Source organism: Papio anubis, chromosome 4, assembly GCF_008728515.1.
Source record: "Papio anubis isolate 15944 chromosome 4, Panubis1.0, whole genome shotgun sequence".
In the NCBI taxonomy this organism is placed as follows: domain Eukaryota; kingdom Metazoa; phylum Chordata; class Mammalia; order Primates; family Cercopithecidae; genus Papio; species Papio anubis.
The window spans coordinates 33,445,043-33,577,181 of record NC_044979.1 but is presented as its reverse complement, the minus strand read 5'-3'; the positions used below and the strand labels follow the sequence as shown (position 1 = coordinate 33,577,181).

Genomic DNA, 132,139 nt, shown 5'->3' with positions numbered 1-132,139 from the left:
TTTAAATTTGTGATTTTCCATTTAAAAATATCTACTACCTAAATAAACTGCCAGGGATTTAAAGAAAATTAATGATTAGTTTGCAAGAACACTAATGTTTTGCTTGCTACAGGCTGAAATTAATAGGGGAAAAAAGCTCCATTTAGATGAAGGAGTTAAGCAATTAATTTTCCTCTTTCTTAAAACACTGACATGAACATGGATAATATAAAGTTCTTCTAGGTGAGATTGAAAAGTCTTCTTCCAGATGTCAAAGAGGAATTCACACTTCAGAAGAGGAAAGAAACTCAACAGGAAGAGAATTATGAATAAAAGTCAATGATGATTTTGGATTGGTGGTAATATTTCTTATTTCTTTTTATTTTTCCCTTAGGCTACTTAGGGGTTTGTTCTTAAATCATGTCCAGAAGGAAGCCTGTAAAGCAGTATTCTGTCATTTCCTTCTTTCCACTGAGAATGCTCATTATATTAAGCATTTTAGTTAGATAGTTAGTGCAAAACATCTCGTTACTGGATAGAGTGATTCCTTATTTTAGGGCAGTCAACAACAACAGTCAGTGAGATACAACAGAAGTGTCACTGGGCAAAACTGAACAAAGAATCAAAGAAATGTTAGAATTGGAAGGGATCTTAAAGATCTTCCAGTTTACTGGTTTACAAACAATTTCTGAACCATTACAGGACTTCGAGGGAGCAATGGGCAGAAAGTGGGGTTCCTAAACTATTTTCAACATTTCAAAAAGTTTAAACAGTTGCAATATTAACCATGAGAAATCTGCAACAATTCCTTGCTTTTGCTTAGGATTAGATGAATTATGTTAAATTCAGCATTAGTTATATTAATCAGACCAAAAGCTCTTATTTACATTTTCATTTAATAGGTGAAGTGTTATAGAAAATACTTTGTAAACTAGTAAGTGCTGAAAATTTGAAAGCAAGTGGTCTTTTATAGATAAGAGTCCAGAGAAGTGACTTGCTCATGATTAAATGAATTAGTGTGAAGCCTGGGACTGGATCTCAAGTTTGTGCTGACTCTTAGTAGGTGAGCCTTGGGGTAAGCAATCTCATCTGCCAGCTCTGCCTTCACTTCCCAACTTCTTAAAGGCTGGACTGGTGCCATTCACCCTGTAGTCTGTGTCAGGGGCGATCCCCAGAGTTGTGCAATGGAGCCTTCTGACACCTGTGCTTGGTAATCGTTCTATTTTTAATAAAATGTCGTTTGATCTCAGATATTGACAACAACATAAAGTATTGTATTTTTCCAGATGGATTTGCTTTTCATGAAGGCATAAGGCTTTAAGGCAAAGAACTGAAGCTCCACCAAGAGAGATTCAAACTCTCAGTAGGTGTTCTTTTGGCAGAGTGGAATTTCTGGTAAAGAACCAATGACTAAGACAAGTATGAGCTGTTTTTGCTTCTTTTTTTTAACGTTGCAAAAGAACATTGATCTTTTTGGAGTGCAGCTCAAGAAAACATGATATGAATGTCTGCAGAGTTGGCTTCTCTAACAGGGGAAGTTAACTGAATTGTGCCAGATGGTTTTACCTCCTCTGCTGTTATCCTGGAGGTGTGGTATTGCTGTCAAAGATTTGCTTTATCACTGTCTTAGAATGACCAAGTGTAGTGTCATAAAGACTGAGGAATACATTGAAGCCCCATTTCAGTAAATTTTAAGTACCTAACATGTGTTCTCTCATTATGAACCAAATTTTATTTTCTGAGGTAGATAAATTATGTCCCATGTCTCTTTTGTGATCTTAAGGTAGAAAGTAATCTTGCATATTCAATACTGGAAATTCAATGCTTTCAAATAGATGTCAGTTATGGTCTGTAGAACCATAAAATAAGCATTAAAATATCTTACCAAATATCCTAGCATAAAAAATCCATTTTGATTTGCATTTAGATTTCACTAAAGCTACAAGGACTCAACACTAGAAGTGTATCATATTATTATTCTTTCTTTAAATCTCTTACTATAAGAAGAGACAGGCACACTGAGTTATATAATCATACTCCAAATTAGATTATACCAAATGATAAGAAAAATATTTCCTGATGACTCTGAAAAACAACTAATGGTAGTCAATGATTTATTATATATAAAAATTTTAGAGTGATAAAGGCATTGGGAAATGTACAGTTTTATTTGCATTTAGTTTTAAGTGACTGGAATGAAGAAACTGAAAAGACTTTCACAAGCTAACTACATGCAGAAAATTTTCCCATAAAATTCACAAATGACTTCCTGCCATTGTTTCAGAGTAGAAAAAAGTGTTTTCCTTCTTCCTCAGTGCTTGTACACTATTATTTTCAGATTTCTCTTCATTAAGTTACTTAGGCTATTCTCTATTTTAAAAATCAGCCCTACTGGCATATAATGATTACTGAGTTTCTTTTTTCTCCATATTTTTGCACAACAGGAACAAGATATTGAAAAAATAGCATTTGCCATCATAAAACTATCCAGATAACCATCTTAGGAGAGGATTCTTTGATCAACTGATCCAATGACATTCACTCCATTTCATTCCCATGTTCCTTCTATTTCATATTCATTTTTTAATAGCTTCACTAGTTGGGCCTGAAATAACCTGAAGGTTGTAGTTGCTTCCCCTTGTCACCATTACAGCAAGAGTCGCTGGGATGTTAAAGAGTCCGCAAAATAGAGGAAAGGAATAAATTTTAAGGCTCTTTTTTTAAGAGAGTAACAGTAAAGATTATTAGTTTTTGTCACCAAAACTTACTGACATCTAATCCTTTATAAGACTTTCTTCTGTGCCCGATTCTAAGCACTTTAATATTTCATTTCTTCCTGACCCGTCACAGCTTTCTAAAGTGGGCATTATTATAATTCCCAATTTTCAAGGAAGGCTAAGCACTAGCTAAAGGTCAAATAGCTAGTGAGCTGTGCAGCAGGCAGTTGAATCCATGCAGTCTTGAGCTAGATTCCAGAGTGACACCGTGGAATCTGATACTTTTAAAGTTCCCTCCCCAGGTGATAATAACCTGAAGCCAGGCCCTGATTTCCCGCAACATCTCTCCTTTTCTTTTTATATAAATGTGCCATGGTGATGAAGGCTTGATCATTCTCTCAGTTTTGACGCAGGATTCTTTGACTGGTCCGGCACACGGTATCCAGATTCATTCTCGAGTTCAAACCAACATTATGCTTTGAAGTCAAAATGGGAGTTAACACAAGTGTATAAATGACAATTTACACATTGGACAGTTTGATTGTTCATCCAAATTTTGATATTTCCCACTAACAGCATGTAGGGAGGCTTAACACAACTCTGTATAGGAATAGTCAGGTTGGAGGTAAACAAAGCAGAATGTCTGAATCTACGTTGATACTGAGGGAGAGGAGTGGTGGTGGCAACGCTTGATGTTCTCTGCAATAAAGAAGCAATCCGAGGTGCCTGGGAATGCTGAAGAGGTAGGGGGCATACCAGGATCGAGAAGAATTATCATAATGCCAATCAGAGTCCCATAAAGAAGGATCGGCATCAAAAAGAGGAAAAGGATTCTAAGGGGATTCATCATGGGGTTCAGAATCACAGATGCGAGGGATGTCAGTGGGGACAGCAGACAGTAAAGGTTCCCCTTCCCATACTCACAGTCTGGACATGGCAATAGCCAATTTCCAAAGTTCTGGGTGTTCTGGGCTCAGAATGGAGATTATCATAGGAGGCCTCAAGGTAGTAATGCCCTTATCTTCCCTTTTTAAGGGAAAGAACGAGCTGAACCTCCTATGCAAAGTAGGATGAAGATCCTCGTCCTCCCAATAAGAAATAAAATAAGTAGCCTCCAGGCATTCCCTTCCACCAGAGAAGTAACTGCTAAAACATAGCCCTTTAGTGCCCAGTCTATTACTAAGCCATATGAGTCATTTTTTAATACTACTGCATGTGAGTTAACACAATCTTCCCAAATTAAAGTTTTAGATGGGCCCTCAAAATTTTTAGGACATAGTTTTCCTACAGGTTTATATTGAAAGTGTGGGGTATCTCCTATTACTCCCCTTTTCATTTGTCTTAAAGGAGAAAGGGAGAGGCCAGAGACCAAATGTCCCCGTTCCCCTGTGGCTAATCTCTCTGGAACTTAAGCAGCCCAGACTTGAGTTTCTAGATGGATACAACCAGGTGCATGTCCGAGGCACAGAGGAGGGTATTTATAGGGTATTTATAATCCATAGTAACATTAAATGCAGTGCCTTCTTTTCCTGGTTGAGCGGGCCAACAGTCATCTATAGCTCCAGGTATCCACACACTAGCATTAGTATAGATTTCTGCAGGAGCATCCATCCAGGTGAGAGGTCGAATAAGTGGAGGAAAAGGCACATAAGCCCAATAAGAATGATTTTGTGTATCAGGTAAATCAGTTTGAGGGGAAACTGGTGAGACAGAAAGTATAAAGAGGAGAATTATTAAATAAAATCTATTGTAAGTGAGATCCAGTGCTGAAGGAGGAAGAGAAGAACAGGGGGGTGTTATTTTCAGGTTCATAGAAATGGTGAGATTTTTTGGTTTGTAAGGAGAAAAAGAAAGGTAATTAGGAGAAGTGGGATTAGTTAGGAGTCTCCGTTGCCATTAGGGAGGACTGAACCAGACCCATTTTTATTTGGCGTGCCAGTTTCTGAGGAGTCGGCACAGATCTCACCACATACAAGGGAGGTCTCTGACGCGGACATCTTTTCCCTGTGGTTTTCATTGTCAGTATTCACATGAAGTTTAAGTCTCCTAGTGGGCGCCCAGATGGGATTGATGATCTCCTGGTGAAACACAAGCATACCCTATTCCCCACTTTATAATTGTTCCAGGTTCCCAGGTATTGGTCTGGGAGTTTTTCCATAACACTGGCTTGCCTTCATTTAGGGAGAATTTTTTGCCTGTATAATGGCGTTCAGCTGCAGTCAGAGTATTGTCTTTAGGAACATTTAGCAAGTTTAAAGTAAACAATGCTAAATGTAATTGGGAGTGGGGACTAGTTAAATAATGTTTTTCTTGTTCAGGCTGTTTGGACAATTGAGATTTTAAAGTGTGATTGGCCCGTTCCACCACAGTCTGTCTCTGAGGATTATAAGCAATTCCAGTAATAGGGGAAATTCCCCATTGTTGCATAAATAAATTAAAAGCCTTACTAACATATCCAGCGGTGTTGTCTGTTTTTATTTGATATGGAAGCCCCATAACTGCAAAGTAAGAATACAGATGTCTTTTAATATGGGCCGTGCCTTCCCCTGTTCGGCAAGTAGCCCAAATAAAAACTGAAAAGGTGTCTACAGAAACATGTACATATGAAAGTCTGCCAAAGGAGCTAACATGAGTCACATCCATTTGCCATAAATTATTAGGAGTTAGGCCTCTGGGATTAATGCCAGTTCCTGATTTGGAAGCACAAAAACTTGGCACTGAGGGCAGCAGTGGACAATCAGCTTAGCCTCCTTCCAGGTGAGAGCAAATTTATCTTTTAATCCAGCAGCATCGATATGAGTGAGATTATGGAACCCCTGAGCTTCTTGGATTGCAAAAGAGATCAAACTGTTGACCTTATGGTTACCAGCAGACATAAGTCCTGGTAAAGTGGTATGAGGTCTAATATATGTAATATGGAAAGGGTGTCTACATTGGCAAACCACCTGTTGTAACCTTGAAAATAAGGCAATTCAGAATTATCAATATGTTTGATAGTAGCGGTTTCTATACTTTTAGTGGCATGTACAACATAAGCAGAATCAGAGACAATACTTAAAGGCTTGGGGAAATCCTGTAAGTCAGTAATTACAGCAATTAACTCTGCCTTATGAGCAGAGGTATAAGGAGTAGAAATAAGCTTGTTTGTAGGACCCACATAACCAGCATTTCCGTTACTGGAGACATTAGTGAACACGGTAACAGCCTCAGGAATGGGCTGATCTTTGGTCAATTGAGGGACCACCCAAGAAGTCATTTTTATAAAATCAAACAATTTGTTTTTTGGATAATGATTGTCAATAACGCCGATAAAATCATCCAAGTGAATTTGCCACAGTGTGGAATGTTGAAAAGCAGCTTGAACTTCGAGCCTATTTAAAGGAACCACAATTAAATTCAAATCAAATCTGGAAATTTTAAGTATTCTACAACGAGCTTGTCCAATTAGGGTGGCCATTTGGTCCAGATAAGCAGACGAAGTTTTGGACACAGAATGAGGAAGAAAACACCACTCCACTAAATCATTATGTTGAACTATTAGCCCAGTAGGGGAGTGCAATGAAGTGAAAACCAGAAGCTGAAAAGGCTGAGATGGCTGTACCCTAGACAACTGGGCAGTTTGGATTCTTTCTTCCATTAATTTCAGTTCTAGTGAAGCCTCAGGGTTCAAAGTCTTGGGACTGTGGAGATTGGAATCTCCACGCAGCATAGAAAACAAGTTAGACAGCGCATATATTGGAATGCCTGAAGTAGGTCTTAAATAATTAATGTTACCTAAAAGTTTTTAGAAATCATTTAAGGTTTTTAAAGAATTTCTCCTAATTTGGACCTGTTGAAGTTGAATACATTCCTTATTGATCACCATTCCTAAATATTGAACAGGAGTGTTCTGTTGAATTTTATCCTGAGCGATGTGTAATCCAGCCTCTGTAGCACTGTCTCAAAAATTGATAACAGTCAATTAATTCTTATCAGTGGGGGCAGCAATATATCACCAATATAATGAAAAATATGGCCTGGGGAAATTGAGCTCGAACTGGTTATAGCACCTGTCCAACATAAAGCTGGCAGATGGTAGGGCTATTCAGCATTCCCTGAGGAAGTACTTTCCATTGATAACGAGCTGCAGGCTCCTGATTATTGATAGATGGTACAGAAAAGTCAAATTTTTCACAATCTGAGTTATGTAAAGCAATATGAAAGAAACAATCTTTAAGATCAATAACTATGAGAGGCCAATTCTTAAGTGTTAAAGCAGGGGCAGGCATGCTGGGTTGGGCAGCTCCCAGAGGTTTAATTACAGCATTAATAGCCCTTAAATCAGTCACCATCCTCCACTTGCCTGATTTCTTTTTTTACTAGAAACATAGGATAATTCCAGGGGGAAAGAGAAGGTTCCACACTTCCAAGTTGTAACTGTTCAGAAACCAATTGAGTTAAAGCCTCCAGTTTTTCTTTAGAGAGCGGCCACTGCTCAGTCCAAACAGGTGTTTCAGATTTCCATTGTAGAGGAACAGGATTAGGAGATGTGGCCGTGGCCGTCATTAAAAAGCATAACCTAAACCAGCTCTGTCTTCTTTTGAAGTAACTTGAAGAGGTTTAATAATTCCTTCATGTTTTGGATCGAGACTGAGTCTGGGAACAAACCCCATGTTTTCCATTATATATTGACTGGGAGCAGTATAAGAGTTATATAGAATATTAATTTCAGTCCCCCATTGTGCCAGCAAATCTCTACCCCAAAGATTAATGGGGATTGGCATAACATAAGGCTGAATTGTACCCTTTTGACCATCAGGGACAGTGCAAGGCAAGATAAATGTGCTCTGGTGAACTTCATCAGCTTTTCCAACACCTACTAGTCCCATGTTAGTGGGATGTTTAAGCCAGGGGGAAGGCCACAAATTAGAGGAAATAATAGAAACATCAGCCCCAGTATCTACTAGACCCTCAAACTTTTTTCCTTGAATATGTATGGTGCAGATGGGCCGTTGTTTAGAAATTACATTAATCCAATAAGTGGCCTTTTCACCACCAGAGCCCATCCCAGGGCCTTGTGTTTTATCTCTTTTGTTTAAAACAATACCAGGTAGTAAAAGTAATTGAGCAAATGACTCACTGGCTGACAGGAACCTTGGCAAACACCATAAGTTTAATCTCATCAGAGGAATCAGAATTAATGAGACTGGTAAGAACTATGATACCTTTAGCAGAGGTGGATGCCCTGTCTAACACCAGGCCCACTGAACTTTGAGGTAAAGGACCCCCGTGGGGACAATTAAAGGCAAAGAATTAGGTAGTAAATTTAGAGGAATGGTACTAGAGATTGACTGCCCTGCCCCCTATTGTGGAGGCAGACAAGCATTGTACTGAGACAGAAAAAGAGGCTGGGACCCATCTGGGTTGGCTGTAGGTAAATTTGTGCTGGGGGCTGCATTGGGACCACTTGAAGTGGAAATGCAACACTGGTCTGAATCTGAGGTGTCCGATTTGATATTGGGGCCTGGGACTGGCCCGGTTTCCCGTTTCCCTGGTTCTGTGGCAAGGGATTTCCATGTATATCAGACTTAGAGTGGCAAGTACTTGCCCAATGTTTACCTTTACAACAATGAGGGCTAACAGTAGCAGGAGCATTTGGCCATGTTTGTTGAGCTGGCTTGGCCGCTTTTAGGTTTTTAACAGTGCAATATTTTTTTAGTATGACCAAGTTGACCACAATTATAGCAAGCTCCAAGAAAAAGAAAAGTGACCAAAACAACAGGAGGGTGAGGGGCTGCGGTGGATGGGGAAGCACCTGCAGAATTACAGGTAAATTGTAGTTTGGTCCCAGAGCCATTAGATGGCTCTGGAGGCAAAGACTGCAAAGTTTTGGAGACGGAAGAGTTAGCATAATATGGTCCCAGGCTGTCTGAGTCAGGGCCGTCGGAGCTACAAGTATTGGCTCTTCGTGAAAAAAAAAAATAAGATCATCAGGGGATGACATTAAGCCAAAGTCACCAGAGTTAAGACATTGAATCCTCAACATTGTCAGGTGGGAGAGAAGTAGGCAAAGGGAGAGGCTGAGCAGATAATGAAGGCCAAGTGGGAGAGGAAAGCTGAGGAAGAGGTAGAGGGTCACTAGATTCAGAAAACTGTGGTAACTACAGGGGGTCACGGGATAGATATATCATTAGGATGGCACGTACCAAAGCCCAATCACCCCCAATAGTGATGGGAACATAATTTCCTGTCGGCACTAGTTCCTGGAATTTTGCACCAACATGATCCCATAGTTCCATATCTAACGTTTACTTTTCAGGAAACCAAGAACAGTGATCCTCCACTGCCCTGAATACGGTGACCATATTTTCCTTGGGTACCTGAACTCCTCCCTGTTTTAACAGGAGTTTAATATAGCAGAGATAAGCATAATGTTTAGACACGGCATGACCCATAGTTACCTCAGACAATACACAGACAACTCACCAACTGTCAGGGAGCCGAACACATGTTTCTATGGACCAGATCGATGAACGTTTCTCTGCACCTACCAAAGGGAATCAGGTTCCCACATGCGCTTAGGAAAAAGAAAACCACGTTGGCACATCAGATACAGGGGGAACCTGCCCCCAATATTTCAAGGTAAGTTCTTTCCGTTTTCCATAAGTGTCGGCCGGCTGATAAGTAAAGAGAAAGAGTACAGAGAGGAATTTTACAGCTGGGCCACCAGAGGTGACATCACATATCACCTCTGAGCCGTCACCATGATACCCACCTGAGCCTCAAACCAGCAAGTTTTTATTAAGGGTTTCAAAAAGGAGGGGGTGTAAGAACAGAGAGTAGATCACATGCTTCAAAGGGCAAAAAGGAGAACTACTGATAAGGGTCTAGGTTCAGTGGTGCACGTATTATCTTGATAAACATCTTAACAGAAAACGTGGTTCGAGAGCAGAGAACCAGTCTGACCACAAATTTACCAGGGTGGAGTTTTTCCCCACCCTAATAAGCCTCAGGGTACTGCAGGAGACCAGGGCATATCTCAGTCCTTATCTCAACCGCATAAGACAGACATTCCCAGAGCGGCTGTTTATAGACCTCCCCCCAGGAATGCATTCCTTTCCCAGGGTATTAATAATCCTTGCTAGGAAAAGAATTTAGTGATATCTTCCCTACTTGCACATCCATTTATAGGCTCTCTGCAAGAAGAAAAATATGGCTCTTTTTGCCCGACCCCGCAGGCAGTAAGACTTTATAGTTGTCTCCCCTTGTTCCCTAAAAACCGCTGTTATTCTGTTCTTTTTCAAGGTGCACTGATTTCATATTGTTCAAACCCATTTTACAATCAATTTGTACAGTTAACACAATTATCACAGTGGTCCTGAGATGACATACATCATCAGCTTACGAAGATAACAGGATTGAGATTAAAGACAGGCATAAGAAATTATAAAAGTATTATTTGGGAACTGATAAATGTCCATGAAATCTTCACAATTTATGTTCCTCTGCCACGGCTCCAGCTGGTCCCTCCATTCAGGGTCCCTGACTTCCCGCAACAGTAGTGAGGAACTGCATCTATCACATTGGGTGGTGAAGGCCATGGTAATCACATGGAAAATAATATGTGCCTTATGTGTTAACAGATCAACCTGGGGAAATTGTGGAGGCAGGAAGACCAGTTGCAGGGCACTGGCTCTAGTCCACGCATAAGAAGATGGCAACATGACCAACATGATGGTAGAAGTGGTAATAAATGGTTAAATTCTGGATGTATTTTAAAGAGTTAGCCATGATAATTTTTATAATGGATTGGATGTGGAGTGCAAAAGAAAGAGGAATCATGGATGACTAGACGTAATGTTTGGGTATTAGCTCAGTAAATCTGATGTAGGTAAAATACTCTCCCAGCAAATTCCTAGTTGGGCACAGATGTGAAGCTTATTTGACTTATGACTAAAGCAACACCTTCCATGGAGCACTAAAGGTGAAAAAGAAGAATACATGTCTTCCAAATGACTCATGAAAACCTGCATTCTTCCTGACATGAATCATTATGTTAATTCATCATCTCCAACAAGAAAAGGAAAAGGTAAAAAGAGCCAATTTTCTCAGCTAAATTTGCATCAGAAGAGAATAGTTGTTTTTTTTTTTTTTTTTTTTTTTTGACACGGAGTCTCGCTCTGTTGCCCAGGCTGGAGTGCAATAGTATGATCTCAGCTCACTGCAAGCTCCCCTTCCCGGGTTCACGTCATCCTCCTGCCTCAGCCTCCCAAGTAGTTGGGAGTACAAGCGCCCACCACACCTAATTTTTTTGTATTTTTAGTAGAGACGGGGTTTCACCATGTTAGCCAGGATGGTCTCAATCTCCTGACCTCATGATCCGCCCACCTTGGCCTCCCAAAGTGCTGGGATTACAGGTGTGAGCCACCACGCCTGGCTGAGAATAGAATTTTTAATACCAGAAAAGTACTTACTACTTTTCTTGTAATTATTGCTTCTAATAATTTTTAAATATGCAGATATTTCACTTTACATTAATCATTAAAACAAAAACATTCCTCACATAAGAGACAAAAAATGGACAGTTAGAGGAAAATTACCCTACTCCATTTCTTCCATCTTCAGAACTTAACTCCCACATTCTGGATCATGTTTTTGCATTTAAAAGCAACTACTATTAACTACATAAATCATTCTGTTTAGGGTGTGGAATATAAAAACTTACCTGTACTCAATACTGAGATAAAGAAAAGGTTTGTGTTTCCTAAAAACATAATTTAATAACTTTTATTTAGGAGCAATGTAACCTGTTGCATTTTCATGTGTAACAATATGGACAGAAAACAGGAAAATATGGGGTAGAAGAGGGCGGTTCCCTGGCAAAGGCCCTACTCTCAAGCTTAGAAACCCACGGCCCTAACTGGGAACAGACATTCCTGTTTTCACACCCAAAAAGTTGCCTTTTGGCTCACCATACCCCCCTATCCTGTACCCATATAAACCTCAGGCCCCAGGCTCCAGCAGCAGATAAGCGGAAAAACAAAAATGGCAGAACGGCGCCGTAGAGAAGGAGAGAAGAGAAGGTGTGTCTGAATGTTGAGTTTGGCTGGAGGTGATGGGAGAGATCAGCTCGTGGATGGCTAAACTCCAGGGGAAGATCATCTTCCCACTCCATCCCCCTTCCAGTTTCCCACCCAGGCCACTGAAAGCCACATCCACCACTCAATAAAACCCCCACATTCACCCTTCAAGTGCATGTGTGACCTGATTCTTTCTGGACTCCAAACAAGAGCTTGTGTGGCAAGGGGGCACTGAGAGGCTAGCACTTAAGCCATCCTCAGACAGCAGAGCTAAAAGAGCACCATAACATTGGGACTTCAGGAGTCACAGGCACCCACCCCTAGATGCTGCCATGGGGCTGGAGCCCAAAAGTTCTCACCCCACTTCCTGCACCTGCCCATGTGTGTACTCCCTGCCCAATAAGGGTTTTGAGCTTGCAGTGGCCTGAATACAGAGTCACACCCCTGTTGCATGTCCTGTGAGGGGTGTCAGGGAACATTGTTGTTTCAATAAGGTTTGTTCAAAACCTATAGCATTCCTTAGAGTTTTTAAATGATCTTAACACTTCTTTGGCCCTTCTTGCCCTGTTTCTAAAGGTGTGTCCTGTGTCCCATGTTTGTCTTTTATTGTAAATCACACCAAATCCTTTTTGGATACAGACACTGTCTGAGTAATAAATGAATGCAAAGGTATGTATTAACTTTTACATATCTATATTGTACTTTGTATTCTTTGTCTTAATCTACATTTAATCTTTTATTGTACAAAAGTAATTAATGATTCCAAAATTTAAAGATGTTTATTTTTTTAGAACCTTTTCTAATGAAGATTAAGCACGTAAAATTTCCTATACAAAAATAAAACCACAGCCATGCCTACCTGCTGCAAGCTATGTTTTCACTTGACTCCACAGGTTAATACTTTTGATTTTAAAATGATTTACCTTCCTTGTAGTGCTATGAGAGACTTGCATTAGCTATTTATGTATGTATTAACTATTATAAAAGCTTGGAACAGAATGTCACTTATCAAGTAGCTAAACTTGGCAAGAGACTTTAAATTCTAGAAAGACTGCCTTCTAATGGAGGACAGAAGTCGGCTGAGGAATAGTGTTTGTGTAACAAAAGGGAGTTCCAATTTCAAAAAAGGAAAAAAACATTTTGAAGTTATAGGAAAAAAAAGCAAGGTTGTATATAAAAAGGTACACGTTTAGGAACTACACTAATATTTGATTAATAGATGATAGGAAGGTTAAAGTTTTTAACATGACATGCTCCAAATCTTTAAAATACTGTGAACAAATAGATGAAATAAAAGAAACTTTCACACAAGTTGGAAATGCTTTCTTTGGTAGTTGTGGACTAGATTTTTAGGTAAATTCCAACATAGTACCCTGCAAAGCAAACACAAAGAAGAGAATAAAAGCAAGTATCTCTCTCTCTCTCTCTCACACACACACACACACACACACACACACACACAATGTGACTGTGACTTTGTGGCCTAGATTTCAAGGAAAAATACCAGAAATTCATTAAGATGTTGCTATAGTCAAAAAATAGCAGAGGAATCTCTGCACTATCCATGTTTCACCAATTGGCCATGTGAGGGAGAGCTCCCATATACACTGATACATTATCTTTGTCCTTGTAATTGATGCCCAATAGTTTTCAACTCATCAAATGCAGTCCTGATGGAAGGGACATTTATTTATCTCCATGTAAGATGATCATCACTTAGAATCCCTAGCTGATCTCAAATTTCCTAACAGCTTAAATCACAATAGTGAAAAAACAAAACAAAAACAAAAACATAGCACTACTAATTAATTTCCCAACTGCCAAAAGAAGATAGCATCTCACATACCTGAGAGCACTTGTGAGCGCCTGCGCCCACTTAGTGCGTTTAGATACTCTTTCCAAGTACCAGAGAAGACAGGTCATTATGCCCAGATTTTTACTAGCTGACTAGGTCCCTTTTTCCTGGAATGGGTAGGGTTGACACTATCCAGAGATTCTGAGGGGCCAAGAAAGGAAGATGTATTTATATTTCTCATAAAATAATGTTCTAGAACTTTAATGCAACTCATTATAGCCTTCACAGAGTCTGCATTTCCTAATGAAAAGCATTACAGGAGGTGTTTTTTCTTACATTAACATTCGTTTCACAATAAATTCTTCAAAGCATGAAATAATAATTTAAAGCAACTATGTCATGGCAGAGTCTTAATCCTGTATTCGAAGTCTGTATAGGTCTCTAAAATTCTTATCACCTAAAAACCTCCAAAGGACATAGTGAAACTAGGTCTCTGAGCTTCCAGATGCATTTAAAGGGGAAATAACACCAGACAAAATACAAAGTAAAATAATAAGTAAAACATATTATCATGAATAACTATGTGGTAATAAAGCAGATAACAAGATTACATTTTTGTAAACATATAAAATCCCAAACTGGCACAATAAAAAATAGAATACTTACACAAAAAACCACAACAGAAAGTAAAATTATCAGAGAATTACACATTGAAAGTTACTTATGCTGAGTAATTATAAGCAATAAGTTTCTCCCTGTATGTGTATCAACATGCAAAAATACAGTTCTCTATATGACAAAAGAAAGTTGCAGTACTATTTAACATGATGCTAACATATATGTGTGTGTATATGTACACACACACATATGCATGCTCACATGTTCTTAGAAAGAACAATCTTAAAAATTATATACCATATTGTTAAAAGTGGTTTCTTCCTGGGTACTAATTGGAGCAGGAATTAGTTCAAGTTTATAGACCCTACATTTGTTTTAAATTCTTAATTTTATTAATAAAAAAAGTCTAGATAAAAACAAAACTTGATGAAATATAATGTCAAATTTAAAACAACACTGAAAATAATCAAATGAGTTTAGCTTTTCCAGATCCCAAGGAAAGCTTCTAGAAAGTATAGAAGAAAACTGTCTGGATTCAGAGTCACACGTAGTGAAAAATTCATGCTTTATTATCTAAAACAGGACTGCATAGTCAGCTGGGAAGTGGGCAGGGAAAATATTTTCCCCCTTTTCTGTTACCTCCAAGTAGCTAAGGCACAGGATCTACACCAATTTGAAATCTGGGCAGCCAGTACCCTAACGGGTGAAGATGGCTTTTTTAAGTAGACAGAGTATACTATAGTCAGCTTCTTCTAGTCTATCAACATCCATCTTTCTATAATCATTTAGAAACAATTCCTGACTTAAAGCATGAGCAGGGGTAAAAAGAAATGAGGAATGATATATTGTATGTTGGCATGTATAGTTCCCTCAAATACAGCAGTATAATTGAAGGTCGCCACAGAAAATGTCTCTAAGTAGTGTGTTTCTCATTGCTACATCTAGATAAAGAATAATGTACTGTCTCATATTTTTCTAAGACATGCATTCTAAGAACAATATAGGGACAGTATGAGTCAATCCAGTAGTGTCTTAAAAAATGGATGCTGCAGAAAGTGGAAATTGAGATTGAGTCTGTACACGAACCTCTTTCTTAAATTTGTGTAATTTAAAATCTGACAGGAAGATTCTATCAGTGTTTACAGAAAGGGGCAGGAATCAAACTGGGGCACAATGAACTACCATTTAGTTGTTGCTCCAGAAATAAAAATTCTCCTAACTCTGGGTTCCTGATTAGCACAGAGTGCATACATCACTCTAGATAAACACTAGGTGTTGATGGAATAATTCTTGCTAAAAACTGAAAAGTTTTTAAAAAAGACAAGGACAAAACCCCACAATAAACCAAAAGAAATCATGATAATGTGGATGTTTATTTAAAAAAAAAATAAAAAGAGACATGGCCTATCATCATGAAGATTCATAGGAAGAGTTTTCCTTTGTTAACGTGGAGATCTTGCAGGCTCACAGTGTGAACCTATGGCACCTTTGGACCTCTACTCTTCTAGACTGAGTGCTTTCTGAAGGCAGAAAAAATGTTTATCTCACTTTTGTATCCTGAGCACATCATCAACACAGAAACACACCTGTTCAACTGTAGGGTTTTAAAATATTTTTCCTGAAAATGTTTTGAACCGAGTCTATATTCCTGAAAATAGAATCAGTCTTTCTCATTGTCTCAAACAAGCTGATTAGTCGATGATGGGGGACATTGGTAGTTAGGTATACAGATGTGTTAATATACTCAGGAACTAGAATTTAGAGTTATTATGAGCAAAGAAAATCAGTTATCCAATCCTTTTTTGACAATAAGATGTTAAAAGTATTTTGAAAGTATAGAAAAACACACTGATTCCTCTTATAATCTATTTCCAATGTTATTTCAGATATTTAAGTCAAAGACTCATTGCAGAAAACTGTTAGCTTCTGTTTCAGAATCCCTGAGTGGTTAAGAGTACAGGCTCTGAATAGAGATTATGTGAATTAAGGCACAGACTCTAGCATTTAAAAACTGTGTGAACTTAGCTTATCAATCAAGCCTCAGATTTCTTATCAGAAAAATGGGTTGCTGTGAGGATCAAATACATGTTTAGTGCTTAGCACAGTACCTGGGATGTAGACAGCCCTAAACATCTGCTGTATTGTCACACCTGCTTTGATTCTTTGCCTCATATCATTTTTTGGCTCAACTTAGGGCAAATAAATGAAACAGTTGAAATGTGTGCACTTATTTATTCTTCACTAATATTAAACCAGGTAATTTATTTCTGTCTTTGGCAAATAACAAATACAAATCTATACACATATTAAATGTTTGTATAAAATTGAATATTCATGATTTTAACTTTGACAAACACTGTCAGGTAAAAATCAAATTATTTTACTAAGTTAACACCTCATTCAATCAGTTGTAAGTTGTAATACTGGCATATTTTACAGGAGACTATTAGAAAAGGATCATATTAAGTCACTAACATTATAAATCTGACCACTTTATTAGGTTGAGGTGAAATAGAGAAATATCTACCATCCTGGAGAGAAACAAGCAATCAAATCATGTATTACATGTTTAAAGAACTGAATTTATCATAAAATCATCAGTATCGGCACCCTAACAAAGCAACTTTGCCATTTCTACTTAAAGTACACTGTAGCTTGATCAGACAAACACTTATCTCAGCAGTACTTGTTAAAGCAGGTCTGTTTGTGCAAAAGCAAAACAGAAAGCAAAATAAAATCTATAGCCATTATTTATCTTGCACCCAGTAAAAGCCAAGAGATTTAAAGAAAGGACATTTTCTAATCCCATACCCATGCTAAAATCATCAACATTGCTGATACAAAACTCAGGGCAGGAAAAGAAGCTCAAACCGGGATGGTGAGTGGCAACATTTTATGTATGCTACATTGGATGGCAGTATTAGATTACATCTTCTGCAACTGTGGTGTCAAAAATCTGATAGCAAATTTGATTGTCCGTTCCATTTGTGACATTGTATGACTTGATGAAGCATTCCAACCACGGATATGCATCTACAAAAACAAAAACAAAAAAAGGTATTTAACCATTAAAACAAAATAAATAACTCTGAAATAGGTACCTAAGCTTACCACTGAGCTAGAAAAATTAACATTTATTTTGGCTTGGAAAGTAAGTAAACGTCCCTTCCAAATTTAACATTATTCTCTCTCCAAAATACATACTAGATTCATGTTATTGTTTTGGAGCAATTGTGACTAATCTGAATTTTTTGTCACAAACAGGTAACAGTGATTACACCTTGGGTTTCAAAATGGTTAGTATATATTTTAAAAATCTAAAATAGCCGGGCGCGGTGGCTCAAGCCTGTAATCCCAGCACTTTGGGAGGCCGAGACGGGCGGATCACGAGGTCAGGAGATCGAGACCATCCTGGCTAACACAGTGAAACCCCGTCTCTACTAAAAATACAAAAACTTAGCCGGGCGAGGTCGCAGGCGCCTGTAGTCCCAGCTACTCGGGAGGCTGAGGCAGGAGAATGGCGTGAACCCGGGAGGCGGAGCTTGCAGTGAGCTGAGATCCGGCCACTGCACTCCAGCCTGGGTGACAGAGCGAGACTCCGTCTCCATCAGTAAAAAAAATTAAAAAAAAAAAAAAAATCTAAAATAGTGGTTAAAATGGGTCTACCAGGCCCATGCTTTTGGATATAAAGATTTACTTCTAGAAATCTATCCAAAAGAATCCAAACAGCTAACACAAATTAAAACTGACAACAAATAAAGGTATTCAAGTTAAACTTTGTTACAGATCAACACAAATTTCTATCATTATGTAACTATTATAAGATGCAAAGATTGACCAGGAAGAGTAAAGCCTGATTTAAAATAATATATAAAAATTAAATCAGCTGCTAAATCTGCAGCTGGTAAAATTTCCCACAATAAAAAATTGTGAGAAAAATCAAATTGTCTTAATATAACTTAGATCTGCAAGTTTCAACATAAGCACAAATATGGTCACAGAAGGAAAATTCAGTAGCAGTAGGTATAAGCACTACAATTTGAAATGAGGAGGATCTAGTTTATTAATCAAATGTTTATTCAGAAAACAAAGCTCATAAAAAATTGGTAAAACAAAAGCTTGTAAAATGTGAAACTAGTTAACACTAAATAAAAAAATTCATCCATGAATTAAATTGGATAATTGGAGTTTGTTACAGAAAATGTTTGCTGCCAACAATTTATCACTTTTAGTCTAATTTCAACTAAAATGCTTGTAGCATGACAATGTCAAATGTGCTTGTGATCAAAGCTACCCCCCTTTCCTATATTTTAAAATATTTTTAAAATCTTTTGACTGCAAGAATTTTGATTCATAACTATTTTATCCTTGCCACTCTCTTCACCAAAGGTTGATCATACAGTAATCAGTCACTACTTCGTAATTCATTGGAAGCAAAGCTTTCAGACTTCTAAAAGTCCACAGAGTACATATATGCTAGCGCTATCTCAAGTAAAAGATGTGTGGGACTGTTAAAATATTCTTGCCTACCAATTTTTATTCCTGGAGGACAAAACATATCCATGATCATATCCATACTTTTCTGAAGGTCATCATCCATTAGAACTTCTGATGCTGGGATCTGGAAGAATTTGTCCTTAAAAATGTTTCATGAGAGGAAAAAAAAAAAGGAAATAATCATTTTAATGTTATTATTAACACATATTTCAATATTGTCCAATTAAAAGATAATCTAGACAGCTTCCCTCTATCAAGACTGTAGAATCCATAAACTAGAATGCTGGTCTCAACTCCAAAATCTTATTTGCTACTTTAATCTTAAAATAGCTTTGAGATATACATAATCAAGTAAATTGCTCTGATTTAATAATGATGATGTTAATAATGATTTTAAAACAAAGAGGCTAACTATTCTCTTTATGTATAGAAAAAACATCTTGTGCTAAGCTTAAATGAATATAACATATAGTATATGTATTATATAGTTATTTAATTTTTCTGTCCCCTATCAGGTTATAAGTTTCAAGAAGGAAGGAATTTTGCTTACTTTGTTCACTGCTGTCTCTCCATCACATAGGATAGTACCTAGTACACAGCAGGTGCTCATTAAATATTTAATGAAAGGTTAAATGAACTGTGTAGGTGGGAGAAAAATTCTCCTCTCAACTATACCTCAGCTCTTTTCCAATCCATGTAGTAAACATTTTAACTTTACCCTAAGAGAGGTCTGGGCTTTGACCTTAGCTTGTGGAACGTAATCTCTAAGCCCTTTCCATGTCACACTTGATAGAAGCATTTTTGCCTGGTAGCCTTGGGTCACTATGAAGAGTTTAATAGTATGATGTAGACTGGGAAGTTTGGAGCATGTGGTATCACGTTGATCTCAAGAGGGGCTGAAGACTGTGATCAGCCATATGGGCAGTCAACCATACCTACATGACAGAGTCCCACTAAAATCTTTTAGCAGAGCTTCCCTATCTGGCAATGTATTATGTATATTGCTACACACTGTTGCAGGTAAAGTAACAGTCCACAACTCTATGGGAAGAGGACAACCATAAGCTCCGTGTCTGGAACTTTCCTGGACTCTGTCCTGTACATTTCTTTCATTATCTGATTTTAATGTACATCTGTTAGCTGTAATAATCTGTAACTGTCAGTATAATAGTTTTCAGTGAGTTCTAGGAGTCTTGTGAATTATCAAATCTAAGAGTGGCCTTGGGGACTTCCAATTGCAATTATTGTCAGAAATGAGGAAGATTTTTGTAGACTGCCTCAAAACTTTATACAATAATATCTATCTTCCCTGTCAAAGTAACTTCATTTCCTCTAATATGAAATGTGGAGGTTTAAAAAGTATGATCAAGGCCGGGCGTGGAGGCTCACGCCTGTAATCCCAGCATTTTGGGAGGCCAAGGCGGGTGGATCGCAAGGTCAGGAGTTCAAGACCAGCCTGGCCAAGAGAGTGAAATCCTGTCTCTACTAAAAATACAAAAATTAGCCAGGCATGGTGGCGCATACCTGTAGTCCCAGCCATGGGAGGCTGAGGCAGAGAACTCCTTGAACCCGGGAGGCGGAGGTTGCAGTGAGCCGAGATCATGCCACTGCACTCCAGCCTGGGTGACAGAGCAAGACTCCATCTCAAAAAACAAACAAACAGAAGTACGACAAAATGTTGATTACAAATAATGCTTCCATAGTGTAGCCGTATCTCTGCATTTTGGCTGTGGTATAGGAAATGACTCTTTAAATCCCTGTTCCTTAATTTTCCACTATTCAACTGTTAAGACTTAGTGTCAAATAAAAAAAAGAGATACATACACAGATGATTCAAAATTTATGTGCTCATATTTTACTTATATTTTTAAGTTGCCTTAAGTCCTTTTAGGAATAAAGCAGGTATGAATACACGCATTCAATTTTTTAAATATTATGTTTTAATTAAAAATATGTTTACTACCTCTGATACTTACAGAATCCATGAGATAGGCTTCTAGTACTCCTGTTCCATCATCAAGTGTAAATGTCATAACAAACACATATTGGAGGGGTACAATACCCAGTACTAGTGAAGGAAAAAAAGATCAAACCATATGAGTCTGCTATTCCTTATTATCAAGGTAAAGTTAAAATTGTTTTATGATAGTATAGACCTGTAAATTTTATTTACTAAAATAACTCAAGATACAAAGAAAAACTTGGCATTATCTCCAGGTAGACAGTGTCAGAATTGAATTGGAGGACATCCAGCTGGCATGTGCTGAGGGACTGCCTGCTTGGTGTGTGGGTGAAAACCCCTATGCGTTTTGGTCACATAAGTCTCCTGTGCTGATTGCTGTGGTGTCAGAGCAGAGGACAAACAGTTTGTGTTTTTAACTCCACAGATACTCAACCTATAATTAAGCTCATTTAGCAGATTCATTTTGGAACATTTCACTATACCTACATAGGGAGAATATCTTATGATAAGCAATTTAATCTTTTTCGATTAAATATTAATGTATATTTAAAATGAGTTGACACCCTCACACCTGTACTCCCAGCACTTTGGGAGGCTGAGGTGGATGGATCACCTGACAGGAGTTCAAGATCAGCCTGGTCAACATGACGAAACCCTGTCTCTACATAGCGAGGCACAGTAACATACACCTGTAATCCCAGCTCCTCTGCAGGATGAGGCATGAGAAATGCTTGAACCTGGGAGGTGGAAGTTGCAGTGAGCGGAGATTGTACCACTGCATTCCAGCCTGGGCGACAGACTAAGACTGTGTCTCAAAATAAATAAAATAAATAAATAAATAAATAAAACAGTTGATAGCCTCCATAGAAACCACAAAAAGTGATTCATGAAATGTAACTCATTGCATGTTAGTTTTATGAAAGATAAAATTAAAATACAGAATGTTCTAAAAAATAGCATGCAGTTAAATACCGTTTTAGCATGCCTCTCTCCATTATAAGCTAGGGGAATAATCTGTAATTTTAAAAAAGAAAAAAGGGATATCATCTGGTTGAATGGACAAGAATGTCAGAATCTGAGATTTAATAATTTGGTAAGATGAGGAAGAAATAAGAAATTAGAGATACTGGGTAACATGAAAATTCACAGGTTAAGATAAACATCTTCTGGTTTGGAAATGAAGATACTCAATTTATAGAATGTTTTATTAGCTTCTATCTGTGGAACCCATATTTAAATAGTAGGACTAATTAAGAGGGCAAGTAAGAATAAATTAGGACATACAGACATGAACTAGGGCATACAAAAGACATTACTACAGGGGAACTGATTTTTAGGCTTCAAAAGGTCTCAATAGATTAAAACTGTGAACTAAAACTAAGAAAGATGAACTTAGTAACTACTCCCAGGAACGATAAAAACAAAAATATTACATTAAGAATAGAATGAAGAGACCAAGTTCAAGAAGCTCATGTGACAGAAAAAAAAAAATTACAATAAGAATAGAATGAGGAGACCAAGTTCAAGAAGTTAATATGACAAGAACCCAGGATTTCAACGTACACAAATAAAACATGAGATAGCTGTATTAAAAAGGAAAGAAAACAAAACCAAGTGTACAAGTAAATAGCTATACAATGACATTTCAGGCTAGTAGAAGTGGAGTGTCCAATTTTAGGTAAAAAATAACTTCACTCTGTTCTGAACTGGTCAAATAACATCTGCAGCACAATGTCCAGCTCTGAATGCCAAATTCTGAGAAGAGCACTAGTAAAGTGGAATGCTTACTGAGGAGGAAAAACAAAATAGTAAGGCACGGGGGAAAGTACAAACAAATGTGATGGTGCCTGCTTGAATAAATACAGACTAAAGAAAGGCTTGGCAGATATCTTTAATTTTACAAAGTCTGTTTATCTTACAGAAGAAGGAATAGGTATATAAAGAAGGAATAGGTATACTTTCAGGTATACTGAAATATAAACAGGTGGAATAACCTTATATACAAATAGTTAAAATTGCAGGGCATGGAAATTTAGCTAACCTTCTGCCACAGAAGAAGGAATCCACGATGTTTTATCGACCAACGAATTTAGATTTTGTATGGATCTCAAACTAGAACACTGCTTACATCTGAAATTTATAAAAGAAAGAACCATAAATATTTAAAAACAATTTAGCTTGTTTAATTGTTATAACTTTTTACTGCTCAAACGTGTAGTTTTAAAATATAAATTATTAAACAGAAGAATACTGCATCTCCTATATTGTAATGTGCTTGCTTGTTTCACAAGAGTATTATGAAGGAGTAAGCTTGTTACATAAAGGCAATAAAAAAAGGCAGTATAAGATTCAGAATAAACAACTCTAAATTGAGAACAGGGTGCTGGGTTCCAGGTCCAAATCATTAATTAATTTTGCTCTCAATTTCCTTATTTGTTAAAATGAAAAGTTGAAGAAAATGATCATCTCTAAGAATTCTCTGATTCTATGAGCAATTTTTTTTTTTTTTTTTTTTTTTTTTTTAAGATAAGGTCTCAGTCTGTCACCCAGGCACTGCCACCTCTGCCTCCTGGGCTCAAGTGAGTCTCCCACCTCAGCCTTCCAAGTAGCTAGAACCACAGCTGCACACCACTATGACTGGGTAATTTTTGTAATTTTGTAGAGACATATCTTGCCACAATGCCTAGGCTGGTCTTGAACTTCTGAGCTCAAGCCATCTGCCTGCCTTGGCCTCCCAAAGTACTGGGATTACAGGCGTGAGCCACCATGCCCGGCCTCCGTCAGTAATATCTTAATAAATTCAAAGTGTTAATAAATATGGCAAATAGAGAAAAATTACTAAACAGTCAGAACATGCAAGATTCTAGATAATGAATATTTTCAGTAAGCACATATCCAGAGCTCTGTAGTTTATGATGCCTAATTCCATAGTTAACTTTTGAAATGTATGTAAGTCTAAGACTACACAATAAACTAAAGTTGTGCATTGTGTAGTACAGGTATTTTGCTTTACTTGAATACCAATGTATTTTAAATATGAGTAATTTATTTTTTATTATGCATCATCATAATATTTATGAGATGTTAAGAAAATATACTTGAAAAGATATACTTGAATAAAAATAAAAGTTTAAAAGGTACATGCACATTTGTTCTCATTTGCACTTTGAGGAAAACAAGAGGGTAACCATATTGCATCTTATCCCCTTCTACTCATGAAACAAATAGATGTTTCTTTTCTAACAAAAGATGTTAATTTAATGAAAGAATATTATTGCCTAAGAAAAAGACTATGATATTGATTAGCATTAGACATTATTAAAGTAAGTATAGTATAAAATTTAAAAATTAAGGATATTAAGGCAAAATTAAATACAGAACTACTTCCAAAGCAGCTAAAGGGGAAACAGAAAAAATTAGAAACATAAACTAAATATATCTATAACCTAAGAATATATTTAAACTCAACTATCAACACTAAAATTTAGCCATAAGCTTTTATGTATGAGTGACATACAAAACAGAATGCCAGAAACTTGAAAGCAAAGGGATGAGAGTAAGCTATAAAGCAATTACCAAACAAAAATTTTAAAAAACCTATAAAACACAAGAAACTGTAAAGTTAAAAAGGCATGGAATACATTCAAAGTATGGATGAAACTGACAAAAGATTAGTATCTCTAACATGGAAAGAAACCTTACAATCAATTACATGTATGTGTGCTCACACATGAACCAAAAAAGAAATCAGTAACCACATAGAAAAACAGGCAAAAGATGTGAACATGGAATTCACAGAGTAGGAAACCTACGTAGTTGATAAACAAGTCCCAGCTACTCGGGGGGCTGAGACACGAGAATCGCTTGAACCTGGGAGGCAGAGGTTGCAGTGAGTCGAGATCATGCCACTGCACTGCAGCCTGGGCAATAGAGCAAAACTCCATCTCAAAAGAAAGAAAAAAAAAAATGGAAGGGGCCTTAAGGTGTAGGGAGACCTCCTGAAACTATTGCTACGGAATAAAAGATGAAATGCTCCTGATTACTATAAATACAAAATTGCATGCAGGATTGTGTAAAGACAATGCCAGGGGTTGGACTGCCAGAATCAGCCAACAGCGCGTGATGTGCTTCCCCCTGCAGAGAGCCTATGAATGAACGTGCAGTCAGGGAGGTTTCACATCACCAAGATTCCTATCCCAGAAAAGCAGATGTTCATAGCTCTGGGAGTGGAATGCGACCCTTGTGGGGAGCCTATAATCGGACGCATGGCGGGGGTGCCTGTCCATATGGATAAGATAGGGCTATAAATGCCCTCATCTTGCTGCGGCGCTTCTAGGCCTCTTTAGGGTTCATACTCCCTTCTGAGAATTTCTGGTCTAACCAGTTGTCTAACTTCACGTCCTGTTTCTATGACTTGTTTGTAACCACCTTTTGCTGCAACTGTTACCGCTGTTCCTGTTTTAAGGCTCTGTTAGAAATTACTGATGTACACACTATGTTGTAAATTCTTATCTCTATATACTGTACTTCTATTACAGATGTTAAAGAATTACTTCATCCCCATGTGACCATCTCACCTCATAATCAAACAACCCTAAATCCCTCACTAACCTACCCCTGCCCTCACTAAACTTAATAATAAATGCTGGCATATTGCATTGTTGGCACCGTGGGACCAGAAGGTGGTGACCCCCCCTGGACCCAGCTTTCACTATCTCGCGTGCGTCTATTATTTCTCCACCTGCCGATCGCCTGGGAACAAAGAGGGAGCCCCGTTGCATTGTGGGCTGCTGGCCAGATCCCGCAATATTAGGGTAATTTTGTTGAGACTTTTAGTGAAAGAAGTAGTAGTATTTCAGAGTTTAAAATGAATATTTCCTTTCCTAGTTTAGACTCGTCATGGTGCCCTGTACTGGAAAGGCAAAATAGAGAGAAAGGAGAAAGAACAAAAGCTAGTGAGTGAGGATCTGCATGCAAAAAGATAAAGCTCAGTGATTTATTATACAAGAAAAACAGAATTTTATGAGTTTTAATATTTTAATTAATTGGTTTAATTAAAAATCACTTTATTTTCAAAAAAGACAGACTCTCAGATCATAAGACTAATGAGAGAAGGAATTAGACACTGAGTATATCAGAGTAAAAACAGCAACAACACAGAAATTAAGTCAGTGGCATACAGTTTCGCTTTATGGCTAAAATTGTATGATATGTTGGAAGAACATAGGGCAATGCCTAATAGTGACTTTACCACACAATTAGGGAGGCATCATGCTTACAGTATAATATTTTTCAGCCAGTATATAATTTTTCAATCAAGATTTGCACATTATGACAATGACTAATGATTGCTACAAATTTAGAAGTCGGAAAGAAAAGAGGATGATAAAATATATGCTATAATCCAAGGTTTCTCAAATTAGAATATGTCCGGGGTCATTGTTTCATCAAGCAGTAGAGGAGATTTTATCCCTATCCCCTCCTTCTAAATGTAGAAATCTGTTTATAGCTCGAATGAATTCTTTTATATTCCAATTATCAGTGGCAGCAAATTTGTGATTTAGTGGCTCAGAAATTCTGAAATTCAATCACTTAATTTTTACCAGGTTTGCAGCTCTGAATTTTTCTCTGTAACTGGTATCTAAATCCTCACTGTTAAAGAAAACAAGTGAGTACCAGCCTCTGGCTGAGGAATTAAAAAGACGGCAGCCTTATGCCTCACACATTGTGTGTACGCTCACTATATATGCTTATCAAAACAACAGATATATGCCAGAAAAACCTATACATATAAGTTGATATACTGTAAGTTTCTGTTGAATAGTCACCAATGAAATAAAAGAATAAAAATTACTCTTAAACAGTTTTTAATTCCAAAAATTTTCTCAGTTGAAAACACTACCACACATCTACAACCATCTGATCTTTGACAAACCTGAAAAAAACAAGCAGTGGGGAAAGGATTCCCTATTTAATAAATGGTGTTTGGAAAACTGGCTAGCCATATGCAGAAAACTGAATCTGGACCCCTTCCTCACACCTTATACAAAAATCAATTCAAGATGGATTAAAGACTTAAATGTAAGATCTAAAACCATAAAATCCTAGAAGAAAACCTGGGCAATACCATTCAGGACATAGGCATGGGCAAAGACTTCATGTCTAAAACACCAAAAGCAATGGCAACAAAAGCCAAAATAGACAAATGGGACCTAATTAAACTAAAGAGCTCCTGAATGGCAAAAGAAACTATCATCAGAGTAAACAGGCAACCTATAGAATGCGAGGAAATTTTTGCAATCCATCTGACAAAGGGCTAATATCTAGAATCTACAAAGAACTTAGACAAATTTACAAGAAAAAAACAAATGACCCCATCAAAAAGTGGGCAAAGGATATGAATAGACACTTCTTAAAAGGAGACATTTACGCAGTCAACAAATATACGAAAAAAAGCTCATCATCACTGGTCATTAGAGAAATGCAAATGAAAACCACAATGAGATACCATCTCACGCCAGCTAGAATAGCAATCATTAAAAAGTCAGGAAACAACAGATGCTGGAGAAAATGTGGAGAAACAGGAATGCTTTTACACTGTTGGTGGGAGTGTAAATTAGTTCAATCATTGTGGAAAACAGTGTGGCAACTCCTCAAGGATCTAGAACTAGAAATACCATTTGATCCAGCAATCCCATTACTGGGTATATACCCAAAGGATTATAAATCATTCTACTATAAAGACACAAGCACACGTATGTTTACTGCAGCACTATTCACAATAGCAAACACTTGTAACTAACCCAAATGTCCATCAGTGATAGACTGGATTAAGAAAATGTGGCACATATACACCATGAAATACTATGCAGCCAAAAAAAGGATGAGTTCATGTCCTTGCCGGGCATATGGATGAAGCCGGAAACCATCATTCTCAGCAAACTAACACAAGAACAGAAAACCAAACACCGCATATTCTCACTCATAAGTGGGAGTTTAACAGTGAGAACACATGGAGACAGGGAGGGGAACATCACACATCAGGGCCTGTCACGGGGTGGGAGGCTAGGGGAAGGACAGCATTAGGAGAAATGCCTAATGTAGGTGACGAGTTGATGGGTGCAGCAAACTACCATGGCACGTATATATCTATGTAACAAATCTGCATGTTCTGTACATGACCCCAGAACTTAAAAGTATAATAAACAAAACAAAACAAAAAACATACCCATAGTGATGTATTGTTCCTTGTATAAGAAATGGTGCTGAAAGGTCCAAAAGTTCCAGGTCTTCGTGGCCAGATCTCACAGGAATTACACTATTAAACTTGTTCGAGAGTTTGCAAATTTCACTGAGTGTACCTCCTGTTAAGAGAATAAATAAATCCTTCAAGTAGTGCAAATAAAATGTAGACAAATGTACAGTCCTATTAAACAACATGTGAGGTATAATAAAAGACTAAAGGAATCGACAGAAAAAGACAATAAATGTATGTGAAAAATATTAATTTGTAAATGTACAATCCTATATATTGATTAAAAAAATCAATGCACAAAAATGCTGAGACTCGGGTAAAATATAAAGCTTGTGAAATTTTAACTAATTTCTTAAATTTAAACAAATTGCTCTTTATGCCAGGAACACGTTGGTTCAAATAACCAAAAGAGGGAATATAAGCTAAAAGCCAGGTTATGATCAGATTCTCACTAATTTGCTATATACTAATTAATATCTGGGCAAATTTAGAGTTTAAATCTCAATTTTCCGGTCAATATTTCATTTAAATATAGATATGAGTGGTTCATGTAATATGAATTCACATATAAAATTTGTTCATTTTTCCTGGGAATATTATCACACTTAATTCTATGACAAAGGAAGCATTCAAATGACCAAGCTGGCGGAGAAGTATTGCCTGGTGGCATGCCATTATTAGAAGGCAGTGTCCTTTTTACTTAGCTTATAATGCTTCCTCTCTCCAGGCAAAATGAATAGGATTTAAAAAAATACCTCTGTGTATTTCCTAAAATTTGGGTAGAATTTGTAATGTCAACATTCAATTATAAAGGAAAAGCACTTCTGGCATAGCAGAGTGAGGACATCCAAAGACACTTGACTGTAACAGCAGTTAAGAATATCGGCAAAAACTGTAAAACCTTTTTTAGAACTCTGGAAATTACCAGAGGCCTTCAACAATCCAAGGAGTGTTTGCTCCAGAAAAAGGGCTGAATTTTGGCAAGAATGGTTGAGCTCTGTGGCATTTTAACTTGCCCTGTTCCCATCCTCCTTCCCCCAAGCTCTTTGTTACTGGAAGCCACAGTTCTGCTAAGTCATATTGCAGTTAGATAGAAACCCTCATTATGCATGCTTAAAAACTCCAAACAATATTCCCTAAGCATGCTACTTAAAAGTTTCACAGTCCAAAAGTTAGTCTATCTTCTGGAGACGGATATCTAGCCCTGCTAAAGAAACTCCTGCCTACTGTTCAAAACTGCAATAGGTGACCATTCACCTATTCTCATAGTTCTTATAGAGAAAGAGAGCTCTTCTCTCTGAGTTCCTCCCCAAAAATACTATTTCAAAGAATCTGGTGAGAGCTCATCTAGTCATTCACACTGTCTATTCACACGAGTTTGGCTCTGGCAAATAAGCTGGACAACCTTGGTCAAGTTACTTAAACTCTAGTATAACAGTTTTCCCATTTGTAAAACTGAGAATAATGTTACTCTGTAAGATCATTATAAAGATTAAATGAGTTAATATTTGTAAAGCACTTAGAGCCATGAGTGACTATTATTATCAATATTTTAGTGATTTCCTCTTAATATAAAGTCCATGAAAGGAAATACTTTGTTGTGTTTGCTACATTACCACTAATGCCTAAATCAGTGTCTGGCACACAGTAGGCATTCAATAAACATGTGCTAAACAAATGAATGAGTACAAAGAAAGACATTTGCATGTATATACGTGCATACTAGGTTTCTCAAGGTTTGTATCTGGAGACATCCTAACTGAGAGCAATTTATTTGCAATCAGTAGAAATATTTAACATGGACTATGGAGACAGAAAGGCCTAAGTGTGAATTTTTTTCTGACATTTACTAGGTCTTTAACTTTGAGTACTTCACCTTTTTCTCTTGGTCTCAGTTTCCTCACCTGTTTAAAAAGGGGATACATCTAGCTTACAGAAGATTGTTATGAGAGTTAAAGATAAAATACTAAAGTAGGCAGTACAGTGCCTGACACATAGTCTATTCAGTAAATTATAGGTAATAATAAATATTATAATAAAATGATTTGGTGACATTAGAGTTCCATACAAATTATGTTTCAGAGTATGCAGTTTAAAATATAATGTTAATAATAAATATTGTAAACAATTCTATACCCACAAGTTTGACACCTTAGATAAAATGGTTCCATTTCTTGAAAGACATAATCTATCAAAATTCACACAAGGAGAAATATATCATCTGAATAGGTCTATGTCTATAGAGAAATTAAATCAATAATAATCATCTTGAAAAAAGTCACCAGGCTCAGATTGTTTCAATAGATAAGTCTACCCAAACACGGAAATGATACCAATTCTCTACTATGTATTCCGGAAAATGGAAGTAGAGGGGATGTTTCCTAATTCTTATGAGGCCAGCAATATTCTAATACATAACCAAATACATTACAAGAACGAAAAGCTATAGATCAACTTCTCTTATGAAAATACATACAAAAATACTCAAAAAGTATTTAAAAATTGAATCAAAAAAGAAAATAATTATTCACCATGACCAAATGAAATTCATTTTAGGTATGCAAGGCTGGTTAAACACCTCAAAATCAATTAATGTAATTTATCACATTAATAGGTTAAAGAAGAAAAATTGTATGATCATATTAATAGATGCAATAGAAAAGCACTTGATAAAATTCAACATCATTAATAACAAAAATTCTCAACAAACTAGGAATATTGGGGAGCTTCTTCAACTTGACAAAGAACATTGATAAAACAGCTACAGCTAAAATCACATTTAATGGTGACACTTTCCACCTAAGACTGAGATAAAAGCAAGAACATTCCCTCTCATTGCTCCTATTCAATATTGCACTGGAAGCCCTATCTAATGCAGTGAGAAAAGGAAACAAAAGGTATACACACTAGGAAGGAAGAGATAAACTGTCTTTGTTTACAGGAAATCACAACAAAAAAATTCCTGAAATAATAAGCAATTATTAACGGTAGAGGATACAACGTTAATCTAAAAAAAAAAATCAATTGCTTGACTATACATAAGCAATAAATAATCGGAGTTTGAATTTAACATTAAATAATTAGCACCAAAAAAGAAAATACTGAGGTATAAAGCTAACAAAATGTGATCTATATATTGTTGGATTTACAAGATTTATTTGAGTAAAACTATAAAGCCCTAGTTAAAGAGATCTAAGAAGATCTACATAGATAGTCCAGGTTCATTGTCAATAATATCAAGATGTTAGTTCTCCCTCTCCAGCTTGACTTATAGATTTATGGCAATCTTTTTTTTTTTTGAGATGAAGTTTCGCTCTTGTTGCCCAGGCTGGAGTGCAACGGCGCGATCTCAGCTTACCGCAACCTCTGCCTCCCGGGTTCAAGCTATTCTACTGCCTCAGCCTCCTGAGTACTTGGGATTACAGGTATGCGCCACCATGCTGGACTAATTTTGTATTTTTAGTAGAGATGGGGTTTCTCCATGTTGGTCAGGCTGGTCTCGAACTCCCAACCTCAGGTGATCTGCCTGCCTTGGCCTCCCAAAGTGCTAGGATTACTGCAGTGAGCCACCGCGCCCAGATGGCAATCTTAACAAAAATTCCAGCAAGTTATTTTTTGATATTGAAAAACTGCTTATAAAGTTTATATGGAAATGCAAAAGATTTACAATAGCCAACACAATACGGAAGACAAAGAAAGTTGCAGGACCAACACTACACAATTTCAAGAATTACTGTATAGCTTTAGAAATAACAATGGTGTGATATTGGGAAAATAACAGATAGCTAGATTAAAACAGAACAGAGAACACAGAAACAAATTCACAAAAATAAACTGGTTTGACAAAGAAGCAAAGGTAATTCAATGGCGAAGGAACAGTCTTTTTAACAAATGATACTGGAAAACTGGACATCTGCATGCAAAAAAAAATCTGGACACAGATCTTACATCTTTTACAGAAATTAACTGATACTGTTTTGTATGAGACTCTAATGGTGGGTACATGGTATTCTGCATTTGTCAAAGCATAAATAACTGTAAAGCAAAACGAGTGAACCCTAATGTAAACTAGGGTCACAATAAAATAGAGTCAACTGCATTAACTTGGCATGAATATCAGTGAATGCTACTGTAGGTGCTTAAAGTCTAAGAATGACTTTGTATTTATATCATTTTCTTTGGTTCATCTCTAAGTCCAAGTCAGTTTTTGATTTTGTTACTTCCTAATCAGAATAGTGCCATACTTCAGTAAGATCCTAGTCCTTGGCTCAGGTTATACTTAGAAACATAAAATAAAAATAGCTCACATTTCTTATATTCCTTTTACATTTCAAAGTGCTTCTACATACATCCTCATTTTTTTAAAAAAAAAAATAAGCCTTTTTTAAAAAGAAGTTTTAGGTTCACAGCAAAATTAAGCAAAAGGTACAGAGTTTCCCTATGTCTCCTAGTCTCTTCCCCATTATCGACATCTTGCACCAGAGTGGTAAATTTAGTCAATCAAGAAACCTATTTTAACAAACCACTATCACTCAAAGTCCACACTTTACATTAGTAACAAACCATTATCACTCAAAGTCCACTCTTTACATTACTAACAAACCATTATCACTCAAAGGCCACAGTTTACATTAGTAACAAACCATTATCACTCAAAGTCCACAGTTTACATTCCTAACAAACCCATTATCACTCAAAGTCTAGTCTATATTAGGATTCACTCTCCGTGTTGTACATTCTAGGTTTTGTTTTTAAGACTTCATTTTTTTTTAAGAAGCAGTTTCAGGTTCACAGCAAAATTAAGAGGAAGGTATAGAGATTTTCCATATCCCCTGCTACCATACACGCTAGCCTCCTCCAGTATCAACATCCTCCACCAGAGTGGTACATTTGTTAAAAATGAACCTATACTGACACATAATCACTCAAAGTCTATAATTTACACAGAATTCCCTCATTTATTAAAAACAAAGCTAAATATTACTCTAATGCAAATTAAAGAAGGTATTTTTCTTCTATTACAAAAGGTTACAAGGGAAGGAAAGCCTTAAGAAAAATAATGAAAAGGTTACAAGGGAAGAAAAGCCTTAAGAAAAACTCTAAACTTGCCATGAGATAAAATTTACAGTACATATTTTAGATAAATATTAGATAAAAATTAGATGAAAATGAAAAAACAAACATGATAAATTTCATTTAAAACTTGTCAAGTTATCTTTACTTGTTTCAATGGTCTCTTCTTTGATTTTGATACAATAGATGACTTTCACCCTATTTCTATGAAACAACAGTGACATCCAGAGGCCAATAAAACAGCGACGGTACATAAGCAATCAGCCTTTTATTATTACTTAACTAGACAGTCATGTTAGCATTGACAAAATAAAATGCAATCCAACAATATAGTTAAATGTTAACACTTGAGTCTGAAGTACAATTTCAAATGTAATTAAGATAAATTTATGTACGTGTGCATATATATATTTGAATACAGTTAACATATATATTCAATTTTGTAAAATTTAAATACTATTTTTACTTTATATGTTCTGGGTTGTCTGTAAAATATATTAAACAATAATTAGGAAAAGTATGGAAAAGGAGTATTCTAACAAAACAGTGACTTAAACATCTTACCTTCTATCAAAAGTAGACATTCATTTGAAAGTGGGAGAATACCATTATTTTTCACAAAATGAACTGCTACTTTTCGTCCTTTTTGATTTTTAGTGGTCCAGATTTTTGAATCGTATAATGCTGTATTTTGAAGCTTGACATCTGGGGTTTTAGTTGCACCATCCTGCAAAATTATATCCAAATCACCCTCACGTGGAACTTCTTGCCTAAAATTATTGACAATGAAATGACAAAAATCAATTTTGGTATAAGCTTGAAGATTTCAATTTAACAAGTAATCAAATTAAAAAGTATCATTCTTATATGCAGATGAGTCAGTTACTTTTTCTTAAATTATCTAAATTATGGAGACAATTCACTTTGCAGAACAAATAACTTTTTTCAATAGATAAATATTTGATATTTTGTGGGTAAGTATATCCCAATCATAATTACATTAATTACCAGTGATTTCCATGCCTGGTTTTGTGATACAAAGCCACTTATAATTATTTCTAGTATCAATTTTTTTCTTCTCCGTAAGGAATGCTAAATTTCCCAGTAGGAGAAAAAAAATACAGTGGCCCCTGTCTTCACTCCATTTAAATATCCACTTACCATACTTAGGGAAAAGGGCACTTCTAAACTAATAATATTTCCAATTCTATTTAATAATTAATAATTTTGAGAAGTCATATGGTTAAGTATCATGTAGCAGAAATGGCATCATTTGGAATCAAAAAGTGTATGGTTTTATTCTGGTTCTGTTGTCAATTAACTGTGTAACTTTAGATAGTTTTTGTTAATTTCTGAGATAATGTCCTTATTTGTTTAAAAAATGATCGCAGAGAGTGGTTTTATTTTACAAAGCTGTATGATTTTACAAAATTCAATAAACCAAAATTTGATAATACTTGAAGAATTATCTAAAATCCTTATATATACATTTTAATCCCAACCACCATTTCAAGCTCAAATGGGTAAAAACTGTTCCCTTACATTTTATTTAAAGAGATTTTAAAATAAAAAATTTCCTCAAACAGCATTATACTCAAATTTTTGAGGGGAAAATGTATGTATATTAATGAACACTGATACTCACAATTTATAAGCACACAAATACATGGCGATGTACATATATATATACATATTGTAGCACATTTTAGTGAAAACTCAATTTATGGCATCCAAATGCATACAGCCATCAATTATCTACATTTTCCAAAACATCATCTTAGATAATCAGAGGAAAAATAAGCAAATTGCAAAAAGATGAGGAGCTTTTAAAAATGATTTTCAGAATATGTCTCAAGCTGATTACGTAGTAAAAGGATTACAAAACAGTTATATACATTTATTACATATTTATATAATCAGTGATGTTCAGAGTAAAGGCACTGAGAAATTCTCAATTACTACAGAAAATTTAAATTACATTTATTATATTCTAGTTATTAAGTAGGACAGAAGTTTACCAACAAGGCTCTCTGTATCACTTAATTAGATATTTCAAGTAATCACAACTCTTTCCAAAAATTTCAGTTAATAAAGGTTTATATTTAAGAAGATACTTTTGTGACAAATGAGTCTGCCCAAATATATTAATTATTTATTATTTCTCATTTGCCTTTATCAGAGTGACTAAGCTGAATTTTAGATCTGAAAATAGCAACCACTTTTATTACTATCAGAATAATTTATTCTCTAAGAATTTAGCATTTTACCTAAAAAATTTACCACTCTTGCAAAATATATTAACAATTTACTTATTCCTAAGACGCAAAATTATACATATGTGCACATATATACACAAATAATATGAAAGCACATTTGTTTTATTATGGAAAATACTCACAGTAAATGACATTTAGGGCAATGAAGTTTAACAGACTGAAATAGTCTTCTGGGCTTATATGACCTCAATTTTGCTCGGATGCGATATTGTTGAGGAGCTTTTTGTTTCAAAATGGCACACAGTGGTGTCCGCTCCAAATATTGATGATCTGTAAGTACTGTAAAGAATTTTTATATATTAAAACAGAATAGCAAGAATCGTATTTATGACATGCATCCTTCTGAACCAAATATATACTATAAAATTTAATTAATTTTAGATCTATTAAGTGTCACTCCATGAAAGCAAGGGTTATGTTTTTATTCCCTAATGTATATCCAGGGCCCACTAGCATACTGCCAGGCACACAGTAGGCACTCAACAAATGTGTACTAAATAAACGCTGGATAATTTGGGGGAAGAAATAACTTAATTGCCTAGTAAGCATTCAAAAAAGTATTTTTATATGGGACTAATGGAAATCTGGCTAACAGAAAAAAAGCAAGGTTTATTTAGCTAAGAAAATAACATGCTAGGCAACCGTTTAAGTTCTAATTGGTGTCTGCCACAAAAGAATGTAACAAAACACACTTGCTGAATATTACTTGCAGGCTCTTGGATGTTTCAAATTAGTTACGGAACTATCATTTATAAAATCAGATTAAGAATAGGAAAGGACATTAAGGGTGATATAACTGTCATGGGAGTGGTGTAGTAGTGGAGAAGAGAAGAGGAAGTTTGGGGAGTTGGAAGGAGAGAGTGGAGCAGGAGGGAGAGGAAAAGGAAGAGGAAGTTGAATCAAACTGGAAAAAAAAGTCAGACAAAAGCGTTAGGAGCAATTGCCTGGGAAATAGGTACAAGAGGTCTCCTCAGCTACTTGTGGAAAGATGGCCTGGGTGATCAGTTTCTACTGGAAAAAAGTATAAAATTGCTGGTGACCCTTAGCTTAAGGCAACAACAGCTTGCTATACATTCTAGCTGAATACTTTCATGTGTTATAGAAAATGAAAATGATGTACAAATCTTATTAACCTCAATGGCAAAGACAATTCCTTTCAGCTTTAATTCAGTGAAATTCTTGTTGAATTAGTTTTCCTTCAAGGATCAAACGGCCAAGAGTTTACAGTGGAACATTTTGTTGGGTGGAGATTTTTTTTTTTTTTTTTTTTTTTTTTTTTTTTTTTTGGAGATGGAGTTTCGCTCTTGTTGCCCAGGCTGGAGTGCAATGGTGTGATCTCTGCTCACCACAACCTCTATCTCCCGGGTTCAAGTGAGTCTCCTGCCTCAGCCTCCTAAGAACTGGGATTACAGGCATGTGCCACCACGCCCAGCTAATTTTTGCACTTCAAGTAGAGTCAGGGTTTCTCCATGCTGGTCAGGTTGGCTTCGAACTCCCGTCCTCGGGTGATCTGCACGCCTCAGCCTCCCAAAGTGCTAGGATTACAGGCGTGAGCCACCACGCCCGGCTGGCGATTGTTTTAAAAAGACCATTGGCAGACCTGATCAATTTAGTGTAAATTGCTACACAGTGATAAGAGCAATTGCTTCAAACTCATATTTTAACCTAAAGTTTTTAACTTTTCATTTTAAAATGCTTTCAAACTTAAGGAAAATTGTAAAAACAATACAAAGACCTTCTGTATAATCTTCACCAAGATTCACCAATTGTTAACATTTTTGCACATTTATCGTTGTCACCGTGTCTGTCTTTACCTGTCTCTCAACACGTAAATATTATTGAATCATTTGAGAATAACTACCAGACATTATGCCTCCTTTTCTCTAAATCCTCCAGTATGTATTTGAAAAGAAGACATTTTATTGACATAATTACAGGTAATTTTCAACATTAGAACATTTAACTGATTTATTACTATAATCAAATTAACAAACATTACTCAAATTTCTACAATTGTCCTCAAAATGTTCTTCATAGCATTTATTTTGTTTTCAAGTCTAAGATCCAATTCTGGACCATGTATTACATTTCATTCTCATGTCTCTTTAGACTTCTTTAATGTAAAATAAATCCTCAGTTTTTCTTTATCTTTCACGACACTGATATATTTGCACAGCTATTTACTCTGTAGAATAAACACCAAATTGTGTGTGTCTGGTTCTTCTTCAGGCTCAGGTTTAGCTTATGCATTTTTGGCTGGCATAATGCATACATGATACTGTGTGCTTCTCAGTGCATCACATCAAGGGGCATACAAAGTGAGTGTTTCTATTACTGTAGACCTAAACTTTATTCACCTGGTAAAGGTGGTGTCCAATCACTTCTCCACTAAAAACTTACCGCTTCCCCCTTGCATTTAACAAGAATATACAAGTAAATATCTTATTTTTCATCATATATCTTGATAGTTTAGAATCCACAGATTCATAACTAACTGAACAATGACTATCATGGTTACAAAATGGTGACTTTTTTTTTTTTTAATTTCATCATTCCTTTCATATTTGTTATTTTACTTTAAGAAAGATATTTCCACTTAACCCCATATATTTTATTTTTCCTTTAGCATCATCAACATGGGCTCATGCATTCCTGCTTTACTCAATTAGTATTAATCTTATTTGTTTTGATGCTCAAATGTTCCCAGATTAGACATGTTCTATCCTAAGCCATTTGACGAGTTTCATCATTAACTGAGAACCTCCTTACTTTCTAGTACTACAAGGTTACTCCATACTAATTTTGTAATTCCCCTGTTCTAGTTCTGAAATCTGTTGTTTCACCAAGGAGCTCTGATTCCTTTAGAGAAAAATATTATTTATAAACCACGATCTGTGCACTAGGTTTGCTTATGGCAACTGGAGTGCTGCTGCCTCTATGACTTTTCATGGAGAGAAAGATAGGGTATATATGAACACACATTCATACTGACACACACACACGCACACCCCTATAATATAAACGAAAGTGTGTGTATGTATGTGAATATATATGTATCATACATACACACAGCTACATCTATTTCTGTATTTACCTAGGAAAACATGAGTACATGATGGCACCTCCAATTACAATACAACATTAAAAGCATTCATCAATCCTTTTCCCATTCGTATTTGTATCTTCTTCCTCCAATTTGAGAAATTAAAATTTAATAAATTTGTGCTTAAAACTATTTTTCTGAAAATTGTTAATTAGCTGATGTAACAAAAGGAGGGTACTTGATAGACACACTATCATTACTAACATTAAATTAAAATTTTGAGGCATATTGCAAGGAGCTCCTTTATGGTACACTGTTTAATGCATCATGTGACAGGATAACTCTTCGTGTAACAGTTTAAAGATACGTGTCTTTACATTGCATATTTTAAGTCATGTAACTCTAACAGAGATACAGGACTTAAAATACATCAGGTATTTAATGCTTAAAATATATATCTGTTTTAAACGTTAAGTCTGTTAGAGATATATGACTTAAAATATGCAATGTAAAGACTCGTATCTTTATGGGTTCCGTTTTGTGCCAATGGCACATGGTAGAAGAAGAAAGTTAAATATGGACATATTTTAGCTTTAAAGGATATGTGTTCTACTATTAGAAAGAAATGGATTAGTTGGTAAGTGTAGAGGCAGACTTTATTACACTCATTACTGTGCCCACATCAAAAATGATACATGGTCTTACTTGTAGCAGATAGCTGTTGACATCTTTCTACCTCATACAATGATACTGATCCAGAGCCTATAAAAAGGAAAAGGCAAAAGAATTAAGCCCATTACAACTTCAACGTAGAACTGAAAACAGTGGAGCATTGCTGAGAGAAACTGAAGACAATACAAATGAATGGTGAGATATGTCACATTCATGATTTAAAAGGCTCAATATTAAGTTATCAATTCTCTCCAAATGAATCTGCAGATTCAATATAATCCTTTCAAAACAGCAGAGACTGGGGTGGGCACAGTGGCTCACGCCTATAATCCCAACACTTCAGGAGACTGAGGTGGGTGGATCACTTGAGGTCAGGCGTTAGAGACCAGCCTGGTCAACATGGTGAAATCCCTTCTGTACTATAAATACAGAAACTAGCCAAGTGTGGTGCAGATGCCTGTAATCCCAGCTACTCAGGAGGCTGAGGCACGAGAATCGCTTGAACCCAGGAGGCGAAGGATGCAGTGAGCTCAGATTGTGTCATTGCACTCCAGCCTGGGCAAGAGAACGAGACTCTGCCTCAAAACAACAACAACAAACAAACAAACAGCAGAGGCTTTACTGCAGAACTTGCAAAGCAGATGCTATCACTTATGTGGAAGTGCAGAAAATCTAGAATATTAAATAACATTTTATAAAATAAGAATAAAGTTGGAGAACAATGTACATAACTTCAAGACTTACTATAAACTTACAGTAATTTAAGACAACATGGAACTGGCATGAGGATTGAAAAATAGATCAACTGAATTAAATTAAATAGAGAACCTGGAAATAAACCCACATTTACATTGTATTTTGATTTTTTACTAAAGCAGCAAAGCAATGCAAGGAGAATGCAAAAGGTGATGCAATAATTGAAAATTTAGTATGGGGAAAATGCATACTTCACACTATACTAGTAAGCATTGAATGGGAAGACTAGACATAAGCTCACATTTATACTCGCTTGACTTCTGACAAAGACATTGAAGTCATCTAACAGGAAAAAGGAAACAAATGATGCCATAACAACTAGAAATTCCTATCTAAAGAAAAAATGTCTACCACGTATCATGTGGCATTAAAAAGGAAACAAACTAGTGATATATGCAACAATGTGATTAAATCTCAAAAACATATAGTATGTAAAAAAGGATACATATGATTCAATTTTTTCAAAGTTCTAGAACTGCAAATCTAGAGGGATTTAGGTTACACGTTTATGTATTAGTCAAAACTCATGGAGTGGTTCATAAAATGGAAAGTTGTCCATTTCACTGCTAATTTTACCTCAAAAACAAAAAACTCTAAATAACTACTCAACTCTAGCTAATTATGTTCATGCCACGGTGTTTAGAAAATGTACTTATGTCTGCAACTTACTTTGAAATGTGTAAAAAATATAAATTAATGAATGAAAAGGCATATAAGCCAGGAGCGGTGGCTCACACCTGTAATCCCAGCACTTTGGGAGGCTGAGGCGGGTGGATTACCTAAAGTCAGGAGTTCGAGACCAGCCTGGCCAACATGGTGAAACCTTGTCTCTACTAAAAATACAAAAATTAGCTGGGCATGGTGACAGGCACCTGTAATCCCAGCTACTTGGGAGGCTGAGGCAGGAGAAGCTTGAACTCAGGAGGCAGAGGCTGCAGTGAGCTGAGATCGTGCCACTGACCTCCAGCGTGGAGGACGAAGCAAGATTCCACCTCAAAAGAAAAAAAAAAAAAAGAGGCATATAGAAATAAATGCACATGTGATGGAGCAAACAAAGTAAAATAGTTATTGGAGAGTCTAGCTGGTAGGTATTTGAGTATTCATTGTACAACTGTTTTAACTCTACCATGTACGAAAGTCTTTATTATGTTGAAAAAATACAGTGTAGAGGAAATAAAAGGGGAGATGGATAAAATAGTAAACTTATGAAATTTAATAGAATGACCAAATGAACATCAAAAATAGGACTTTAACAAGAAAGCAAAAGTAGTAGTCATAGCATTTAGGTTACAAAATGCTTTCTAAAAAGAAGAATTTAAGACTTTTAAAATCTGTATTTTGTAATCACTTTAGCTTACATTCTATTATACATAACAGTATATTATGTTTTTATAATTTATTTTATAAAGCATTACACACAAACATATCCTCAGTATTGCTAATAAGTGGTATAAAAATCCAAGTCAAGAGGACTTGAATGAACATCTCAAGCTGGCATTGGTGTAATTTCAATAAATCTAATTCAGTAATTAGTATTAGCCATTACAACACGAGATGGAAACAATGGCAGAAACCATAAAAGTAGCCAAATAAGAAAATGTGTAAAACATACATGGTTGCCCCACAAACTGACAAAAATATAATTCAACAGAAAATCAGATAAAGGGTAAGAGCAAATAATCTGAGGAAGAGGGAATTAAAAACGTTCGTAAACATATAATAAGATTTTCAAGTTTCCAAGTAGTCAGGAAAATTAAGTAAGAAAATGCGTTTCACCTGCTGAACTGTCAAAAATTACACATAATGTTAAATTCCAATACTGTGAAGGTGTGAGGAAAGTACATTCTTCTATACTGCTATTTGGATATAAATTCCTATGACCTTTGGTAAATAATCGGGCAGCATCTATTAAAAGACATGCATACCCTTAGATATATCAACCTCACTTTTAGGAGTTGATTGTGGAGAAGTGCAAACATGGAAGCACATATATTCAAGGATGTTTATTAAAGTATTATTTATAACAGCAAAAAACTGGTAAAGATCTCAACGTCTATTAAATGAAAAATGAAAAAAGTGTAACATTATTACTATGCAACTATAATGAATTTGAGTCATATGAATTAGCCCAGAAAAAAAGATCTATAATATATTGTTGAAGAAAGCAACTATTTATTATAGTGTGATTTCATTTTGGTAAAAATTTAAGAAAAAGAGAAGAGTCATATTGTTTATGTATAGGTATATATGTTTGTATAAAGATGAAGTGATTGAAGGAATCACACTAAACTGTTAAATCTTACCTCAGGGAGTAGGGAATAAAGGCATAGTGAAAGCTATTCAACTAGATATTACAACACCTATTACAGTGTACTTTAAAAATAATGAAAGAATAATTCTAAAAGGAAAAAGAGATTGTAAAAAGTATAATTACAAATTATATTGTCTCCAAGTGACTGTCATTTGAACTAAATCGGTTTCCTCATGGTAGTTCAAGTAATCATACACTAGGCCACAATGTTAACACGAAGGTGTTGGCATTTTAAAATAAGTAGAGTTTTAAAACAGAGAGAATGAAGAAAATAAATGCAAAGTACATACCAAAAAATCAAAAAGCCTGCATTTGAATTTGTCTTGCTTTATCATCAGTTAACAGCTAAGTAACCGTGGACAAATTATATGATATCCATCCATCGAAGCCTCAGTTACCCATTGTTAAAAGGAGACAGAATAATTCATCTCATAGGAGTGCTGTTAGAATTAAATAATAATGTGGCCGGGTGCGGTGGCCCACACCTGTAATCCCAGCACTTTGGGAGGCCAAGGCAGGTGGATCACGAGGTCGAGACCATCCTGTCTAACATGGTGAAACCCCGTCTCTACTAAAAATAAAAAAAAAAAAAATTTAGCCGGGTGCGGTGGCGGGTGCCTGTAGTCCCAGCTTCTACTCGGGAGGCTGAGGCAGGAGAAGGGCATGAACCCAGGAGGCGGAGCTTGCAGTGAGCCGAGATTGCGCCACCTCTCTCCAGCCTGGGTGACACAGCAAAACTCCATCTCAAAAAACACACAAATAAACAAACAAAAGAATTAAATAATAATGCCTGCAGGCACTTACATGCCTACCAAGAAATATATGTTAATTTTCATGCTTATCATTATTGGGATGGAAAGAGAATAAATCTCATAAAACGATTTTTTGGATCACAGCAAGGTAGGAGTTAGGTAGAAAATAAAACAAAAACAACAACAAAAAAACAAAACAAAAACAAAGAAAAGTGACCTAGATTCCAGGTCCCAAAATGCAGATGTAGAAATTCAGACAGGCCAGGCGTGGTGGCTAACACCTGTAATTCCAGAATTTTGGGAGGCTAAGGCAGGAGGACTGCTTGAGACCAGGAGACCAGGAGGTTGAGACAAGCCTGGAACAATATATAGTGAGATCCTGTTTCTACGAAAAATAAAAAAATTAAAAGAGTAAAAAAAGCCAGGCGTGTTGGCATGTGCAGGACTACAAGTCCTTGCTACTCAGGAGGCTGAGGCAGGAGGATATCGCTTGAGCCCAGGAGTTTGAAGCTGCAGTGAGCTATGATCCTGCCACTGCATTCCAGCCTGGTCGCCAGAGCAAGACAATGTCTCTTAAACAAACAAAAACCCAGAAATTAAGACAAAGTGGTAAAAGAAAAAACAATGCACACTGAAAGCTTTCAAGTTCAGATTTGACTAGTCATCTATTCAAGTAGACAATATTAGAAGGACATATTCCACTGTTTGTTAATATTTTGTATTTAGATACCTGCTTAATTCAATAAAGACTAGAAACTATATATACATCTAACATATGTATGAGCAAAAAGTATTTGGGCCATGTGAAATAAGTGGCAAAAACAATCTTTGTTCCCTTTAAAAACTGACAAGCAAAATAGTTGTCTATGAAATCAATACAGATTTTCTTGTGAATACAAACACATGTTATGTATATATCAAAATCAAGTAATCACCACCACCCAATTTGAAAATGTAATTACATAATTTAGGAAGAAACCATGTTTACTTTTTGGCATAGGATACAGATAAAGATTTTAGTATGTTCCTTTACTACATGAAATTTTTAATAAGAGAGACAAAGAGAAGACATTAAAAATAATTATGTTGATAAAGCTATTTTATTTAGCAAGAACTAAACTGTCAATATTAAAGGTTGTCCTTACTTGGAAAGCTGTCATCAGGTTCTGATTGACAGATAACATCTGAATGTTGATTGGCTGTCAAATTTGCAGATTCTAAATCCCTATAATTGAAAGAATACAATTTCAAATTGCATAAAACAAAGTCAATATAGTAAATTTAGCTGTACCCACAAAATCCAGAAATTCATTGATATTGTATATAAAATTCTGTGTGTATAAACATTCTTCAGTAAAGGATCTGTTGCTTTCATCAAATTTTCTGAGGGTTCAAATTAAAAAGCTGAGTTTAGAAAGATACAAGTGAAACAGGGCAATGACGAAATAATACAAACAAAAATAAACTAGGAATTTAATGGATGGCATTCTGGGTCAGAACAATCTAACTCTAGATTCAAGAAGCTAAATACTATGTTGCTATATATGGCAATGATATTAAAATCAGTGAAACTGATATAAAAGTAATAAAACAGAAGCTAATTTAAAGTCACACTGATTTCAATGAATTAAAATTTAGACAAAATTTATTTAAATTTACTGAACAGTATGTTTTCTCTTTGAAGATATGAAGACTTTTTAAATTTCTAGAATATTGACCAAAATGCTTCTGCACACAGTACTCGCCAGGAATACCTTGGGAAAAAGAGATCTAAATATATAGCAGGTTTAAGATACTATTTACTTTCTGGCACATGTAAAAGTTTTAAAAATGTTTTTAAAAGGTTTAAAAGAGAGTGATACACCAAAACATGTGTTACTTATTTAATCAGTGGCACTTCAGAGATATATTTTTTTCATGAAAGAATTAAATATTTTTGGAATCTTACATATGTATCAAATTTTCTAAACTTTAGCTAAGGTCTAGTTTCCACTGTATGTTGCTGTACTTGCAGAGTGTGGTAAATGATAGAAAAGAAGCAAGAGTGTAAAAGCCAGATTCTAACAGTTGGAAAACTTCAACTATAACCTTGGCTCTGCTACTACTTAGCTATATGAGCCTGTAATCATTTGATTTCTTTCATTCGGCTCATCTGTTTAAAAACATGGCAAATGGCACAAAAGGCTAGGGAACCTATCAGAAACCCCAGGAACAATATTATCTCAGAAATCGGCTTAATCAATACCTTATTTACATTTTCTAAAAATTAAAAGCTTACTTTTTCAGTTGATCCACATCAGAGTTAGTTTCTGGCAAGACCCTGATTCCCCGACCATAACTGGTACCTCCATGAAGATGAAACTCTAAACTTAACATTGTCTGATTCTCTGAATTCATTGATTGAAGTTTGGTATGAAGGCTATAGATTCTAAGAAAGCTTCCAACCTAAAAACAGATAATTTGTTATTTGGAAAGCGAGGAAAATAAAACTTTAATAACCAATATGGGGCAATGAGGGCACTGACCAATCAGGAAATATACTAAAGTATCTGCAAAGTATGCTATACGAGTATGGCTGAGTAACAGCTGCATGGAAACTGTATCAAAACTAAATATATGGACATGTGCATGCCTAAGCATGTATGCACACACATACATATACACACACATTCAACTGTAAGAGATATTTTCATTTCAGACATATTAAAATGTGAAAAAAAACTGTGTCTTAGCATCAATAAAATACAATGGTTAAGAAACCCATTACCTAAATGGAATTCAAGCCCTCTATTTGACTGAAGTTTCTGAAAATGCTTTGCTTTAACCAGTTTAAGGCTTAATTAAATATGATCCCTAAGATACTGTCATTATGAGAATACTAAGAAGAAATTTTAAATGTGGTACTATCAAAAAATAATAAACATCTTCCATCTTACAAGTTCTATGGAAAAAAACTTTTGCATTTGTGCCTGCACCACCACAGTGTGAAACAGTCTGTGAGTTCAAATATGAGTTATCAGAGTTTTGAAATAAATGTTCTATAGTTAATCTCAGATGTTTTGCTAAACTTAGTCTACAAATATCTTTAATTATAGACCACTGAGATTTTTCTTTTAATGGAGATGTCAAATGAGAGAGATGCAGAATGCTATTCAAATATATTGACACCTACCTAAAAGAAGCTATATAACCTAAATCACATTTATATTTATGAAGAAAGATTTAGAAGCAAAAGGAGTTACAAACAAGGAAATTTAATTCATTTGTATAAAAATAGCACTCCTGACTATTGGGTGACTACAGGGATACCACTTTTTTTGACCCCACAAGTTCAGGATTGAATAACAGACATCTTAAATAACAAAAAAAAAAGCAATATAGGTTAAATATTCTTTATCTGAAATACTTGAGACCAGAAGTGTTTCAGATTTCAGATGTTTACAGATTTTGGAATATCTGCATATACATAATGAGATATCTTAGGGATGAGACCCAAGTCTAAATATGAAATTCATTTATGTTTCACATATATGTCATACACATAACCTGAAGGTAATTTTCGATAACATTTTCAATTATTTTGTGCATGACACAAAGTTTTTGTACACTGAATAACTGGAAAGCAAAGGTGTCACTATCTTATACTGGCACTCAAAAAGGTTTGCATTTAGAATTCTGGACTTTTAGATCATGGAGGCTCAATCCTATAAAGGGAAACATTTAAAAAAAAAAAAAAAAGATGAGCAGCAAATCAGGTTTCCAATTCTGCTTATTGTAGCTTCTCTTAATTTTATTTCCCCTCTTTACTCTTTATTTCTGATGGAGGATATCAGGCAAAGGAGGTAAGGAGAAAACCCACTCTCCCAGGTGCTACTCTTTCATTCCTAAGGATCTTTTTTCCCATCCAATCATGGGTTTTATGAGGAGCAGATAAGATACAAGCCTTTTCTTTGACCTCTTTCGCTGACATCTGTATCACAGCCAGGGAGTAGTATAAAGAAACTTAAAGAAGAAAAGCACAAAAAGAAAAAACTAATTTTCTTCATAGTCTTCAAAGTGAGATATTGGAAAAAACATAAAAATTTCTAGTTTTATCTCATTCTTTTTGACTTATTTTGTGATTCTTTTAAAATATGTGTGTGTATATATGTATATATAAATATATTAGTATAACACATGTATGTATGATCTACAAAGGATTTGAAAGAAGGCCTAAACATATGGAGAAAGACATTCATATACAAAAAACTTTTGATACTACAAAAATGATAATTTCCTCCAAATTAAATATTAAATTCTATGCAACTCAATAAAAATTCCCAGAAGGTTTCGTGGAATCTGAAAAGCTAATCCAAAAACATATACAAAAGAGACTAGTCAAATCAATTTTAAAGAATATGAGAGGGGGGCTTTACCCTATCAAAAAATACATAAAGAAAAAGGATAATAAACATAGGTGTACATACAAACCTACATATGGAGACATAGAGAGGGAGCTGGGGAGCAAAAAAAAAAAAAAAAAAAAAAAAAAAAAAAAAAAAACAAGAGCAGGCAGGGGCTCAAAGGTTTGATGCGTAGAGTTTTATTTCCTAAAACTTAAAAGTGTCTGAAATAAACGTGGCAAAACATTTAAAAATAAGGTGAACACATGGGTGTTTATTATACTATCTTGTCTACTAGAGTATTTTTTAATATAACAAAATTTTGAGGCCAAGATACAAGTTACTCACATAAAGATAAGTTGTTATTATCAAAAATTCCTTATGGAGGCAGCATTGTATTTTTTTAAAAGCTTGACTAAAAATACTACGAAATGTGCCAGATGCTCTATTATAAAAAACAAGTATTGGTTAATCTTGTCAGTATTAAGATTCCAAAAATACAAATGAAACATCAACCAAAAAATTATAAAAATATAGTTTAAAAAATGATGATAGATGTCTATTTAAATACAGAAACACTTTAAAAAAAAAAAAGCAAAGTAAATATGGCTAGTAAGAAAAGACTATCCCTTTAGAAATAATCAACCGATTCCTCACAAACTGTCAAGAATTTCTCTTCAGGTTTATTATTTTTAATTCCCTGAATGTCTCAAAATAGCCAATCAAATCACAGTTGTTGAACTACTGAAGGCCAAAACATAATTATGACCACGTATATTTTATAATTAACAATTGTCTCTGGTTAAGAGTAGGGATTTAGAAAGTAAAGCTTTAGTTTCTAGACAAAATATTTGAAATCTCAGTTTACGTGACTGGATCTGTGTACAATGTTTAAGGGAATGACATAACAAAAAGTGAGATTCAGAAAATAGTTAAGGGCAATTCAGGCTCTAAAATGTATTGCTTGTAGATGTTGACTGTATTATATCCTATAATTGCATTATACTGTCCTCTTTATTAAAATAAAAACACATTTTTTCCTGCTCCTATACAACAAAAGTCTTTCGCACTGGTTCCAGGTATTTTTATATAAAAATGTAATTTTAAACAGTTGTCTTGAAAGTACCAAGAAGAATTCATTTATATCAATGTCAAGTGAGTGAAGAGTTCCTAAATCAAGAAGAAATGTTACAGAGGTTGTCAGAAAACAAATAAATGTGATGTCAATGTGTATTAAATAAAAATCTAAAGTTATATTATGTACACAGAGAAAAATCATTTTCATTTTTATACTGCATTGCAGACAAGTAATATAATGCCATGATATCTTTACAGAAAACACAGTGCCATATATTTTCTTAATTATGTGTGCTCATATCACCCTCTAGTGGGCAAAATAAAGCAGACCATAAAAAAGGAAAAAAGAATCTGGAAAAAAAATCCACAGCATTCACAGATACATTCATTCAGCAGCAGCTCTTACTTACTTCATCCTCACTACGGGGAAAGCACTGTGATAGGTGCTGCTCAGGACTAGGACAAGAAAAGCAGGAAAAGCAGAAACAGAAAGACCTATGTTGGAAGACCTATGTCTGGAAGCGGTATAGGGAAAGAGAAGAGAATTAAATGGCAAAGGAAGGTATGTAGAGTGTGGAACTAAGGTGAATCTAAAATGTAAATTCATTTTGTTTATGAAAGAACTATATGAAAAAACCTCCAGAACTGAACTTATCATTATATTTAATTTTGAAATAAACTAATCAATGTAGATAATATCTTTCAGGGAAATAACGTCAAAAATATATCCTCAACAGTCAGTGTTTTCTGATATGTCACAGAGGTATGTGCATGCATATATACACACTTACAGATGATAAAATACAGTCACTATTTTCCTGGATCCTAGATTTAATCTAATTTATTGATTTGAGTTGGGTAAACTTGTTTTGTTGTTGTTGTTGTTGTTGTTTATTTTTTCTGTAACCTAGAACAGTGTTGATGGTGAACTTATTTGTAATACAATGTAGAATGGATATATTTGCTACTCCATGGCCACTCATTTATAAAGGAAATTGGGCACTGAAATTCAGATCTTCACTCTTCTTTTAACTTCCTATTAGTAGACTAGAAGATATTTGTGATGTAGATCCCTTCCATTTAATGCTTTAAAGGATTAGCTCTGCAAAGAGACATTGTGGATTCAAACACTGGCTTCATCCAGATAGGGACAGGAGGCAGGGAAATTTTAGGTAGAAGAGGGCAGATCCCCAGCAAGGACCCTGCTCTCAAGCTGAAAAGCCTGATACCATGGCCCAAAGTGAGAACTTACATTCCTATTTTCCTGCTCAAATGTTGTCTTTTCCAAAACTACCCATGGCCATCCTGTGCCCATAAAAACCCCAGGCTCAGCCAGCAGAGGGAAGAGAGGCAGCTGGCCATCAGAGACTATGGCGGGATGTCAGAGAGAAGCAGCCTGACTTCAGAGGGACAGCCTGATGGTGTAACCTGGGAGAAGAATCTGGCCCTAGAGGGCTAGACTTCAGGGTAAGACTACCTTCCTGCTCCATCCCCTTTTCACCTCCCCTTTCCACTGAGCCACTTTCATCAGTAATAAAATCCCCTGCATTTACCATCTTCAATTTATTCTTGAGACCTCATTCCTCCCGCACGCTAGACAAGAGCTCAGGTGCCGCAAGTGTGGTGCGAAAGGCAGTCACAGTTACCCTCCACTGAGTCATTAACACGTAAGCTGTCCATGGACAGCAGAGCTAAAACAGTACTGTAACACTTCCTCTGCGGCTTCAGGGGTCACCAGCACCCTCTCAGATGCTGCTGTAGGGCCAGTACAGAGTTTGCCTCTGCTCGTGCCCAAAAGCCCTTGCCCTGGCTCCTGCACCTGCTCACCTGCATGCTCCCATTCCTGTGGTCTCAGTGAGTGGAGCTCTCCCCTGCCAGCACTGAAGTGGCTGGCTAGTTCCAACACCCATGCACTCCAGTTCCCGCCCATGAAGGGGTAAGGGAAATACCCTGCTTCAATCCAACTAGCTGTGGAATCTTGAACCACTGATTCAACCTTTGAGTGCCTCATTTCACATTTGTAGAATGAGATGACTATCATCACCTATCTTATCAGAGAGTACCAAATGCATACGAAATGCCTAGCAAAGGTTACTCTTATTACTGTATTATTATTTATCATACCATTCTTTACTACAAAAAGTACTTTCAAATAAAAGATATAATAGAGAAAAAAAATTTCCTACAATTTTTAATAGTTAAGTACTGCCATATCTAAACTGTGCACCTTAATGTATTTCAAAAGAAAGCATGCAAATTCTATACATTACACACTATACACACATACCCAATTTATAATATACATTAGAGGTAATTGAACAATTTGTTAAACTAATGAACAAAAAGTTATCAGCTACATTCTACCAAACCAGTTTATCAAGCTTAGTCTTTAAGTTAGCAATATTTTATATAGCATTTGTCATTCTAAAGCAGTATTATCTCACATGACAAAATTTTTCTGTACTATTTTCACAGTAAAATTATGTATACCTTTAAGATATTTAAGAAAGATTATTTTAAAAATTCCTCTAACGCATTAAATTTATCTTTTAATAATTTATTGTAACATATATTTTACAACTTAAAAATCAAAGAAATAAATATAATTTCTAGACTGTACCACCTATACATGTAACCATATATAAAAAATTTACATAAGCAAAAATCACTATGATTTATAAAAACATAAAATATTTTCCTACTCAACATCACCTTCAGAGATCTTGCCACATGAACATGGTTATCGTAGACTAAAATGTCTATTGTCAGATTTTGTAGCCGATGGATGTGACTTAAATCACCTTCAAGAACAAGGTCTTGTATTAAGACTCTCCAAGATGGAAATGGTGTCCTGGTGCCATCCCATACCTGCCATAAGAGAGTAGTTTTATGATCCTTTAGAAAAAATGCTTGTGCTAAAAAGTTTTTTCCTGGTAATAGTACTTAAAAGTAATTGAACGTATGCCTCTGAATATTGACACTATTTTAAATATGACATTATTTTCTGATTGTAAAAGAACTACATATGAAATATGGGTAACGTGGAAAATGTAGAAGAATGTAAAGAAGAAAAAGAGTCACACTGCCATAAGCCCAGACTAAATATTCCTGAGTCAAGTGTTTTTATACAATAAAAACAAACCAAAATGGTCTTGAAAAACACTCATATGTATTAAAACATTTTTGCAAATACAACTAGTAAAATTACGAATGTTCTAAAAATTATAAAAATAATACATTTCTTTGACATTAATCAAATTATTTCTATGAGATTCAGTCTCATTCTTAAATTAGTTGTAAAGCATTATTCTGATGTTTCCATACAAAGAAGTAAATGTTGTAAATTTGAATAATTTCCTTTATATGATGATTTTCTGGTTCACATCATGCTTTTTGTTCTCCAAACCATATTACAGATGAGACATACAAACTACCTACCAGCTCTGGCTATAAATGACGCCTGGTTATTTATTTAAAAAAAAAACAAAACAAAAAAAAACATAAAACAAAACACAAAAGATAAGGCTGCACCAATACTGTAGATATTAAAACAAATAGAATATATACACTTAGAGAAAATTCAATTTGAGAATACTGCTCAGAAAAATAATTTATATAATATTAACAGAATAGAGAAAAATGTGGAATGATGCCAGATCAACAAATTTATTGAATTATATTTAATGCAAATGATTGGTGTACCATGGCTACTGAAAAATTAAAATGAATGCACTGTGGTTAGTAAAAAAGCTACCAACATTAATATTGTGCCCAGGTTGAGATGGAAAATGATTATACTATTTCGTATGTAACCAGACGTTATTTAGAGTAATGTCTAGCTCCTCTGTTTTTAAAAAATAAAATTTAAAAATTATTTCTGATACGTAAGAAAATCAATGTATGGAAAAAAAATCACTCATAATTCTATTTCCCAGAGACGAAAACAGTAAAATGTTGCTTTATAGGCCTCCCAATATATTTTTCTATGTACATATACATTTTTAGTGTGTAAATGAAACTACAGTATCACTAAATAGACTATCACGAAATTCTATCTCAACAAGTACATGTCTATAATATCATTTTATGGTTACAAAGTATTTTATGGTGACATTTACAATGTTATTTTATGGTCATCCTACATAAATAGTGTACACAATTTTCTATTGTTAGTATTGGGGCTTTTTCTAATTTTTCTACTGTATTCTCATTTTTTATACTGTAAGAAAGATAAATATATCCTTTTAAGTGTACCTTTATAAATATTTTAAATTATTTCCTTAAGATAATGAAAATAAAATTGCTGAGTTGAACGGTACAAAAAGACTTTTGAGGTTTACTTTTAAATTGTCATAAGAAAGGCTTTTACTAGTTCTTTTCTTTTTTTAAATTATACTTTAAGTTTTGGGATACATGTGCAGAATGTGCAGGTTTGTTACATAGGTATACACGTGCCATAAGGGCTTGCTGCACCCATCAACCCATCATCTACATTAGGTATTTCTCCTAATGCTATCTCTCCCCTAGCCCCCTAACCCCCAACAGGCCCTGGTGTGTGATGTTCCCCTCCCTATCTCCATGTGTTCTCATTGTTCAACTCCCAGTTATGAGTGAGAACATGCGGTGTTTGGTTTTCCATTTTTGTGTTAGTTGGCTGAGAATGATGGTTTCTAGCTTCACCCATGTCCTTGCAAAGGATGCGAACTGATTCTTTTTTTGGCTGCATAGTATTTCATGGTGTATATGTGACACATTTTCTTAATCCAGTCTATCATTCATGGGCATTTGGGTTGGTTCCAAGTCTTTGCTACTGTGAATAGTGCTGCAATAAACATACAATGTGTATGTGTCTTTATAGCAGAATGATTTATAATCATTTGGGTATATACCCAGTAATGGGATTGCACTGTCAAATGGTATTTCTGGTTCTAGATCCTTGAGGAACTGCCACACTATCTTCCACAATGGTTGAACTAATTTACACTCCCACCAACAGTGTAAAAGTGTTCCCATTTCTCCACATCCTCTCCAGCACCTGTTGTTTCCTGACTTTTTTAATGATTGCCATTCTAACTGGTGTGAGGTAGTATCTCATTGTGATTCTGATTTGCATTTCTATAATGACCAGTGATTATGAACTTTTTTTCATATGTCTGTTAGCCGCACAAAGGTCTTCTTTTGAGGAGTGTCTGTTCGTATTCTTTGCCCACATTTTAATGGAGTTGTTTTTTTCTTGTAAATTAGTTTAAGTTCCTTGTAGATTCTGGATATTAGCCCTTTGAAAGATGGGCAGATTGCAAAAATGTTCTCCCATTCTGTAGGTTGCCTGTTCACTCTGATGATAGTTTCTTTTGCTGTGCAGAAGCTCTTTAACTTAACTAGATCCATTTGTCAATTTTGGCTTTTGTTGTCATTGCTTTTGGTGTTTTAGTCATGAAGTCTTTGCCCATGCCTATGTCTTGAATGTATTGCCTAGGTTTTCTTCTAGGGTTTTTATGGTTTTAGGGCTTATGTTTAAGTCTTTAACCCATCGTGAGTTAATTTTTGTATAAGGTGTAAGGAAGGGGTCCAGTTTCAGTTTTCTGCATATGGCTAACCAGTTTTCCCAACACCACTTTATTAAATAGGGAATCCTTTCCCCATTGCTTGTTTTTGTCAGGTTTGTCAAAGATCAGATGATTGCAGATGTGTGGCGTTATTTCTGAGGCCTCTGTTGTGTTCCATTGGTCTATATATCTGTTTTGGTAGTAGTACAATGCTTTTTCGGTTACTGTAGCCTTGTAGTATAGGTTGAAGCCAGGCAGCGTGATGCCTCTAGCTTTATTCTTTTTGCTTAGGATTGTCTTGGGTATATGGGCTCTTGGGCTCTTTATTAACTTTTCAGTGTTATATTTTAAACTAACACTTACATGACAGTTGTTTTCACTTGTCCAAAAAAGTTATCTATTACAATGGGATGCAGGTATATGTTTTGTTTCTGTAGAGAGAAAATGTAGACTCAACTATTTCAGCTAAAATTTGGCACATTTTATCTTAGAATTTAAGAATTTTCTAAAAACATAGTCAAAAGATAGAATATTCCTCACTGCATAGTAGTAGAGTCCTTGTCATAGTAAGTGTTCAGTTGTTAGCAAATGCTCATTTGTTAAGAACGTCACATTTGCCAGAGAGTATGACTGGCTGACCTAAGATTCATTCTAACTTTGTTTGATTTTTATATTACTTTTGTTTCAGCTTTATCATATTTGACTTATTTAACTTTCTGTATGGCATATATTTACAACTTTCTCATAGTATTCCATGTGTATATGAATGTGCTATTTTCAACTGCTAGAACTTTATATTTTATTCAATGATTGCTAACTTCTCTGTTCTTTAATATGGGCAAAGTATAAATGATAATGCTAAACCCCAAGACTTGTCCAAGTGCCACTGCACTCCATTTCCTGCCCTATTATTCCAAAGAGAGTATCGAGAAATAACCATAGGAGCAGGCCTGAAGAGGCATTTGTTTAAATGTATCCTCCATAGGATGTCCAGGCAAGAAAAACAGACATTCACCTTTTCCAGAAGTTATTCTCTAAACTGGGATAGGGGTAAACAGAGATTTGATGGGTCTTAAGTTATTTTTTTATCTTGCTGATTTAAAAGCAAAACACAGTAATATAAAATGCTTCAAAACTATCCACGGTATGACTATGAAGTAGGCAGTGAAAGATGTAAGAAGAGAACCCAACATCAAGGGGACAAAAAAGTAAATAAATGAGAGGGAAGGTGACCTTGACAGGGAAACAGAAATATTCATGTATGGGACTACAAACTATGAAATAACAGAAAACAAGTCTACATATTATTACTACTAAAATAAAAAAATGCATAAGTCATACTATATTTAACATGTAGATCTGATAACACTAGAAGGAAAGTGTAAAACAGGAAGGAAAGAAAAATTTTAGAGAGGTACAAGAGTAGAGCTGCTTGAATATCAAAGCTCATCAAAAATAGTTAAAATCTAAGTTCCTAATATAATACACTGTATGCATATTTGTCTCATCAGAAAGCTGAAACATAAGCTCTTTACAGACATATAAGTGTTGCTAACTTATAATTTCCAGTATTAAAAAATATGTACCTTTAGAAGAAATGATGCTCCGTCCACTTCTGCTTTGCCCAAGAGCTGACAAGTCAGGTCAAAATACTGCATTGGCTGCACATCACACAATTTTAGTAATGTCCAAGACGGTGACATATGAGTAGATGCCCAAACACGTAAAGTTTCTACCATTTTGTGGTCCTCAGTAGTGAAGTTAAAATACTTGCTTGAAGTGCGAGGTATGATAGGGGCTCCCAAAGTTCCCTCAAACGTCAAAGATGCAAAGCCAGAGCTGGTGATACCCTGAGTCTCCTTTTTATATACTTGAATCTAAGAAAGTAGGGCAAAGTAGAAAAGAGATACAAATAAAATAGCTTACTGATGCAGAATCTATGAACTGAAGAAATTGGAAAGATTATCAATTTTGCCAGCATAATTAAGAGAGGGCATTTTTTAAAAACTATTTTTATTTAATTAGCATATGAAATTCTACTCTCACGTGCTGGTGCTACACTAAGATACATAAGTATCATGGACACTGTGAACCTCCATGCAAAATTCACTTACATTTTTGAAAGAGCTAGGTGGTGGTCTCCCTAATCCTATCAAGCTTGCAGTTTTACATTTTATTAGTTTTTTTTTATTAAGGTGTAATTTATACAAGGAAAAAGGATCATAAATGACAGTGACTTATGAATATTACAGAAAAGGCTACAACACTTGAAATATGAGAATATAAAGTGAATAAAATGAAGCTCAGGCTAGGGTTTAATCAGAGTGACTGAGAGCACTGAGATATGCCATAAGCTCTTTTGCTTTCTGAATTTGGGGGCTGTTATCAGAGGCACATACATTTATATTGCTATATCTTCATTAAGAGACCCCTTTGTCTTTATGAAAAGCTCCTTCCAAAACTCTCTCATAGTAATATAGTTATTTCATTTCCCTTATGTTTACTTAGCACATTTTTTTTTTTACAGCTTTAGTTCTAACTTGTTTAGGTCTTCATATTTAAAGTGCACTTCTTGTAGGTAGCATATATTTGGTTCCTGATTTTTTTTGTTCAGTCAATCCTTCCCTTGCAAATGGAAATTAGTCCATTCACAGAAAGGCAGTTATTAACATGGCCATATTTGAGTCTACTATCTTGTTTTCCTTTTTTTCCATGCTTCTTGCTTTTTAGGTTCTTTGTTTTTTTAAAACTTTTTTTTTTTCTATTGTTCCTTTCTTGTTTTCCTTTTGGAATTCTTATTAGTGCTCCACTTCCTTCTTCTTGGCTATGAATAAATCTTTAACTTTTCAATGTCTACTTGGAAATCAATATTGTTCTACTATGTACTTTCTACTTTCCATTTCATACTTGCTACTCCTATTTCATGCATTCTACTTCACAAATATAACTTTTCACTGGTAGAATTCCATTCACTCATCCCACCCATCCTTTGTGTTACTGTTGTAGTATTTTTTCTACATATTTTATAAACTCCACCATGTAATATTACCGGTTTTGCTTTAAATAGGCATTTATCTTGTAATTAAATTCTGGAAAGAAATAAAAACATTCTGTTTACATATTTACTATTTTTTTCCATCATTTCTTGTATTTTTGTCACTTCTTAACTATCCAGCTTCTAGTTGCTAGCATTCCTCTTTGGCCTGAATATCATTCTTTTGCATTAATGCTATGCAGATATGCTGGCCATGGACTATCTCATTTTTCCTTTATATAAAATGTTTATTTCACTCTCATTCCTAAAGAATGTATTTGCTGGATATAAAATTCTGTGTGAACAAATTTTTTTCTATCACCATGTACAAATTATTTCTTTGTTCTCTGGGTGTCATTGTCTCTGGTAAAAAGTGAAAGATGACTGGTATCATTGTTCTCCAACAATGTATCATTTATTCTCCAGTTGATTTCAAGATTTTTCTCTTTTTCTTTTTTTTTTTTTTTTTTTTTTTTTTTTTTTGAGACGGAGTCTCACTCTGTCGCCCAGGCTGGAGTGCAGTGGCCGGATCTCAGCTCACTGCAAGCTCCGCCTCCCGGGTTCACGCCATTCTCCGGCTTCAGCCTCCCGAGTAGCTGGGACTACAGGCGCCCGCCACCTCGCCCGGCTAGTTTTTTGTATTTTTTTAGTAGATACGGGGTTTCACCGTGTTAGCCAGGATGGTCTCGATCTCCCGACCTCGTGATCCGCCCGTCTTGGCCTCCCAAAGTGCTGGGATTACAGGCTTGAGCCACCGCGCCCGGCCGATTTTTCTCTTTTTCAATGGTATCACTATCTTTTGTTTGGATGTGCTTTTCTTTGTGCACACCCTGCATAAAGTACATTTAAGTCTTTGTTTTTCCTCAAATTTGGGGAAATTCTGGTCCTTATTTCTATAAATATTTTATTTCCCTTCACCCGCTCTCCTCTTGCATCCTAAATTACATGTAACATTTGATATTGTTCCATAGGTCCTTACAGTCTATTAATTTTTATTTAATCCTTGTTCTTCAGATTAGGTAGTTTCTAATGATTTGTCATCAATTTAACTTATATCTGATCTTAGCCCATCCAGTAGATTTTTCTTTTCATTTGTTCTTTTCAGTTCCTGAATTTCTATTTTTTTAAGTTTCCACTTCTCTGCTGAAATTTATCTTTTCACATTCATTTAACATCTTCCTCTAATTCACTGAATGTATTTTTGCTTAATTTCTTTTTTAAAATTATTTTATTTATTTATTTATTTATTTATTTTTGAGAAGGGTCTCGTTCTGTCACTCAGGTTGGAATGCAGTGGTGTAATAATATTTCACTGCAGCCACGACCTCCCGGGCTCAAGGGATCTTCCCACCTCCACTTAATTCTTTGAAAGTCTGTATAATCTGTGCTTTAAAGTTTTTGTTTAATAAAGACAACATTTGGGCTACCATGGAGTTGATTTGGAATGTCTATGCTTTCTTTTTTCTTGACTAGGGGTAACACTTTCTTGTTTTCATGTCTAGTGTATCTTTTTTGTTTACTAGACATCATAGATGCTATACTGTAAAGACTCTGAATTATGTTGGCTTCTTCTGACAAACACTGATTTTTGTTCTCGCTGGCCACTGAGTTGTTGTCTAGTCATCTTAAACTCATGAATGCTTGTTTTTAAGCTTTGTTAGGGTGATCTGTGGAAAGCTCATGATGTTTCCCAAAGTCTTCTACATTGATGGGACTCATCCTGCAAACTCTCTGCGAAGTCTTCTCCGTAGAACTCGTTTTAGGCTTTGACAAAACATGTGTATAACAGGCCTTACTCTAAGATGTGATCCTTTGTGAGGTGAGCTACTTTAGGGGGGAGAAACCTTTATATTGCCTCAGCTGAATTTCCAAGGTGTTAAATAGTTATTAATTATTTGTCCCTATCTTGGACTTCCAGCACCCCATTACTAGACCTCTAGTATCTGCTTCATGTTCAACCACAATGTTCAACCACAGTTCAAACACACAGCAGCTTTTGTAATCCTTAAGTGGTTCTACCCCACCCTGTGCAGCCTGGTTTTCAACCAAGTATTCAAGTCCACCCCAACCCTGATGAACTTTTAGACATCCCCTTCTGTATAGCTCTTTCCTCTCTGGTTTCTTGTTGTGAAAATTCCAGTTTTCAGTTGCCTTGAACTTTGACTTCAGCTGTATCAGGACCACAGCTTGAACTTCAGCTTACTGTGCAGTGGTTGAGAAAATGTCTGTAGGCAGGGATGTGGTCATCATGGGGCTCACTTTAAAAGTTTCTCTTCACTCTCTGATCATAGCTACCCATTGTCCGATGCCTAAAAAACAGTCGCCTCATACGTTTTATGGGTCTTCGTGGCAGCAGGGTTAGTCCAGTACCAGTTAATTTCTCACAGTGCGGAAGTTCACTCTGCAGATTCTAACTATACTTGCCTACAACTGATCTATTATCTAACTTTACACTTTTAAATGGATTCTACTTGATGTATATGCTGCTTCTCCTTTATACTCCAATGTCTGATTGATGCTTGGTTCTGTGATCATCACTGTTATTACCAATTCCATGCTCACTAGTGTATACTGTTTACCAAAGCTTGCCTCTGCTGATTATCATAGTAAAACAGAACCAACTTCCAGCTTAGGTGTGTTGGTAGCTTTCACATATCATTTATGAGCAGATCCTCTTTGCTTGAGATTCAAAATATACCTTAATTAGTCTACTTCTATTTCCACCACCACTGTAGTCTAAAGCATCCTCATTTCATGTCTGTAAACTGAAATAGTCTTCTAAAGAATATCTTTGCCTTCATGCTTGTTCTTCAACAACCCATCTGTTATCCACGTGTTACTGAGTGATTTTTTTTCAAAATTTTAACCAATCATTTCATGTGCACATTTAAAACCCTCTAATGACTTCTCATTATACCTAGAGTAAAATCTAAATAACTTACCTACCACAATTTCATCTCGTAACACCTCCCCCATAGCTGACTAGGATCCATGCTAGTCTTCTTTCTGTTTCTCCAATACCACACTCATTCCTATTATAGGGCCTTGGCACCTATAGTGTCATCTGGTGGAAAACGTTTTCCCTCAAATCTCAGTAGGACTTCTCATTATCATCATTTGGGTCTCAATTCTTATGTCTCCTCATTAGAAAGGCCTTTCGTGATTTTGCCTTATTTTATTTATTTATTTATTTATTTATTTATTTATTTATTTATTATTTTTGAGATGGAGTCTCGCTCTGTCGGCCAGGCTGGAGTGTAGTGGTGCGATCTCAGCTCACTGCAACCTCCACCTCCCGGGTTCAAGCAATTCTCCTACCTCAGCCTCCCGAGTAGCTGTGACTACAAGCACCCACCACCACACCCGGCTAATATTTGTATTTTTAGTAGAGACATCGTTTCACCATACTGGCCAGGCTGGTCTCGAACTCCTGATCTTGCAATCCTCCTGCCTAGACCTCCCAAAGTGCTGGGATTACAGGTGTGAGCCACTGTGCCCAGTTGCTTTATTTTCTTTATAGCAACTATCACTACTTGAAATTACTTTGATTTATATGCTTTACTTTTATATTGTCTGCTTCTTTGCATTAAAACAGAAGCCTATACAAAAAAAAAACAACAATTTTTGCTGGAAAAAAGAAGAGTAGATCTTGACTCTTGTTTTATGTATATTTTTGCTATGAACTATCATCTTCAAATTGCAATAAGAAAAACAAGAAAAAATAAATTCTGGCTGTTTTATGTATATTTTCGCTATGAATTATGATCCTCAAACCGCAATAAGAAAAACAAGAAAAAATAAATTCTGATATCTAAAACAGATGTCTGTACTTAGAATGACCTTGCTCAACTAAAGAAAACAGGGCTATTCAAACAAAGCTAGCGAACTGTCAACATAAAGAGTGTAAGGAAGTGCTAGTAGCCCTAAATATGAACATTTCACGAAAACAGAGAAACAACTTTATAGAAAAATATAGTAACCTTAAATCTATACAGCAGCCTCAAAATATATAAAACATAAAATTAAATAAGAAGGCTTAAACCCCATTAACATTGCTTTAAATTATTAAGCAAAATCGGTAGAACTAAAAGAAATAGGCAAATCCTCTATCACAGTAGTCTTTAAAACACAGTTTTCAATAGCTGATAAAATAAGTAGATAAGAAATAAAAAATGATATTGACCATATGGTAGAACATAAAGTAAGCATTCACAAATTTCAAAATACTAAACATTTCAGAGTATGTTTCCTGACCACAATAAACAATAGTAAAAGAAGGTAACTATTAAATGATTTAAATAAATATAAAAAACAAACAATAATCCTATGGAATTGGATTGAATATAACTCTCTATATATATTATTTGGATTATTTGAATATAATTCAAATATAAATTCAATATATAAATATATGTTCAATATAATTCAATATATACTCGATGAGTCAACATTTATTTGAATTTTCATATTGATTTCCTCTCTGACTTATGGATTATTTACAAATTATTTATAAACCCATAGATCAGAGATGAAATCAATGATCAATATAAAAATTCAATTATATATTCAACTGAATGGTAATGAAGTTATGACAAATTAAAACCTGCTGGATACAACTAAGGCAGTACTTAAAAAATTTAGTCATAAATGAATATATTACAAAAGAGATGGCTAAATTATTATAGTAGTAAAGTTAATTTTCTACAGTGATAATACTGCATCTTTATATTCATTCACATTTCTCTAGACTGTGAATGGAGCCTGTATGGTCTGTAAGTGTTTGTGTATATAAATCGTTGAAAATCTCCAAAAAATTTTCCAAAATACTTGGTGAAAAAAGTCTGCATGTAAGTGTGCCCATGTAGTTCAAACCTGTGTTGTTCAAGGGGTAACTACATGCTGTTAGAGGTCATGAGATTCTTTACTCCTGTAGCAGGAGACACAATAATGACCTCTCTGGATGGGGATATGAGGGAAGTTTCTAGAGTGTTAGCTATATGAGTATAGTTATATTGTGAATGATGAAATGTTTATCTATTTGCTATTAAATAGTAACTTCCATAAACAATAACAACAACTAAATATGTTTATGAAGGAAGCATGCATTCTTTGAATACAGTATATAGGAAACAATACTTTGAAAAGTAAGCAATTTTTTGACGTTTAAATAGTATGTATTGCATGGCTATGATAATATTTCTTTTTTTCTTTTTCTTTTTGAGTCGGAGTTTTGCTCTTGTTCCCCAGGCTGGAATGCAATAGCACAATCTTGGCTTGCCACAACCTCCGCCCTCCGGGTTCAAGTGATTCTCCTGCCTCAGCCTCCTGAATAGCTGGGATTACAAGCATGTAGCACCACGCCCGGCTAATTTTGCATTTTTAGTAGACACAAGGTTTCTCTATGTTGGTCAGGCTGGTCTCGAACTCCTGACCTCAGGTGATCTGCCAGTGTCAACCTCCCAAAGTGCTGGGATTACAGGCATGAGCCACCACGCCCAGCGATGATAATATTTCTATTTCTTTTTATCTTTACACAAATATTCTCCATTATCCTCCTATTCTCAAGGAAACAGCATTAATAGGTCATAAGAAGTGCCTAAAAGTAGAACACAGCTGAACACTGTCCTCATTTGTGAGCATCAGACTGACCATGAAGGACAGAATTAAATTGAAGCCTTAGAAGAAAAAGACAACCAAGATGATGAAGAGGTTACATGGAAACCCATGTAACAAAGGAAAACATGAAGAAACTGAAATATTTAAAATCTAAGGGACTGAAAATATACAAAGTATTTAAAAGCTGTCCAAAGCATCATGCAGTAATTTCCAAAGAAAAATTCCAAAAGTTCATTGAACAAAAAGGCTCAATTAAATAAATATTATAGCAATAAGGAAAATAATTTTGAGAAAATAATAATCCTTTGCATTTGTAAGTTCTAAATTTTTTATTTCTTAAAAATTGTGCTATTTAATAACTCTACCCTTATATTAAAGGCTTTCTTACATTTAGTTATTTAACTACAGGCATACTTTTAAAAGTACCTGTTCATATCTTATTTCTTATAAATGAAAACCAACTTAATTTGATTTTATACTTAGTATCTCAATGTTTTCATTGAACATGAATTAATACAAGAAACAGGAAAGAATAATATAATCTCCTAATCTTTGTATACTTTTTTTCTTGTTGACCTAAAGTTGTTTTTTAAAACATTAAAACACAAATGTTCTTTATCAAACTCTACAGATAAAACTTCTACAGCATTAGTCTATATTTAGAAACAGAAGACAGAATGGAACTAGTCTTAATCAGGGCATGTAATACATTTTTGGGGAACGAAGGCAAGTGGTTTGTTCAAATGAAGATGTTTCCTACTGTAAATTATTTGAAGTCTGATAATATTTACACTACTTCTTATCTCGTAAAAAGCTTGCTGTCATGTTCTAACAAAGCAACCACATAATTAGTGCTAACTAGTTTCAGTGAAAAATACAGAGTTCTCTTCAAATAAAGTTCTAGACAGTATGAATTATACCTTCAGCCTGTGAAAGCGAACAATATCTCCATTTTTATAAATTATTGGAAGAGCTTCATAGTTTCCACTAAAGAGCAGGCAAGTTAATTTTACATTTGTCTGGTCCACAATTGTTACAACTGAGCAATAATCTGGAAAACACAAAAATATTTTACCTGACTTTCAATATTTTAAAGCATTAGATAAAATAAGAGTATGCTTACTTCAAAACACCAAACTTTATTCTTCTTTTTAATTAAGCCTTCTAAGAGTTAAAAAACAGACATTTTCTTAGCTTTCAATACACACTGCAAAATTATTTTGCAGAAGTGTTCTATAAATATTACTTTTAGAAAGTTTAGTAAAACAAAAATAAAAATCTAATTCAGTATAAATTGTCTGGAGAGAAAATAACCTTTTTTATTGCTTCAAGGTTTACAAATCATGAAACATAAACGTAGTCAAATAAGAAAAAAGCAATTTATAAAATAAACATAACTAAATTTAGAATGAAAACAAAGGCTAAGCTATTTATAGCAGATATGAAGGTTGTACCCATACTGCATAAAGAACTTATAAAAATCAGGATGATACAGTATATATGTCATACAAATGAATAAACAATTCATAGAAAATGTCGTAACAAAAAATTCAAAAGAGAAAATGGCAATTCTTGCTGGTCACCTATAAAAAATTACACATTATAACAAAAGAGAGGTATTTTATAAAATTTAAACTGGCAGAAAAATTTAATATTCGGGTTGCTGTAAAATGGTAACTTTAAACATTGGTGGTAGTAAAAATTGTCTGCTGGTGGTAGTAAAAACTGCCTTTTTTTTTTTAATTAACACATAAAAGATTGTATGTATTTATGGTGTGCTATACATGGTTTTGAAGTACACATACATTGTGAAATCATCAAATCTAGCTAATGAAAATACACATTACCTCACATAGTTATTTTTGCAGTGAGAACACTTTACATCCATTTTCTTAGCATTTTTCAAGAATACAACATATTTTTCACTACAGTCACTGTTATACAATAGAACCCCTGAACTTATTCTTGCTAACCAAAATAGTGTATCCTTTGACCAACATCTCCCCAAAACCTTCCCATAGCCACACAGGGCCCTGGCAACAACCATTCTACTCTCTACTTCTATGAGATCAATTTTTTAAGATTCTGTACCTGGCTTATTTTACTTAAGAATGTCCTCCAGGTTCATCCATGTTGTTGTAAATGACAGAATTTCCTTCTTATGTCTAAATAGTATTCCACTGTGTATATAGACCATATTTTCTTTATTCATCCATTAATGGACGCTTAGGTTTATTCTATGCCTAATGTGAATAAGCCTGCAATAAACATGGGAGTGCAGATGTCTCTTCAACATATTGATTATTTCCTTTTGATATACATAGTAGTGATCCCTATCTGAAGTGTCACCTTCCACAGTTTCAGTTACCTGCAGTCAACCATGATCTACAAATATTTAATGGAAAATTCCAGAAATAAACAACATGAATCATCCCTTCATGCAGGGTATCCACACTGTGCATGCTCCCTGCCTGTTAGTCACTTAGTAGCTGTCTCTGCTATCATATCAACTGTTGAGGTATCACAGTGCTTGTGATCATGCAACCCTTATTTTACTTAATAATGGCCCCAAAGTGCTAAGACAAAGTGGTAAGTGCTTAGTTAAACTTTATTATAGGTATGTATATTTAGGAAAAAACAGTGTATACAGAGTTCAGTACCATCCATGGTTTTGGGCAGCTGCTAGGGGTCTTGGAGCATATCCCCTTTGGACAAAGGAAAAGTACTGTACCCAGTAGTGAGATTGTGGGATCATATGGCAGTTCTAATTTTTGGAAGAATATTTATATGTTTTCCACAATACTTGTGCTAATTTACATTGCTACCTACAATGCGCAAAGGTTATCTCTTCTTCACACCCTTGCGATACTAGTCTTCTTTTTGATAACAGCTATTGTAATAGGTGAGAAGTGGTATCTTGCTGTGGTTTTATTTTAATGATTAGTGATGTTGAACATCTTTTCGCATACTTGTCTGCCATTTGTATGTTATTTTTAAAGAAATGTCTATTCAGGTCCTTTGCCCATGTTTAAATTGGGTTGTTTTCTAATCATCTAGTTGAGTTCCTTATACAATTTAGATATTAACCCATTATCAGATACACAGTTTGCAAATATTTTCTCCCATTCTTTACTCTGTTAATGCTGGTTGTGCAGAAGGTTTTTAAGCTTGATACAATCCCATTTATCTATTCTTGCTTTCATTGCCTGAGCTTTTGAGGTCCTTTCCAAAGAATTTTTGGTGAGCTCAATCTCATGGAGCTTTTCCCCTATGTTTTCTTCTAGTAGGTTCATAGTACTACATTGAACAGAAGTGGCAAGAGTGGGCATCTTTGTCTTGTTACAGATCTTAGAGGAAAAGATTTCAACTTTTTCTGCATTAAAATGATCACATAATTTTTGTGCTCCATTCTGCTAATAAACATTTTGATTTGCGTGTGTGGAACCACCCTTGCATACCTGGAATAAATCCTACTTGATCATGGCAAATAGTCTCTTTAATGTGCTATTGAATTTGGTTTGCTAGTATTCTGTTGAGGATTTTTGCATCTATATTGACCTGCAGTTTTTTTGCTGTTAGTTTTTATTGTCTTTGTGTCTTCAGTATCAGAGTAACGCTGGCCTCGTGAAATGAGTTTGGAAAATATTTCCTTCTCTTCCATTTTTGGAAGAGGCTGAGAAGAGTTAGTGTTAGTTCTCCATGGAATGTTTGATAGAATTTGATGCTACCTATACACATGATTCAGAAAATGCATTGACTTTCTGTCCTTCCTAGTCCCCTAGTAATGAAGGTATACAGATTGAAAGGAACAAACCACAAAACAGTGAAGGAAAGGAGAGTGGGAAAAAACAACGTATTTCAGGAAAATGGAAAGTAAGTGGTTAAGAGATAAAATAAACAGAAGAGGCCAAAATCCAGAAGATACTACAAGGTGGCTACAGTAAAGATGGGAGCCACTTGGATTAAGCGTGAGAGTAAAAAGTAGGGATGAAATCAGGGGATCAATTAGAAGTTTACACACAGAGCAAGTGTTTCAATTCAATGACTAACCATCCTTATTCTCCACTTCCCTGAAAATGACTTCAGGCAACATCTTTGTATTTAACAACCTTTCCATTTTGAAAACTTCTAGGAACACAGGTTCTTTTCCAAGGACGCTAAACTCATTAACTGGGAAGTGGTAAGACTTCTCACGTTGGTGTTAACAACCAGAATAAATTCCTCCTCACCATCACATTAGGGAACCTACAGCTTGATTGGCAGTTCTCATCCCACCCACCCTACGCTGAAAATTTCAATCAACATGCCCTAACAAGTACTATTAGTCACTATCCAGTTTCCCACTCAAGGAGAGGGAGTATTACAGAAATGAACTACTTACAAACAAAGCAAATGAGAAAGGTATATGAAACCTAAAATAAACTATATCTACATTCTTAAATACAAAAATACAGCAGAAAATTACCAGGCATTAGAATAAAAATGGAAGACGCTGTAATCCTAGCACTTTGGGAGGCCAAGGTGGGTGGATCATTTGAGGTCAGGAGTTCAAGACCAGCCTGGCCAACATGGTGAAACCCCACCTCTACTAAAAATTACAAAAGTTAGCTGGGTGGTAGTGGTGCTCTCCTGGGAAGTGGAGGTTGCAGTGAGTCGAGATCATGCCACTGCACTCCAGCCTAGATGACAGAGTGAGATCTGTCTCACAAAAAAAAAAAAGGGAGACAGAAAGAAAATGGGGTTAAGAAGAAAAACGAGAGAAGGGAGTGAGGGGGAGGGAAAAAAAGGAGAGAGAGAGCAAAGGGGAGAAAGAAGGGAGGAAAGAGAGAGAGGAATGGGAAGGGAAAGGGAGGGTAGAAAAAGAGAAATCTGAATTTGTGAGAAGGGTGAAATAACCTGGAACAACAACAACAACAACAAAAAAAAACTCTAAAAATGAAAAAACTTTAATAAGCATTTTCAGAAAGAGTAAAAATATATTATATTCTCATCCCTTGAGGACCCACTGGCTCCAATTTTAGGTTTTAAGTTTCCTTTGTCACTATTTCTTACTATCAGTAAGGAGCGACACTTCATGCCATTTTTTCTTTGTTAGCAGTCTTCCAATGACCAAAGATAAATTTTATTTATTTTTCGAAACACAGAACACATTCTTACTTGCAATTACCATATGGCTCTATCGTACCGTTTTATACATCTGAGATACATTATGGAATCTTTTTTCCTATATCTTGAAATATATTGATATTCATTATCTGAGTAATTATTTCATCACTATGCATTAATTATTTCTATGCATGCTTAAAAAGACTAATTTTTAAAATGTGAAATGAGGCAATTGTCTAAAGGATGATACAAGAATCAAATAATCACTATTGTATCATTCTTCAGTTTTCATACTCAAGATATAAAAGAAGTTTGGAGACATCATCTTTTGAGTTTCTTCTTTAGCTTTATTTAAAAATAGTTAAAAATTCAAAATTTTAAAATTTGTGCCCACGGTCAGTGAGAAGAACATTGATGGAGGAAGTCAAATAACCATTATTAGATGAATCAGAAGCTAAATGCAAAAACAGCAGCGCGTTAGCCAATGATGATAAAATTGATCACATAAGTAAAATCTCAGGCTATTTATCTCCAGATGATATCCTATATAAAGTTTCTCAAGCTCAAGAATTGATGCATGAAAATACGTTTCTAAAAATAGGGAGAAAACACAAAATATTTCTAAAAATGGAGAGAAATATGGTATTCTTATCCAGTAAGTCATTCAACAAAAATGATTTCACCATACGATATTCTGGGACATGACTAAGGACCATTCCATTTTGCTAAAATGACTTGTGATGGCATTCTTTCATCTTAAATGATATTTGCATACCAAAATTCACATAAAATGGCATGTAAATGGATATGCAGAAGGCAAGTGTATACATAAAGGTAGTGGAAAGAATAGGTGAGCTCAAAATGAAAGATCCATATTTAGTCATTTGAATTGATGTTTACAAATCTAAAAGAGAAACTGTTTTGTAATTATGGAGCAAAAACAGCTGCTCTCTCCAAAAAAATTTTTGAGTCAACAAAGTTTTCAAAAGTATTTTGATGATGCAAGTGCAAGAAGAAAAACCAAAAGCAGTAATAAGCTAGAACCATTTGTTTGTGTATCTTTAAAACTAGGAAAATATGGGATTATGAAAGAAAAATGACTCTGCTATGTTTATGTCCTTTTTATAATTTTTAATGACTTTATTTTCTCCTTATTCTCACTGCTGCATAATATTTGAAAAATGACTTAAAAATTCAAAAACTTTAAAAGGTATTGGAATCATATAGTAAAAGATAATGATTGTTTTTCCTATTATGCTTAGGTGCCAAAAAACTGATGATACCTCTTAGAACTTAAAGCAAAAGGAAAAAGAATGACAAAAGGACAGAAAATGGAGAAAACAATGAGTGAGAGAGAAAACTCAAAGAATTCGGCTTTCTGAACTCTGCTTTCTGAGAAAGAGATCCTCTTTATGGATATTTGGATATGGTACAACAGCCTGCTTCCCCACAATAAGGTTATATCCTCACTTATGCAATTTGGTTCAAAACTCAAGGGTGCTGAACATTTGTAGCATTACTTAAATATACAGACTGTTTCTGTAAATTTTTCTGGAACATACACATTAAAGGAAATTCATGTGGCAAGAATGGGCTATCGTTCTCAACTCCAGCACTTGTACACTTTTGTGGAACATTCCACAGCAAATACATACTCTGTAAAAAATTCAGGAGCAAAAGAAAAGCCATGCAAAAATATTCTATTAACTGTTCTACTCTACATAGACTTTGTTTCTGTTAAATTCTGTACCCCAGGCAAAAAAGTCAGAACCAAAGAACAGCTGACAATCTCATTCCATAAAATCAACTTTAGCAGTACAATATCTAACCAAGAGAAGCCCCAAAAGTAGTGTTCAAGAATAGAGGAAGAACATTTACTAGAAGTGAATGATGCAGTCTTCCAATTAAAAGGGCCCACTGAAGGCAAACAGGATAAATGATCACACCAAGTCACATAATTGTGAAATTTGGGAACACCGAATATTTTTTAAAATTCTAAAAACTTCTGTAGAGAATAAAACAAGTCACCAATGTAAAACTGAGAAGTAGATTAACATCAGACTTTTCTATCAACACGACTGGGGTTACTAAAAAGACAACAAATCAATGTCTTCAAAGTCTAAGGAAAAATGTTGATACTTCAACTTTATAAAACCTGACAAAACTATCAATCAAGCATAAAGACAGATGAAGAACATTTCCAGATTTTGGCCAATCAAATATTTTACCTCCACAGTATCTTTCTTAGGTAATTCTCCAGCAATACAATGGGAAAAAACATAAAATAGGAAAATGCAGAGTACGGACAATAGTAATGGATCTCCCAGATTGATAGTTAGAGAGCAGGCCTAGCAAACTACTACTCTAGATTGGAGCAGAAGGGAGCTGATAAGAAAGGAGAGGTTCATTAAAAAAAATAAAAGAGTAATCACTTAGCATAATGTTCTCCAGATTCCTTCATGTTGCTTCAAGTGACGGGATTTCCTTCTTTTTTTCCACATGATTTCATTTACACACGGAATCTAAAATAGTCAAACTTACAGAAGTAGAAAGTGACTATCAATGCCAGGGAGCGGGGGTGGTGAGAAATGGGGAGATGCTGGCCCGGCATGGTGGCTCATGCCTGTAATCCCAGCACTTTGGGAGGACAAGGTGGGTGAATCACTTGAGACCAGGAGTTCGAGACTAGCCTGGCCAATATGGTGAAACCTCGTCTCTACTAAAAATACAAAAAATTAACCAGGTATGGTGGTGCCTGTCTGTAACCCCAGCTATTTAAGAGGCTGAGGCATGAGAATCACTTGAACATAGGAGGCAGAGATTGCAGTAAGCTGAGATCATGCCACTGAACTCCAGTCTGGGTGAGAGAACAACTCTGTCTCAAAAAAAGGGGCAGGGAGAAATGCTCACCAAAGGATAGACAAACTTTCAGTTCAACAGGAGGAATAAATTTTCAAGATTTGCACAGTATGGTGACCATGGTTAATAATAATGTATTGCATATTTCAAAATTGCTGAGAGATTTTAAATGTTCTCACTACAAAAAATAAGTATGTGATGTAATGGGTATGTAAATTAGCTTTACGTAATCATTCCACAATGTATACACATATCTAAACATCACATTGTCCCCCACAATATATATTTGTTTGCCAATTTAAAATAAAAATTTAAATTAAAACAATAAATAATCCCATAGACAACTACATATTTATATAAACTTGAGGGCATAGTGAAGGCCCAGTTTTATCATTAATAACAATAGCAACAAAAAAGAAAAGGCATTAGAAATCCCACAAAATATAAAAGACTATACAGGAATAGCTCATCCAATAACGAAGAAAACTAAAATGTAGCACAGAGATAGCCAAAGAATGGAAGAAATATGTATGGTACAGAAGAGAATATAAATGCTCATAATTATGACAAAAGATGAGTAAAGGTATACCTGACAGAAGACTAAAGAAGTAAACAATAACACTGAATAAAGTTGACGAATAAGAAATGAAAGACAAATACATTATTTAAAGTTAAAGACAATCAATAAGAAAAAAATGAATAAAAATTTAAAAGGAATGATATTTTCCATAGTATAAAACATTTACATAATCTAAACTCTTCTTCTGAAAATACTAATTGTTTGTTAAATTACAACCACATGGTAACACTTTTAAAAAATTATTTCTCAAATCAAAAGTTAATCCCAGGATAAAAACAAATAATCCAGGAGGTGAACCAAGGTGGGAGGCAAATTCAAAAGCTAAAACACATCTGAAAGGGCTCTTACTAGAAATCTAGGGTTTTGGAAATTATACACCAAGTCTGAAAAAAGAAACTACATCTTGGTCTACTGCAAGGTAGAAGCTGAAAGTAAGCTATCAGCATAAATCATTTATCTTAAAAAATGGAAGCTACAGGAAAAAAATCCACCTGCTAGTATAGAGAATCACGAAGAAAATCTGCCTGTCTGTGCCATGGTTTGGAAACGAGGGAAAAATAATAATAGGCCAGTTTGTGGAGTAACTGGCATTAATACATTCAATGAAATTTGTGTAGATATCCTCTTAGTTTGGTTTTCTTTAGTTTTTGTTTTGTTTTGGTTTTTGTTAATGGCAAATGGCATGTTGACTCTAAAGTTAAAACGGACGAGTAGGGGCTACTGTTATTTAAGACATACTTAAAAAAGAAGAATGCAATGGGATATTTTTCTGTTGAACAGCAACATTAAAAAGTAAAGAAATTGGGATAATGTAGTGTGTTCTGAGAGGGAAAATTCATTCTTTAGCAATATAGGATTTTAGTGATAAAGATAAAAAAATCACTATCACTTCTCTCCTATATTTGTACTTCACCTATGTAATAGTTAATTCCTACTATGTACATTAAAGGTTTCATCTAAATACAAATCCCACAATTCACAATACAACAACTGTTCCTCCACACAGCACATCATTTATGTTATGTGACATCCAACTAACACCCTCTCACAGCGGATTTTTTGGTAATAGCTTATAGGGTTTCCCCAAGCACTATACTGGCTATTAACTTTACAGCTGGATTCATAAGGATATTCTCAATATTGTCACTTGAACCTGTTTCCACTATAAGTAGAACTGTGAATGCCTGTATAGTTTTGATCCCCCTTTTCCCCACAAATGTGACACAAGCAATTTCACAGTGAAACAAATGATTGGTTTGCCAATTAAAAAAAAAAAAAAAAAAAAAACACAATGTACTTTGCACAAAACACAAATACTCTGAATGTTTGAAGTTTCTTAAAATTTCATGACAAACACAAAGGGAAAGAGATCACTAGTCTGACAAAATCCAATTCGGATTTTAAGCTGCTGTAATTCTGTATTACTCCTCTCACTTAATGCTCCAAATTGATCTACTTTTGTAAATTGTGAATACAAAACCAATACAAGAAAAAAACTGAATTTAACTAGGCATAAAAAATGGTAAATAGTTTAATTTAATGTTAATGTTAGTTTAACTTAATGTTTAATTTGCATAGTTTAATGTTAGCGAAAATGAACTGACAAAGCTCAGTTCCTGTAACACTTACGTAATACTGAAGAATGTAATAACTACAAAAAACTATTGAGATTTTTGTAAAAATTTAGGTTTAATCTAAATTTTAAAATACTGAAAATTGTTTCACATTTTGGTATTTCTATGAAAACGTCAACTTTCCAAAAGACCACCTAAGAGACTGCAAAAGACTCTACGTAACACTTTGATAAACATTATTGCAGACTCACTATCGAGACCTTTACAAGGCCACCTCTTGCTTTTTCAGAATCTTTGTGAAAGTTAGAAAAAGACTCTCCTCTCTCAAATAAAAGTACTGCAAAAACCTAAACAATTTTACAGAGGACCTTTGAGTCCAAAAGAGCAGCAGCCTTAGCTACACACACACAATTCTATTAAATTACTGAATTGTAGGCTCAGATACACTTACAGTAGCAATACTTTCAAAATATCATCTACTTGCTACAATGCAAGCTCTCTGGAATGACATAACTACACGTTAGTATGATCTTAGAATCTCCTAAGGTTATCTATAAAATAATGAGCAGTTGCAAAATAAAATACTGTTTCAATATACAGTCATGTATTGCTTAATGATGGGGATATGTTCTGAGAGATGTGTGGTTAGGCGATTTCATTGTTGTGCGATCAGAATGTACTTACACAAGCCCAGATGATGTTTATTTTTAAATTTATATATATTTTTTCATATGAAAAAACACAATGTCCCAACATCGCTACTAAACATCCATCATTTCCCCTAACTGATCTGTTATGCCAATATCCAGTGCCATGTATCAGGTTTCTATATAAGCTCCATTATAATCTTATGAGACCGCTGTCATATATGCAGTCCATTGTTGATCAAAATGTTATGTGGCACATGACTGTACTTTATGTTTAATTTAAACATGTACATATTTGTAAAAGGAAACAAAATTCAGGTTAAGGAAACAAGTGGCATTTAAAAAATCCATTCAATAATCTCTCAAGAACAATAAGGAAAAAAATAGCAAGCTAAAAGAAATGTTAAATAGCTTTCAGGTTCCCTCAATTAGCATTAGATTCATGGCATGAAGGGAACCACACTACTTGTTTTAACAAATAATAACAATGCAAACTGCTAAAATATGTCTTATTTAACTGCTCCAAGGAAGTGAAGTATTTTACCAAACACACACACAAAAATGTCCTTCAATAATGACTTCACAAAGTAATAAAACTATTTTCCCCGTGCCTTATTTTTCACTCTTTCCCAAATGAAGGTACAAAGCTAAAGGTAATTTAAAAGTCTATCTTCTTGTTAGTCAACATTACCAGGGAGAGAGGAAAGAGTAGAAAATCCTTTAATAAATCAGCATTCGTACTTTAAATAAATAGTACACAGTCCCTATAATGTATATTTTTAAACCACTGATAAAGTATTGACTTTAATGCTTTAGTAATACTTCATATTTAAACTGTTGACAAAGTAACTAGTTTAACACTCTGGTAATACTTCACATAGCTTGATATAAATCTGGAAAAGATAACAAATGATAAATTAAGTTCTCTATTTTGCAATCTTGAGTAATTCACCTAATTTACTCAGTATGATTAAGTGTAAATTGCCTTACAGTTTTATTATAAGGGAGAGCTGGTAGTTCATCTAAACAAGGTTTTTAATCAAAGAAGCATGCATGCATAAATTATACAATCCACAAAAAGTTCCTCCATGAAAGTTGCTTCATCTTTTTTATCTACTAAAACACTGCTGTTTTTAAACCAATCAGTATTTGAGCAACACTATTCCATTGGTAGAAAAGCATATCATTAAAACATTCAAGTAATACCTATGAAGGCAAATTACTGAATCGAGCTACATTATGTGCTGTCATCTTACTTCTTTTACAAGGAAACTTACTGTACAATACAAAAATAAGAGCGCTCTCTTTATTTCTCTGGTGTGAGCTTACATAATTTCCCCTTGTGCTTTTATTCTATTGCAAGAGCATGACAGCATGGAAGATGAAAAAAAAGAAGAAAGATTATGTTATGATATAATAAATATTATGATATATACAGTGACACAGATTAGATAGATGTTACACATTGCAAGCATTCATAAACGTTATTCTGGTGGAGTTTTACTTCTATGTTTTACACTATACATAAGACTAGGGAAAAAGTCTTTTAATTGAATGAATAAAAGACTGTACCACAAGTTTTAAGAATTAAAAAAAGTACTAAATTTTATGATTCGTTAAAACAATTCAAATTGTAAACTAATGAAGACAGGGATAATTCTCTAAATTAGTATGCTAATAATTTGAGGAAAAGGTCATGAAAGACAAAAGGCTAGTGGTAGTCTCATAAAAGTCAGATGGAAGCCTGAAGCTTCATCAAAAAAGTCATTCCTGTAAATGAGAAAGAGCAAAAAAATAAATACAAAGTGAAGTGATAGGGAGAGGAAAGTGTCTTTTCTCCATCTCCATTCTTTAGATGAAAATTGATAGAATAGCTGGAAAATAGTATGAGTAAGCTGAAGAGGAGAGGCTTGTCTCAACTACCAAAATCTTTGAAGAGGTAAGTGATGACACCCCATGACCTGCATGAGTCCATTTCTGAAAGGCAGTTAAGCACCTGGGAAGAGTCTCCCCTCACTCACCTAGACATACCATAATACTTTCTTTTTTGGCTCCTGAGAAATGGAAAACTCATTGTCTGTCTGATCCACCAACTCCATTCATTATAATAGATAAGTCATCATTCAATTTGAAAATATATATTCAAAAAGCATGGTATCCTTCACAAATGAAGATTCTATCTTACATAGCCAAAAAATGGAAAAGTAGAGTTTTACCAATTGGGGAAAGACTGAAACAAAGTTTATATAATAGTTACAATTATATTGTAATTATTATTCATTAATCTGTCTTCACAAAATTTAATCCCTTGTCAGAAACAATGACATATACACCTCTGAATTTCCCATGTCATATTATCTGGCATATAGAAAATAAATAATCAGTTTGTTGAACAAACAAATGAGTGAACCAAAATATAAAACTACATATTTATTTATTTTATGTGCCATACATTAAATGAAGAGGACAACCTTATGGTTTTAATATTATCTAAATATTCAGATAAGTGAATATGAACATATCACAGGTCATGAGTTCACAACATGGAGTTCAAAGTGGGAGAAGCATGAACCATAGATACATGCATAAGTCTGTATACGTGTATGGGTTGTATATTTTTCTAGGATAGGTTCTGTAACTTTTCTTCACATGTGTATGACTGCAAAAGGCTTTTTTGTTTTAAAACACCAAAGGTGCCTTTTCAATTTAAAACAATTTAAAAATATATTAAATAATTATCACATAAAATTTTACATCATACTAGATTCTTTAATCTCTCTTTGATAAATCAGAAGGCTCCTGGGTCTTCTGAAGTAACAATGAGTCATTAGGCCGGGCGCGGTGGCTCAAGCCTGTAATCCTAGCACTTTGGGAGGCCGAGACCGGCGGATCACGAGGTCAGGAGATCGAGACCATCCTGGCTAACACGGTGAAACCCCGTCTCTACTAAAAAAGTACAAAAAACTGGCCGGGCGAGGTGGCGAGCGCCTGTAGTCCCAGCTACTCGGGAGGCTGAGCCAGGAGAATGGCGTAAACCCGGAAGGCGGAGCTTGCAGTGAGCAGAGATCCGGCCACTGCCCTCCAGCCTGGGTGACAGAGCGAGACTCCGTCTCCAAAAAAAAAACAAAAAAAACAAAAAAAAAAAACAATGAGTCATTAATTACTCAGTAATTAATACATTAACATCAATATGCATATCAATAATACATAGTTGACATTTTCAACTATATCAGTTTCAGATATGTGGAAGTACACTGTTATACTTTAAAAAATTAAAAGGCAAAATATATATTCATTTAATATGCAACCAATATTGTGAATACAAAACCAAAATATTAAAACAATTATGCTACATGACACTACATGTAAATGACATGTCCTTCTCAGATGTGAAAATAATCAATATTACATAACAAAAAACAGCATTCTAGAGTTAGCTGGGATGTTTTTATAGAATAGGAAAAGAAAAAAATGTTAGCGCTCTATATCCTAGCATCCTATCCCAAAAACTAAAAGCAAACAAAACTGACAGCGGCTCTCAGAATCTAATGTTTTGGACGCTACTCTGAGAAATGTGATTATACTGCTCAGTAAGTAGCTAAAACAGAAGGTGTCCTTGTAAGACAGTGAACAGGAAGAGAGAAAGATCTGCTTCTAGTAACACTGTAACATCCAAGATTGCTAATCAAACTACTTTTCTAAAATGAGTTTTAATGGGAGGTAGGGTAAGAAAAACAATAAATAATTTTGGACACAGACCATTCCTGAGGTAAGGTAGTGAGCCCACAGGTGATGTACCGCATTATGTGGCACAAAAAGGCTGAGAGATCTCTAGCGAATAAAAGAAGGGACTCAAAATTTGAGGAAAGAACAAAAAGGAGAGGCGAACAATAAATATTTTGTCTCTCCCTTCCTCTAAATTCAAATATTAGGAAATTAAGCACAAACAAATTTCCTTCTATTTTTCCTATTTGCTCACATTGTGAGTAGGAATTATGGTATATTGATCAAGCAAGGATGAGCCATATACTATTAACAAGCCTGGAAATGTTTTATGGTCTGAATAAATTTATTTTGTTAGAGCAGATAATAAAAACGGAGTAAATGTGTCTCAAGCTTAAGAAATAGTTAGCTATTTCTAAAAATCTGAAATACAACTAAAATTTAATTCCCTTACATGTGTTATCTAAGAAAATATGATTAATGGTATGTGTCCATGGCAAAAACTGCATACCTAATACTATCTAGCTAGCTCCCAAAGCAAAAGACTATGTAAGGCTTTCAGAGAAAATTATTGCTATAAAATCTCTAGTCTTAAAGAAGGCAGTGACTTTGTTTTCCTGTATGAAAGAAGCATAGTATGTATCACTGATGAGTCATTATCAAAATCAATTTTGGGCTTGGTGTGGCGTCTCACACTTGTAATCCCAGCACTTTGGGAGGCTGAGGCAGAAAGATTGCTTGAGGCCAGGAATTTTAGGCCAGCCTGGACAACAATGCGAGACCTCCATCTCTACCAAAAAAAAAAAAAAAAATGTTTTTTAATTAGTTGGGCACGGTGGCATATGCTGCTAGTTACAGCTACTAGGGAGGCTGAAGTGGGAGGATTGCTTGAGCCCAAGAGTTGAGACTGAGGTGAGCTATGATCTCGGCAGTGCACTGCAGCCTAGTCAACAGAGCAAGACCCTGTCTTAAAAAATAAAATAAATTTTGATGATAAAAGGACATTTCAATATACGTTGATTATGTAATACTTGAGGAATTCTTTCTCAGTTTTCATCATTAATCTTATCAAAACTGAATAGGAATGTTAGTATCCATAGCATTATATGTTCTTTTAACAACAGGACTGATAAGACTATGTAAAAATAAAAACTTTACTCCAAGAGTGAATATAAAGCTTAGGAATAGAAGCATTTCTACCAGAATAAGATTTCTACCAGAAATAAGACAGCATGCTACAGGTCATATGTAATCTTTATTCAGGATAAGAACAAAGTTTTCAAGAAAAATTTCTGTCAAGGAGTAAAGATGCCAAATTGCTAATTGCTTCTATCGCACTGAATTTAACATTTATAAGATGAATTTTAATGAAAAATTCTAGCTATTGATATATAACAGAATACATTTTTTCCATCTACCTAAATTTGAATTGCATAAAGGTAATTTTCCACCACATAACTAGTTATGTACATCTGGATGTTATTTAGATTGTAGCCCTGTATTTGTGAAAAAATACTGCTTTAGGTAATATCTTAAAAGGCACAGCTGTGGACTGTTCCTATACATCTATTCTCGTACTTCTCTGTGGTAATACTAATGAAGGCGATCCTTTCTTGAACACAAATATCAGTGCTATTGTCTAACATAACTAACTAAAGTTATGAGAGAGAGTTTTAAAACTTTATTGTCTGGCTAGTAGTCAAGACATCTTGCTATGTCTTAAGATTGATTTAAAAGCTTCAATGACTAGGTTCGGATAAAATTGATGACATTCATTTTAATTTAGTATCTTAGAAGAAATAAACATATTATCTCTGTAATAACAGATGGCTCATTACTGGTCATGAATTTTTTACTAAGAGATTGCAGTGATTGAAGTAAACATATCTGATAGAGATATAAGATACATATGCAAATATAATACATATTCTTGTTCCCCATGGCTTTCATTTTATATGCAAGATTTAATAACATCATGACAATACATGATTTTTGTAATAACAACTGAAAATTAATGTTGTCATCAATGTTTTAAGACAGCTATCATTTTAGTCTATATTATCATATTTTAAGTTGTTTTTAAAATGATGTATTTGCAGATCAATGTGTTAAAAAAACTTTTTAAATTATATCTTCTATCAAGTTAGATAGACATTATTAGCAACAATGTAGCTTATTCCTAAGTTTGATGGGCCAATTAACTTCAATTAGGTAAAACTTTAAATTCAAAGAGGATCATAGTGATTACATCTTTACAGCTAACTCCCAGAAAGGGCAGCACACGTAGGATTTGAAGAAAACTGATGGGGAGAGGAAACTACTAAGGGAAAAGTATGTGAGTTTATGTTGAACAGTATGATGGGGTGGGGAAACGAAGACTTTGGGAATAAACTGAAATGAGAATATTTGAGAAATATGTATTTAAGCACAAATTTCTCTACTTCACCTTTAATGTTCCCCTTTCCTCTAAAACAACAGATATTAAAATGATTTTCCACAAAACATTCTTTGCAGTCTTCAGGCTTATTATGAGGTCTATTTAAAACTTATCTTTGTATTTAATAGTCTTCACAACGTTCATTTACACACAGACTAGTTTTTTTTTTATATTATACATTAATAAAATATGCTGACCACAAGAAAAAGATTTTCCCCCATTTACCTGACCAAAGAGTAGATTCCTAGTTTATTTCTCAACAATAAAATCTGTATATATGTATCTTTATTTAAAAATGGTTTTCTAATATGAAGTCAATGAGAACATCTTTGTGTTTTCAACATGCAACTCCTGGCATGCAGCAGATAAAGTCAACATTTCATTAACATCCCTGTTTCACCATTTACCATCTCTGAAATATGGCTATATCTTAATATTGACAGTTAAGCATAGTTTAATTAGCAGCATTTTCCCTTCTTTTTTTTCTTCTTTTCTTTTCTTTTTTTTTTTTGAGACGGAATCTTGCTCTGTCCCCCTGGCTGGAGTGCAGTGGCGTGATCTCGACTCACTGCAAGCTCCGCCTCCCGGGATCACGCCATTCTCCCGCCTCAGCCTCCTGAGTAGCTGGGACTACAGGCGCCCGCCACCGCGCCCGGCTAATTTTTTGTATTTTTAGTAGAGACAGGCTTTCACCGTGGTCTCGATCTCCTGATCTTGTGATCCGCCCGCCTCGGCCTCCCAAAGTGCTGGGATTACAGGCGTGAGCCACCGCGTCCAGCCCTCCCTTCTTAATGATATATAAAATGACAAAGTCTTTTACAGATAATGGTGTTTTAGAATAGATGAAATACAAAAATCAATGTTAAATTTAGTAAAACTAAATTAAACACAGGTGAAGTGTGTGTTTCTGTTCATTTTATTACCTCATGATAAACTGAAATTCATGGCTTTTGATGTTTTCATTTACATGTTAAAACCTTACATTATCATAAAGCAATTAACAGGTTATATATTTTTACTTTACTTCTAAAACTATCCAAATATATACATATCTCTGTATCAGTTCATATATATGTATATATTTACATAAAATCATGGCCAGGGCCAATGCCAAGAAACCTTTCCCCTATATCTTATTCTAGAACATTCAGTTTCAGGTCATACTCTTAAGTCTTTAATCCACGTTGAGTTGATTTTTTGTGTATGATCTAAGGATCCAATTTCATTCTTTGCATATGGATATACAGTTTCCCCAACCTCATTTCGTGAAGAGACTGCACTTTCCCCATTATATATTCGTGCACCCTTGTCAAAAATCAGTTGACCATAATAAATGTGTGGGCTTATTTCTAGGCTCTCCATTCAATTCCATTTATCAGTATGTCTGGCTTCATGGCAGTACCATATTGTCTCAATACTGTTACTTTTTAACATATTTTGAAATTAGAAAGAGAGAAGTCTCCAGGTTTGATCTTTCTCAGGTTTCTTTTGGCTATTCAGGATCCTCTGTGTTTCCATATGAATTTTAAGATTGATTTTTGTTTTTCTATAAAAAATGCTACTTGGATTTTGATAGGGAATACACTGAATCTCAGATGACTGAGTAGTATGGCCACATTAATAAAGGCATACCTCATGTAATTGTACTTAATTTTATTGTACTTTGTAATACTGCAATTTTACAAATTAAAGGTTTGTGGCAACTCTGCATTGAGCAAGTCTATTGTCACCATTTTTGCAACAGTATGTGCATCTATGTTATATTTTGGTAATTCTCACAATACTTCAAACTTTCCCATTTTCATTGTATCTGTTATGGTGAACTGTGATCAGTGATCTTTGGCATTACTACTGTAATTGTTTTGGGGTACCACAAATCACAACCATATAATACAGTGTACTTAACCAATAAACATGTGTATTCTAACTCCCCCATCAATCTGTCATTCCCCTCTCTCCCTCTCCTGAGGCCTCCTTATTCTCTGAAACACAACAATATTGAAATTAGATGATGTGATAACCCTATAATGGCCTATAAGTGTTCAAGTGAGTGTCACATATCTCTCACTTTAAATCAAAAGTTACAAATGATGAAGCTTAGGAAGGCATATATCTAAAGCTGAGATACACTGAAAGTAGGACTCTTGTGCCCAAACAGTTAGCCAAGTTGTGAATACAAAGAAAAAGTTTCTGAAGGAAATTAAAGGTGTTACTTTAGTGAACACATGAATGAGAAGAAAGTCAAAGAGCCTTATAGGTGATACAGAGAAAATTTTAGTCGTCTGCATAGATGATCAAACCAGTACAACATTCCCTTAAGCCAAAGCCTAAAGTAGAATGAGGTCCTAACTCTCTTTAGTTCTTTAAAGGGCAACAGAGGTGGGGAGGCTAGAGAAGATATATCTGAAGCTATCACATTGGTTCATGGCATTTCAGAAAAGAAGACATCTTCATAACATAAAGTACAAGGTGAAGCAGCAAGTAGCAAGTGCTGATGAAGAAGCTGGAGCAAGTTATCCAGAAGACCTAACTAAGATCAACAACGAAGGCGGCTACACAAACCAATACATTTTCAATGTAAACAAAATAGTCTTCTCTTGGAACAAGGTGCCATCTAGGACCTTCATAGCTATGGAGAAGTCAATGTGCCTGCCTTCAAAGCTTCGAAAAACAGGTTCACTCTCTTGTGAGGGTCTAATGCAGTTGGTGACTTTTAGTTGAAGCCAATATTCACTTATTCTCAAAATCCTAGGGCCTTTCAAAATTAGGCAAAACCAACTGTGCCTGTGCTCTTTAATGAAACAACAAAGCCTGCATGGCATTGCTTACCGCATGGCTTCCTGAATATTTTAAGCCCAATGTTGAGACGTACTGCTCAGCAAAAAAGATTATTTTCAAAATATGACTGCTCATTGACAGTGCACCTAGTCAAACAAGAGCTCTGATGGAGATGTTCAAGATTAATGTTATTTTCATGCCTGCTAATACAATATCCATTATGCAGCCCACAAACCAAGGAATAATTTTTACTTTTAAGTGTCATTATTTAAAAGAAATACCTTTCATAAGGCTATACCCACCATAGATAGAGATCCTTCTGATGGACTAGGGCAAAGTAAAATAAAAACCTGGAAAATATTTATTCTAGATGACATCAAGAACATTCCTGATTCGTGTGAGGTCAAAATCCAACATCAACAGGGGTTTGGAAAAAGTTAATTCCAACCCTCACAGATGACTTTGATGGGTTCAAGACTTTGGTGGAGTTAAGTCACTGCAGATGTGGTGGAAACAGTAAGAAAACTATAATGAGAAATGGAGCCTGAAAGTGTAACTGAACTGATGCAATCTCATAATAAAACTTCAACAGATGAAGAGTTGCTTCTTATGGATGAGGGAAGAAAGTAGTTTCTTAAGAAGTAATCTATTCCTGGTAAAGATTTTATGAATATTTTTGAAATGACAATAAAAGATTTAGAATATTCCATAAACTTAGTTGAAGAGAACTCTCAGGGTTCAAGAGAACTGACTGAAATTTTGAAAGAAGTTCTACTGTGAATAAAATGCTATCAAACAGCATCTCATGTTACAAAGAAATCTTTTATAAAAGGAAGAGTCAATTGAGATGAGAAAATTCAGTACTGTCTTATTTTAATAAACTGTTACAGCCACACTAGTCTTCAGAAAACACCATCCTGACCAATCAGTCTATCATCTCCACCAGCAAAACGATGATAACTCACTGAAGGCTCAACTTATCCTTAGCATTTTTTAGCAATACTGTATTTTTCATCAAGGTGCATACATTTTTTAATGTAAAGTAGTAAAACCACTATAAAAAACAGCATGGAGCCTCCTTAAAGAACTAAAACTAGAACTACCATTCAATCCAGTAATCCCACTACTGGGTATTTACTCAAAGAAAAAGAAGTCATTATATGAAGACACATGCACATGCATGTTTATAGCAGCACGTTCACAACTGCAAAAACATGGAACCAACCTAAGTGCCCATCAGTCAACGAGTGGATAAAGAAAATGTAGTATATATACACCATGGAATACTACTCAGCCATAAAAAGGAACGAAATAATATCTTTTGCAGCAACTTGGATGGAGCCAGAAGACATTATTCTAAGTGAAGTAACTCAGGATTGGAAAAACAAAATATCATCTGTCCTCAATTGTAAGTGAAAGCTATGCTATGAGGATGGAAAGAGATAAGAAAGATGTGATGGACTTTGGGGACTCAGTGTGGGGGCAAGGTTCGGAGGAGGGTGAGGGATAAAAGGCTATATATTTGGTACAGCATATACTACTTGGTTGACAGGTGTACTGAAATCTTTGAGGTGGAGCTAAAGCATATTAACAGGAAAGTTTATAACACTAAATGCCTTCATCAAGAAGTTAGAAAGTGCAACATCCCTTCATGATAAAAATCCTCAACAGACTAAGCATCAGAGGAATATACTTCCAAATATAATAGCAAGAACCATCTATGAAAAACCCACAGGCAGCGTTACGCTGAACAACCAAAAGCTGGAAGTATTATTCTTGAGAACAGAACAAGACAAGGATGCCTACTTTCACCACTCCTATTCAACATAGTACTGAACTCCTAGCCAGACCAATCAGGCAAGAGAAAGAAAAAAAAAAAAGGCATCCAAATAGGAAGAGAGGAAGTCAAACTATCTTTTTGCAGATGATATGATCCTATAGCTAGAAAACCCCATAGTCTTTGCCCAAAGGCTCTCAGAACTTACAAACAACTTTAATAAAGTTTCAAGTTACCAAGTCAATGTACAAAAATTAGTAACATTTCTATACACCAATAATGTCCAAGTTGACAGCCATATCAAGAATACAACTATATTAACAATAGCCACAAAATATATAAAATACCTAGGAATAAAGCTAAGCAAGGGGATGAAAGATGTCTACAATGGAAATTACAAAACACTACTGAAAGAAATTACAGATGACACAAACAAATGGAAAAAACATTTCATACTCATGGATAAGAAGAATCAATATTGTTAAAATACTGTCCAAAGCACTTTACAGATTGAACACTATTCCCATCAAACTACCAATGTCATTCTTCACACAATTAGAAAAAAAAACTCTGAAATTCATATGGAATCAAAAAAGAGCCCAAATAGCCAAAGCAACCTGAAGCAACAAGAACAAAGCTGGAAGCATCACAGTAGCTGACTTCAAACTATACTGGAAAGCTGCAATAACCAAAACAGCCTGGTACTGGTGGTACAGAAACAGACACATAGACAGGTGGAACAGAATAGAAAACTCAGAAAGAAAGCCATACACCTACACCTGATACAGTTTTGATATTTGTTCCTGACCAAATCTCATGTTGAATTGTAATCCCCAATGCTGGAGGTGGGGCATGGTGGGAGGTGTTTTGATCATGGGGTCTAACACAACAACCATCGGATCTTCAATAAAGTTGTCAAATGCAGTGGGAAAAGGACTCCCTATTAAATAAAGTGTGCTGGGACAACCGACTAGCCATGTGCAGAAGAATGAAACTGGAGCCCTACCTTTCACCATATACAAACATTAACTCAAGATGGATTAAGGATTTAAATATAAGACCTAAAATTGTAAAAATCCTAGAAGAAAACCTAGGAAATACCCTTCTCAACATTGGCCTTGGCAAATAATTTTTGGCTACGTCCCCAAAAGCAATTGTAACAAAAACAAAAATTGACAAATGAGAACAAACTAAACTAATGAGCTGCATGCAAAAGATACTATCAACGGAGTAACTATACAGCCTACAGAATGTGAGAAAATATTTAGAAACTGTGCATCTGACAAACGTCTGCTACCCAGAATCTATAAGGGAGTTAAATCAACAAGCAAAAGGCAAATAACATTAAAAAGTGGGCAAAGCACATGAACAGACACTTCTCGAAAGAAGACAAACATGAAAAAATGTTTATCATCACTATCATCAGAGAAATTCAAAAGGAAACCACAACGAGACACCATCTCATATCAGTCAGAATGGCTGTAAAAAAAGTAAAAAAAATAACAAATGCTGGTGAGGGAGGCTATGGAGCAAAGGAAATGCTTATATACACTGTTGGGAATTTGAAAATTTCTCAAAGAACTTAAAACAGAGCTACCATTAGACTCAGTAATTTCATTACTGGGTATATACTCAAAGGAAAATAAATTGTTCTATCAAAAAAAACCCACATTCATATTTCATCACAGCACTAATTCACAATAGCAAAGACATGGAATCAACCCAGGCGCCATCAATGGTGGGTTAAAGAATATGATGTACATACACACCATCTAACACCACGCAGTCATAAAAAGGAATAAAATCATGTCCTTTGCAACAGCAGGGGTGCAGATGGAAGCTATTATCTTAGGAGAATTAACACAGAAACAGAAAGCCAAATAACTCACATGCTCACTTACAAGTAGGAACTAAACCTTGAGTACTCATAGACATAAAGACGGGAACAACAGACATGGGACTATTAGAGCATACGAAAAGCACTCAGATTCATAAAACAAGTTCTTCTTGTTTAATTTTAATTAATTTCAAAGTTTCTGTTTTCTGCCTTAATTTCGTTGTTCACCTGAGAGTTATGCAGGATTAAGTTTTTAAATTCCCGTGTTTTTGTGTAGTTTTGCGAGCTCTCCTTGATATTGATTTCTACTTTTATTGCACTATGGTCCAAGAGTGTGCTTGGTATGATTGACTTTTCTGAATTTATCATTTATCCAGACTTACTTCATAACCAAGCATGCAGCTGATCTTATACGTTCCAAGTGCAGATGGAAAGAATGTGTATTCTGTGGTTGTTGGGTGGAGTATTTTATAGATGTCCACTAGGTCCAAATGATCTAGTGTCGAGTTTACTTCCAGAATTTGTTAGTTTTCTGCCTAGATATCTAACACTGTCAGTAGGGTGCTGAAGTCTCTCTCCCATTGTCATTGTGTTGCTGTCTATGTCTTTTCTTAGGTAAAGAAGAACTTGTTTTATGAATCTGAGTGCTCCAACGTTGGGTGCATATACATTAGGATAGCTACGTCTTCTTAAATTGAACACTTTTATCATTTTGTAGTGGCCATCTTTGTCCCTCTTAAATTGTTGCTTGTTTAAAGTCTGTTATATCTGACATAAGAGACTCCTGTCTTTTTGTTTCTGTTGCATGGTACGTATTTATCCAATCTTTTTCACTGAACCTGTGGGTGATGTTACATGTGAGATGGGTCTCCTGAGGGCAGGAGACAGTTGGGTCTTGTATTTTTATCCAGCTTGCCCCTCAGTGCCTTTTAAGTGAGGGCATTCAGACTGTTTAAATTCAAGATTAGTACTAATACATGAGATTTTGAATCTGTCATCATGCTGTTAGATGGCCGTTTTGTAGACTTGAGTGTGCATTTGCATTATAGTGTCTCTGTGCTACGTGCTTCAGTGTGTTTTTATGATAGCAGGTATACTTTTGTTTCCATGTTTAGCACTCCCTTAAGGATCTCTGTTAAGACTGGTCTGGCTGTAACAAATTCCCATTTGCTTGTCTGATAGAGGAATTTCATTTCTCCTTCACTTATGAAGCTTAATTTAGTGGAATACGAAATTCCTAACTGAAATTTCTTTTAAGGATACTGAAAATAGACCCCAAACCTCTTCCAGCCTCTAAGGTTTCTGCTCAGAGTTCCCCTGCCATCTTGATGGGATTCTCTTTGTAAATGACCTGACCCTTCTTTCTAACTGCCTGTAAGATTTTTTTCTTTCACATTGACCTTGGGGATGGTTGTCTTACATAGTATCACCAGGGTTGTTCTGTATTTCTTGAATTTTCATGTCAGCCTCTTTAGTGAGATTGGGAAATTTTCAGACTATATCCTCAAATATGTTTTCCAAGTTGTTTACTATCTCTCCTTCTCTTTCAGGAATGCCAGTAAGTTGTAGGTTTGGTCTCTTCAAATACACATCTATTTCTCAGAGGCTTTATTCACTTAAAAAAAAAATCCTGTTTTATTTATTTTTGCCTGACTGAGTTGTTTGGAAGAACTAGTCCTTGAGATCTGAGATTCTTTCCATATCTTGGTCTAATATACTGTCAATGCTTCTGACTATATCACAAAATTCTTGTAAATGTTTCAATGTCAGAAGTTCAGTTTGGTTCTTTCTTAAAATGACTGTTTCGTCTTTCAGGTCTTATATCATTATACTGAATCCCTTAGATTTCTTGGGTTGGGTTTCAACTTTCTTTGAGTCTTGATGAGCTTCCTTGCCATCCAGATTTTGAATTTTATGCCTGTCATTTCAGCCATTTCAATCTGGCTACAAACTATTGCTGGGGAGCTAGTAGGCTCCCTGGAGGTATGAAGACACTCTGGCTTTTTGATTGTCAGAGTTCTTGCACTGGTTCTTAACTGAAAGAGCTTGTGTATCTGTAACTGTGGCTTGAGTAGAGTATATCCAACTGGCTTCGTTTCTGGGTTATTTTAGAGGACCAAGACTCTGTATAGGATCTTTATTTGATTCTTGTCCTGGATTTCATAGGCAACATATGCTGGAAAAATATTTTTGGTCTTGCAATTTGGGATGGAACCCAATACATGGTGCTTAAAAGTAACAGCATACAGCCTCTTATTCAGCTACACTGCCTTTGTAGTTCAGTGAGTTCACAGTACTGGTCTATGTTGGGAAGGAAGAGGGATGACCCCTTCACCAAGTCTGCTCTTGGGCCTGAGGGGAGCCCTCACCAGTCCTGGGCCTGAGGAGAGCCCCCACCAATCACTAGCACTGTGCCCATGTCTCCTTTGTTAGGTATTCTGGGTCATGGGTCTTTCTTCCTTGGGCATAGGGCACAGCTGGGAGACAGGCCACTCCCTTCCCAGACCACCTGTTTTGGAAGGGATGCTCCACTTCTGCACTGGCCCCATGAACTCATCACCTTTCTCAGTGTTTTGAGAGTAAGGGTTCCTCCCTCACTCACATACCAGCTACAGATATCAGGTTAGCACTGCCAAGCTGCACGTTGCAGCTCTGGGGCATTGGGACCAGTCTGCAGCTCCATCCTCTGGCCCTTCAGGATCAGGTACCATCTGTGCTGGGGGATCCAAAGTGCTCCCAGACCACCAGTAAAGTATTCAGGCTGGGTCACCAGCAAATCACCCAGGCTGTGTAATGGGGGCTGTGCTGCATACATGATCCTGCAGGAGCAGCCAGGCAGGGACCTTGGGAAGGGCTGGCAGACCTAAAGAACAGACATGTTCCAGTCCCATGGGGAGGTCAACCCTGCTCTCTCTTGGCCCAGCAGTCAGCTTGGGTTAGAGCTACTTGGAAAAAGATGAAGAGCCTTTGGGCATGGACACCAATGGTGACATTCTACTGTAGCTGTCCTATATGCAAAAGCTCCTGAGCTACATATACACAGGCTGCAGCTCTATCTCTGCCTACTTTCCAGGTAGATTCCCCTGCCCTCTGAGTTCAAATGTCCATGGAGATGGTGAGATTTCTTGTAGCTACGATCCCAGAGGTCAATGGCAAGAGTGGGCTGCCCTGCCATCCCTTCACTCTGCCCTTTTCTAAGAGCCGTTCAAAGCCGGAAACTAGCCCTGGCACATGGTAACCACGCACAGAATTCCCAGCTTCCTTCCTCTTCAGTCTTGGTGTCTGCATTGCCTCTCTATGCAATAAGAGAAACTCTTGTTTTCTCTTCAAAAATCTGGTTTACTGAATATTTTGGTTTCCCTCCGCAGGAAGATACTTTCCTAGCTACCTCTAATTGGCCATCTTGTCTAATCATGTGATTTTTATCCTGCATTTCTTAAGGTATCACATTGACTAGCTTTCTATGTTGAAATATCCTTGCAACACAGTGATATATTTAACTTGGTCATAGTGTATGATCCTTTTAATGTGCTGTTAAATGTGGTTACCTAGTATATTACTGAGGATTTCTGCATCTATTTTTGTAGTCTTTGGTTTTCTTATTATGGTAAAGTCAGTCTTATAAAATGGGTTTGGAGGTATTTCATTCTCTTCAATTTTTCTGGAAGAGTTTTAAAGGATTGGCATTAATTCTTCTTTAAATGTTTGGTAGGATTTCTTAGTAAAGCTATCTGGTCCTCAACTGTTCTCTATTTTGGGAGGTGTTTGGATTACTGATTTAATCTCATTACTAGGTACAGGTCTGTTCATTTTTTTTTTTTATTTTTTCATGACTCAATTTTGGCAGATTTTATGTTTCTAGAAAATCATCTATTTCTTCTAGGTTATCCAATTTGTTGGCATATAAATTTTCATAGTAGTCCCTTATGATTTGTATTTCTGTGGCATCAGCTATGAAGTACTCTCATTTCTGATTTAAGTCTTCTCATTTTCTTCTTAGTCTAAGTACAAGTCTGCCAGTTCTATGTATCTTTTCAAAAAAAATTAACTGAGTTTCACTGATTATTTTCTCTATTGTTACTATTCTCTATTCCATTTACTTCTGTTTTGATCGTTATTATTTTCGCCCTACTTCTCATTTTGGGTTCAGTTTGTTCTTCTTTTTCCAGTTCCTTGAGATGTAAACTTGTTTGGGATCTTTCTGCTTCTTAAATATATATACTTTTTGCTATAAATCTCCCTGTTAAAACTGCTTTTGCCACACCACATACGTTTGGTATGCTGTATTTTCACTTCCGTCTCAAGATATTTTCTAATTTCCTTTTTGACTTCCGCTTTGGCTGATTGTTTAAGAGTTTACTGTTTAATATCCACACATTTCGAAATTTTACTATTTTCCTCCTGCTATTGACTTCTAGTTTGATTTTACTGAAGTCAGAAAAGATACTAGCTATCTTAAATTTATTCACTTGTTTTGTGACCTAACAAGCTATCTATGCTGGAGAATGTTCCATGTGCACTTGAGAAAAATGTATACTCTGCTCTAGCTGGGTAGAATATTCTGTTAGGTTCATTTGGTCTACAGTGTTGTTCAAGTTTTCCGTTTCCGTACTGATCTCTGTCTGAACCGTCTCCCCCATTACCGGAAGTGGTGAAATGAAATCTCCTACTATAACTGTGTTACTATTTCTCCCTTCACTTCTGAAATGTCTGCTTCATGGATTAAGCGCTCTGATGTTAGCAGCATACATAATTGTTATATTTTCTTGGTGAATTAACCTTTTCATCATTATATGATATCCCAAAACTGCCTGTTGTGACAGTTTTTGAATTAAAGTCTCTTTTGTCTGATGTAAGTATGGCCACTTCTCTTCTTTCGGTTACCATTTGCAAGAAATATCTTTCTTCATTCCTTCACTTTGACTTAGCCTATGTGTGTCCTTAAATCTAAAGTAAGTTTTTGTAGAAAGCATATAGTTGTATCTTGTTTTTTTTAATGCACTCAACTATTCTATGATTTTTTTAGTAGGGAATTTAGTTCATTTATAATAACACTAGTTATTGATTAGAAAGGTCTTACGATTGCCATTTAATTCATTGTTTTCTATCTGTCTTGTGACACTTAATTCCCTATTTTCTTCTCTTGCTATCTTCCTTTGTGTTTCATTTTTTTGTAATGACCTGCTTTGATTCCCTTCTCATTTTCTTTTTTTTTTTTTTTTTTTTTTTTTGAGACGGAGTCTTGCTCTGTCACCCAGGCTGGAGTGCAGTGGCACGATCTTGGCTCACTACAAGCTCCACCTCCTGGGTTCACGCCATTCTCCTGCCTCAGCCTCCTGAGTAGCTGGGACTACAGGCGCCCACTACCACGCCCGGCTAATTTTTTTGTATTTTTAGTAGAGACGGGGTTTCACCGTGTTAGCCAGGATGGTCTTGATCTCCTGACCTTGTGATCCACCCATCTCCGCCTCCCAAAGTGCTGGGATTACACGCTTGAGCCACCACGCCCGGCCTCATTTTCTTTTGTGTATCTTTTATAGGTTATTTTCTTTGTGGTTACCATGGGGTTTACATAAAGTACCTAATATTTATAGCAATCTATTTTAACCTGACAATTTAACTTTAATTACATACAAAAACTCTACACTTTTACTTCTGCCCCACACACTTTATGTTACTGATTTCATACTTTTCATCTTTTTATACTATGTATCCATTAACATATTTCTAGAGTCATAGCTCCTTTTATATATTTGCTTTTCAACTTCTACACCAGAATTAAAAGTGATTTATGCATCAGTGTTACAGAATTGCAGTATTCTGCATTTGTTTATATATTTACCTTTACCAGTGAATTTTATACTTTCATATGGTTTCACGTTGCTGTTTGGCATCCTTTGCTTCATTCTTTTTCCTTACTGTTTTTAACTAGACTCTAGAATCTAAAGATCATGTTTATTTTACAAATTAAACTAGCCAAAGAATATGCATCAGTGTTGTTTGGCAATTATAGGTCCAAACTGAGCTTCTATTCTAGGACTTAGGATACTGATGGAACTGTGTTCCTAAATCAATAATGCATTTCTACTCTATAAAAATTCCACCAGTTTTAATACCTACCAGTTCCTTTGCTTAGATATGGGGGCTTAAAGAACTTCACAACACCGTAGACATTGACAATTGTACCACCCTTAAGTTGATTCAGGGGTGTATATATATAATTTGTTGCTGGAACCTAAAGAAGGAGAAGACAGTGAATACATTTATAGTAAGTATTTACATTGTAGAATCATGTTATAATCATATTAGCAGCAAATCCATATAACTGTATTTTATCCTTTTAAGTGTCTAAAAGAAGCTGTAACCTGAAAAAAAGGCAACGAACACAGCTTAGCTTATCCAACTAGTTTCCTTTAGAACTTTGTTTATAAATGGTACAATTTGCACACTAGCTCATAAAGGCATAACCTATAATCTAATTAAAACATTATACTTCTCCAATACAAAAGTAGCAAACAGTATATACATACAGTCCCTGACTTATGATGGTTCAACTTATAATCTTCTGACTTTAGAATGGGTCTAGTAGGCTGTTTAATGCATTTTGTATTTATAACATTTATGACTAAACATTTATGACTAAATGTTTACTGGATGTAACCTCACTGTAAATCAAGGAGCATCTGTAGTGAAACACCAGAAATACATATCACAACTGAAGCAATAACAGAAAACAAGAAATACTTTTTTAAAATATGTACATCTTCAATGTAAAAGGTCTAAGAAAAGAGTTTTATTAAAGGTAAATGACTAGGCATGAGATATTTTTAGAAGCCCTGAAAAGGTAACCAGAATACTAGTCTTAACAATACAAGTTACATCTCTTGTAAGTTTAGAAAACTCTTTTTTTAAGGACACTCTCAAGGAATCTTTAAGTAATTAAACCATCCTAGCTGTCTTTAAGTTAGTACATCCTCAGCTTATTTGGTCAAGAAACTGTAGCTGGGGGACAAGAAATCAAATTGTTAACAGAGAGCAAATTCTAAAAAATGCAATTTAAGAGATTTTGGTTCTATTTTTTAACTAATATCACTTCAAAACTTGTGGTACAATTTCTCTCTTCCCTTTACCCCCATGCTATTATAGAGATTTTCCACAGGCCTAGATTTTGACTCATAATTCAAGCCAGGTTTTGAGTCATAAATGGTATAAAAAGATTTAAAATGATAATAATGAAACTGTACCCCAAAGAATTAAAACTAATAATGCCTAAATTCTCGGGCTTACAGTATAGTAGATAAGAAATGAAAACTTACTGAACAGTTGAAATCAGCAACTAACAAAAATTCTTGAGTTTGCAGAGTACCAGATAAGAAAAGAAACAACTCGCTGAGATACTACTGAAACTCCTACTGATTGTTGAGAGCAAGAACAAACTATCTGAAATCAGTTGAAACCAAGATGGCTCACTGGAATTTGAGAAGGAGCTTGCTGACATCACAGTATGAATTTCCATCACATTCATCATACTAACTCCACCTGAATTTGCGCATGCAACCCATGCGTGAAGGATGTGAAGAAATAACTGTGCATGCCCAAGGACTTTCTAAACCTCCCCTTTCGTCCTACGAATGACTTACTAATCCGAGTATCTACTCTCTAAAACTCTTCTAATAAAATCACTGACTTAAAGACAGCACAGGGAGACATATTTGAGCTCAGCTCGTGTCTCCTTAGGTGCTGACTGACTTTCAGCTTTTCTTTTCTCAAAAATTCGATTTCACAGTATTGGCTTATAGCACATCAGGTAGTGAGCTCCTTTTGCTCTATAATAATGAGAGTGAAAGATTATTTTTTGAAGTAACTGTGAATAAGTTGGGAAAGAAAAGGGAAAGTGGTTTACAAGGATACGTTTGCATATTAACAGTGATACTAAAAAAAGCCTTAAAGGGCTTTAGATAGGTGGCCCCAACATCAAATGGAAAAAAGGACACCTATCACTCTAAGAGTTAAAATTTTTAAACTCAAATTAATTAGTTTTTCCAAGGAGGCTTCTCAGTTCAAACAAAAGAGTAGAATTTGCTAATCTAATCAAACTTCAATATAAAAGCTAGCTAGCTCATCAATGATTAAAAAAAGAATGACAGAATAATGGAATGGAAAGAGAAATAATGGAAGAGAAGCATACTGAACAGTAGGGAGAAAACATGTGCTTAGCGTACACTCAATACTCTATCTTAACATCTCATGGAGAGATGAGTGGGAAAGGCCAGCAAAACTCAATGACACTAACCATTATAATCAACTAAGTAACTGCCATTTGTTAATTCATTACCAATAAACAACTTCTTGTTTGGCTTTCCATGTAAATCAGCAAGTATTTATGTGTACAACAGCTAAGATATAATCCTCATTATAAATTCATAAATTGATATTTTTGCTTAATAATTCTCTAATGAGTTAGGTTAATATTCTTACAAGTTTGGTTAACGTACCCTTGAGTAAGCTCACACTTGAACAAGGTAATTAAATTTACATGATTCCCAAAAAGCCCTATCTTAGTAGGGAACTGGTCTCCCTTGCTGACACAATAAATTATTGTATTCCATAAAAAAGGACTGTAGAGGGACATCCAAATCAGTTTGAACAAATGTGTTAGCTAGAGAAATAGTGGAGTTAGCTTAGGAGAATGGTAAGCAAAGGCTTTCTGAAGGTGGCAACAAAATCTAAATTTTGAAGGACAAGTAACAAGGAGAAGTGATAGCACATACTAGCATCATGTAATCAGAGGTCTGAAAATAGTTTCACACTGCTGGTGCAAAAGGCACAGGGCTAATATCTAAAACAACAGGCATATAATATTTATGGCATCCTAACAACTCCTAGGTTAATAAAACTATTTAGTACTTACGAAAATACTTGTTGAGGTTTTTTTATTGCTCAGTAAATAATCTAGAACAGCACTATCCAAGAGAATCTTCTGTGATAATGAAAATATTCTATATCAATATTGTGGCTATTCAGGAATTTAAATGACTAGTGCAAATCGTGAACTGAATTTTTAATAGCCACACACAGCTAACTGCTCAGTATTGCACAGCACAGGCACATGTCCATGAGAAAACCATCGGCTCATGACATACTAAAGATAACCTGATGGCATTATCATTAAGTACATCACTTGATCCACAGTTCACACAGACATGAACAATTTTTTTTTTTTTTTTGATAGCTTAAGTGGCAGCCCATTATGGAATCAATCAGTCAAGAAAATATGAGCACTGGGTTAAATGAGATGCAATTCACAGCATAGGCAGAAAGTTAACTAGTGGACAAAAATCAAGCACAGCAGACAATAAAAGCCTAAAGAGAGAAAGACACCTAGCAGCATAATTCAACTCATTCATTCCTTTATATTCTGTCCTTCTTTCATTCATTCATTGATGGGCCATTTATTATACAGGGCAATAAAAATAAGTGTGAACGAAACACAAATAGCCCCTGCACCAATGGAAGAACAAACCATAAAAGCAGAGAGATGTCTTAGAGTTGTCTTAGAAGGTCTCTTTGAAAAGATATTTAAAGAAAGAACTAATTAAATGAAGTACAGAAGTTGGGAATGAGATAAGCAACAGTGTTCCAAGCAGAGAAAACACATTCAGTATGTTTGAAAATCCAGGAGGTTTGGATGGCTGGAGTGTACTGGTCAAAGGTAATGACAAGACTAGGTTGAATAAAAATATACGGGATAGTTTATGTTGGGCCTTCAGATTCCACATAAGTGGGCTAATAAAGCTTTTAAATCCTGAAGACAGTACAAGATCAAATGATTACCCTGAGTCACTTGAAAAGCAAACTTTCTACCACTGAAAAACAAAATACTTTATTTTCTAAATTCTAAAAACACCCTGGCCCTCACAGACTACACATTTAATACTATATCCTCGAAAAAATACACTTTTTTAGGAAAACAAGAAACTCAAAAACAGTAACTGTCAGTTTTCTCGATATCAACTGCAAGATCCATGTTCAGTTTTAAAATGTGGAAATGTGCCAAATGAGCATCTTTTGATGAGTCAGGAAAATAAAGTCAAATAGATCTATGCCTGATTTAACTTATTGTTCAGAGGCTTTTACTATTCCTGCCTTATTTACAGGTTCACAAATATATCAAATATTTTAAATTAAACAATCTATAACAATTTTGGGAAATACTAATACCAGAGCTAATTCACATTTTTAAAAAAGTATATCAGTTCTTTTACTGGTAACAGTCCCCCCCTAAAAATATTAATTATACTAATACTTAGAATTTAGTATCTGTATTCTATAGTCATTGTCAACTAGAAACAGTTCCTGAATTCTGCCCATTTGAAACTAAAAGTTCAAAAACATAAGTAGAACATAAACATTATATTAAACTATACTAATAAATTATTAATATCTTCTTTCCAGTTTCACTCAGCTACAAGTAGACTATCTGTAAAAATGGGAATGGGAATCTTCCTATTGCTATGAGGAAGCTCTAGCTATACCTATGCTTTAAAATAACGGGAAAAATGGGTAAAAAAAGAGAAATGTATCGTAAGAAAATAACTTAAAATTATATAATTTGTTCAATTATATAATTCAGCACAAAATTGTCTGGTTAAATACAAGCTAATGTAAAAAGAAATGAATTTGCCTATGGTTTAAAACAAAAATTTAAGGATCCTCATACAGTAAAAACTTACTTTATTTTTCTTGTGTATGTATAGCTTAAACAAAATATCAGCAGATATTATTCCAGACAACAGAATATTCAGATATTGATTACTAGGTAAAATATATCACTCCGATAAAACATTATCAGCTATAAAAAAGTAAAGATTATGTTTTTCCAGTGTACTGATACTATATCAAAATCAGACCACAAAGTGGACTGAATATCCATATACATGTATCTATGTATGTGTGGTATATACGGGTATAGGTGTAATATTCTAAATTAAACTGAATATCATCTTACCAAAGACATTGATTCTGTAGAAAAATCTCTTACAGATTTGACATAAACCTGAAGGAAAAAAAGAAAGAAAGAACTTATATACAAAGAACTTGTACACAGATAACCTCCAATGTGATTACAGGCTTTTAGTTTTAGTAAAAGTACACACTTACTTGTAAAATATTCAAATTCACTAGGATGACATAAAGTTATGGCTTACAAATTAAGAGTGAAATGTGCAAAGTTGTCTAAGCTACAGAAACTTTAAAAAAAGGCAAAGATGTAAGGTCAAATGAAAATGTACTTTATTAAAATATTAGTGTTCTTACAGATTAAATTTGAAGCACAGCAATATTCAGTTCTCAGGATAGAATGTAAAATAATGCAAACTTCTGTCAGTCCAATAGAAGTGGAAAATCAGAGCTGATATTCAAAATTTTTCCTGCATAGAACCCTAGATATTTTCAGAAAGAAAACAAAAAAAATAAGGAAGTGCTTCAGTGATCACTCTAACTGCAAATTTTACCCATCTCCAGCCTCATTCATTAACTTTAATATCAAGCACAGCCACCGCCAGCACTTATAGCACCTTTGTGCGTACTAGAAAAAAAGAGGCAGATGTTGGCCTGCAGGCACTTGGCTTAGCCCAATTCTACCTAGTAATTGTTTAGCCCAATTCTACCTAGAAAATTTTTCTTCTTACTGAAGATTTTATATCTCTCTAAAATGTTTTGACTAAAAAGGCAGTTTTCAAAGTGTGTGTGTGGAAAGTAGGGTGTTAAAGGAGGAAAGGAGAGGAAGGCCTTCTTCACAATGAATAAAATAGAAGGAAAAAATCAGTTTTACCTAAAGAGGGGTAGGTGATTAATTTAAAGGGAAATCAGGTAGAGCAAAGTGCCTGATAGTATAATTATAAAGAATAATATCCCGTCTAGAATGTCTGTGCAGTTTTGTAAGTTTCATTATTAAGTATTTATTATTTCACTAAGTATTAATTAATAAGTATTAATAAGTACTTATTTATTAATAAGTAATTATGGAAGTATTATAAAGGAATTCCCTATCTAGTCATTCTAAACATAAAACCAAGAAAAAACTTCTATTTTTTAAACTTAAAATATTCAATTAAAATAATTTAGTCAGACCAAGTAGTTTATCTGCAGATTAACAGAAATACTTTCAGTTCCATCACTGTAGCTCATTAAATCTGCAATATAATTAGAGAATAAAAACTACATACTTACATAAACAGTTGATTTGAGGTCTTCAAATGCTTTCAAAAATATGCAAGGTTTATCATCTTTGCCTATAGATGAAGAAGCTAGAAAAACAATAAATCTAGCCACTGCAATGGTGTCCTACACAGGAAAAAGAAAGTTTTTGAATCAATCACCAAAATACCTACAATTTGGAATGTCATATAAATCCTTATTTATACTATTATCTTTAGAACAAAAATTACTTCTATAAAGTAGAAAACTGGTTAACCCAAACTTGTGTAACACTTACTGAATACGTGATTTAGACTATCACTTCCTCTAAAACATCTTCAACATCTACAGCTACAATATAGCCACAGATGGCTATAATGTCCCACTTCATGGAACCAGGAAAATGCTAAATTACTAAGAAAGTTTTATGTAGTGAAACTTAGATGTTCCAATAGTATCAAGGATGGAATTTAAATGAAACTAAATCTCAAAGTTGAGAAACCACATTGAGAAAGGCATAACAGTGCAAAAACTCCACATATTACAAAACTAATACATGTGCATACAAACACAGGGCATAGATATAATAAGAAACCTCCATTTATAGACTAATAAGAACAAAGATAGCTTCTTACTACTTAGGTTTGTAACAGCAGTAAGAAGCCATTCTCCATTTATCCCTTCCTCTCTCATTCTTCAAATTTCCTTTTCTTATTTTCTTATTTTCTTATTTTCCAAATACTAAGACAGAATACTAAGACAGAAATACTAAGACAGAAATACAAATACTAAGAGTTTTGCCTTGCTGCATATATATTTGTTATTGTCTTACTCCCTTAATTTTAACACCAATACCTTAAGATACACCAAAATGCCTGGGCTTTTGCTCATCTTCCTTCAATAATTTTAAACTCTATCAAGTGGAAGTCTTCTGCATTATCACAGTTTGCTTTGCATATACAAGGGCCTAGTGTCAATTCCCACAATCCTCTATTCAGACTTAATAATTGGACTGAGGGCATATTGAAGATAGCAGTCATTTCTAATTCTGCTCTGTATTTACAGGAGTTGGCACAAAGCAGGCCCTCCCAAAACAAACTGTCTATGAACCAAAGGAAAGACCTTATGTTGCCTTTGCTAAAAATCTCTTGCCCTAACCAGGTATTGTAGCTCTGCAAACTCCTGCCTTTTCTTCTTCACATGAGATTGCAAACATAACTGTATGTATGCTGATAATGCCAAATTACCACAACTCTTCATAGATAAGTGGGAGAAAATTTTTCTTTTTACTGAAGATTTTATATCTCTCTAAAACGTTTTATGTAGTTTAAAAAATAAAATGAACACGCTTCTGGAATAAAAATCACAAATGAGTTACCTTTTTTCAGTTTTACAAACTGAAAAATACACTCCACTTTCAAGTGACCTCAAACCAATACATTCTGATTAAATGAAAACCTAAGATTTTAGTCAAAGATTTAAAATTGTTTATCAAACTAACACAGAAGATAAATAGAAGTAGGGAAGCCAACAGTTTATCAGTTCTAAATTATCCAAGCAGAAAAAAACCTACCTCTTGTTATTCTGTGTTCCACTTAAAAATGTTTTCAAAAGTAAATACTATACACCAAATGCAAATGTTGGAGTACAGATGACCATTTTCTTTCTATTTTCCTGCAGAATCTAAACTTTTTAAAAAGACTGAGTACGTATTTCTTTTATCATGAAGAAAAATTTTAAAAAGAATAAATGACTAAAAGCTGGACATCAGCATTCATAAGAAAAATGTTTCTGAAGTTAACAGTAGCTACACACAATTCAGTAAAAAGTTACAACCCTTCCTCTGGCATACATTCAACAGCATAGAAATAACAATCACAGCTTTTTAAAAAAAATTAAAATGTGTTTATTATATTCGTAAATGTGGATTTATATTTGAATATACATATAAAAACTGCACTGAAGGCCCTCAGTGATCTCATTCCAACCAACTCTTCCTGTTTTATTTCTACATACTTCCCATTCAATATTAGACAAACTGGATCCTCTTAAAGGTATAGTGCTTTTCCATATATATTCTTTACATACTTTGAGCCACTGCTACAAATAAAAAACATGTTTCCCATTTGTACATATCTAACCTTATCCATATTTCAAAGTTTAGCCTTCTTCCTGGTAGAATCTATGATGGATTCTCTCTCAAAAACAAGTAATTCTACCTTCCTCTAAACTCTCCTACATAGCATTTTAGCATTTTTCTCTTTGTGTGTTATTTACAAACTTTTCTTAACGCCTTTAAAGTCCTTAAAGTCCTGTAAGTTCCTTGGACTAAAAATAATGGAGATCATTCCAAGATGGCCGAATAGGAACAGCTCCAGTCTACAGCTCCCAGCGTGAGTCACGCAGAAGACAGGTGATTTCTGCATTTCCAACTGAGGCACTGAGTTCATCTCACTAGGACTTGTTGGACAGTGGTTGCGGCCCACAGAGTGTGAGGCGAAGCAGGCATCGCCTCACTGAGGAAGCACAGGGGTGGGGGAATTCCCTTTCCTGGCCAAGGAAAGCCATGAAACGTGGTACCTGGAAAATCGGGACACTCCTGCCATAATACTGTGCTTTTCCAATGGTCTTAGCAAACGGCACACCAGGGGATTATATCCCATGCCTGGCTCATAGTCTTGCTCATTGCTAGCACAGCAGATCGAACTGCGAGACTGCAGCGAGGCTCGGGGAGGGGCGTCCACCATTGCTGAGGCTTGACTAGGTAAACAAAGCGGCTGGGAAGCTCGAACTGGGTGGAGCCCACTGCAGTTCAACCAGGCCTGCCTGCCTCTGTAGGTTCCACCTGATGGCAGGGCATAGCTGAATAAAAGGCAGCAGGAACTTCTGCAGACTTAAACGTCCCTGTCTGACAGCTTTGAAGAGAGCAGCGATTCCCCCAGTATGGAGTTGGAGATCTGAGAACGGACAGATTGCCTCCTCTGGTGGGTTCCTAATCCCCGAGTAGCCTAACTGGGAGATCCTTCGAAGTAGGGGCTGACTGACACCTCATACAGGTGGGTGCCCCTCTGAGAGGAAGCTTCCAGAGGAAGGCTCAGGGGGCAACATTTGCTTTTCTGAAATATTTGCTGTTCTGCAGCCTCTGCTGGTGATACCTAGGCAAACAGGGTCTGAAGTGGATCTCCAGCCAACTCCAATAGACCTGCAGTTGAAGGTCCTGACTGTAAGAAGGAAAACTAACAAACAGAAAGGAATAGCATGAACATCAACAAAAAGGACCTTCACGCCAAAACCCCATCTGAAGGTCACCATTATCAAAGACCAAAGGTAGATAAAACCTCAAAGATGGGGAGAAACCAGAGCAGAAAAGCTGAAAAGTCTAAAAATCAGAGCGCCTCTTCTCCAAAGGATCGCAGCTTCTCGCCAGTGATGGAACAAAGCTGGAGAGAGAATGACTTTGACAAGTTGGCAGAAGTAGGTTTCAGAAGATCAGTAATAAAAAAAAACTTCTCCAAGTTACAGGCGGATATTTGAACCCACGCAAATAAGCTAAAAGACTTGAAAAGATTAGACAAATGGCTAACTAGAATTAACAGTGTAGAGAAGAACTTAAATGACCTGATGGAGTTGAAAACAATGGCACAAGAACTACGTGATGCATGCATAAGCTTCAGTAGTCGACTGGATCAAGTGGAAAAAAGGGTATCAGTGACTGACGATCAAATGAATGAAATTAAGTAAGAAGAGAAGTTTAGAGAAAAAAGAGTAAAAAAAAATGAACAAAGTCTCCAAGAAATATGGGACTATGTGAAAAGACCAAATCTACATTTGACTGGTGTACCTAAAAGTGATATGGGGATAATAGAACCAAACTGGAAAACACTCTCCAGGATATTATCCAGGAGAACTTCCCCAACGTAGCAAGGCAGGCCAACATTCAAATTCAGGAAATACAAAGAATGCCACAAAGATACTCTTTGAGAAGAGCAACCTCAACACACATAATTGTCAGATTCACCAAGGTTGAAATGAAGGAAAAAATGTTAACGGCAGCCAGAAAAAAAGGTCGGGTTACCCACAAAGGGAAGCCGATCAGACTAACAGCGGATCTCTCAGCAGAAACTCTACAAGCCAGAAGAGAGTGGGGTTCAATATTCAACATTCTTCAAGAAAAGCATTTTCAACCCAGAATTTCATATCCAGCCAAACTAAGCTTCTTAAGTGAAGGAGAAATAAAATCCTTTACAGACAAGCAAATGCTGAGAGATTTCGATACCACCAGGCCTGCCTTACAAGAGGTCCTGAAGGAAACACTAAACATGGAAAGGAACAACTGGTACCAGCCACAGCAAAAACATGCCAAATTGTAAAGTCCATTGATGCTAGGAAGAAACTGCATCAACTAACGAGCAAAATAACCAGCTAACATCATAATGGCAGGATCAAATTCACACATAACAATATTAACCTTAAATGTAAATGGGATAAGTGTCTCAATTAAAAGACACAGACTGGCAAATTGGATAAACAGTCAAGACCCCTCAGTGTGCTGTGTTCAGGAGACCCATCTCATGTGCAGAGACACACATAGGCTCAAAATAAAGGGATGGAGGGAGATCTACCAAGCAAATAGAAAATAAAAAAAAAAAAGCAGGTGTTGCAATCCTAGTCTCTGACAAAACAGGCTTTAAACCAACAAAGATCAAGAGAGACAAAGAAGGCCATTACATAATGGTAAAGGGATCAATTCAACAAAAGAAGAGCTAACTATCCTAAATATATATGCACCCAATACAGGAGCACCCAGATTCATAAAGCAAGTCCTTAGAGACCTATAAAGGGACTTAGACTCCCACACAATAATAATGGGAGACTTTAACACCCCACTGTCAACATCAGACAGATCAAGGAGACAGAAAGTTAACAAGGATATCCAGGACTTGAACTCAGCTCTGCACCAAGTGGACTTAATAGATATCTATGGAATTCTCCTCCCCAAATCAACAGAATATACATTCAATATCCCTGATGAACATCAGTGCAAAAATCCTCAATAAAATACTGGCAAACCGAATCCAGCAGCACATCAAAAAGCTTATCCAACACAATCAAGTTGGCTTCATCCCTGAGATGCAAGGCTGATTCAACATACACAAATCAATAAACATAATCCATCATATAAACAGAACCAAAGACAACAATCCCATGAGTATCTCAATAAATGCAGAAAAGGCCTTCAACAAAATTCAACACCCCTTCATGCTAAAAACTCTCGACAAACTAGGTAGGTATCAATGGGGCGTATCTCAAAATAATAAGAGCTATTTATGACAAACCCACAGGCAATATCATACTGAATGGGCAAAAACTGGAAGCATTCTTTTTGAAAACTGGCACAAGACAGGGATGCCCTCTCTCACCACTCCTATTCAATAACTGGCAGTTCTGGCCAGGGCAATCAGACAAGAGAAAGAAATAAAGGGTATTCAATCAGGAAAAGAAGAAGTTAAATTGTCCCTGTTTGCAGATGACGTGATTGCATGTTTAAAAACTCCATTGTCTCAGCCACAAATCTCCTTAAGCTGATAAGCAACTTCAGCAAAGTCTCAGGATACAAAATCAATGTGCAAAAATCACAAGCATTCCTATATACCAATAATAGACAAACAGAGGCCAAATCATGAGTGAACTCCCATTCACAATTGCTACAAAGAGAATAAAATACCTAGGAATCCAACTTACAAGGGATGTAAAGGACCTCTTCAAGGAGAACTACAAACCACGGCTCAACGAAATAAAAGAGGACACAAATGGAAGAACATTCCATGCTCATGAATAGGAAGAATCAGTATCGTGAAAATGGCCATACTGCCCAACGTAATTTATAGATTCAATGCCACCCCCATCAAGCTAACCAATGACTTTCTTCAAATAATTGGAAAAAAATACTTTAAATTTCATATGGAATCAAAAAAGAGCCCTCATTGCCAAGACAATCCTAAGCAAAAAGAACAAAACTGGAGGCATCACGCTACCTGACTTCAAGCTATACTACAAGGCTACAGTAACCAAAACAGCATGGTACTGGTACCAAAACAGAGATATAGGCCAATGGAACAGAACAGAACCCTCAGAAATAATACCACACATCTACAACCATTTGATCTTTGACAAACCTGACAATAACAACAAATGAGGAAAGTATTCCCTATTTAATAAATGGTGCTAGGAAAACTGACTAGCTCTATGTAGAAAGCTGAAACTGGATCCCTTCCTTACACCTTATACAAAAATTAATTCAAGATGGATTAGAGACTTAAATCCTAGACCTAAAACCATAAAAACCCTAGAAGAAAACCTAGACAATACCATTCAGGACATAGGCATGGGCAAAGACTTCATGTCTAAAAACATCAAAAGCAATGGCAACAAAAGCCAAAATTGACAAATGGGATCTAATTAAACTAAGGAGCTTCTGCACAGCAAAAGAAACTACCATCAGAGTGAACAGGCAACCTACAGAATAGGAGAAAATTTTTGCAATCTACTCATCTGACAAAGGACTAATATCCAGAATCTACAAGGAACTTAAACAAATTTACAACAAAAAATCAAACCACCCCATCAAAAAGTGGGCAAAGGATATGAACAGACACTTCTCAAAAGAAGACATTTATGCAGCCAATAGACACGTGAAAAAATGCTCATCATCACTCACCATCAGAGAAATGCAAATCAAAACCACAATGAGATACCATCTCACACCAGTTAGAATGGTGATCATTAAAAAGTCAGGAAACAACAGATGCTGGAGAGGATGTGGAAATAGGAATACTTTTATACTGTTGGTGGGGCTGTAAACTAGTTCAACCATTGTGGAAGACCGTGTGGCAATTCCTCAAAGATCTAGAACTAGAAACACCACTTCACCCAGTGATCCCATTACTGGGTATACACCCAAAGGATTATAAATCATGCTACTATAAAGACACATGCGCACATGTGTTTATTGTGGCACTGTTCACCACAGCAAAGACTCGGAACCAACCCAAATATCCATCAGTGACAGACTGGATTAAGAAAATATGGCACATATACACCATGGAATACTATGCAGCCATAAAAAAGGATGAGTTCATGTCCTTTGTAGGGACATGGATGAAGCTGGAAACCATCATTCTGAGGAAACTATTGCAAGGACAGAAAACCAAACACCGCATGTTCTCATTCATAGGTGGGAATTGAACAATAAGAACACTTGGACACAAGAAGGGGAACATCACACACACGGGCCTGTCATGGGGTGGGGGTAAGGGGGAGGGACAGCATTAGGAGACACAACTAATGTAAATGACAAGTTAATGAGTGTAGCACACCAACATGGCACATATATACATATGTAATGAATCTGTACGTTGTGCACATGTACCCTAGAACTCAAAAGTATAATAAAAAATAAAAATAAAATAATGTCTTATTCATGTGTATATTTCATATAAATGGCTGCCAGAGGCTTCTGTTCATAGTGCTCAACAAATATCTGGTGAATGAATGAATTAACACAACAAAGACTGAAGCACAGAACTAAACAAAGAGGGAAAAAATAAATGGCTCTTAGGATCCCGTTTCCATGAATTTATAAATCATAATGGCTTTTAAACTAAGTCAAGTACACAGAGTATAAGAAAGATAAATAAATAACAGGTAATATTAGTTTGTATAAACACTCATTAGATCAAATTAAAAATGAGATTTTATATGGGGTGTTCTAAGCTTCTGAGAAGAGTATACTGAAGCCATTCAAACAAGAATTGGCATTACATAGTTCTGTAGTTCTATGCCAAGAGTATATTCTGACATACCACAGTAGATGTTTAACTCAATTCGGTGAAAAAAGTTAAGAGATACCCTGGAGAAAAAAATACTACACTACAAAAAGTAAGAAGCATATACATGCATATACATGTTATAAAACTAAAAACACATCTGGAATCACTGAAACCTTTAAACTAATTTATGATACTTAAATATTAGCAAGGGGTAATTTCCCTTTTGTGTCTGTACTACTCTGTCATCCTTGTCACACTGCCTTACAAAGAGTGAGTCCCCTTGTCATTAAACAATTCCCTGTTTAGTATAGCCAAATAGAATATTTACTGCAAACCAGTCTCAGAGAAGAAAAATGAAGTCAGTAAAGGGTCTTCTTAACAATAAGAAGTGTTCTTCAGAAAATCAACAATTAACTTAACTGCTCCACCCCCCGCAAAATTAAGGTCACATACTGTATGATTCTACCTAAAAGATCAGAGGTTGCCAGAAGTTAGGGAAAGGGAGGGATGAATAGGCAGAGCACGGAGGATTTATAGGGCAGTGGAAAATACTCTATAAGGTACTATAATAGTAGATATATGTCGAAATACATTTTTCAAAATTCATAGAAGGTACAACACCAAGAGTAAACCCTAATGTAAACCATGGACTCTGAGTGATAATGATGTCATTGCAGGTTCACCAACTGTGATACCACTCTGGTAAGGGAACGCTGATAGCAGACGTGGCTATGCATAACTGCAGGTAGAGAATGTGAGGGAAATCTCTCTACTTTTCTCTCAATTGTGCTGTGAACCTACAACTTATTTTTTAAAGTATTTTTTTAAAAAACCAAAGCTTTAAAAATGTATTTTAAAAATTATATCGGATTATTTATTTGCATATCAACAAATATGGTTTTTATATGTTAGTACCTCCTAATAAACAGTCAGTGGTGAAATAAGCAAATCAACCAGCAAATAATAGCATAAATTACAAGACTCGTGTATTAGTTTGCTAATTTTTAACAAATAATACATCAGAAATTCTCAAGTCATTACACTTAGTGGGCAGGAAAAGGGCACTGAAAATATAAAATGACTGAAAATTCAAAGTGAAAAACACTTACTTGACTTTAACAAGCATTAAATAATTTTTCTACATTGACCTTACAAATCTTACTAGGTTATCATATTTTAAAACACTGTTGAAGAATAAGGGTACAGGCAGAAACCAGGGACCTGAAGGCATTGATAGTATAGTGATTAACAGAAAATGTTTCTCTATAAAAACATATTTCCTGAGTAATTGCATGTATTGGGTTGAGTAATACCAAGGTCATAATTGGAAGTAATGTAGGTGAATAATATTAGCATTAAAAACTAAACTTTTTAAATTGCCTACAAATCACTGTATGATTTGACCCCTACCCACCTCAGCAGCCACATATTGTGTGATTCACCCTGTATTCTGTCTTCTCAAAATTCATTAAATATTCCAGGATGCTTGCTCAAGGCCTCTGTATATGCTATTCTCTCCTTGCAATCTACAACCCAAGTACCCTGTGACCATTTTTCTATTACTCTTCTCGTTCTACTATTCAATATTCATAGTTACATATCATATCTAGATAAAATAATTACGTAATAATTGTTTAATTCTTCTCCATGGGACACTATGCTCTATGAGGGCAAGGTCCACGACTGTCTTATTCACTGCTATATCTCTAACATCTATCATAGAATACAAAAGCATTTAACAAATGTTTGGACAACTAAATAATCAAAGATATTAATATTCATACATATGTAGACAGTATACCTTCACGAATCTTAAAATAACATAAACTGTACAACTACTACAAAACTTACTTCATAGACTCTTAGCATTTTAGAACTTAAAATGATCTTAGACATCATGTAATCAAACATCTTCATTTTTCAGATAAGAAAATAAGGGCCAGAGAGAATAAATAAATGGTCTAAGGTCACATACAGTTAATTACCTATGGACCAAGATGAGAATCCAAATCTCCTGACTTTCCAGACAGGCACCACTCTAACTCCTCTTTCAGAACTAACTATAACAGGGATACAGGGAGAAAAAAGGTATTAATAAATGTCTTTATTTTTGACAGTTTTGTGGTATTTTTTTTTAAGTTTCAGAATACTTTGGAAAAGTCTTTCCTCATATTTTAAGTCCACATATTAAATGTTAAAACTGACTTTAAAATATGAAAACTAAAACAAAAACTGTCTCATACAGAGGAAGGCTTAATTACAGCATGAGTATTTCTGCAAAATATATCACATTAGTCTACCAAAGCAAGGATTAAAATCTTGTTAAAATTCATTTTAGTGTTTTAGGATTACTGTATTCAAATACAACGCTACCCTTAAGGGAACAAGCAAATGGCAAAGAAGAAGGTTTAAGAATCAAATTGGCCGGGCGCGGTGGCTCAAGCCTGTAATCCCAGCACTTTGGGAGGCTGAGACGGGCGGATCACAAGGTCAGGAGATCGAGACCATCCTGGCTAACACGGTGAAACCCCGTCTCTACTAAAAAATACAAAAAACTAGCCGGGCGAGGTGGCGGGCGCCTGTGGTCCTAGCTACTCCGGAGGCTGAGGCAGGAGAATGGCGTAAACCCGGGAGGCGGAGCTTGCAGTGAGCTGAGATCCGGCCACTGCACTCCAGCCTGGGGGACAGAGCCAGACTCAGTCTCAAAAAAAAAAAAAAAAAAAAAAAAAAAAAAAGAATCAAATTGGAGAAAACTCATTCCTTTAAGCAAAAAGTTTTACCTTTGGGTTGGAACAACCTTCAATCTTGATATTATAATAAATGGGTATATTAGACCCTCAAATAATCAGCATTTCTGGGTTTAAAATCCAGAAATAATTTAAAGTAAATGTGACCTCAGTCTTTACATCATTTTAAAAGCAAGAAACCTTGACTTACCATTATTAACAACCTGTCATCTGACAGGTACTAATTAACTAGTGTAGTTCTATTCTATTTTAATGAATACCTATTTAAAATGTATTTCAATAGCAGAAAACACTTTACATGTCAGGCAAAATACTAATACCTAATGTAATGTACATATTCTGTAGGTGTACTATACATGTTTTGTTAATTCATATCATAACCCTTTTATACTGTTTCTCAAATAAACATTTAATAAATGTAAAAATCTTAAAGGATAAAAGTGAAATATATTTAAAATATAAAGAAATTGATCTCTGATATTCAATAGCATGTATTTATTTTTAAAACACAGCTCTAAAATATCCAAGATATATTAGGTAAAAATGAAGCAACTTGCAAAACACAGTTACTTGGTGAAAAATATGCACATACAGGCTTTATCCATGCCCATAGACACACACAAAGGCAAGTGCACATATATATACACACATACATAAAACCTGGAAGAGTACCAAAAAAAGCATAGCAGTGATTTTTACCTGAAGAATGGGACTGGGAAATGGCAGGGGATTCAGTGGGAATGAGGGAACTTTTGCTTTTCAGTTTATAGCCTGCCATACTGTCTGAATGTTTTAAAATCATGACTACACAAAAACAACAAAATCTTCTCAGACAAATATTTGTAAGATTGTCAAGTCCATAATACCACCATGAGGTAAGAAAAAAAGGTGTGGAGATAGAGTGGTTTCTCTACTTATTCTAAGCCCTATAACAAATGTTAGCTTTAGAGGGTTATCTTCATAATAAAAGTGCCAATCACCATCATCACAGAGGGTTAACAGTTAAATGAAAAACTTATACGAAGACACTTTGCAATCTGTAAGATTTCATACAAATATAAAATTATTAGTAAAATTTTAATTCTGAAAAAAACTGGTTAAATGTTAAAAATTGGCTGTAATAAATGTTTGAAAAAGAAACAATGGTTTTTATTACCTAACGGCTCTTTATATATAGACCTTATTTGCTACTGAACTATGTAAAATAAACAAAGGATAGGAAAAGAAACAGAAAAATAAGTTCTTTAATCTCCTTACCTCACAAGAAATTAGAATTTGCATCTCTTTACATCATTATACCTCAAAACATCTAAAATGTTAACTAGAAAAACCCTTTAAGTTATGAATTCCCAAACATAAACACACACAGGTGTGTTAACACAGACAGGTACACAGACACACTCTAAGAGTAATGAGAAAAAGTATAACAGATTTATACACTCAGAAAAATGTTTAAATATATTCATACAAATATAATGTACACACACCTCTCTCAGAGCAACTCTACCTACATTTACCCCAACACTATTTTCTGTATTGTGTTAAAACAAATGTTTCAAAAATTCTTTAGTGAATGAGATTTTGTATTCATACTAGCACCTGACATTTATTTAATGTTCATAAATGCAAAATTTTATAAGATACCAACACTGAATTCTTAATAATTTAGAACTGTCATCTCAAATATTAATTATTTTAACTAAGCTGAAATAAAGTCTTGCCTTCAAGGGAAAGAATAATACAAATAACAGTAATGATAGCAGACCTTTACTAGGGCCACCAACTAAAAAAAGCACCTTATCAAAATAGATATTTACACAGGGATTCCTTTGGAGCAATTAATGCCTATCTGAAATCGCCTCAAGCAGGCACGATTGTGTGTATATGCATGCATGCTTTTTTCTATTTTATTTCCTAGTGTCCTTCCCTGATGACTGTCAGAAACTTCTTCGTAGTATATTTGTCTCTAGAATTTTTGTGCCGTATCAACTAGATTAGAACTATATTGCAATCAAGATTTTAAAAATTTTATCAGCGATCAATCTCAGAGAAATGGTCTGATGATTTGTACTACGAGCTTTAGGACATGAACTGTATGGCAAATGCATTACTTCCCTAAATTCTAAAGCAAGATTTTAAGATATATCACTGATTAGTAACAGCACTGCACATGGAAAACTAACACAACACTGATTTTCCTTTTCTTTGTTCAAAGTAGAAGTGAGAAAAAAATTAACTGATATAACAGTTCTTCACAGCAACTTGAGCAAAAAAGATAAAATCTGAGTTTGACAGTGTATCACAAAATTCTTGTAACAAGAAAATAAAAGCAGATGTTCTAACAGTTTGCTTGAAATGGATCTTTATTCCAGACCCCACAGGTTTTACAAAAATGGTACCATTTCTCAAGGGCACTGAATTATTTATAAATCACCACAATTTCTGCAACTACTGTATGTCAAAACTATTCAGAATTCTCAGCTAATCCAAAACCCTTACTTTATATTTGATTAAATTTGAAACTGGCAACATTCAATGTTATTCAAGGGCTAATAATTAACTGAAGAAAAGCAGGGATTAGAAGCTAAACTACTGGGTTCAGGGTTCAGATGTCCTCCCTCTACTGTCTTCTTCTTCACTGAAGCTGTATCTAATTACAATAGTAGTAATGATGATAATAATAGTTGCTATGTACTGAGTTACTACTATGTGCTAGTAGTGGCTATATTCTGTCTCCAGTCCAGAAAGGCAGGTATCATTACCTCTATCTTTAAAATTGGAGGGGAAAAAAAAAAAGCTCAATGGAATTAAGAGTTTTACTCCAAGTCACACCTGCTGGGTTTTAGATACCCTGAGCCTCCCCTTGCCATATATGAAACATGCACTCACACTGCAGAGTTTCTGTAATTGCTAAGTTCTGTTCTAGAACACTCTTATTTCAAATACCTGAAGGATCTTCACATCACTTCTTTGAAGTCTCTTATCAAATGTTACTTGTCAGTCTTTTCTTCACCACCAAATAAATACATACCTTCCTTCCCCTTCTCACGTTTACAGTTCACATCTCATCTTTCGTCCATTGCCTTATGTTCTCCATAGCACTGTTTCCAACTAGAAAAGGTATATATTTACTTATTGTCTTTCATCCCTAGAACGTATGCTGCATAAAGACAACTTTGTCTGTTTGGCTCATCGGTGCCTAGGAATAGGGCCCGGCTCTTCATAGGTATTCAATATATTGTTTAATAAATGTGTGAATGGCTTAACGAATACATGCAAATTCTCCTATTTCCTTTAAGAAGCACAGATGTATTCAGAGTAATATTTCAAATACAAAAAACTAGCAAGGTATACTGCAGAGAGAGGCTCCAGCTCCAGAAGGCTAACAGATGGCCACAGCTTCAGAAGATAAGATACTCCCCAAAACGCCAGGACCACTGTATTAGTCCTGGGCAATTTACAAAACAAAGAGGTTTATTGGACTTACAGTTCCACATAGCTGGGGAGGCCTCACAATCATGGCGGAAGGCAAGGAAGAGCAAGTCACATCTCATGTGGATGGCAGTAGGCAAAGAGAGAGCTTGCGCAGAAAAACTCTGGTTTTTAAAATCATCTGATCCCGTGACACTCATTCACTATCTCGAGAACAGTCCAGGAAAGATCCGCCTCCATAATTCAATCACCTCCCACCAGGTTCCTCCCATGACACATGGGAATTGTGGGAGTTACAATTCAAGATGAGATTTGGGTGGGGACACAGCCAAACCATATCAACCACCATCAGTACTGTATTTCTTCTTTGAGGAAATACTTAACTCTAACCACCTATTTTTTTAATTGAATTGTTTATCTTTTTGTTGTTGAATTTAAGAAGTCCGTTATATATCCTAGATAGCAAATCCTCATTAGATATATGATTTGCAAATATTTTCTACCACTGTATACACTGTCTTTTCATGTTCGTGATAACGTCCTTTGATGCGTAACATTTTAAAATTTTTATGAAGCTTAACTTATCAAGTTTTCCTCATTGCTCATCCCTTTTGTATCATATCTAACAATCCACTGCCAAATCCAAGCGCATGAAGATTTGCCTCTGTATTTCTCAATGACTTTATCAATTTAGCTCTTACATATAGACGTTTAACCCATTTTGAGTTAAATTTTGTATGCATGTGGAAATCCAGTTGTCTCATTATTATTTGTTGAAAAGACAAATGGTCATTTTTAAATAGAGATAGTTTTACTCCTTCCCTTATAATTTGAATGCCTTTTATTTCTTTTTCTTATCTAACTGTTTTCACTGTTGACTGAACATGTCATTCTTGTCAAAAAACTACTTAGCCATAGCAGTATGGGTTTACTGTAATCCCAGCACTTTGGGAGGCCGAGGTGGGCGGATCATGAGGTCAGGAGATCAAGACCATCCTGGCTAACACAGTGAAACCCCATCTCTACTAAAAATACAAAAAATTAGCCAGATGTGGTGGCACATGCCTGTAGTCCCAGCTACTCGGGAGGCTGAGGCAGCAGAACTGCTTGAACCCAGGAGGCAGAGGTTGCAGGGAGTCGAGGTCATGCCACTGCACTCCAGCCTGGGCGACAGACGAGACTCCAACTCAGAAAGAAAGAAAAAAAAAAAAAAGAGTATGGGTTTATTTCTGGACTCAATTGTACTCCATTGATCTCTGTCTATCCTTATGCCAGTACCACTGTTTTGATTACTGCAGCTCTGTGATAAGTTTTGAAACTGGGAAGCCTGAGTATTAAGACTTTGTTGTTCTTTTTTAAGGTTGTTGTGGCAATTTGAAGCCCCTTGAAATTTCATACAAATTTGGGGATTAGTCCTTACATTTCTGCAGCAAATTTTATAATTCTCATGGGGATTATCTTGAATCTATAGATCATTTTGGGTAGTATTGACAGTTTAACATATCAAGTCTTTCTACACAAGTTTCTGCTATGTAGAGGGCACTAACCACAGAAAGTACCAAAAAAATAAAAAAGAAAAAGAGCACTTCTTCTGACATATAGTTGGCCCTGTATCTGCAAATTTTGCATCTGTAAATTCAACCAACTCAGACTGAAAAATATTCAGAAAAAAAGTTTAAAAAAATTATACAACAACAATAAAAAATAATACAAATTTTAAAATATACAGTATAGCTATTTAGATAGCATGTACATTGCATTAGGTATTATAAATAATCTAGAGATGATTTAATGTAAATGGTGGAGAGAATACACATGGGTGATAAGCAAATATTTTGCCATTTTATATAAGATTTGAGCGTCCACAGATTTTTATATCCATAGGGGGCTCCTGAAACTAATCTCACGCCGATACAGAGAAACAACTGTAACTCAATTTTCTACAAGTATCTGTTACTTAATAAATGTATTTATATTTAACTTCTTCAGAAAATTAATTTATTTCTCATACCTCCCTTTAAGCTCTACCACCTTAACTTGCTTTTTCTCCAGACCACATTTCTACCTAATATTACTTTATGTAATTATTCCTTGCATTTCTTCATTCCCCTAAAATGTAAATTCCATGAAGGTAAGAACTAAGTTTTATTCACAGCTATAACCCCAGGACCTAGAACAGTATCTGATATATACTTAGTTGTCAGCAGTTGTAGAATTTTGTAGTTTGTTTCCCATTTACTGCTCCAGACTGTTCTAACCAACCACAGGCTTCAGATGAGATCTACTTTTGTCCCTAAGTGTTACAAAGTAGCCCTTCCAAGCTTACCATGATTATTTGAGGGCTACATGGAGAAAGAATTCCCCCTGTGTAAGAACAACACCTAGTTAACAAGTACATCTATGTAACAAGTAACATGTTGAAAGCCAAGTTTTAAGACAGTTAAGCTGCTAAGATGTTTAAATCACATAAGTGAAACTAGAAGCAGGAAGACCAGTTAGCTACTGCAATGGCCTAGGTATGCGAGTAAAGGGCCATGAAGTAGAATAGAAGAAATGGGAGGGAAAGGGAAGGGATATTTGGGAAACACTTTGCTAGAGGAAAGACTAACTTTTCATTCTATAAATGTTCATACTACTACTAATGTACTACCTGTCAGAAATCATTTATATGTATGTGTGTACATACACACACATATATATGAAGTCACATATTTGCATATTACAGGGAAAAAGTAGAAATAGTTTGCTTATACTATATACCTTGTAGTCCAATCTGCAAAACAGCTGTTTTATTTCCACGATAAGTTAAAGAAGAGATAAGTGAAAGTTTTCCCTGAAATGAGAAAAAAAAATAGTTACGAAGAAAAGTCAAATGAGTTTATAATAAAACCAAGATATAAATAAAAATTAGAATTTTTATAGCAACAGTTTTATCTTTCAAGAAGTCAAAGTACTGTGTTCAGGTAACTATTTTAAGACAAGGAACAGTGCTGAATTCGTTTTTCCTAGAGGAAAATCAGGTCTACAAATACTTCAAGGTTTATAATATAATTTCTTAAGTAATCCTATTAGGTAGGTACTATGAGTTCCTTATTTTGCCAATAACTAGATCAACTTTCCCTGGCTTTGTTTTAATCTGTAATATTGTTCTCTAAAAAATAATAAAATGATGTTTGCTCCTAGAAAGAAATGAAAACTTAATAAAGATTTAGAAATGCAAAACAGAAATATCATAAATATAGTGTGGACAAATCTACAGATTAAGACGTAAGTACAGTTTAGTCTTTGTTCAGCTTCTGAAACTAACCAGCTCTGTCAGTTTAAAAAAAGTTATTTGAGTCTCAGATAAAATGAAGTGTTTAATCTGGTTTCTGTAAATAAAATTTAAAAATAGATCCTATTAGCCTCCCAGGTTAATATTCCAGACTTTGATACAGCTAACAAAAAATACATCAATTTTACTTATAAAATAGAACTCAATTTTACTTATAGGAACATAAATAAAAATATGGTTATCAACAATGCATAATGATTTACAGTCAAAAGCAAAAGTAGTTACATTTAGAAGATAGAAAGCTGAAAAAAGTAACAACAACAAAAAGTTAAACAATCTGTAAATCTCAAAACTTTTCTTGACCCAGCAGTGTTGAGGTGACAGGGCAACCAACTAAGCAGAAATCTGAGAAAAGCAAGGTACTTCTAATGAGAATAAAACAACTGTTTTATTTCTGTCATAAGTTAAAGAAGAGGTAAGTGAAAGATTTCCCTGAAATGAAAAAAAAAAAAATAGTTACAAAGAAAAGCCAAAGTTTATAATCACACCAAGATATAAATAAAATTTTTATAGCAACTTGCTTACCTAAATGACAAATGTTCCCAGACATCTGTAAGAAAAATTCATCTAACACTTTTAATGAATTGCTAGAGGCCAAGTATGGGGCAATGAAAACACATGGAGCCCCCGAGCTGCAAACACAGGGGAATTCATATTCATTTACATGCGCTTCTCCACAGACCTGACAAGGTTCAGGACAGAAGTAGGGCAATGGCAGCAGCAGTTATTGCACGAAAGGCAGGAAACTCTGCTTGGATCTTTCTCCTCTTTCTTTCAGAACAAAGGCCTTAAAATGCTGGGAGAAGGGCAAAAAAACATGTCAATCCACGACTATTGGTGGAAATCCACTGCAGCTGAAAGGCAAGAACAGGAAAAAAAAACTTTCTATCCCTGTTAGGGTGGGCAGGAACAGGTACATAGGTGAAAGGCCCAGACCTATACAGCTAGAGGCAAAGCAGGATCATTGAGAAGGCCCCACTCACAAGACCCGGGACCTACTGCTACCAAGACAGTCTTCATCAGAACAGAGAACATCTACCAATTAAAGGCTAACCAGTACCTAGTAAAAAGTAACATAGTCTACTACTGGAAGAGAAGACCTTGAGCAGGGAGAGAGACCTTATTTGAGGCAAAGCACAAAGGAAAGATCTAAAACTAAGGATGGGGAAGACAAAAGAAAAATCCTCTAGTCAACCAGCTCTGATCCTACATACAAAGTAACTTTAGAGGAATATGAAGCCTCTAGTGCATTGAAGAACCAACAACAACAACAAATCCCAAACCTAACTCTACCCCTGACTAGATGAACTCAATGCACCACACTAAAGGCCTAGCACAAAGAAAGACCTACACATGCCCAGAAATAAAAACTACCTCAATTTCCACTGTCCTACACAAGACGTATAGCTTTGAACAATAACAACATATGAGACATACAAAAAAGGCAAGAAAAAACACAAAGCAATCAAGAGAACCACAATCAATCAGATTAAATGACAACTTAATCAGGAGGGGTAAAGTTGAATAGCTGCCCTATATAAACTCCTAGATGCCTCATTTCAACCTTCCTCACTGAGAGTACAAGAAATCCCCTTCACATAGCAGGAAGACATCTGGCCCTCACTGCATCGCTCTGAATGGGGAGGACAGGCAGGGGGTTATTGCTGAGATATGCTGAAATGTAGCAGTTGCTGAGAATAATATAATTATGTGGTGCTTAACAACAGGGATACATTCTGAAACATGTGTTGTCAGGCAATTTCGTCTTTGTTTGAACATCAGAGTATGCCTAAACCAACCTACATGGTATAGCCTACTATACACCGAGGCTATACAATATAGCCTATTGCTTTTAAGCTATAAACCTGCACAACATATACTGTATTAAATACTGTAGGCAATTATAAGACAATTGTATGTATGTATCTAAACATATACAAACATAGAAAAGGTAGAGTAAAAACACAGTACTATGATCTTATGGGATGGACCACCATCATATATGCAGTGCATTGTAGACTGAGATATCGTATACACTGCATAACTGTGATAAGAGTCTGACTCTACTCTACAAATTCTGTTTGCTTTTAGGACAAAAATGAATTAGTATAGATATAAAAAACATAACACATCCTGTTATGGACTGAATTGTGTTCTCCCAAATTTCAGGTTGAAGCTCTAACCCCCAACAACTATGAATTTGACTGTATTTGGAGACAGGGCCATTAAAGAGGTAGTTTGGTTAAAAAGAGGCCATTAGAATGTGCCCTAATCCAGTCTGACTGGTGACCTCAAAAGAGAACGGGACATACAGAAAGATACCAGAGTCTCGGGCAAGCACAGAGAAAAAGCCAGGTGAAGACACAGCAAGAAGGTGAGCATCTGTAAGCCAAGGAGAAAGACCTCAGAAGAAACCAATCCTGCGGCCACTCTGATACTGATCTTCTAGCCTTCAGAACTATGAGAAAAATAAACGTTTAAGCCACCCAATCTGTGGTACTTTGTTATGGCTGACCTGACAAACAAATATACACTTCTTAAAAACTGGGGATTTTCTAAGCTCAGTGACCCTCAGATGTGCTACAAACTCCATGTGCACATTATGTACCTGGCCCTGCCCCCATGGGACTTGGGGAGGAAAGAAGAACCAGTGCAAACATGAAGTTCATGTTCCCTGCTGTGCCAATAAGTAATATACTACCTAAATCTATTGGGTGCCTTGCCTCCTTAACAGCTGAATCTAGAGAAGTATAGCATGTCAACCTACGAGCTATATCATATACTGTTGCTTAGGAACTATTTGAACACTTGACATTTACTCAAATGAAATAAAAACCTATGTTCAGATAAAAATCTGTACATATATATTTACAGTTGTATTATTCACCATCACAAAAACTGGAAAGAATCCAAATATTCCTACACTGGGCAATGGATGAATAGGCTGCAACAAAATTCTAATCACCAACAGAAAGAAATACTACTGAAAAAAAACAACCTGAAAGAATGTCAGATGCATCATACTAAGTGAAAGAAGCCAGATGCAAAAGGCTACATGCTGTATAATGCCATTTATATGACATTCTTGAAAAACAAAAATACAGTGCCAGGAAATTGGTAAGCGGTCATGAGTGGTTAGAGTTGGCAAAGTAGCTAACTATAAAATTCTAGAAGAACTACTTGATTGTGATTGTGGTTACATACACATTTGCACATATTTGTCAAAACTCATAGAAGTCTACACAAAAAAACAGAATGTAGCACTAAAATCCATTTAATAAAATTCAAAAAACATTGACATCTGCAGATTAGAAAAGTGTATGTAAGTACACAATAGAGAGCTGAAAAATGATTCCAATATGTAAAAGAACACAAATACCTCAATCTTTTTTTTAAAAAAATGAGCATTCTACATAGCAATCTGTTAACCATGAGAAATACATAAAAGGTATTTCCTAGTTTTAGCCCTACTAGATACTAACATGTTCACTTATAGCTAAAAGAATTCGTTAATAAAAATGTTAAAATTGGACAGGGGTGATAGCTCATGCCTGTAATCCCAGCACTTTGACAGGTCAAGGTGGGAGGATTGCTTGAGGGTGCAGAGTTTGAGACCAGCCTGGGGAACATAGAAAGACCCTGCCTTTATAAAAAAAAAAAATTTTTTAATTAGCTGGCTGTGGTGGCATGTGCCTGTAATCTCAGCTACACGGGAGGCTGAGGTGGGAGGATTCCTTGAGCCAAGGAGTTTGAGGTTACAATGAGCTACGATCACACCACAGCACTCCAGCGTGGGTGACAGAGCAACATCCAACTCTTAAGCAAACAATTAAGAAAATGTTGAAATTAAAAAAATATTTCATTAATATAAGTAGGAACAAAAATAAAATAAGAACTTAGTAAACTGTCATAGTATTTAACACCTCTATATCAAGCATACAAAACAATTAGATGTATGTCAAAATTAGATGCAGCTTGGAAATAATCATTATCAATGATATGTCAAAAAGGAATCAAATCATGGCACTTTATTAATAAATACAAGTATACAAGAAATATCACACTAATTGACCAGATGTAAAATAAGTTGAGAATGCTAACAAGCATTTGATAATAATTTAAATGCAATTAAGTAGAAAAGACCAACTGTAATTCATAACACTTCATTTAATAAGAAAGAAAATTCCAGGAAAATAAATAGAAATAAAAATTAAAAAGAAATAGGTGAGTAAAATGTGTTACAAACAAATGTCTACATGAAAAATATACACAAGCAAAACTGAAATGTAGATTTCTTTTTATTATCAGATATATTTTATCCCTCACTCCCTCAACTAAAATTAAAACACTCACTAAAAATGCATCCAGAATATTGGATATGGCAGACAAAAGGTTCAGTGAACTCAAAGAGAGAGCAACAGAAATTACTCAACTGAAAATCCTCTCTGCCACACAAATAAAACACAGTAAAAGAGAAAGGAACAGAATCTCAGAGATCTGTGTTACAGTATCAAACAGCCTAATACAACATACACATGTAATTGGCATCCCAAAAACAGAAAAGGGTAATAATGTGGCAGAAAAAAAATATTTCAAGAAATATTATCCAATAATTTCCCAAATTTGATGAAAAACACTGAAAAAATCCAAGAAGCTCACTTACCCACAGAGAAGAAATTCAAAGAAAAAGCATACTTAAGCACATGTCAGTCCAACTGCTTAAACTAAAAGATAAAATAGAAAGGGAACAGTAAAAAAAAAAAGCAAATCACATACAAAACAATAGAAGCCAGAAAGCAGTGGACTGGTATCTCTACAGTCCTAAAAGAAAAAAAAAAGTCAACACAGAATTCTATATCCAATAAATACATCCCTCAAAACAAACATGAAATAAAGGCATTTTCAAATGAATGAAAGCTAAGAGAAGTTATCTCCAGCTGAAATATATGAAATGGCAGATGTTTTTCAAGATGAAGGGAAATAATGCCCAGATAAAAATGGATCTACAGGTAAAAATGAAGAACACCAGAAATGGTAAATATGTCAGTAAATATAAAGACCATATTTTTTCCTTCTTTAATTTCCTTTAGACTCATTGTTTAAAGCAAAAGTAGTAATGTAAGGTAGAGTTTATAATACACGTACATGTAAAAAATATAACAGCTCAATGAACAGGGGAGTGAGTAAATGGAATTTCACTATTATAAGATTCTTATATTTGTCAGGGGAAGAAAAAAGCAGGACGTGAGAAATAACAACTGTACCATGGGGAATGGTACAATAGTAGCTGTAAGTATACCTTAGTAAGGATGCATATTGTTAGCACTATCATAACCACTAAAGGAACAAAACAGGTGTTGTTCAAAGCCAATGGAGAAAATAAAATAGAATAAAAAATATTTAACCCAAAAGAACTCAGGAAGGAAAACAAAAAACAGGAAAAACAAAGGGAACTCAAATCGTTTCACAGACAAACAAAACCATATCAATAATTATTTTAAATAAGTTGATTATGCTGATTAAATAGTAGGACTGTCAGACTGGATTAAAAAAACATGATCTTATTATATGCTAAGAGATAATTAAAATACTAAACCATAAATAAGTTGAAAAAGAAAGGAAATGTTGATACATTCTTAATATAAGGCCACACTACCAAAGGCACCAAAAATCAAAGCCAAAGTATCTTAACCAACAACATATACACATCTTCAGAAAACATTTCTTCCCTACAAATGCAATTTCAAAAAAAAAAAGGACCAAGTAATTGCTACACCAGATGCGCAGATATCAAAGGAAGGGCACAGAAAACATGAAAAAGCAGAGAAATACAACATCGCTAAAAGACCACAACAATTATCTAGCAATAGATATCAATTTTAAAAAATTCCTCAAAATGCCAGATAAAGAATCCAAACTAGTGATTTTAAAGAAGTTTAATGAGATGCAAGAGAAATCTGAAAACCAATACAAAGAAATCAGAAAATCAATTCAGGTTATGAATGAGAGATTTACCAATGAAACAGAGATCTTTAAAAAACAAGAATGAAAGAAAATGGAAACCATGAATTAAAAAATTGAAGAAAATACAAAATATATTCAAAAGATTCAATAACAGATTAGACCAAGCAAAAGAAAGAATCTCAGAACCTGAAGACAGGACAAAATTTTGAAATAATGCAGTCAGGCAAAAATAGGAAAAAGTATAAAAAGGAATGAGCAAAGCCTTTTGAGATGTCCAGGACTACATAAAGCAAACAAACGTATGAATTATCAGTATTCCTAAGGAGAGAGAGAGATTAGAAAGTTTAAAAAACCTATTTCAGGAAATAATCAATGAAAACTTCTAAAGTCTAGGAAGAGAGTTAGACATCCAGATACAGGAAGCCCAGCTATCCCGAGGAAAATATACTGCAAAAAGGACTTCACTATAGCATATTATATTCATAACGTGTAAAGTCAAAGTTTAAAAAAAATAATTTTAAAATTACCAAGAGAAAAGCATCTATCTAGTCACCTATAAAGAAAACCCTATAAAACTAACTGGACTTTTCAACAAAAATCTTACAGGCCAAAAGGGAATGGATGGCATTTTCAAAGTGCTAGAAAAAAAGGAAAAAAAAAAGTAAGCCAAAATTTTATATACTGCCAGAAGAAGCTTAATAAAAGAGATATAAAAAATTTCCTAGACAAGCAAACAATGTGGGATTCAGTAGAGAAAAAAGTAGAAAGATCACAAATTAACACACTAGCATCACACCTCAGTGAAACTAGAAAAAAAAAAGAACAAATTAAACTCAGAGTTAGCAGAAGCAAAGAAATAACAAAGATCAGAGCAAAACTAAATGAACAAGAACCAAAAACAACAACAAAAACACCCAAAGGATCAATGAGACAAAAAGTTGGTTATTTAAAGAGAGAAACAAAATTGATGAACTATCAGCTAGACTAACCAAGAAAAGGAGAGAAGAGATCCAAATAAAATTAGAGAGGAAAAAGGAGACATTACAACTGATACCACAGAAATTCTAAAGGTAATCAGAGACTATTAGGTATAACTATATGCCCATAAACTAGAAAACATAGAAAAAATGGATAAATTGTTGGTGTTATGCCCAGACCGTTTGTTCCCCAAAGAACACCACCAGAGTTCAGAGTCGAAGCCAAGCGGCAAGGATCTTTTACTGCAAGTTCGAACTTGGTCCCTCCCTTCCACAGCATACAAGAGGGCCTCGAACAATGCGAGTGCTTGCTTTTTATAGCCCGATGTAAACAGGATATGTAAAGTTACAGGGGAACAAGGGAATTCTTTTGGTTACAACATTACAATTGGTTAACATTATACATTTAGCATTTTTTATTGGTTCCCGCTGTGCCCTTATCGGAGATTTCCCAGGTGGTGTTTTTCTAAAGTTGAGAGAGATATGGAGGAATGTGTTTGTGCTGGGCTCAGGAAGTTGGGAGATATATGGAGGAATGTGCCTGGTTTCTTTTCACTGGAAACATATGACCTCCCAAGATTGACCCAGGAAGAAACAGAATTCCTGAACAGATCAATGATGATAGCAAGACTGCATAGTAATACAAAAAAAAATCCCAATAAAACAAAGTCCAGGACCAGATGGATTCACAGCCTAGATGTACAAAACACAAAAAGAGCTAACACCAATCCACCTGAAACTATTCCAAAACTACTGAGGAGGGAATTCTCCCTAACTCATTCTACAAGGTCAGAATCACCCTGATACCAAAACCAGACAAAGACACACAAAACAAAAACTACAGACTAGTGTCATGCGCATCCGTGTGAAGAGACCACCAAACAGGCTTTGTGTGAGCAACATGGCTGTTTATTTCACCTGGGTGCAGGTGGGCTGAGTCTGAAAAGAGTCAGCGAAGGGAGATAAGGGTGGGGCCATTTTATAGGATTTGGGTAGGTAAAGGAAAATTATAGTCAAAGGGGGGTTGTTCTCTGGCAGGCAGGAGTGGGGGGGTCACAAGGTGCTCAGTGGGGGAGCTTTTTGAGCCAGGATGAGCCAGGATGAGCCAGGAAAAGGAATTTCACAAGATAATATCATCCCTTAAGGCAAGGACTGGCCATTTTCACTTCTTTTGTGGTGAAATGTCATCAGTTAAGGCAGGGCATTTGCACTTCTTTTGTGATTCTTCAGTTACTTCAAGCCATCTGGGCGTATACGTGCAAGTCACAGGGGATGCGATGGCTTGGCTTGGGCTCAGAGGTCTGACAACTAGTATCTCTGATGACAGACACACAAAATTATCAACAAAATAATAGCAAATTGAATCCAACAGCATGTCAAAAAGATCACACACCACGATCAAGTGAGACTTATCTCAGGGATGCAAGGATAGTTCAACATACACAAATCAGTAAGTGTCATACACCACATAAACAGAATTAAGGACAAAATCCAGATGATCATCCCAACCAATGAAGAAAAAGCATTTGACAAAATTCATCTTCCATTCATGACAAAACTCCTCAACAAACCAGACACAGAAGGAACATCCCTCAACATAATAAAGGCCACGTATGACAAATCCACAGCCAACATAATACTGAATTGGGGAAAGGTTGAAAAGATTCCGTCTAAGAATTGGAACAAGATAAGGATACCCACTTTCACCACTCTTATTCAATATAGTACTGCAAGTCCTAGCCAGAAAAATCAGGCAAGAGAAAAAAAGAAAAGGCATCCAAATTGGAAAAGAAGTAGTAAAATTATCATGGTTGGCTAATGATATGATCTTGTATACAGAAAACCCTCAAGACTCCAACAAAAATCTCTTAGATTGATAAATTAAGTAAAGCTTCAGGATACAATATCAATGTACAAAAATCAGTAATGTTTCTATACACCAATAAAAAGCTAGCTGAGGATCAAGAATGTAATCCCATTCACAATAGCTGCAAAAATAAAATAAAATACCTAGGAATATACTTAACTAACAAGGTGAAAGATCTCTGCAAGGAAAACTACAAAGGACGGATGAAAGAAATTGCAAACAACATTAAAAAAATGGAAAAACATCTCATGCTGGTGGATCAGAAGAATTAATATTATTAAAATGAACATACCGCCCAAAACTACAGGTTCGATGCAAACCTTATCAAATTACTGATGTCATTCTTCACAGAATTAGAAGAAAACAATGATAAAGTTCATATGGAACCAAAAAAGAGGCCAAATTGCCGAAGCAATTCTAATCAAAAAGAACAATGGTGGAGGTACACATTGCCTCACTTCAAAACATATTACAAGGCAACCAAAATAGTATGGTAGTAGTATAAAAATGGAGACACAGATAAATGGAACAAAACAGAGAAACGAGAAATAAAGTCACATACTTACAGCCAACTGATCTATGACAAAGATGGCAAGAACACTACACTGGGGAAAAGACAAACTTTTCAATTAATGGTGCTGGGAAAACTGGATTGCCACATGCAGAAGAGTGAAACTGGACTCGTATATGTCACCATATATGAAAATAAACTTGATGGATTAAACATTTAAATGCAAGACCCAAAACTATAAAAATACTAGAAGAAAACCTAGGAAAAACTCTTTTAGATAGATATTGGTTTAGGCAAACAATTCATGACTGTAGGGGTGGCCTGCCCCTCCACACCTGTGGGCGTTTCTCGTTAGGTGGAATGAGAGACGTGAGAAAAGAAATAAGACACAAAGTATAGAGAAAGAAAAAGTGGGCCCAGGGGACCTGCGCTCAGCATGCAGAGGACCCATGCCGGCACCGGTCTCTGAGTTCCCTCAGTATTTACTGATCATTATCTTTACCATCTTAGAAAAAGGGAAGTGACAGGATAATAGGATCAATCGTAGGGAGAAGGTCAGCAGTAAGACAGGTGACTAAAGATCTCTGACAGAAGTTTAAGGAAAAATGCTGTGCCTTGATATGCATATGTAAACATCTCCATAAACCTTTTTAGTGCATAAAGAGCAGCATGACGCTAGCAAGTCCCGCCTTTCGCCCTAAGGCAGTTTTCTCCTTTCTCAGTAAAGGGAACAGACAATCGGGTTTTACACCGAGATGTTGTTCCATTGCCCAGGGATGGGCAGGAGACAGATGCTTTTCTCTATCTCAATTGCCAAGAGGCTTCTTTCCTCTTACACTAGTCCTCCTCAGCACAGACCCTTCACGGGTATCAGGCTGGGGGACGATCAGATCTTTCCCTTCCCACGAGGCCATATTTCAGACTATCACATGGGGAGAAACCTTGGACAATACTTAGCTTTCCTAGGCAGAGGTACCTGCGACCTTTGGCAGTGTACGTGTCCGAGTACTTGACATTAAGAGAATGGTGATGACTTTTAACCAGCAAGCTGCCTTCAGGCACTTGTTTAACAAAGCACACCCTGCACAGCCCAAAATCCGTTAAACCTTGAGTCACCACAGCACATGTCTCTTGCAAGGACAAGGTTGGGGGTAGGGTCACAGATTAACAGCATCAAAATACAGAACAAAATGGAGTCTCTTATGTCTACTGCTTTCTATATAGACACAGTAACAGTCTGATCTTTCTTTTCTTTTCCCCACAATGACTAAGACCTCAAAAGTGCAGGCAATAAAAACACAAATAGACAAATGGAACTTAATTAAATTAAAAAGCTTCTGTGCTACAAAAGAAATACTCAGAATGAACAATCTCTGGAATGAGAGAAAATATTTGCAAACTATGCATTCAACAGGGGACTAATATCCAGATTTTACAAGAGACTCAACCAAAAAACCCCAAATAATCCCATAAAAAAGTAGGCTAAGGACATGAATAGACATTTTTCAAAAGAAGATAAACAGCCAGCGAGCACATGAGAAAATTTTCAATATAACTAATCATCAGTAAAATGCAGATTAAACCACAATGAAATACCACCTTACACCAATCAGAATGGGTACTAAAAAGACAAAAACATGACATTGGGGTGCAAAGAAAAAGGAACTGTTATACGCTGTTGGCGAGAACACACATTACTACAACCTCTATGGAAAACAGTACAGTGAGTTCTCAAAGAACTAAAAGTAGAACTACCATTTGATCCAGCAATCCCACTACTGGGTATCTACCCAAAGGAAAAGAAATCATTAAATAAAAAAGAGACCTGCACTCATATGTATACCACAGTGGTATTCAAAATCACAAAGATATGGAATCAACCAAAGTGTACATCAATGGAGGACTGGATTTAAAAAGTCATATATATACACAATACTATTTAGACATTAAAAAGAATGAAATTGTCTTTCACAGCAACATAGATAGAAATGGAGACCTTTATCTTAAATGAAACAACTGAGACACAAAGAGAAATACTGCATGTTCTCACTCAAAAATGTAAGCTAAATAATGAGTACACATGGAAGCAGAGTGTAGAGAGATGGACAATGGAAACTTGGAGGGGTAGGGGATTAGCAGTGGAGTGGATGATGGGAGGTTGCTTGGTGGGTACAAGCTACATTGCTCCAGGGACAGATGCACTGAAGGCACTTACTTCACCACAATGCTATATATCAATGTAGCAAAACTGCACTTGTTTCCCATACATATTTACAAAACAAATTTTTAAAAAATTGCTTAAATTATCAAAAGTATCACAACTCATTTCTTGAAAGACATTTTCTGCTTTCATTTTTCACCTGACATTCAATCCTCACACTACTGAAAAATGAATTTGCTTCTTAGTGTTTAAACAAAACTAACCTTTCCAAGTGATCAATAATTTCTTGGTTATTAGAATGAACAGATACTTTTCAGACCTTTGAGCATCTAATAGCAACATAATGCTCTGGTTAGTGGCAAAGACAATGGGCATGTAAATCACTGCTCAGCCACTTACTGGCTATTAGACCTTGAATAAATTACTGAACCTGTGTTTGTTTTCCAGCTATAAAATGAGAATAATACTTAGGGTTCTCAGGATTAAGAGATTACATATACAAAGCATTTAGGAGAGTGCCTACTAAACAGCAATCTATACAAGTGTTACTGAAACGTGCTTTCTTACGTATCAAAGACACCACTCTCTCCTGAGTTTCTTCCTCCTCCTCTAGACCATCTCTGCTTCCTATTCATGCTACTTTCTTTCACTGACTCCTTCAACATGGTTCTCTTCTCTTCTATGCTTTGGCTCAAACCCATCTAAATTAGAGACCCTCTGGGCCTCAAACTCCCCAATCCATTTGCCTACTGGACACTACTATTTATACATCTCTGAAGACCTTTCAAATTTGTCCAAATTGAACTCCCTAAATGTTTCTCCCTAAATGTGTACCCCCTATTTTCTTCTCCTGGCTGGCTAGAAATTAGAAACAGAAGTTTCCTGAATTTCTCTTTGCCACTCTAGTCTAATTGTTTTCTAAGACCTACTGATTCTGCTTCTTTATCCTGTCAAGTCTAAAGCAAATGATCTATATTCAAATTCCTGCTCTACTACATTTTATCAATACAATCTCAAGCAAATTGCTTAACCTTTCTGAAACACGGCATCTTTAATAACAGTACCTACCGTCATAGGTCTTTGTGATGATTAAATAATACATGTAAAGCACTTAAAACACTACCTAATGTACGGAAAAAAATGCAACGAATGTTAACTTTAGGTATTATTATTACTATCTTTTTTCAATCTCCTTCCCAGCATCCCCCCTGCCACTGGCCCAGATCATCATCAACTCTCATCTAAATTACTGTAATTGCCTCTTAACATCTTTCCACTAACCTTGCCTTCTCCAATATACTCTCTACCTAGAAGCGAAGTTTTTTGTACTCAAAGTAAATCATGTTTTTCTCCTGCTAAAACCTACCAAAGACTTCCCATAGTTTTTAGAGTAACATCCAAATTCCTCAATATGCACATAAGAACTGTTTTTTACACCAAAGGAAGGTACAGCACAGTCTGTTATCCCGTAAGTTGCAGCTCAACTTTCCTGATCTGTCAGAACCAAAAGCTCTCATGCTTACATATCACAATGCTAATAACACACCTATTAATTTTAACTGGAGATCAGGTGATTGTCAGACCCCACAGAAATGTGATTACCTTTAGTTCAGGGCCTATACTTCTTCATCTTTGTACCTCAGAAACTTACTCCAATGTTTCACGAATTTGTTAATTGTTTGCTAAATACTGAAAAACGTATTGAAATATTCAATCTCACATGTTACGACAAAGACAAAAACCATACCTAAACCAGTTCTCATGAATAAACTCAACATTAAAAAACTGCATTCCTTTTAATAGGAAAAAGCATTCTGAGTTACAGAAATTCTTACCTGAATATATTTCTTGCTATAATTGTAACCTGGCTGTAGGGATCCGAAATCTACTTTACGTAATTTACTCAGCGGCTGAACTTCAGGCACCCCATTGACTTCCTTTATTAATTCAAGTGGCATATCAGTTCTTCACACTGATGTCCAAAGCAAATTCAACTAGGGAATTTGACAACTTGCTGCTGAAGATACAAAACCAGTGTTTTATCCAAAATGCAGTCAATAATTTGCTCTAAGTCTGTTTGACTTAGTTATGCTTTTCCTTATTATGGTTAACACGGTTCAGGGTTCGGGGTGACAGGAGGATGGATTATTTTACAATTTTATTGCAAAGATCAATACAGGACATTCTTCCACGGAGCTGAAACTTAACCATTTTCTACTAAGCTGCGTATTTAAAGTACCTCTAAAAAGCAAGTTTTAAAATCTGTAACAATGTCACTACCAAACGCCTTTAACATTGTGCTTTAAAATGTAAAAGTTATTGGGGAAGAGGGAGGCTGAAAAATCCTGGGGTTTTTTTTAACCCCCACGGGAGCTGTAATATTGTATAGGCAAATTGTGCACCAAAAGCTTCGTACTCCAAGATGTTTCTGTGGCCTCCTCCCTTCACCCCCTAAATAAACTAAAAAACAAAAATTACTGAACTGAGATTAACTTGTGCATCGTAGGCTCCACCTTATTTACAGATCTCTTGACTGGGACACTCACTAGTGTCGATATCCAATTTTAACGTTTGCGCACCAACCTTCCCCCAAGCCACCTGAGCTCTGTGAGGGCGGGGACTTGGACTTAACTCTCTCTGCTCCTCCCAAAACACCAAGAAAGATGCTGAACACAGTAGGATCGAGATAAACACTCGTAAGAAAAAGTGTTTCTCTGCGATAATTACATCAAATTTGGATCTAAACTAATTCAATCCCGGGCCCCTTCCGTCTGGTACCCACTCAACGAACACACCAAACCTTACAAATTTTACTCACCGGCAGTTTAGAAACAACCCTAGGAAGAAGTTAGACGGGCGCGCACGTGACGTCACTCGCACGCTGACCGTCCAGCTCCACGCATGCGTGCAGGATCCCAGGGCATAGCTGCTAGTTCTCCGCCCGCGGCGGCAAGCTGTGTAAAGGTTCACACACTGACGGCGCCTGGAGGTTTGGCGAAATATTGACAGGATGCGGCGCCAACGGGAGCGTAGGGCCAAGGTACAGGCCCCGCCCAATCCGGTCACATTTCCGGAATTCTCGCCGCTCCCCTTAGCTCCGCCCCCAGTCGCTTTCCAGCTTGCGTGACGGGAGGCAGGTTCAGGGCCAGCGGGTGGGTCCGCTGGGCAGGGTTTCAGCTTCCGTTTGGTAGATTGGAAGCTTATGCAGGCAGAGCCTTTCTTTTAATGTCCAGTTCTCTTCCCGGAGGAAGTAGGCACCTACTGCAGTCTTTATAAAGAAGCATTTACAAGGATAACAGTGTTATTTGAGAGTTTCTATAGTAATTTCGGGCATTGGCATTAATGCCACCATTGAGTCTTGCTATTTACAGATTTGTAACCTTGTCATTGTTTTATAGGGCTATGATTTTGTGGTATAATTAATAGTTATAAATTATAGGTTTATTATAGTTTCTTATGTAATATTTATTATAACTTATAATTGGTATTATAATTTATCATTTATAATGATAAATTGTTAAACATGAATCCTCTGCTAATTTCAGATACATGCCTTCAATCATTTAAGTGAAACCATCCTAGTGTGAAACTAAATGTAATAAAGAATTTACATGAATATTTCCAAGACTAATTTGAACTAAAATATCTTCTTTATATACATATTTGTAGGAGGATATAGCTAACTTTTTTTTCTTTGATACGGAATCTTGCTCTGTCGCCAGGCTGGAGTGCAATGGCGTGATCTCAGCTAACTGCAACCTCTGCCTCCCGGGTTCAAACAATTCTCCTGCCTCAGCTTCCCGAGTAGCTGGGATTACAGGCGCAGGCCACCATGCCCGGCTACTTTTTGTATTTTTTTAGTAGAGATGGGTTTCAACATTTTGGCCAGGCTGGTCTCGAACTCCTGACCTTGTGATCCGCCCACCTTGGCCTCCCAAAGTGCTGGGATTACAGACGTGAGCCAGCGGGCCCAGCCAGCTGACTATGTTTAAAGTGCCTTTTTTTATCAACAGGAAGCATTCAGTGTTAGCCCATCTCCCATTTCCCCTCCCCATCCCTGTGGTTATATCTCATGCAGAAGCCAGCGGTGACAAGCGCATGAACTCAGGAGTTGTCCATTTGAGGAAAACTGTAGGGAAAGTTTAGATGCTATCCTTCCATCTCTGGCTGCATCCAGCTGTGAAATACTGTTCTTTCTTTCTGTGTGAAGCCCTCCACATGGGCTTTGGACCCTGACCACCTTCATCTCCCTTCCATCATCATCAATATATTTTCTCTCAATGTATTTTAAGCTTTCCTTCTTTATTCATGCTTTCCTGTCACCATTTAAACACATTCTCCCAGGCTTTTGCTCTGTCACCCAGGCTGGAGTGCAGTGGCAAGATCATAGCTCACTGCAGCCTGGAACTCCTGGGCTCAAGCGATCCTCTGGCCTCAGCCTTCTAAGTAGCTGGGACCACAGGCACAGGCCACCATACCCGGCCAATTTTAAAAAAAAAAAAAAAATTGTGGAGACGAGTTCTCACTATGTTGCCCAGTTGGTCTCACACTCCTCTGTGGGTGTTAAATATTTGTTGAATGAACAAATGCTGAGAAAAACTGTTTATCTTACTTCTGACTTCCACCCCTCCACCCACCCCTACCCAGCACCACCCCATGACACTTAAACTGCCCTTAGAAAAACCACTGAAGAACTCTTTGTTGCTAACCCAAAAGGACATTTTTAGTCTCAAATTTTTGAAAACATTCTTTGTGCTACAACATGGTCCTAGTTATCCTCTTACTTTCTACCAACTGAATCTTTTAAAATTTCTCATAATCTGTTTAGCCGATAAGTATCCCTGTTCTATAGAATGTGATGAAGATATCTAATAGAGGTATACGTAAGTCCTTTTATTTTGTTAAAGTAGTTGTTCTTAGTTCCTGTGGGACACAACACTTCCTACACGTCCAAGTAATTTCCAATCTTACTTCTTCTGCATAATCTCCCAATTAGTGGCAGAGGCTCCAGAGCCTGTAATGCTTTACCTCACGTTAGTAATTAGTTTCCACAAATGAAGAAAATTGCTCATGAATATACAGTACAATTTAAGATAATAAGAGAGGAAAAAAAGAGATTGAATCAACTGAATAAGGCAATGAAGACATATTAATGCCAAAACAATCCATTACTGTTATTCTATGCCTGTTGAAGCAGCATAAAAAAGCTAGTCTAAGGCTAACAATTAATGTAATTGTTATTAGAAGTTATGACCTTTAAAGGTGCAATGAAAAAAGTTTTTATATAAAATCTGCAATGTGAAAATATTCAATTTTAAGAAAAGTTAAAATTAAATTTTTGTTAATAAATAATGAAGACCAAAAGCGGAATGAGTAATTT

General features: G+C 35.5%; 1 protein-coding gene across 13 annotated transcripts; it reads right to left on the bottom strand.

Moving 5' to 3' along the window:
- Positions 1-16,384: 16,384 nt before the first annotated feature.
- On the bottom strand, positions 16,385-129,766 carry POT1 (protection of telomeres 1). Of its 13 annotated transcripts, XM_031665188.1 has the most exons (22): positions 129,578-129,756; positions 128,595-128,776; positions 114,706-114,778; positions 111,545-111,624; positions 107,752-107,826; positions 97,971-98,084; positions 97,056-97,180; positions 96,748-96,795; positions 91,860-91,974; positions 63,342-63,472; positions 55,358-55,648; positions 50,938-51,093; positions 45,045-45,211; positions 43,912-43,991; positions 38,981-39,037; positions 35,355-35,511; positions 33,521-33,726; positions 27,857-27,992; positions 22,670-22,758; positions 20,642-20,733; positions 18,699-18,804; positions 16,385-17,201 (listed from the first exon to the last, which is right to left on the bottom strand). In XM_031665188.1, the coding sequence occupies exons 8-22, from the start codon at positions 96,754-96,756 to the stop codon at positions 17,089-17,091; spliced, it is 1,905 nt and encodes a 634-aa protein (XP_031521048.1). In that variant the 5' UTR covers positions 96,757-96,795; positions 97,056-97,180; positions 97,971-98,084; positions 107,752-107,826; positions 111,545-111,624; positions 114,706-114,778; positions 128,595-128,776; positions 129,578-129,756; the 3' UTR covers positions 16,385-17,088. The 13 variants fall into 13 exon arrangements, with proteins under 13 accessions (XP_031521048.1, XP_031521051.1, XP_031521053.1 ...); XM_031665191.1 differs by lacking the exon at positions 107,752-107,826; XM_031665193.1 differs by lacking the exon at positions 111,545-111,624.
- Between the last annotated feature and the right edge of the window lie 2,373 nt (positions 129,767-132,139).

Bases quoted from the DNA above. Each gene is read 5' to 3' on its own strand.
- POT1 (XM_031665189.1), bottom strand. The intron at 43,992-45,044 runs GTAAGCTTTTAA...TTTCAATTATAG, and splicing joins GATGTGGATCAACTGAAAAA to GGATTTAGAATCTGCAAATT. The intron at 35,512-38,980 runs GTAAGACCATGT...AATTCTTTACAG, and splicing joins TCAACAGCTATCTGCTACAA to TACTTACAGATCATCAATAT.